Source organism: Salvelinus namaycush, chromosome 14 (assembly GCF_016432855.1).
Source record: "Salvelinus namaycush isolate Seneca chromosome 14, SaNama_1.0, whole genome shotgun sequence".
Classification (NCBI taxonomy): domain Eukaryota; kingdom Metazoa; phylum Chordata; class Actinopteri; order Salmoniformes; family Salmonidae; genus Salvelinus; species Salvelinus namaycush.
In genome coordinates, this window is record NC_052320.1 from 23051658 (window position 1) to 23190669 (window position 139012).

At 42.8% G+C, this 139012-nt stretch overlaps 4 protein-coding genes and 1 pseudogene across 5 annotated transcripts; 2 read left to right on the forward strand and 3 right to left on the reverse strand.

Annotated features, from left to right (window-relative positions):
• The first annotated feature begins 367 nt into the window (after positions 1 to 367).
• Positions 368 to 24699, forward strand: LOC120058663 (protein polyglycylase TTLL10-like). The gene is given in 9 exon segments (XM_039007414.1): positions 368 to 499; positions 16489 to 16738; positions 17616 to 17708; positions 18103 to 18223; positions 19034 to 19119; positions 23333 to 23465; positions 24212 to 24322; positions 24324 to 24378; positions 24631 to 24699. Coding segments are annotated over 9 exon segments (1050 nt in total).
• An 8962-nt stretch (positions 24700 to 33661) lies between these two features.
• On the reverse strand, positions 33662 to 74144 carry LOC120058664 (rho guanine nucleotide exchange factor 19-like). The gene is made up of 16 exons (XM_039007415.1): positions 73683 to 74144; positions 44031 to 44733; positions 43389 to 43820; positions 41259 to 41400; positions 41022 to 41107; positions 40419 to 40675; positions 39871 to 40031; positions 39445 to 39597; positions 38945 to 39074; positions 38686 to 38760; positions 37923 to 38012; positions 37482 to 37645; positions 35463 to 35621; positions 35282 to 35361; positions 35011 to 35115; positions 33662 to 34780 (listed from the first exon to the last, which is right to left on the reverse strand). The coding sequence occupies exons 2-16, from the start codon at positions 44710 to 44712 to the stop codon at positions 34623 to 34625; spliced, it is 2874 nt and encodes a 957-aa protein (XP_038863343.1). The 5' UTR covers positions 44713 to 44733; positions 73683 to 74144; the 3' UTR covers positions 33662 to 34622.
• An 8067-nt stretch (positions 74145 to 82211) lies between these two features.
• Positions 82212 to 119478, reverse strand: LOC120058665 (anoctamin-7-like). Its single transcript, XM_039007416.1, has 20 exons — positions 119326 to 119478; positions 117852 to 117959; positions 117602 to 117738; positions 117385 to 117442; positions 117102 to 117212; positions 114546 to 114711; positions 114158 to 114248; positions 104902 to 104998; positions 104573 to 104716; positions 102731 to 102868; positions 102296 to 102394; positions 101877 to 101979; positions 101410 to 101521; positions 101276 to 101330; positions 100910 to 101007; positions 94592 to 94728; positions 93981 to 94186; positions 93627 to 93763; positions 82884 to 82974; positions 82212 to 82379 (listed from the first exon to the last, which is right to left on the reverse strand). Exons 1-20 carry the CDS (start codon positions 119476 to 119478, stop codon positions 82212 to 82214), a joined length of 2409 nt encoding a protein of 802 aa, XP_038863344.1.
• Positions 119479 to 121611: 2133 nt separating this feature from the next.
• Positions 121612 to 123869, reverse strand: LOC120058667 (annotated as a pseudogene).
• Positions 123870 to 126395: 2526 nt separating this feature from the next.
• Positions 126396 to 127969, forward strand: LOC120059282 (putative nuclease HARBI1). 2 transcript variants are annotated; one of them, XM_039008215.1, is made up of 4 exons: positions 126396 to 126828; positions 126898 to 127013; positions 127110 to 127221; positions 127316 to 127969. In XM_039008215.1, exons 1-4 carry the CDS (start codon positions 126396 to 126398, stop codon positions 127684 to 127686), a joined length of 1032 nt encoding a protein of 343 aa, XP_038864143.1. In that variant the 3' UTR covers positions 127687 to 127969. The 2 variants fall into 2 exon arrangements, 1 of the variants encoding a protein (XP_038864143.1); XR_005478138.1 differs by lacking the exon at positions 126898 to 127013 and having other exon boundaries at positions 126711 to 126828; positions 127110 to 127344.
• The last annotated feature ends 11043 nt before the right edge of the window (positions 127970 to 139012 follow it).

Consider the following 139012-nt stretch of genomic DNA (forward strand, 5'->3'; position numbering starts at 1 on the left):
TTAGTCTCAGACCTGATTGGCCCACTGCAACGCAGGGGACACACCTGTGAGCGCCAAAGGCTTAGGGGATTGGCTGAAACCTGAAAATTACACCTGTGTGGGGGGTGGGGGGGGGGCTACATGTAAACCTAGCCCCTTTACAAATTCAGTCTACTCATCTTAAGGAGCTTAACCAGGTAGCGGCGCCGCAAGCTCCCTTGAAACTTGAACCGAGTCAAACCTGTTGATTAGGTTTTTGGTGTTAGTTCTTTACCTCCTCGTTGGGTGTCTAGTCAAGCCGAGCTAATTCTCTTGCCTGAGATTGACGACTTTTTCAAAGCGATCGTCGTCGTCTCTCTGTGAGAGGAGGGAAGAGGAAGACAAGCATATGAAGCCAGCAGCCAGCAGCACCAGCAGCCCCAGCAGCCAGCAGCCAGCAGCCAGCAGCCAGCAGCCAGCGCACAATGATGGCTCTTGTCATGGGTTTCTGGCTCGCTTGACCACACCTGGGAAGGACAGGGTAACTCACCAACATGATATCTCTTTATTTGTTTTCACTTTGATCAGTGTACGATTTCCTCTGACATTATTTGTGATATATTTGCTTTATCATCGCCCTTGTTCAGCACCGGCTTACAGGTACACTGAAGCCCAGTTGTGTGTATACTCGTGTAATGGCCAGTAAGTGGATGGCAAGCAAACAAGGTTGTTGGTATTTATGTGCTGTTACAGGAAAATGCGTGCTTCGATGGCAAGCATATCATAAACTGTATCAGATTCCAGTCCATTTAAACAGAAAGAAAAAGAGGGAACAATAGAGCCAAACGTTCATTACTAAACTGGAAAGACCAGTTGGTGCAGGTAGAGGCAAACAGCCAGACTTGTCAAAGGATATAAAGACCGCGGCTTTTTCCCTCCAATGCACATTTGAAGGAACATTTGAGCAGTTATGGTAACATTATGCTAGTTTTACATCTAGAAAAGCTGATGATAATCAATTGACGAAAAAATCATGTTGAATGTTTTGAGTATTTCACAAAAGAAACATTGTTATTAGGTATTTAAAATAATGTATCTATTTCTGATAAACAATTATAATGAAGGCATGGGAGCATTTCTTGTTGATTTAAAATGGCTTTTGAGAACTTATCTCTGATACCTGTTGAATAAGAGTCTCATCGCAGCCTTTTGTTAGGATGTTGCATGTCTTGAAAAGGAGACTAAAATACCAAGGCTAGGCCTGTTCTTACTTGTTTCCTTTGGCATGTATAGATAGAGATTTGAAATATAAATCTCTGTTTTTCTTAACATTTGATGTGAGAAATAAGAGGCTTCATGTAGTGGATGTATGTTGAATGTAAAATGTCTGCTCATCCATTTTACTCTCCTGTGTGGTTTCAATTGCAAGTCAATAAGGACTGTTATATATTGTTAGACTTCTGGGATTATAAAATCGCCATGATGATGGTTATGTTTTTGGAATGTTTTATGTTGGCAAGAAGATTAAACTAATCTTTTGCATATTTCATGGAGTTATAAAGGGGTTGTTTATAAATGGAGGGAAAATGTGAGGAGTGAGGTGGAAGATTTTGTTTGGTGGCGAGAGAGAGAGAGAGAGAGAGAGAGAGAGAGACATTTGCGCAATTATTACACATACATGAATGAGTCATTTGTAATTGTTTATAGCTTTTTAAAGATTATGGCTATGGTTTGGTCATTACAGATATCACCACTGGTCTGTAGAGAATTTCCATAGAATGTGACTTGCTGTATTGGCAGGCCATACAAAATGGTGGTTGAATTTTTTATATCATTTATTTTATAGTTTTTTTACAACTTGTAAAAAGACATGTGAAACTAAGAACAAATTTACAAGTGTGTTTCCTCTCGGTGAGAGAAAACTGTAGTGCCAATCACGGAGTCAGGTGAGAGGTCAGGAAAAAAAACATTACGTTTGTGAACTGAAGAACAGGCAATTTAAATAGGTACAGTCATATGACTGACTATGCAGCTTGTGCAATAACCGGTTTAAACCATTAACGTTATAGTCGATCTTGATGGAATGCTGTTGCTTTGTGCCTCGATAAATCAATGGCAATAGGTGCTATAAAAATATGTGAAACTTTGGCAGGATTTTAGGGGGATTTTTTCCCTTATTTTTTAAGGATATATATTTTTTTATTTAACCTTTATTTAACTATACGTTAAACGTAATCTATTTAACGATATGTTAAGGCAAGAAAATATAATCAGACAAATCATGGAAATAAATTACTCTTGTCTATTCCTAGCTTTAATATCAATGTGAGGAAAATTGGAAATGCTAATCTATATTTGTGAGACTTATACCAACCCAAACTGAAATATAGATTACTGAATTAAGGCACCATGCATGAGAGAGTCTACAAACCTTTTTTTGCTTAACAAATGTCTTGCAAATTTCACTCACTCATAAGAAATATTTTAAACTGAAAGGGAAAGGAAACAGTGATAGTTCTAAACTGAAATATTTAACTCTGATAAAATAGTAGAACAGTGAATAGAATTTCAGATAACTTAATTCAGTGATTTAGCAGAGGGAATTGAACAAGCGACAAAAGCGACCAATCGAGCCATAAAGCTTTTCTCTCCAGTAGTCTGGAGGGTTAATTAGTGGTGTTGAGATAAGGTTTAGCCTTAAATAAGGTTTTGGATTTCCCTGCCAATGTTCTCCACAAAAATGTCAACTATTGATTAAGGGCCAGGCTGGTTTACCTATCAGGTTGTTCATTTCACAGTGGAGTCACATTCCAGCGGAGAGGGCAGAGTTACCTGATCACGCCTCACAACTCAGTAAGTCTACAGCATGGGCAGCCATAAGCGCCATGCCAAATGAACAACAGCTCCAACAACGGAATAACTTCAGCCAAAACAGGGATGAGTTCCAGGGAGAAAGGGAGAAAACTTAAGCGAAGCTAAAAGAAGGAAAGATAACAGAAGAAATGCATAGCAAGTACTTGTTGGTGGTAGGATGCCAAGTACTCCGGTAATACTTGAAACTATAGGCTCTACTTGACTTTAACTTTTATTTCCATTGTCTTCTTCTTCATTCTAAAAGCTTTAATACTCATTCTTTCTCACAAATGTTTCTCCCTCTCTCTCTCTCTCTTTCTCTCTCTCTCTTCCTCAGGCCTGCAGCCCTGGTTTATAATGCTGATGATTAACTAAATAGAGGCTGCTGCAGAGAGCAGGTCTGCTTGGCTTTCTCATTTCATGGGGCCTGACTGACTGACCGGGAAGAAGCTGAAGTGTTTACAGGCTCTGGTTGCTGGAAATTCAAGATATTTTCTCCCCCCTCCCCCCACCTTTAATCACTTTGTTTTGTTACATTCTTTCCTTTTGGGTTCCTTTTCACAACGGTAAGGTTACAGGTGCATTCTCCATTTTCATTCTCCACCTCCCTTTGCTGCCTGTGCTTTTCCCTCCCTTATGCTCTGTCTTTCTCTCTCCTCTCTCCTGCTCTCTCACCCTCTCTCATTCACTAAAGCTCTTCCATTTAACTCACTGGCAGGATGACTGGAAGTCTATTCTTTATTCTTTTCCTCTGGACACAAGATTGTCTTGATTCTATTTTTGTTTCAGGTTTACAGAAAATGATTCCTGTTTAAAATATATTAAAATTGTTAATTGGTATAAGTATTGCTGACTTACAGTACCAAGTCTCAATAATATTCTAACAGTTAATAGCATTTTTTTTACAAAGCACGATGCAAATAGTTTGTAGGCACTTTTCATTGTCGACTAAATGTATACATATTTTAATTTTAATTCAGACTTGTGTCACTATTATTTTAAGTGGCAATGTAAATAGAATGACTAATTAAGGAATACTGTAACATACTATATTTGAGTCTTTATTTTACATAAATAGAAATAATGAGCATGCAGCATTACGTCATATGGGATTCTAATGAGTGTGATATTTTCACACTGTGTACAGTACCTGTGAATCGCCCATGTTATTCAGTAAACGAAGGCTGTCTCAATGACCTTCTGCACACACTGCATAGGAACAGTTCAGGTCAGTCCAGCATTCCTCCAGGCTTTCATCACATTACAAACACAAATAAATGAGGAACAGGAAAAAGCAAGACATTCATTTCCCCCTTTGTTTTCAACATTTCATCAAATTACTGTTGAAATTAAAGTGAGCAGAGTTTGGTGCCAAAACAGCATGTTGCAACAACGTGCTAACTGTGCTAACATCTTCAGTGACATGCGATGTGAATACGGAACAACTCCCCCCAAAGCCTTGTTACTTCAGTTTTGATTATGAAAAATGCAGTGGGGTTAGTCTAGAATGGATGTTCGGAATGAGGGAAAAGTTGGATATATTTTAAGAAAAGCAGCCCTCCCAGCCTTGCTGTGCCATAGAACCAGACCAGTCAGAACAGGTTTGGGCAATCATTAACAGCCACTGTGGCCCACTCTCCTGTAACAGCCAGCCTAAGCTATAGCCCCTACTAGAACAAAGACCCTGTCTGCCGTACAACAAGCTGTATTTTTAGTTTCGAGGCGAGTTTCAAATAAGTGGTTTCCCCGACTTCATCTCTTGTTCAGGTCCTGAGGGTTAGTTGATATATCGAAACTTATCACTGCTAGTTTGAGTTTGAGGTAGTGAAGTCCACCCAAAGCCAAAATTTGTTGAGTTAACTGAAGTAGGGTTGTAATGGATATTGATGACGAGTTGTATGTGTGCCTGGGTAGGGGGGTATACTTGATTTTGTATAAGTTTCTCCTTCTTTCTGTTAAATATAAATGTAGTTTCAGAGATGTGATAGACTGGCCTTCTAAGGATCATTTGCGTCCACAGTCAGGGTTGTCAACAGTTTAGAACACCCCTCTCTTTTCAGAGTGGAATGTCCCTGAACCCTCCATTATGCCCATAGGCGGGGCTTATCCACACACAAACCTACCAAAGCATGGTTAGCCTTTATCAAGTTTTTTTGTCAGTCAAAATCAGGAGATATCACAACACTAAAATATATATAAGAGAAACATGTATTGGAAAATGCTCAAGAGGAAAATATTATTAATGCGATCTGTAAAATAATCACTTTTATGACCCATTGTTTGTCTCCTATTCATGTTTGGATGGTCATCCCCATCTTACGAGGCAGCATTGGATATAATCACTCTCTCTAATACTGCCTGGTAATGATGATGATAGCCATCTGCTAACTACAGTGAGACACCACACAACTTATGACATTAGCTAGCTACATTAACACATTTTACCTCAACTTGGCGGCCGTTTTGTTTCAAATTAAATGGCCTGGTTCCCACTGAAATGGCTTTCAGGATCCATCTTACCTGACAGTGCTGGATTGTACAACTGTGTTCTAACACTGTCTGGTAACGATGTTTCCTGGGTGACTCACATACCTCCAGAGATACTCCTCAGCTATGGACAGACTTAGAGGGTCAGGTGTGACCCCTTGATGAAAACATACCATAGGCAATACCTGATCAGATGATCTGTGGTAACTGTATTGTGGTAATGGTAGCACTTGACTCCAGTTTGAATTCTATCTTTCTTAAAGGATTTGATGTCTGATAACTTCACTGATAAGAAGACTTGGTTGAGCGTCGCATCTGTAATTTTGGCTAGAATCTTGCTAGCATGCAGAGGTGGGCTGGCTATACCAGAAAACTGGGAAGAGAATGATATTGTGTTTCCCCTTTTTTGAGTTGACTTGATTCTACATGGGCGATTGTCCATGGAGATTGTCCTAAATCTTCAGTTTGGCACATCTTTATTACACTAGCTAAAACTACACATCTGAAAAATGATCAGTTTTACGTCATCATTTATTTGTCAAAAAGATAGGCATATGAAGTGCTTATTTTGTGAATCATATTGGAAAAATGTATGGCAGATATGATTGGGGTGCTTTGTCAATCAAAGTAGTTGAAATATCTTAGTGTTACTCAGTTAGGAATCAATTTAAGCAAGTGGAGTAGGTTAGTGGCATGAACGGATTGCGAGAACCGAGAAGACAAGTAGAGGAGACAGTTAGGGGCCCTAGCTCACCCAGTCGTTGTATTATCCACTTCCCTGTCCTGTTTTATAGCGGCCCCACCCAGCCTGAGTTAAAGAATACCAGTCGGTTGATGGTTCCACCGGTCGTACTACTCATTTCCGTGTCCCCTCCCCCCTGCAGCGTATGGCTTTGTGTTGTGTCACTGTGATTGGTTCAGCTCGCCTTACCTGCGTGGCACATCCTGAAACTGACACGAGCTCACCTGAGCACTTACGAAAGAAAGAAACTCAACAACATCCTCCTTGACTTCCCCCGAGCCTCCCCTCTCTCTCTCTTCCTTCATATGAATGATTGCTCTTTTTTTATCACTGCTAAGTATATCCCATAGCTCTATCTGTAGTGCCTTTTGTCGTTTTACTAGGCTTTTTTGGAGAACAAAAGTGTTTTACCTCGCATCTTTTTTGTTACAATTAGAATGTTTTTATTGTGCTTCCTTTTTGTCATAAGCAACTGATAAACAGCCATAGACTTGAATGAATTGATCCCTTAAGGAAAACTTCCATCTCGTTCCATGTCTCCCATTTTTCATGGTCTTCCATGAAGAAAAATAAATCCCAATTGAGTAGGTAAAGCTCTCAAACAGGCAGCACAGACATAGGAAAATAATAAACAAGGAGCCGGCACAGTCTGAATGTTTGTTTAAGGAGGGAGAATTACCCCACAAATATTGAACCACACCTTTATTGGCTCGCCTCATGTCGTTTGCCTTTATCTATGACATAGACACATGGAATGGTTCAATGTTTGTCATATTTTTTCTTTCCCTTTTGACCCCCTCTCCTTTTCACACGGTTAAAAAGACCATTTCGATGTTGCACTGAACCTTAAAGTGGCATAAGGATTTCATTTGTGGTGAAAAGGCACCACATTTTCCCACTTAAGCTGTTTTTCTATATCTTTGACGTGACCAGTCAATCATCAATATGTCTTTTGTCTTCATTGTAAATTAACTCCATATAACATAGTCTTTGAGAATACGAAAAAGACAAACTAGTATCCATGTCTTTGTGTGAGACAGACAGACGGACAGACAGACTGACATACTGTATCTTTTTCAGCCTGTCTCTTCTTGCATCTCATCCTGCCTTTTTTCAGCTGGCTCCCTCTGCGTACAGGGGACGGTTGGTTCAGAGCGTCCTTCAGTCCTAGCTCCATGGCCTGTTGATTGGCGTCTTACCAGACATGGTTAGATCTATTTATCCCTGTCTAATACTGTCTGGTAATGCCGTCCATTGAATGGCATTACCTTCTCTTTTTCCTCTCTCCTTCTTGCACAGAAGTTTGAGCTCTTAGGTCTACACTATGTTAATGTGTGTATACGCTATGTTTGTGTGTGTATATGACCAGAACATGGACACAATGGTTGAAATGACAGATGGGTTGAGATACGGTGTTTATGGTGATAAAGACAATAACTATAAAGGAACTTTGCACTGGAAGATTGATTAAGTTGCCAGTGATTTTCCATGTGCCAAGCTTGCGTCAGAGTTTCTCCCTTGAGCAGCGGCCCAGGATGTCTAAAAGAAAGCTATACAGCATTTTGGGATATTTGTGATGCCAGAAGTCATTTAAATGCTTTAAGGTGCATTCAAATCTCCTTTCTCTCTCTCTCTCTCTCTCTCTCTATAAATGTGTCAATTATTTTATATCTATATGGATGTAATATTATGTTCATGTAAATAAAGGATTTAGAAGAACATTTAATTTGGTATTATCTTAAATATAAAATAAAGGTTTGCGTATTCGCTCAGTGTTCCTCACGGTTCTCATGGTTACTAAATTCTACATGGGAAACTTGCCCAGAGTTTGGCATTTCTCCAGGTACAGTAAAACTTGTAACAACCAAGCTGTAGATAACCATATATGTTTGCAATAAAAATATGACATGAAAATATCAAATAAACCTGAAAGAAAAATAATATTTGACTTTGCGCCTTTCTTTTTGACTGTGATCATAAAGTGTTGTCTGAATGCATTGAATTATGTTTTCTAGTCACATAGTTTTGTCTGAAGGGAAATTAATGTGATGATATGTAGGCCTGTCCTTACTGTTTGCTCTGATCATTGTGTTCAGGGGACTCTTTACCAGGCAGAGCGCAATGCCTGGCCCCAGTCAGGTGGAGATCAGGTTACATCTGAACAGAGCTCCTTTTTAAATGTCTCAATTTACCTATGAGGTCCCCCTATCAGCCAAGCCAAGCCCTCATTGTGTTCCAACTCCTGCTCGAAAGCACCTCCTAACAGGCTGCCCAGTGTGTCTCGTTGTTAGACTGAGATCCATAGGGCCACTTTTCACAGATTTTAGGGCCAGAAATTCACTCTTAAAGCTGGAATCCACATTAAGTGAAACAGCGCCACTGGACTCCCGAGGCGCATTTGTTATTGTTTTTGTTTTGTTTATGACAGGAGGAAAGGAGCATCCAGCATCTTGATAAAATTGTTTAGCACATACTCTGCTGCTCTATGTGCAATGATGTGCAGCGATGTCCGAGGGAAAAAACGGTGTTTGAAGGGACTTCTTTGTTGTTGTAATGTCGCAGACGGACGTTGCAGTTTCACCGCTACGGATTGTAGCTTTAACATGCACACATGCACGCTCGCACACACACAGACACACACAAACACACAAATAGCAAAACCCCATTGGTGTTTAATTAGAGGTTGCCTGAGGTGTACACTATAAAGGAGGATCGAGGAGTTGTCCTAACTTGCCAAAATATTCTAAAATAAGTTAAACATTTTTGGAACGATAAGCTTGAATTGGGAATGGTCTAATTGACTCAACAACCAAAAAACACATACAGTATATATGTTTAGCTTTCTTAATGAATCAGAAAATCAACAGTTATTTCTGGTTGTTTATCAAAGTTAGCTGGCTAACTCATTGATCCTCTTTGTAGTATACCCCTATGAGGGGTTGGTTTCCTTGGAACTCTGATTCTTTCAGGAGGAACACAAACACAGAGTCCATTCGACCATTTACTAAACCAGGCCCGGGACCCCACTGATCTCCGATGCAGAACAAGAGCTGAGCAAGTTAAAAGGTTCAGAGGAAATAGTCTTCATCCCTCACTACTATGAAATGGTTTTCCAATGCTAATGAATAGGTGTTTGGTTAACAATCAGCCAACAAATATGTAACTGACTAATACTATGCAATGAATTGCGTCAGTTTTATTTCCTTTGATGCTTTGACTGAACATGGTCACATGCTTTGACTGAGTTCATGGTCACAAAATTATATATTCATGCCAAATCAAGGAAGGGGTACACATATCTATATATTTTTTAAACTATTTAAATAAATTACATAAAACATGTAAAAACTTCAGGGGTAGTCAACTATTTTAACATGTTGGCTTTGTGTGACATCACAGACTGCCCGTAGCTGGGAGAGGGAGGATTCCAGTGCTGGTCTGTGCATGCGCCAGTGCCGTCCGACCAGATTCCTGCGATTCACCACGGAGGGTGAGGTTCACCTAGGTTTACCAGTGAGGTGAAACGGCCCCATAATAGAGGGGCCGCGTTTAAGGCCGGGCACCACAGGCTGAATTTACATTTTTGCATCTACCTGTCAATTTTCAGATTTGTTGGTATTTTGGTCTATTAATATTAGAATTTCCATAAAGTATACATAAAAATGTAAAAAACTTAATGAAAAGTACATTTTTTTAGTTTATCATACTATTGTCATCAAAATGTTAATGAATTTTAACCACTTTAAAATGGACACGCATCAATCATTTCTAATTACACATCATTTTAAAGCCCATTTCAAAAAGAATGTTACAAACTGGACTATATTTAGTAACTTTGAAGAGTTGGTAATTGGATCTCAATAGACGTTTGGCGTTTTGTAGAATAAATTGCATGTATTTGTCTTTAACTGACATTTCCCTAAAATCAGACTCATGCCAAGAAATGTTTCTCAGCTTCAGAAGCATTCACCAAATATTGTGTGGTTATCCTTAGATATATTCTCCAGACTTGCCCAGAGGGAATTGTTGATTTGTTGTACATTTTTTATTCTAGAAAAATTCATCAGAAATGCATTTCACATACATGTTTTTAGTATTTTACAGATAGAAAGAGGAAAAATGTATTTATCAACAATCTGCTCTGGACAAGTCCGGTCCTGGAGTGTCTTAACAAAATTAACCCAAAATATTTAGAGAGAGAGAGACACACACACACACACACACACACACACACACACACACACACACACACACACACACACACACACACACACACACACACACACACACACACACACACACACACACACACACACACACACACACACGGGGAGGGATCTCCGGTAGAGTGAGTCAGAGAGATTGAACACGTAGTAGGATTTAGAAGGCTAAATAAATTAAATAAATGTGTAAAAATAAATGGTGGTGGCAGCATCATGCTGTGGGGATGTTTTTCATAGGCAGGGACTGGGAGACTAGTCAGGATCGAGGGAAAGATGAACAGACCAAAGTACATTGATGAAAACCAGCTCCAGAGTGCTCAAGACCTCAGACTGGGGTGAAGGTTCACCTTCCAACAGGACAACGACCCTAAGTACACAGCCAAGACAACACAGCATTGGCTTCAGGACAAGTCTCGGAATGTCCTTGAGTGGCCCAGCCAGAGCCCGGAATTAAATGGGAACCCGATCTAACATCTCTGGAGAGACCTGAAAATAGCTGTGCAGCAACGCTCCCCATCCAACCTGACAGAGCTTGAGAGGATCTGCAGAAAATAATGGGAGAAACTCCCCAAATACAGGTGTGCCAAGCTTGTAGCGTTGTACCCAAGAAGACACGAGACTGTAATCGCTGCCAAAGGTGTTTCAACAAAGTACTGAGTAAAGGGTCTGAATACTTTCCAAATGCACTCTATATTTGGATGTACTGTATTTGGAAACCCAAAATGCAATCTGACACTTACAGACAATGAAAGCAATTCATAGCTATTTCATTGAGTGTCATTAGCTCCTCTAACAGCCATCTTCACTGAGAGAAGTCAAACACACGTACAGGTATGTCAATTGAATTACAAGAAGGGGTTCATTTGGATGGGAGCGTATGTCTCGATTCGGGACATGACAGTTATAGTTTAGTATAAAGATTTATGATGATGAATGATCCTCAATGAGCCAACATCTATTGGAGGTAGTTCTACCACCCTAAAAAAAAACATGTTCATATTGTGTAATAGCCACACTTACAAAAGCAAAACTCAAGACAAGGAGCTTTTCTATCCTAGAATAGTGCATTATTCTCATACAATATATTCACAACATTTTGCTATTTACTGCTCTTGCTATTTCCCCTCAAAAGGGATGAGGTTTCACTGAAAAACATGATAGACACTTCTTGCCTGGTTCTCACAGTTGGTGGAGGCTGGCAAATCCTGTTTTACGCAACAGGATGTATATCTCCTTCTCAGTGGAATGGATCTGACCCTAAGCATGGGAAACACTTACCCCTAAAGCCCCCATTGCCACTGTAATTCTGTAAGGATATCATGAATGGTGTGAGAGAGCCATTGAAAACAGTCTTTCTTTACACCAAACTCCTTCACTTCCACTATAACACCTTGACAAGGAGAATCCCTCTGTATAATGGATTGTGCAGAGACACCATGACTGGAGGGTGCACTACAATTGCTTGTTACCTGGTGCATGAGGCAGTTGGGATGGCATGGGAATAGGCAAATCTCCACATACACACATCTTCCCCTGTCTCCCCCAATGGCAAACACATACACACGCGCACGCACGCACGCACGCACGCACGCACGCACGCACGCACGCACGCACGCACGCACGCACGCACGCACGCACACACACACACACACACACACACACACACACACACACACACACACACACACACACACACACACACACTCTCTATCTTGGCTGATGGTGAGCCAAGGTGTAAAATATTGACCTTGTAGCAGTCGTGAGGACAAAGATTCAGCAGTAGGCAGGCAGGTAGAGGTGTAAATGGTGGTTGAATTTATTTACACAGTGCTGGTGATGATGGTGATACATTTACAATTCAATTCTAGACTCCAAACGGATTATTCTAAATAAAAAGCTTATTATATGCCAAAATCTGTACTAACCATTCAAGTCACAGGTGGGGTCTACCTTGCCAGAAAATTCCGACCCTACCATTACGCTTGTTTACTCTGAACTGCACTGGAGTTGGAACTCAATTACATTTTAGTCATTTAGCAGAGTCTCTTATCCAGAGCGACTTTCATACTTTCAATCATGGTTACACTGTGGAGCCGGTGCGAGATCGGATCGGAAAACGTACCTCAATGCAGGTATTCTAAATTTGACCTTCATCCACACTGCACCATTGAGAAGATTGAAATACTGCTAGTTTTCTTGGAAAACTGCCCTTTCCGTCCTCCTGCTAGCTAGCATTAGCCACAGCAGCCATTCTGGAATGGCACGTTCACACACCCTTGGACAAGGTGGAAAAACCAGACATGTGCTCCAAGCGAAAGACAATGAAACAATTGACATAAAACTGGTAAATATAGTTAAATAAGCCAAAGCTTCTTTATAACAAGTGTTGCGCATTTTCTGAGCTCTTCAAACAACTTCTAGAATGAGAAATGGAGGCTATGCATGTAAAAATATATTTAGGTAATGACTGAACATAAATTAGGCTACAATAACCAAACATTATCGACTGCTGGGGAAATGCGGGGATTAGCGATAACTTCAATACTGAGTATATATTTAACAAGGGAATTGATAGTCGTTGACAAACAAAGTGCACACAATTGACACAATGAATCAATGAATGTGCACAAATAGGCGGGAGTCAGTGGAGACTCCCACCAACCCCGACAGTCAGGGTTGTAAAATAAACCTGTTTTCTTTGTCTACCTACGCAGCACTTTGCACAGTGTCTATCAGATGGCGGTTCTTTATCAAGGTGTGACTAACATTGGCTGAACACTAACGAAACACAAAGCACTTTAACACAAGAATATGGGAGGGTTCCATGTAAAAGTTAGGGGTGCTTAGTGTCTTCAATGTCCTACCAAGCAACAACTGAACTTAAATGTAATATTTGCATTTATCTGGAAAATTGACTGGTGTATTGTTGGCCATTACTTTCTTTGGCCATTATTTACCAACATTTATATTCATAAAGAAATACAAAATCCATTCATAAGTAAAATACAATAAAATCTAAATCCTTATGCTACCCAATCAGACAATAGGATATTGTAGAGTTGCATGACTGTTTGATGCAATGTAACCTAACATAGCAGACGTAGAAGAAACGCCTGATCAAAGTTCTCACATACGGTTTTCATCGGCAAAGGAAGCTAGTTTGAAGATAGGTATGTCCCTGAAAACTGGAAGTTGTTGGCAACTCCGCTAAAGGTAGATGTAATGACACCACTACCAGTAAATTATCAGGGTGTTGGGAGGTAGGGATAGGATTAGTGGTAATTGCCAACTGTGACGGGGTGGGGTCCTCCGTAAGCAAATTATTGAGATGGGGAGTGATTACTGAATTTACCAAAAGGGAAACAAAAATTATCTGGGAGAGAAAAAAGGAAAATGGTTCCTTAGCTACTAGTATTTGCCAGTTGATCCATATTTCAGAAAAATTATACACAAAAATAAACAAAAAGTGTACCAAATTAAACCTAGAAAGCATATCAAATTTGACAATGTTTAGGAAAACAATTCAATCAAAATTGAATAAATGGAATAAATAAGGTGTGGAGTACCTGTAGCTTGAAAGAAATGCCCCCTGGGTAGATTTTTCATTTTCATTATAATACCAGTATGTAAAAGCATGTGTGCATCCACTATCAAATATTATTTTGCACTTTTGTTAGATATAATGCCTTGGAAAACTGGTAAATCCATTTGATTGACACTCTGTTCTCATATTTATCACTTTATCCATACTTTATCATATTCGTCACTTCATTCCTACCTATATGTGCAGTACCAGTCAAAAGTTTGGACACACCTACTCATTCAAGGGTTTTTCTTTATTTTGACTATTTTCTACATTGTAGAATAATAGTGAAGACATCCACACTATGAAATAACACATATGGAATCATGTAGTAACCAAAAAAGTGTTAAACAAATCCAAATATAATTTATATTTGAGGTTCTTCAAAGTAGCCACAGTTTGCCTTGATGACAGCTTTGCACACTCTTGGCATTCTCTCAACCAGCTTCATGAGGTAGTCACCTGGAATGCATTTCAATTAACAGGTGTGCCTTGTTAATAGTTAATTTGTAATTTCTTTCCTTCTTAATGCATTTGAGCCAGTCAGTTGTGTTGTGACAAGGTAGGGGTGGTATACAGAAGATAGCCCTATTTGGTAAAAGACCAAGTCCATATTATGGCAAGAACAGCTCAAATAAGCAAAGAGAAACAACAGTCCATCATTACTTTAAGACATGAAAGTCAGTCAATCAGGAAAATGTCAAGAACTTTGAAAGTTTCTTCAAGTGCAGTTGCAAAAACCTTCAAGCGCTATGATGAAACTTGCTCTCATGAGACCCGCCACAGGAAAAGAAGAACCAGAGTTACCTCTGCTGCAGAGGACAAGTTCATTAGAGTTACCAGCCTCAGAAATTGCAGCCCAAATAAATGCTTCACAGAGTTCAAGTAACAGATACATCTCAGCATCAACAGTTTAGAGGAGACTGCGTGAATCAGGCATTCATGGTCGAATTGCTGCAAAGAAACCACTACTAAAGGACACTAATAATAATAAGAGACTTGCTTGGGCCAAGAAACAAGAGCAATGGACATTAGACCGGTGAAAATCTGTCCTTAGGTCTGATGAGTGTGTGGTGTTTGGTTCCAATTGTGAAGCATGAGGTGTGATGGTGTGAGGGTGCTTTGCTGGTGACACTGTCAGTGATTTATTTAGAATTCAAGGCACACTTAACCAGCATGGCTACCACTGCACTCTGCAGCGATACGCCATCCCATCTGGTTTGCGCTTAGTGGGACTATCATTTGTTTTTCAACAAGACAATGAACCAAAACACACCTCCAGGCTGTGTAAGGGCTATTTGACAAAGAAGGAGAGTGATGGAGTGCTGCATCAGATGTCCTGGCCTCCACAATCACCTGACCTCAACCGAATTGAGATGAATTGGGATGAGTTGGACTGCAGAGTAAAGGAAAAGCAGCCAACAACTCCTTCAAGACTGTTGGAAAAGCATTCCAGGTGAAGCTGGTTGAGAGAATGCCAAGAGTATGCAAAGCTTTCATCAAGGCAAAGGGTGGCTACTTTGAAGGATCTCAAATATATATTATGTTTTGATTTGTTTATCACTTTTTTGGTTACTACATGTATCCATGTGATGTTATTTCATTGTTTTGATGTCTTCACTATTATTCTACAATGTAGAAAATAGTCAAAATAAAGAAAAACCCTTGAATGAGTAGGTGTGTCCAAACTTTTGACTGGTACTGTACATACATACCTCAATTACCTTGTACCCCTGCACATTGACTCGGTACTGGTACCCCTGTATATATCCAAATGATTGTTTTTCATTGTGTATTTATTCTATTATTTCTCTTTTTTTCTCTCTGCATTGTTGGGAAGGGCTTTAATATTGAATGACGCCAAACTTGGAGGTGGCGTGCAAGTGGTATTCATATCCTTGAGTAGTATATTTTGTGGTGGTATTGTTGCAAGATTCAATCTAACTGTTGCCAAAGCACCAATCTCCCATGCAACCAGTGGTTGTTTACACACTTTATTACTCAGTTGGCATGGTACAGACCAAGACCTACATCGACTAACACTGAATTGCAACATATTGGCTTACACTATTTCATTTGTGCATGGGCAATTTTTTTCTCCTTTTCTTGGCCTCATGTGGACAACTGGTTGAAATGCATACATAAAAGGCTTGTGTTTAGGACCTAGCCATATGCATCTCAAGTTTTCCCTCCAGTTCTACAGGCATCAGTGTGCAACAGGACCAGCTCTAGATAAGGTCAGAGGTCATCACGTACTGCCTACCTACTTCTGCTTAACACCCGATTCTGCATATTGCAAAACAGGCCTACATTTCATGCATTTGGTGACATATTAATTACTTTAAATAAACATTTTTATTTTCATTCTTAATTATCTATAAAGCATAAAAGAATGATACAATTTGACAAAATGTTCTAGGCTATAAATGAAAAAAACTATTTGTACCACTTTGACGATGAATGGAAAAACTCCTCCTGCTCCAGTACTCCCACTATCTGGGTCAGCGGTCAGTGATGTCATCGGAGAACTGGGTTGCATAACAAAAATATCAGTATCAAAACCATTGTCATAATGTGTTGTACATCAGTTGTCAAACCTGAGTGTATATTGGGCTCCATGTCTTATAAGAGTTGAATATTAGAGGGCTGCTGGACACCCAGCTGGTCTGTGGAGACAACAACGCCCAAGGAGAGCCAGAGCCAGGGGTTCAACACAGCAGGAGGAGGTGGGAGACAGCAAGTCCCTGGCCTACAACAACCAGATACAGGAAGTGACATCAGAACCCAGTATAGGGGAAGGCCAACCGCAAAATACAAGGAGGCGGGCCTCCGAGGTAACCAGGAGACGTCTGCAGCACGGAGGAGGGGGGCCGACAGAGAATGGAGGGCCAGGTGTGTGTGGGGAATGGTAGGATGTCATTTTGGATTTTGTTCAATTCTATTATTTCTGTTCAAGTTTTTTGATAATAAGTAACAGGAGAGGCATAAACTGCCAGTTACTCATACAGTGCAAAACAGTTCCTATGTGCTTCCGTGAACAAAGAAAAGTAAAGACGGTGTCCAACCAAAGTTATTTCTTATAGTTTAGGAAAAAAGACTTTCTCTGGAGTTCCCACCTTTGTAGTTATAGTATCTATTGACACTTGCTGAATAGAATTTGGCGCTCTGAGTCAGTTGAGCGATACAGTATACCACTAAAGCATGATGAGTAAAATGAGATGCATATCTTATCCAACAATGCATGGTCTTGGCTTCCTGAAGGGTTAAATAGATAGAAGGTTTGGGTGACCCTATGTTATTACTGTAGCAGCCTGAGCCTTAGTGAATAGCAGAGTTGAAGGCTCACACATGAATAGGGCACGGAAGCTCCATTGTACTACACTAAACATACCTAAATTCAAGTGTGTGTATGCATGTATGTACTTTACGAGTGTATGCATGTGTGTGTGTGTGTTTAGGTGTGTGTGCGTGCGTGTGTGTGTGCGAGTGTATACATGCTTGTGTGTGTGTATTTTAATCCATATTTCTGGGTGTGGAAGGTGTGTGTTTGGAGGAGCGGTGCCTCAGTGGGAGCAGGAGGTCATCCCCCAGGGTGGTGTTGTTACCTCCGTACCCAGAGAGGGAGAGGGACAGAGGAGCCCAGGGGCCCGGGGCCCTTCTTTTTCTTTGAAGGAGTCACTCCCCTATACCAATGATGTGACATTTTAAGACAATTCAACATAGGTCTTGATTAAATATTTAGAGTATTAACCTCCTATTGTGAGAGTAGAGGATGGCAACGGATCTACGACAAGACTGGGGGACTTTAAACTCAAGTGGTCCGAGACCAAATCTCCTGTCTCCTACTACAATTTCAAAGAAGGTAGCTGTACTATACAAGCTCATGTGGTTCACCCCTCAGAGGTATCAATACAGTGACAGTAACATTACATTTTAATTCAGTCTTGATTATTTCTAAATAAGCACCAAATATAGATCTGGGTTCAGTGTTTGAAATGTTGTGTCTTTTGTGGAGGACAACAATAGGAAGGAGAACGGTTTTGAATATGTCATCATGTTGTAGGTCAGCGTTTCCCAAGCTCAGTCCTTGAGACCTGGGGGTGCACATTTTGGTTTTTGCTCTAACACTACACAGCTGATTCAAATGATCAAAGCTTGATGATTAGTTGATTAAATCAGCTGTTCAGTACTAGGTAAAAACCAAAACGTGTACCCCTTGGGGTCCTGAGGACCGAGTTTGGGAAACCCTGTTGTAGGTAAACAGCTTCTGTACCAGATCCCCAACAACAAGGTGCTGACCACTAACATCGTCCTCCTTAGCAACCTAAGGGAGTATGATTGCATCAGCAGCAAGGTCAACCACAGTCCAGGACTGAGGTGAGGCATCTGAGACAAAGAGGGTGCATCGGCCTCTCACAGTACAGTCGAAGATATAGATAGGTTTAATTTTCACAAATACATGTGCCACAATGGTGCACTTTGGCAGTTTACATGAAAGAAAACTGAATTTCAGTGCAGCTTACATAAAATAAAGACCATTAACATGATTAAAAGAGTCGCCCATTAATAAAAACATTTCAATTTGAACACTTACCCCATCTAGTGTTCATTTAAAAACATAACTATTGATGCTATTGGCCTTTTTGTAATGTTTTTCTCTTTTTTTTGCAAAATATGGTTTAATAAGATGCCTAGAAACTGTCTCTCCAAAATAAATCTCAGATCACGCTTGTAGGCGATGTCATGGACAGATAGTTAAGCTCGTGCAGAAACACGTCTTTGGGTCTAACAGTTGTGTCTCGCCAAAATCTGTATGTGCAGGCCATGAAATCAAGGCACTCCTTCGATATAAAGTATTTTTTTTACAAAAATGAAAACGTGTCAGTTTGTCAATAATGGGTTGTGCCTTGAGAAATTGAGAAAATGAACAACTAAGGACACATTTTTCACTTCTCTCATTGACACCCCAAACCCGGGTCTGTCAAGTCTGCTTCGTGAGGCAGCGTTCCCAGAAGTATTAGCCTGTGGTCACTGTTCTATATTAACTTATAAGTAAAAATATATATATTTACTTCCCTATGGTGTCGTCTTTCCTAGAACCGTTTTTACATTTGAAAAAGTAGACTATCCCTTTAAATAAGACAGTTTAACTTCCTTTCATCTAACAGCTGCTTCTGTGCCTTGTAGGAGGTTGAAAATTGAGGAGTTTTCCCCCGCTACCTTCCACATGGAAGTGAGGGATGAGAGAGAGGTTTTCTTTGCCCAGAGGGAAGGTAGAAATGGGCCCGGGTCAAATATAACGCCTCCAGTTACACGATGACGCGCCAATAACAGCACACTACAATACAGAACTAGATTCTGTAGGGGGCTAGAGTTGAAAAAGGAACTTGTGCTTCATGGAAGAGACAATGAAAGCAAATTATGAAAACAAATCATTCGTAATTGACAGGTTTGAGTGACACAATAGTTGTCCTTGTGATTTTAATGTATTATTATTATTGATTTTATGTTGGAAAGTTACGGTACATACTGTAGAGTACAGAAAATCAGTTCCCAGCAGGCTAGTGTGATAAAATCACAAGAGAAACCTGCTCTGTTGCCATAGAGACATGTCGGCAGAGGGCAGGTCTGAGACACAGAGAGAGCTACACAGGGAGAAGCCATGACACCCACAGTCCTTTGAAAAGTCCCTACCGCCTCGCCTCAGAAGGATTTCCACCATTATGTCTCTCCAAATTTCAAACCTGTTTATTTTTTTATTTATTTAACCTTAAATTTAACTAGGCAAGTCGTTAAGAACAAATTCTTATTTACAAGACGGCCTACCAAAAGGCAAAAGACCTCCCGCGGGGACGGGGGCTGGGATAAAAAACAAAACAATTATAATTTAAAAAAAACATATAAATATAGGGCAAAACACGCATCACGACAAGAGAGACAACACAACACTACATAAAGACAGACCTAAGACAACAACATAGCAAGGCAGCAACACATGACAACACAGCATGGTAGCAACACAACATGGCACAAACATTATTAGGCACAGACAACAGCACAAAGGGCAAGAAGGTAGAGACAACAATACATCATGCAAAGCAGCCACAACTGTCTGTAAGAGTGTCCATGATTGAGTCTTTGAATGAAGAGATTGAGATAAAACTGTCCAGCTTGAGTGTTTGTTGCAGCTCCTTCCAGTCGCTAGCTGCAGCGAACTGAAAAGACGAGCGACCCAGGGATGTGTGTGCTTTCTTCAGTAAGAAGGTTTGTTAGAGAGACAGGGGTTGAAGAAGAAAGCATGACACAGTCAGTTCTCCCACTTAACACCAAAGCACAAATAGACTTATGACTCAGCTGCCGTAGAAGAAGGAAGCAGTATAATTTGCAATGTTCATCATGTTTCTTCATAAAAGTAGAAACATACATGCAGTTTATAATAACTTTAATTAAAGTTAAGTTACAAGGATGACAGTGATGCATCTGCATATCGTTATCAACTGAAACAGCATATCTCAAGACTACAGCAAAATGACAACAATCAGGTGAAATATAACACGCAGGTATCACAAAGTAAACAAATCCAAAGATACTGTACCACCATCTGTGTGAGACCCCCATGTGATTGAGTGAGCCAGTGAGATATACTGCCTGGAGAACAACAGAACAGAGCTGCATTTGCCAGTGCTCTTCCTATTGCTTTGTGACATAAATAAGTCATTATTATGACATATAGGTAATGTAGTCAGCACAGGTGCTATTACTAATTCATCAGTATAGGTGACATATACAGTTGAAGTCAGAAGTTTACATACACCTTAAACACATTTAAATATATTTAAACTCAGTTTTTCACAATTCCTGACATTTAATCCGAGTAAAAATTCCCTGTCTTAGGTCAGTTAGGATCAGCACTTTATTTTAAGAATGTGAAATGTCAGAATAATAGTAGAGAGAATTATTCATTTCAGCTTTTATTTCTTTCATCACATTCCCAGTGGATCAGATGTCACGGCCGTCAAATGAAGAGGACCAAAGCGCAGCGTGGTGAGCGTACATATTCCTTTTATTTAGGATGACGCCGACAAAAACAATAAACAATACAAAAACAACCGTGAAGCTTAAGGCTATAGTGCCACAAACAAAGACAACTTCCCACACTGAAAGGAGGGAAAAGGGATACCTAAGTATGGTTCCCAATCAGAGACAACGATAGACAGCTGTCCCTGATTGAGAACCATACCCGGCCAAAACATAGAAATACAAAATCATAGAAACATAGAATGCCCATCCAAATCACACCCGGACCAAACCAAAATAGAGACATAAAAAGTCTCTCTAATGTCACGGTCGTCGTAAGGAGGAGACCAAGGCGCAGCGTGATAAGAGTACATAACTCTTTTAATGAACGAAGAATACTTAACAAACTAACAAAACAACAAAATGAACCGTGAAGCAATATGTCTAGTGCAAAACAGGCAACTAAACATAGAATAACAACCCACAAAACCAAAATGGAAAATGGCAACCTAAATAGGATCCCCAAACAGAGACAACGATAAACAGCTGCCTCTGATTGGGAACCAATTCAGGCCACCATAAACCTACATATACCTAGACATACAAAACCCCCATAGATATACAAAAACCCTAGATAGGACAAAAACACCTAGACAATACAAAACCTAAACCAACCACCCTTGTCACACCCTGACCGAACCAAAATAATAAAGAAAACAAAGATAACTAAGGTCAGGGCGTGACATCTAAGGTCAGGGCGTGACATCAGATGTTTACATACACTCAATTAGTATTTGGTAGCATTGCCTTTAAATTGTTTAATGTGGGTCAAACGTTTTGTGTAGCCTTCCCCAAGCTTCCCACAATAAGTTGGGTGAATTTTGGCCCATTCCTCCTGACAGAGCTGGTGTAACTGAGCCAGGTTTGTAGGCCTCCTTGCTCGCACACGCTTTTTCAGTTCTGCCCACAAATTTTCTATAGGATTGAGGTCAGGTCTTTGTGATGGCCACTCCAATACCTTGACTTTGTTGTCCTTAAGCCATTTTGCCACAACTTTGGAAGTATGCTTGGGGTCATTGTCCATTTGGAAGACCGATTTGCGACCAAGCTTTAACTTCCTGATTGATGTCTTGAGATATTGCTTCAATATATCCACATAATGTTCCTCCCTCATGATGCCATCTATTTTGTGAAGTGCACCAGTCCCTCCTGCAGCTAAGCACCCCCACAACATGATGCTGCCACCCCCATGCTTCACGGTTGGGATGGTGTTCTTCGGCTTGCAAGCATCCCCCTTTTTCATCCAAACATAACGATGGTCATTAAGGACAAACAGTTCTATTTTTGTTCCATCAGACATTTCTCCAAAAAGTACGATCTTTGTCCCCATGTGCAGTTGCAAACCGTAGTCTGGCTTTTTTTATGGCAGTTTTGGAGCAGTGTCTTCTTCCTTGCTGAGCGGCCTTTCAAGTTATGTGTATATTGGACTCGTTTTACTGTGGATATAGATACTTTTGTACCTGTTTCCTCCTGCATCTTCACAAGGTCCTTTGCTGTTGTTCTGGGATTGATTTGCACTTTTCGCACCAAAGTACGTACATCTCTAAGAGACAGGTGTCTCCTTTCTGAGTGGTATGACGGCTCCGTGGTCCCATGGTGTTTATACTTGCGTACTATTGTTTGTACAGATGAACATGGTACCTTCAGGCGTTTGGAAATTGCTCCCAAGGATGAACCAGACTTGTGGAGGTCTACAATTCTTTTTCTGAGGTCTTGGCTGATTTCTTTTGATTTTCCCATGATGGCAAGCAAAGAGGCACTGAGTTGGAAGGTAGGCCTTGAAATAAATCCACAGGTACACCTCCAATTGACTCAAATGATGTCAATTAGCCTCTCAGATGCTTCTAAAGCCATGACATAATTTTCTGGAATTTTCCAAGTTAACATACACTAAGTTGACTGTGCCTTTAAACATAAAGGCACAGTCAACTTAGTGTATGTTAACTTCTGACCCACTGGAATTGTGATACAGTGAATTATAAGTGAAATAATCTCTCTGTAAACAGTTGTGGAAAAATTACTTGTGTCATGCACAAAGTAGATGTCCTAACCGACTTGCCAAAACTATAGTTTGTTAACAAGAAATTTGTGGAGTGGTTGAAAAACGAGTTTTAATGACTCCAACCTAACTGTATGTAAACTTCCGACTTCAACTGTAACTACAATGGTTACTATTGAGATATTCTTATAAGATATTCAAAAACGCACTCACACATCTGACTTATCTTGTTGCAGGCACGTGGGAATAATGCGATAACGTCAAAGAAAAAAGAAACCCACACACTGCTCTTGCTCATCATTTTTTAAATCCAAGATTACATGAGATATTCTAAAAAGACCATTGCGTTGCTACTAGGTATGTGTGATGAGGAGATGAGCGTGTTGATCTGTAAACCCATGGGCCTTCAGCAGGGGCGGGCATCTTCCTCCTGAAGAACCAGGTTGATATCTCAGCCTTTAGACTCAAGCTGCAGAACATCGCAGAGAGTCAATGCAACAGGAAGCTGCGTTTTCGCCTGCCCCAGGCATGCATCGTGCAGCGGTGGGTGAACACTAGGGCTGTGAACACTACTCTATTAGGACATTCAGTACTCTGTCTGCCATAAGGAATTGCAGATGATATGATCATATCATAGAGATAGATAGAAGACATCTTTGTAGCTGAGCCATTATAGCGTCTGTGAAAGCATGGGCAGCGCCATTGAGGCAATCTCCAATTTGAAGTAGTCAATTTTCTTCTTCACGATTGGCTGATCCCTCCTGATGACTCGGTTGGACATGACTCCAACAAGGTCACCAGGAGGGATCAGCCAATGAAGTTGGAAGTCCCACTCAGTTGACTACATTGAAGTGGTGGATGTCCTTATTGGCGATGTCCTCAATGGCCACTAGAGGTCTCTATCATTTTCTATGGATCATATCCATTCGAGAATTCGTGTTTAATTCAATGTGGTTATACTGTAGTACTCCGCGGCAGCCACGCAGCTTGTATAAACCAAATTTAAGAAAAGTGTTTGAAAATTCTCCATGAATTGCAAAGTTGCCAGTGTCAACCAGAATCGGATATGTTATTCCATTTCTTACCAACAGAGGGAATACAAGATCTGTTTTTAAAAGAAATGTACTGTAGATGCAATGCTTTGGGCCTGTATTCAGAAAGATTCAGAGTATGTGTGCTGGTCTAGGATCAGTTTAGCTTATAGATCAACATGAATAAGATTATATGGACTGGCTTGATCCTAGATCAGCCAAGTGGATTATAATGTATAATAACTCATGTTTCCTCAGGTATGTCCAGAACACTCTGCTCCTGAAGGCGAGAAAGTTTGACGTGTGCTTTTATTTCCTCATTGCCTGCGCCACACTCACACACCTGTTCTTTCACCATGGTTACCTGCACTTCCTGTGACCTTTATGACCCCAACTCCCACAACAGCTCTTCCCATTTGACCAATAAGATGAGTAGAAAAAAGACGCTTCTCTTGCTCAGCTTGCAAAATTATTTTGCATCCCTTGACCTGCAAGTTTAGTAATATAATCTGAGATTCACTATTTCAGAATCAGGTTGTCAACAGATGCATCGCCATAGGATACTGCATGAAAATAGACCAGAAACCAGGTCATAAAATAATGGTACCAGTCCACTTTCAACAACTCTCTCTCTCTGGCCCATTCATGTGTATCTTGATCCCCCTGCTGTTTCCCCACAGTACAAGCAGAAGAAAAACCCTCTGTACAGTGTGCTGAAGGAGGAGACCGTCTGGTTCATGGACTGATTTAACACCTACATCAATGACAAGCTCAGGGTTGACAAGGGTCTGCCTAGGGACTGGGTGCTGGGTACTTTGACCTGATTGGCTGACTTCATGATTGACGAGAACTTTAAGGCTAATTGGTTTTTAATATACAGTGTGTGTGTGGGTTTCAATGTATTAGTGAGCGATTGGTGAAATTAACAGCTGAAGTACTTGCTGTGTCTTGGTCTGTCCTAATCTAGGTTTGGCTGTTGAAGATGAACTGTAACCCAGCCCACCACACCAACTGCAAGGTCCTGAAGGAAGTGATTCCCAGTACTGTTGAGGAGACTTCGGGTGAGCACACACTACCTTAACAGTTCTGTTGGATTATATGACCTAAATAATTTCTCCTCAAATGCAGCTGATCTCAGAAATAAACTAATTTAATTTCGTAATTCATGATAGCGAGATGATTTGTTGATGTGTCCCCAGTTCCCCTTTCATTTGTTAGTTTGCCCGTGTGGCTGCTCTCTGTTTTTCTGTTGGAGTGTTGAAAATAGCCTAATGTGTAATACTGTAGCTACCACCCAGCTGTTGGTTATTCAGGGCTTACTGCCTTATGCCTTATCTCCTGCATGTCTGACTCTGGAGATCTTCAGCAAGTGTCACTGTTGGCTGAAGCTGCTGCCACTGGCCAGTAAAAGGAACTTTGTGCTACTGTATAATGAGGAGACTGCCCCTGTCCCTGCTCTCAGCCGCAGGAGCAAAACAGCAGTACACTTCCAAGCCCAGCGTTCAAATAGTGCCTCCACCCAAACGCTCTCCACCACCAGCAGGACTCAGAAGGCCGAGTCTGTAGCATCAGTGTCTGGGGAGGTCATTGTAGAAACATAGTTTCTCCTACAGTCATGATGGCTGTCTCTGAATCCCTCACTGGCACTGATACCACTCAACCCCCGCCGCCGACCCTCCTGTCCCTGTCACTACACTTAATGATCCATCCCTGCAGGCTGCTCCCAACCAACCCACAGGCCCAGCAGGCACCCCCAGAGCCCATCCCACCCCAAAACCCAGTACTCGGCCCCCCAAGCGAGACCGCACTCAGCTGGAGCTCCGGCTCAGCAATTTCTGGCAGTGGCTCCCGGGGGAACACGCAACACTGCAAGCCCCTAGACCTCTTGCAGGTGAAGAGCACCTTCATGACCCTTTCCATCCCGGCTCTGAGCGAAGGCTTTCACCTCTCTGTGCGACGCCTGCCAGTCACCAAAGCCTGCCCCCCCCCCACCCCACCCCGACCAGGCCCAACCCTTCTGCTACTCCCTAAGGCCCATCCAGTTCCACCTGGCCCAGCCCGGCACCAGCTGCCCCGTGTGGACAGACAAACAGGAGAAGGAAGGGGGGCAGGGAGGAGAGGGGGGCCAGGAGCCAGGTGAAGACACACAGAGCTCAGCCAAGGAAGAGAAAGATGAGAAAGAGCACACGGAGCTGTGATATATTCACACTGAGACACTCATTTTGGTTAGTTGGCAGCAATATGGAACCTCGCCATGAAAGGAATCCCGCTTAGCTTTTCATTACAGAAAATCCCTAGATCATGTATGAAAATAATAAAGTATGTTTATCCTCTGACCAAAACAGATGATTCTGTCTTTGACGCTTTGCATTTTGAGGTGGCTTCAACAATACAATTGCACTATCAGTATGACAACTGGTCCTAGCACACCTATTCAACACTGTTCTAATCTGTAACAACAACAACAACAACTGCAGCACAATACACACACAACCGTGTTGAAGCTGTGGCTTGTTTTTATGACTACTTTGTCTCTCATGTAAACAGGAGGATTCTTTCAACAACAGTCAACAGTGTCTCTTGTTTCCCAATTGCTTAATCTGCATAATTCTCAAAGGGAGGCTGACAGGCTTCAGAAGAAGTTAAGTTTGTGACACCGTCAAAGTGAAAAGACCACTGACGAAGTTGCGTGGCTCTCTGCGTGGTCTGAGTGCAAACTGACAGGAAGGAAGAAAGAGTGCACTATGACGCTGCTCACAGTTTTTCGCTTCTTGACTAAACTCATCTCAGGGACTTTGGCACCTTTTTCTTGGTATTTCAGGGATAGTGATATTGTGTTTTAGAAAAAGGGGGAACTAAGAAGTTAAGCGACAGGCGTGTCCTCTTTTCCTCTCTATCCCCCCTCCCTCTCTCTACATATCCCCCCTGTCTGGTCTTAGTGCGGTGCAGAAGTTGTGGGGATGGGTGCAGATGGAGGCAAATGGTACAGTATAGTTAGTGTGAGGACTAGGGACTGAGGGTGAAGGAAAGAGTTCTCTGTCTGTCTGGACTGGACTAGGCTGCAAGAGGAGAGGAGAGAGCTACCTGGTCATGGGATGCTGTAGTGTGACTCAGAGAGGAGCGCATTCTGGGATTGACGAGGTGGGCCCTGATGAGATCGAGCTTCTGGAGATTGACAACTCAGGGTGAGTCTTCGTTTGTTGATAGTTTGATGTATAACAGAAGACCATGAACTATATCAATCCCTCACGAGAGCAGTCTGTTTAAGTTCGATAGCCATTCGGCTTTTCACAACCTCACAATCCCATTTTAATTTAATTCGGAAACATGACTGTGGAGATGTTTTATATATATTTATGACACATGACAGCATCTAAGACTAACAAGAAAATTATCTTATATCTCTGTTGAAAATACTTAGCCTCTTGGCTTTGGAGGAAAGTTTGAATGAATACTATTAAACAGTACCTATTGTTGGGTTTTGGCTGATTAAAGGTCAATAGACGAGGCATTGAGAGGAAGTGGTGAACCTTTGGGTGATGGGTGAAAGAAATAGTGCTTCAACCACTGTGGCTTCCACTATCCTTTTCAAACAAACAAGTTTCAAATTATGTTGGCAACTACAAAAACTCTGCAGAAACACAGACGAAGAGACTTAAATATAAACCCGGACAGTTTACCACAGTGATCTGTCTTCCATAATTTGAAACTTGTTTGTTTGAAAAGGATAGTGGAAGCCACAGTGGTTGAAGCACCAGTCAATCAGAATAACTATATAGCCTAAGGCTAATACCACAATCTTATATTGCTTTAGTTTTTACAGCGAAGCGATGCTGATCATGGTTTTACTAGGAAATGGACAATGAAATTGGAAGGCCTCTTTCTCTGAGCACTTCAGTTCCATGAGTAAGAAACAATAACATTTGAGGGCATATATTATGGAACAATGAATATATCTGTGTCGTTTTCATTCACACAAAAGCACACACACAGAGGCAGAACGTTAGTTTGGACTCTGTTTAGACATGAACATATTGATGCGACACTGATATGATTAGGACATGAACGGCCGGTGAAATCATTCAAATGTATCAAAATGTATTTTCAGAAGTTGTCACAAAGTGCTATACAGATACCCAGCCTAAAACCCCAAAGAGCAAACAATTCAGATGCAGAAGCACAGGAGGGAGGGATATTGTCTCGCTAATTAGCAGACAATACTACCGCTCATCTCTCTTTTGTCCAGCCTGGTCTAACACTGACCAGGCCTCTAAATCCCCTCATTAAAGGAATGGGGGATTAAAACAAGGAGCTAATCATAATAGCAGCTCACAGACAGCATGTGTCCTAACTGAGAGAAGACGAGGGATCAGCCAACAGCAACATATACTATGCACCCACGCAAGGATGCTTGTTCGTACACACACAGAGACAGACACACAAGCACAAACACAGATGTAACAGAACTGTTACCACACCTAGGGAATGGTTTAGGGGTGTGTGACTACTTTATCACTACCAGATAAATGGTCCAAGGAGGGCAGGTCTTTGTGTGAGGTGATCAGATGGTGGGTGTCTGCTCCTTGCGTGCACCCCACTTTAATCTGCTTATGAATGGACACTGGTCGGGTGGAGAGGGCTCAGGCTGTAAGTGGGGTGGGCAAATTGGTCTACAGTAAAAAAAAAAAAAAATCCCTCTTCTACATTTGCTGTTACTACACTCAGTTCAGGGGAATTGCAAATGTGTTTGTAGACTAGTTAGATTTGTGAGATGCTACAGTAGAGTGTGGGGTAAATGTAACATGGTTAAATGGGATATGGTAAAATGAGATTTGGGGTTGACTGCTGATACAGTATATATTATTGTTTCAGGATATGGACTCTAGGAGAGAGCAGGCTTCAGCTCTCTGTGAGGAATGGAAAAGACGGTCCAACCTCTCGCTACCCTTCAGTGAGACACCTCGATCAGGAGGTCAGTGGAGAAGGAGAGGGTGTGTGTGAGTGAGAGAGAGAGACAAACAGAGAAAGAGAGTGTCTGTATGAAAATGACACTAAGATATAAAGTGGAAAAAGTTCTGCCATGCACTTATCACACAGTAAAACCCCCAGTGGACCGGATAATTTGAGTGCAAGCGAGTGTAAATGCATGGTGCCAATGGTGCCAAACGTCAACATACCATTTTATGTCAAAGTTGTTATATCACATTAATGATACAGTAATACTGATGTATACTAATGTAAACTCCTCCACTACATCTTATTTTTTCATGAGACATCTAAAGTCTTCTATTCTATTCCCGTAGATTGTGCTATGGGGCAGGAGCAGAGAGGAGCTATACCACAGCATATACAACCAGCCCATCCGTGATTGGGAGGGCCAGCCTGCACACATGTATGGAGAGATAGTGCACTCCTCCCGTGTGTCTCTCCACAACAGCTACACACAGGTAACATCTCTCTACACCATGCTCATATATACTGTAGATGTCAATCATCACTCACTGTCCAGCACCCACTTTCCCAACTCTAGGACTTCTGTACTGATGTTCTGTCACATGTTTTCTTTGTTTATGTTCCTATAGGAGACAAGTGAACACTATCTGGTGCTGTTCTCCTTCCACTTATTGATCCTATCTCTGGATCCCTCTCATCAAGAATTTATCTATGAGGTTGGTTGCTTTACAAATGAGGAAATACTGTAACGACACAGACGCATGTTGAATATTTAACTTAAATGTACATTGCATTCCCCTAAGGCTAGTCAGTGTGTTGCTTCTTCTTTCTCAGGGCATCCTGCCTCTCTCTGGACTGTCTTTCCAAGCCACCTCACTGGACTCCAACAAGCAACACATATTCCAGATCAGTGGTGAGTCCTATTATCATAATGGATCAAAAAGCTTCACAGTTCAATAAAGCAATTAATAAACAAGGCTGTTTGATTTTGTGGTTTGTCACGGCTGTGCTATGATCATAGGTGTGAAGCAAGCCATCAGAAAAGGGTTTAATTATTGTATTGAACATGGCAAGCATCTCCCTCCCACTATTAGGTCCAATGGTGGACTCCAAAGTCTTCACCTGTGCCAGTGCAGCCGAGCTGAACAAATGGATACACCACATGGAGGAGAGGAGATACAAATCCATTAGCCAACCGCTAAACCCCTCCAGCTGTGCACTGTCTTACCTGGTAAGGTATTCAATTAGAACACCCCCTAGAAGAACCACCCCCTTTTGCAGTAAATTATAGATCTTAAACAGATGTGTCATTGTTAAATCTAAAACTATCTTAACAATTGTGAGGTTTACTTTGGTTGATCACAAATTGAACAACTAATGAGCTAAATACATCATCATGAAAGGACATTTGTAAAAAAGAATTATCATTGGCGAAACTCTCCAAATATGAAGCTACATTTCTGTTGTAATTTACTGTAGGTACCCTGCGATGAGAGCTGGAAGAAAGAGGAACTGAAAAAGTATTTACTGCAAACCCCAATAAGGCACTGGGAAGGGGCCCCCATCCAGCACATGGGCCAGCCAGGATACATATCCATGGTCCACATCATCAATACACAGAGACAGGTAGCTAACACAACCCACGCTGTAACTTCTGTACTCACCACTACTCTGAAGTCCATTTCAAGGGGTCTTGATAACTTAATAGTTGTCATGCTAGCCAGCATTTTAGAAATGCTAAATGATTGAAATATGTCACAATAAGGCATGTTGTCCAGGAATGAAAAAGTCAAACATATGTGGAATATTGTAATTTAGCAGACACTCTTATCCAGAGCTACTGACAGTAGTGAGTGCATACATTTTTCATACTTTTTTCTGTACTGGTCCCCCGTGGGAATCAAACCCACAACCCTGGCATTGCAAGTGCCATGCTTAACCAACTGAGCAACACGGGACCAAATGGTGGCAGAAATGGTGGCACAATGACCATAAAACTGCAGAAATCCATTACATCTCCAGCACTAAGCCCCAAAAGCTCAACAGCTGCTCAAGAGCTCAACAGTATTTTATGCAAGTGGTAAGCTGGGTAGGTGAAGCTAGCTAACCAAAATGTACTGAGATGAAAACTCACCAAAAGACACAAATCCACCAAAAATGGCACCACTGCTGCCACCATTGTAACTTTAGGGGCTGTATACAGCTGGATGGATGACTTCCTGTAAGCAGCAAGGACTGGATGATGGAGGATGATGGAGACAGATAACTATTTAGGCAGACCCCATTGCATAGGCTGTGGTAACTAGTGACAACCCATTGAATACCATTAGCCACAACGCAAGAACTGTCTGTCACTTCCTGTTTCAATAAAGATATTAAAACACAATTAATGCATTGGTAAATCAGATAACAGATCATTAGTTCCCATGCAAAGATTTTCTATTATATTGACAAGATAGTCGAATGACCGCTCTAACAATGTAAATACATGTCCTCAAAGATGGAAGGCAGTCAGGAGGAGGCGAGATCAGATGGGACAATTCTAGCCAATGAGAGGGCAGATACCCATGTAAACAACAGGCACAACTCCGATATAAAGTTGTTTTTCTCAAATCTGTCGAAATGCCACGTGCATACACTTACATCAGTGCATTCGTAACAACCTAACCATTTCGAAACTTCTATTCGAGCAAATGAGCCTAGTAATAATGTTTTTGTTGACCAAATTTGACACTCTCTTATTGACCTCCATACAAGAATTCCTCACTTCATGGTCTTATTTTCATGGACAGATTCTTGGCGAAGTAAACCCTCTCACTTCGCCTCTTCTTCTCTTTTCACAGGTTAATAATCAATGACATATTTCCAGAATTAGGCAAACACAGTTATCTTCTAAAACACAGATTCACCACATATTAGAAATGTGTATAAATGCCATACAAATTAAACAATTACTTAGAAAATAATCCTACACTAGTCCAGTACTCTGTCAGAACTATCTGCTACATAAAAAAAGCATATATAAATAATGCTAATATTAATACATATACTAATAGTACCGGTAATAATGATCATAGGGCTAATAATAGTACTTGATTATGCTAATAGTCATATTGCTAATGATAACAGTAACTATAATGATAATAGTGGACTTGAGATAAAATAAACACAGTGACAACGTTGATACATTCTTGCAGGGACTTCATGAGCGGCTACTCGTACTCTTCCCTCAAGATGTCCTCCTGCTCTCTGTGGATAACGAGCGCCTCAGTGTCAAATATGAGGTACAGTCAAATTATGTTCTCAAGGATACAATGTCACAGTAAAGATTGTGAACCTGGTGACCTTACCTAGTTTGCCAATTTCTGCTATACAGTAGATGTTGGTGTGACATTCTAAAATGTACAGTTCAGAAGATGTTGTAATTTATAGAGCTGATCCAATACATGACACTTCAACCTGTTTGTCATAACACTTTAGGGTAGATTGTCTCGGAAAAGCATCACAGCCGTGGAGAGGTCTGCATTACCTGGGAGGCTGGAATTTGAGTTAACAGGTAAAATACAAAACAGACATAATGTACGTCATACTGCTCTAACATTTTTGCATAATGAGGCAAAAGGACCCTAAATTAACCATTGAAACTGTGACTAGATCTGCAGCAAGTCAACTGTATCAAGTGTTGCTGTAGACAGTGGTGAAGAGCATTGTACTTCTATTGTATGTTGTGTGGTGCAGGTGAACTGATGGAGCCGCTGCAGGTATCCTGCACCTGTCCTGAAGTCTATCAGAACTGGATCTTCCAGCTACAACAGGTACAGTACCATTACAGTCCCTTTAAAAAGGGAAATGAGGGAACAAAGATGAAACTGATTGGAAAAACTGTGTGGCTAGCCTTCTCTGCCTATATATATTGATTCCAATTGAGCCATACATGTTTATCCATTTTGTGAAGATGCAGGATGCTAAAAATGAGTTAGCTTAGCCTTGAACTGTTGTGATAGCAGATTAATTTACAGAAGAAATCAAGTTAGTGACAGTAAGTCCCCAAAAGTAGTCCCAAAATGTAATAACATAAAAATGTATTTATTTTCTCACATAGCTGGAAAAAAACCTCCAAGCTACCTCAAATCACACGGCTCCACCCCTCATGCCGAAAAAACTGCGGAGCAGGAAGGAGTCCCAGGAACCAATGACAGTAGCACAAGACTGAGACTCAATGGCCAATGGCCTCACTCAATAGAAGACTCATGCCTCTTTTCATCAATAGACACTGAAATTGTGGATAGCATGTACTGTATACAGTGTATATGCATACATTATTCAGTCTAGTACAATGAAATTAAGAGATTCTGGTGACATTTCTTATGCTGTAGGTTACTGTCTGTAGAACTCTGCTTCACTAGTGACAGTAATAGCAATGGATAGGCTAAATTGGGAGAATATTTTTAGTGCACTGATCTTACAATATTTTTCGTCAAATCGCTGTTTAAACCAAAATAGAAAATGTAGTGCTGTTCATGACCTTTTCTATTATGTTGTTGTTGATAATGTATGTACAAACTCAATAAAAACGTTTTTTTCATCACTACTTTTCCCAAATTGCGTAGGCCTACTTATTTTGTACAAGTAACTCAAACTTTATGTCATGTCCACAAACATTCAGGCTTCACCTACATACTGTATTATTGAAAAAAACATTTTCAGTAGTCATTTAAATCACTGAAAAATGTAATTAGGTGCATTTATTTCAGGGGTAAAGCATTTACAGTATTGTGCACACAACCAGAAATCTCAAGTAGCTCAAATGTGTTATTAGTCTTTTGTAATCTATATTTCTCAATTCTAATATTTGTTTTAATGGTATGGCATGTTTTTGGCAGATCCTGGCCCTTATAAATTACAGTCATAATAGTAAATTAGACATATATTCATTTAAACATGTAAGTACATCTACAGAATGTAAATTTACATCATTTTCTCCATAGAGAATAACCAGCTAGGAGCATAAACAAATAAACATGCTGCAACAGCAATCATTTAAATTAGTACTAACAACTCAGAAATCCAACAAAGGTATATTTAAAAATAATAATAATGTGCCAATGGAATGGTGTACTTCTACATGTAGATGGTTGTAGTGGTTGGTCAATAATATTATGTGCTTCCATCTTAATTTTTGTCTACGCGTAAACAGCTCTCACTGCCAAATCACAGGGAAGATGTACAAACTCTGTAATCCTCAATGTTTTGTTGAAATTGACTTTTTCCATTAGTAAATTAGTAGGCTAGTCATGATTTGTAATGTACAGTATGTCTGAAATTGTGTTTATTTCTGATGCTGAGAGGACTCTTTAAGATGACAATTAAAGTGCTTGGGGTAAAGAAAAACACTTGATTTCTGATGTCCCAGTAGTTGTGTTACAGTAGTTGAATATGCAGTCATAGCAAGCATGAGTGAAAGGAAATTACTGCTATGCAGCTGGAAAACCATATTACTTAGCTATATTGCTTATGGTCAAGATACACCAAATCTTATGAGCACCTGCAGACTAAATAAAGCTCCCACATCCAGATCACCTAAAACTGCTCAGCTATTATATAACTGGTGTTGCGTAAAAGCTGGGACTTATAGATATTTGGGGTTGAGAGTTACTACACCATTACGATTGGACATTCCAAGTGTAAGTTAAAAGCTGCAGGGTGGAGAGGACACTTAAAAGGGCTCCTCCTCCAGTTTCTGTGTGACACACTTGATGCGGATGTTTTCTCTGAGGTTGCGGAGACGCGCACTGCGATTTGTGATCTCCTCTACATTGGTTTTGGGGAACCAGCCCCGCTCCCCATCTGACAGCCGAATGCCCTCCACCCAGCCTGTGGATATAGAATACACGACAACCTCAGCAAACGAAAACACACCCAGTGACATTATCACTTGTGGTGGTCTACATGTTTTACACTGAAACTTTGGGTTTGACATATGATAGAAAAGTCCTATGAACTACTTTAAGGGTAAAATGTTTTTATCTTATTGAAGTTGCCCTTTAAAGTTTATACTTATTATGATAGTGTTTAATGTGAGGTTGCCAAATGGAGTGTCTCACCGTCACTTGTAATGGTCTTGGCTTGAAGAATATCAGCCTTCTCCAATGTTAGCTCGTCATGCTCTTGGGCCTGGTAGCTCTTGATGCACTGAACTTGAGAAAGATCTGAGAGGAGAAACAACCAAATGTATCGAAATTAATGAAAAAGGTTTAGTGCTGTTAAAATCTATTTTTAAAACTTTTTAAAACATGAAGCAATATTTTACAATGTTACAGTAAATTAAACAATAGAAACTCAGTGACACTGCAACATGTGACTGCTTATACTCACCATCATTCTCACTGGCTTGCTCAATGTCTTCCAATGAATCAGAGGGGAACATGGCTGTGATCCATCTCTGTTTCCCACTCCTGGGAAGAAACAAAACCCATGTAGAGGCTGTCAGTTCTTACATTATCACTACCATTACAAATTATGATCGTGATTGATAGTGGTATGTGCACTAGCTCACTCAGTGTGGGCCTTGAGCAGGATCTGGTGTTTGAGCTGCTGGCCCTCACACAGTTGGAGGTGGAAGATGAAGCCTGAGATGCCCTGGAGCTTCTGACTGAGGTCCTTCACCTTCAGCTGCCCAATCTTAGCGTGAACAAACACCATGAACTTCCACGTGCTGCAGACAGATCAAGGACAGGAATTTGTCAATGTATGCCATGCATCACTCAATCAACCAGCATTTAGGACATAAGGCTATGAGCCAAACATACCGTTGTATAGTGTAGCATAGCACAGGTTAGTATACTGTAGTATAGCATAGCATATTCTAGCATATCTTAGCATAGCATAACTCCATAAATATAAAAAACATACAGTTGAAGTCGGAAGTTTACATACACTTAGGTTGGAGTCATTAAAACTCGTTTTTCAACCACGCCACAAATTTCTTGTTAACAAACTATAGTTTTGGCAAGTCGGTTAGAACATCTACTTTGTGCATGACACAAGTCATTTTTCCAACAATTGTTTACAGACAGATTATTTCACTTATAATTCACTGTATCACAATTCCAGTGGGTCAGAAGTTAACATACACTAAGTTGACTGTGCCTTTAAACAGCTTGGAAAATTCCAGAAAATGATGTCATGGCTTCAGAAGCTTCTGAGAGGCTAACTGACATCATTTGAGTCAATTGGAGGTGTACCTGTGGATGTATTTCAAGGTCTACATTCAAACTCAGTGCCTCTTTGCTTGACATCATGGGAAAATCAAAAGAAATCAGCCAAGACCTCAGAAAAAAAATTGTAGACCTCCACAAGTCTGGTTCATCCTTGGGAGCAATTTCCAAATGCCTGAAGGTACCACGTTCATCTGTACAAACAATAGTACGCAAGTATAAACACAATGGGACCACGCAGCCGTCATACTACTCAGGAAGAAGACACCTTCTGTCTCTTAGAGATGTACGTACTTTGGTGCGAAAAGTGCAAATCAATCCCAGAACAACAGCAAAGGACCTTGTGAAGATGCTGGAGGAAACAGGTACAAAAGTATCTATATCCACAGTAAAATGAGTCCTATATCGACATAACTTGAAAGACCGCTCAGCAAGGAAGAAGCCACTGCTCCAAAACCGTCATAAAAAAGCCAGACTACGGTTTGCAACTGCACATGGGGACAAAGATTGTACTTTTTGGAGAAATGTCCTCTGGTCTGATGAAACAAAAATAGAACTGTTTGGCCATAATAACCATCGTTATGTTTGGAGGAAAAAGGGGGACGCTTGCAAGCCGAAGAACACCATCCCAACAGTGAAGCATGGGGGTGGCAGCATAATGTTGTGGGGGTGCTTTGCTGCAGGAGGGACTGGTGCACTTCACAAAACAGATGGCATCATGAGGAAGGAACATTATGTGGATATATTGAAGCAACATCTCAAGACATCAGTCAGGAAGTTAAAGCTTGGTCGTGAATGGGTCTTCCAAATGGACAATGACCCCAAGCATACTTACAAAGCAAAATGGCTTAAGGACAACAAAGTCAAGGTATTGGAGTAGCCATCACAAAGCCCTGACCTCAATCCTATAGAACATTTGTGGGGAGAACTGAAAAAGCGTGTGCGAGCAAGGAAGCCTACAAACCTGACTCAGTTACACCAGCTCTGTCAGGAGGAATGGGCCAAAATTCACCCAATTTATTGTGGGAAGCTTGTGGAAGGCTACACAAAACGTTTGACCCAAGTTAAACAATTTAAAGGCAATGCTACCAGATACTAATTGAGTGTATGTAAACTTCTGACCCACTGGGAATGTGATGAAAGAAATAAAAGCTGAAATGAATCATTCTCTCTACTTTTATTGTGACATTTTATCCTATCTGACCTAAGACACAGAATTTTTACTTGGATTAAATGTCAGGAATTGAGAAGAACTGAGTTTAAATGTATTTGGCTAAGGTGTACAGTATGTAAACTTCCGACTTCAACTGTAGGTTTTTTTCTATTCTCCCTCTACATTTTACATATTTAGTACTCACTCTTTCCTCCTGGACAGCAGAAGACAGTCATTGAACAGATGCAGATACACAGGCCTTGTGGGCAACTTGAACTTTGACCCAGAAATACTCATGGTCTGTGTGTCCACCTCCAGCAGTTCCCCGTGTTTGACCAACCAGCGAGACTGGGAGATCAGAGGGAATATCTAAAACGGGGAGATGTATGTTATTAATTAGCATGAATGAACAGTTAATGAATTATTACTGGGTTTAGAGGCATAGTAGTTTCTTTACTTGGGATATACAATGGGCAAACATGATAGGGTTAACCCATACTATGGCAATAAGAAATAGGATTCTTTGTTGTCCAAAACCAATCCCGCAATGGATAGAAGAAAGGGGAACATACTGTACATGAACATACAATAGGTGTACTGAGAATGAATGTTCTCCGTGTTCCTAATGAGTGATGTCTTCATCTACCTTGCCCTCAAAGTGGATCTTCTTATTGAGGTGAATGAGCTCTTCCATCCTCTTCATTGATTGCACACTGGAGTTACACTCCTTTATAAGCTGTTTTGGGCACAATAGTCTATTAGAAAAAAGTTGAATTGTTTCTTCAAAATGCAATGTCTTTGTCTATGCAAAGTCTACTGTTAATGACCAGAAATTGGCCTCACCCCAGCTTCATAACCCTCTTGCCGATAACTAACGATCTGAAGCTTCTGTGCATATGCAGGATTCTCTACTTTACGCACAGTCTCTGCTCTGCTTGTTCGGCTGCTCAGAGAACAGGCTACTCTGGCGAATTTCAGTGATGAATGGGGAATGGTGCTCGTGCAAGATGACAGTACTCGACACAACACAACCGAATATAATAGTATATTATAAGGTTACTGTAAGACAAAAAACACCACCTCATTTTTTTTTTTTTTTACTCATGCGGAAAAATATGTGCTTTGATTGAAACAAAACACAGGTAGGCCTATGCTACAGTTTGTTAACACCATCTACTCAAAAATGTGCTCACTGTTCATAATTTCAAAACAACACTGCACATAACTCAAGAAGACCCAAATGCATATTCCCATAAAACTGATTGAGATCAAATGGTTGGCATGCAGATGCTACATGGACGTTTTACTGGTAAAACTTGAAGAATTAGCATTCACGATTGACAGTGAGAAATGTGAAGGTACGGTGACCACAAAAATGTGCGGAATGTATTTTGTATATTTTCTGTTACCTTTTTCAGTTCATTGAAGGCCTTGGTGGCTGTGTCCTCACCCCTAGAGCCTGGTGTTGTCCTCTTCAGGATATTCTATAAGATAGAAGGAAGATAGAACATTTTGGATCTTTCACCTCAGTGCACTGCAAAAACTTAGTACTGTGTACTGGCCTATTCGCTGGTCAGTAACCTGATATAAGGTAGAGTAATGTTCTGTGCCTACAGCCAGTCATGAATAGTTGAATTTTATGGTGAACAGGGGCGCTCTATATCGTACTTCCACCAGCATCTTAAGCCGTGTGATCCTCTGGAAGGGGAGGATGAGGAAGGAGGCAAGGGGAAGACGCTGGCAGATGGGGTCTTCCTCCAAACGAGCCAGGATACCTGGGAAGCGAGCATTCTCCTGTCTACAGAGAAAATACAAAACACTAAAATCAAGCAACATAGTCGGAAAACCTTTACTGGTATGGATTGGATATGTAGTGTATATCCATGGTCACGAACCCTGGAGAGCTACGGGGTTTAATTCCAACCCAGCACTAACGCACTTGGTCTTGATGATTAGTTGATTAATTGAACCAGGTGTGTTAGTGCTGCGCTGGAACAGAAACCTGCACACCCTCTATGGGTTAACCACCCAATCCATATGTATAAAGCAACTATTTAAGTGTGTGTACTAGGCACTGAGTGACATACGGCCATTTCCAAGCATCATACTTACAGACTCGAATGTGCAACAAAGACCAATAGAAATACACACAAAGTAAGATGGCTCACAACAGGCGCTGGTAGGTCTGTTCCTGGTAGGCCTGGTTGGTCACGTAGGGGAGGTAGACCCTTCGCAGGGCGGGACAGTGGGCCAGGACGATGTCGCATACATCAAAACGCAAGATGTCCTCCTCCAACCTGTGCTCCAGGTCCTGCAGGAACCTAGACCGAGAGGAAGAGAGAGCGAGAGGAAGAGAGGGAGAAGCAAAGAAAGTGAAGAATTCAGAGCAAAAAGAGTGAGTGATCAAGATAGAGAGATGCTGAAAGCCAGAGAAACAGAACCCCCAAATACTGAGCGAAAAAACAAGACAGAAAAAAACAGAAATAATCTCATGATATACATTCAAGAAATGTACTCTCCCATCAGTGTCATGTTACTATAGTATAGTAACATGACACTGATGGGAGAGTACATTTCTAGTAACTATACTATACCGCTCACTGACGTCCTTGACCTCGGGGAGCTTGGAGAAGAGCCACTGTCTGTCCTGGGTCCCCAGACACTCCCCCAGCTCCTGGGACAGCATAAAGTGGTCCACCGCGATGGCCAGGCTCCGGATGTACGACGCCTCAGACGTCACTAGCTCAAACTTGGCCTGTGATGAGGAGACATTATGGGCCTTTAGGAAGCAATAGGCGCACCTCTCACTCACAATTAAAATCATGGTGCTTTATTTATATAAAAAATATAAAATATTATCATGAGACATTATGGGGAACCACATAGTTAAAATAAAATCATGAATATAATGTTATGACCACAAATGTTATGTCAAAATATGTTAACCCATAAAAAATGTAATCCATCACATAGATGAAACAAATCAACTTAGCTGGCTAATTGGACATGCTAAAAGCCTGTAGGGTTGCCATAGAGATGTATAGAGGGTGCACTTTCCACAAAAGTCATGCACAACTTCTATGCATCTCTTTGAGTGTTGCCTAAATCCCAATGTGGCTTGATGTCATCCTCATGCTCTCACCTCCTGTAGTTTGCGCTCCTCGTTGCTGAAGTTGTCCAGCTGATCGCTGGTCTGGACATCAGGGATGTCCTGCCACAGGGAGAAGGCGGAGCCTCGTGACGAGCAAAAGGAGCTAGACGGAGACAGATTGGACGGAGATGGGGCCTCCCCAGCCCCTTCCACCCCTAGCCTCTCCTCCTCAGCACCTGGCTCCTCCCCCTGCTGCCTCTGGATTTCTCGGTTGATTGCAACATCACTGTACTCCTGGTACAGAATTGCTGAGGAGAGTGAGAGAGAGCAAGAGCAAGAGCAAGAGCAAGAGCAAGAGCAAGAGCAAGAGCAAGAGCAAGAGCAAGAGCAAGAGCAAGAGCGAGAGAGAAAGAGAAAGAGAGAACGCAAGAGAGAGAGAAGTAAGAAGAGTATACAGGGTTGATTGAGAATTAAAATCGTTATTGAAGAAAATAAAAACAATTACTTTCAGATGTTATGTTGTTATGTAGCATGTGGTTGAACGAGCGTGAACACAATTGCTATGCCATATAAATACCACTGACACTGGAGGTGGAGAACGGAGGTGGAATTAACCAAATTATTGACACAGGATAAGAGGAAAGTAAGACTCACAGCTGGGGAGAAACCGTGACAGACGATTGGAGCTGCTGACTGTGGGAGGAGTGCACCAATCCTCCTCGATGGATTTCTTCCTCATACTGTGGGAAGGGTTGTAGTCATAATCATTATAGCAGTGTTATTTACAGCAGACATCTTTACGACCCACTTCCAGCAAAGACGTATAGTTGAAATGTGACTTTGTGAGTTTAATCTTGATAATATATACCCATTTTAGCTGTTAAAACACACTTTTTGATTGTGAATCCGGTGCTCCGTTGATGTTGTTGCGTGTTATTGTCAGCAGTGGGTAGTGGCGGTACAGGTCCTACAGGACTGTGGGGGGCGCTGTGACTGGAACCACCTGCGCCACGGTGCCTGGAAGTGGACTTATCTGGAGAAGAAGAAGGTAGATGAGGTAGAGGTCTTCATAAGTCCAACAGACCCAAAATTCTGAGATCCAACCCAGGACAGGAGCAGGCCCGGGTCTTAAATTCTGACTTTTGTCTTGGATCTGGGTGGGTCGGATATAATTGCCATGGGTCTCGGGCATGTGCAATTAAAATTGATTTACTGACTGGACCCATTTGGACCTGTCCTCTGTTAATTTACTGTTTGTGTGATGAGAACTGCGCAAGCTTGTTATCCGTGTCAGCCAATTGCAACTCAATAAAACGTATAGCTTATGTCCAGCTGAAACTGGTTCCAGCTGCTCACCTCACGTGCGACCTGCTGCTTAGGGGAGAGAAAGAGAGAGACAAAGACACAGAGACACACAGAGAGTGAGAGAGAGAGAGAGAGAGAGAGAGAGAGAGAGAGAGAGAGAGAGAGAGAGAGAGATAGTAAACAAAGCCTTGGCCGAGGCTACTGTTGATTGCAAAGATGGATTCTCTTTCATTGAAGTAAAACGAAAGTTAGAGGACAAAGAGTATAGTGAAGAGAAGCCGATAAGGGGAATGTCCTCGGGGACAAGTTTAAATATTGTAGTGGACAAAGATGAGAAGAACGTTTGCGAGACCAAATGGACTGTCTGCAACTTGCTCTTTAGGTTTGATGCAATTTTCTACATTTTATTTATTTATTTAGTATTTATTATCAATTGTTTAGTCATTATTATTATTATAGGCCTGTTGTAAAATAAATAGCATTAGCCTATTACTGTCATTTGTTGGGTAAGCCTAAGGTAGGCAATCACCTTTGTTGGTAATAGCTGCAATATAAGCCTGTTCAAAACTTTTTAAAAGATTTAATTCTGTTTTGCCATTTTTGTTGGCCAAATTAAGTTCCATTTGTAACGTGTTTGTTGCAATATAATATAATTACCTGTAGGCCCACTATGCTACTCGCACTCAAACCATGAAAAGGAAAAACCATAGAAGGCAAGACGTAAACAATGACTTGACTTACTTTTAATCTTACCCTAATAAAGTTAAGCAATTTATGTGAAAGTTGGGTGTGGTATGGCTATTATTAGGTTTAGAATAGGTTTAGCTACTGCAGGCCTGTGAAGGCAGTGCGCGTCGGCACTACAACTGACTCCGACAGTGGGAATAATGTTTTAGGCCTACCAGAGTTACTCCTTTAATCTAAAAATATAATGCTTATCTTTATAAAAAATATTCTGCTAGAAAATGTACGAATTAGCCTCCTTCTGTACACCTATATCTGTAAAGCAGTAGTAGCTTATCTGACAAGTATAAAGAAATGCATGTCGATGTCGGGAACATGATGCCGGCATATCTTTGTCTTGGTCTCTCTAGGGCTAGGCCTAAGCTTGTCTCCCTTAATGTTTTTTTATATGAATATCATACAGTGGACGCCCAGACCTATGCCTATATGCAAGCAATGCCCTGATGCATTTAGTGCTCAAATCTCTGACAGCTAAACCATGTGGTACACAATTCTTGTTTTAGGAAATAAAAAACCATTAAAACAATAGACTATATGTTTTGAATATACACATTGAAAAACAACAATAGTTTTTTTGTAATTTGTTATTGGCAGTTTTTAAGTACACTTGGCCATCATTTGATCATTTGGCCATTATAGCTTGTTTATTGATGGCACTGGCAGCGCCCAGTTGGAGATTTCTTTCTCTCTCTCCCTCTACTCTCGGATCTAAACGGGTCTCTCGGATCTGAACCAGCATGGGTCTGTTTGGGTCTGTTTTCCAAGGTCCTTTTTGGGTCTGACTGTCCAAGGGTCCATTTGGAACGGTCTTGTTTTATTTCTTCAAATTCATTTATGCATATCGGGTCAGGTGGACCCATGAAGACCTCTAGATGGAGGTGGAGGAAACTAGCAGACACACAACCACCACAGAATGTTGCCTCAAATTGCTAAATTATTTATTAGCATTTTTGGCTAATGCGGGACACTTACAGTCAGAGCTGGGGCTGAGGTTGCTGGAGTTCTGCCTGTCACGGGAAGCCACGCGAGCCGACAGCGACTTGCCTAGCTTTAGCGTGAACGAGTTCTTCCTCTGGGACAGCTGCAGCCGTGAGATCAGCTCAGAGGCAGAGAAGCGCCGCCGCTCATGTTCCGCCATACGAGAGCAGGCTAAAGCGCTCCCCCCGGTGGCTGAGGAATTCTCTACAGCCCCAGAGTTCAAGACAGAGGGGTCCTCTGACGACCGATGTGGCTCTGCGGACAGAGGTGGAATCTTTGGGGGGTCGGGGGTTTGGGGGTCTCCCCTGAGGTCCTCTTCCAGAAAGAAGTCAAAGGGTCCTGGGAAAAGGTAGTCGCCGTCCAGAATGGGGCTGGCCAGAGACTCGTCACTCAGGCTGTCTGGTGAGTACACCCGCACCTTACGCCCTAGGACACAACACAAACAAGACTCAGGTGAAAATGCCCCCACCCGAATTACAGTCCAGTCACATTGGATATGGCCTTGTGCAAAATATTTCTGAAGTAAGTGTGATTTTGAAGTCCTACAGATAAAAATAGGTGAAGGGGGATAAAACATTCTCATGATGAGGACTAACAGAGAGTTGAAGATGTGAAATGGATAGATACTGTACATACGGATGGACTTTTCCCTGAGGGAGCTCTGTGATGACCTCCTCTGGGGTCGACAGGTATCTGGGCTCTGCAGCCACGGAAGCTCAGGAGAGGATGGAGAGCCAGGTGGCTGAGAGTCCCAGGAGTCTGTGTCTCTGTACAGGGAGGACAGAGGGAGGGACAGGGGCAGGCTGAGGGCTGCGTGGAGGGGAAGAAACACAGATGACACCGTCATGGGTCTCTCATACTGCTCCTGCACTGGAGGGTTAGTCCTGATATCTTCCTGGATAACCAGCTCAACCTCGCCCCCTAGCGTCTGAGAGTCTAAACTCAGGTCCGTATCAGTATCAGTGTAATAATCAGGTTTACTTCTCCCACTGCCAATTTGTGCTTCACTCGTGTGTTTACGATGATTGAGAGACAACGGGCTGAAGCGTTGAGTGTCTGCACTTGGGGAGCCCCAGCCTTTGACACTGGGTGTCACAGGCGGCTGCAGCTCGATGAAGGTCAGAGTCTCCTGCTGACACACAGCGATGTGTTTGTGGTGGCACTGCCGGAGGAGAGGCATGTTGTCCGGGGCCTCGCTCAAAGCCTGGGACTCGCCTGAGACCGGGATCCACATGCTGGGGCTCTTTCCTCGGAAACGGAAGGCGTGTAGATGAGGCTGGAAGTCAGGGAGAGGGAAGAATCCATACCCAGGAAGCATGACTGAGAGAACACATGGGAGCTGCAGAAGAAAGGAGAAAAAGTTTTTGCCATAACCTTCAATTGCCAACATAATATCCTCTTGCCATATCTGGTAAAACAGCACCAACTGTAGGCTATATTGTATTAACTTATCTCTATTAAACACTTCATAATTTGGTCTCGTTCCTGCTTCCCTCTATAGAAGGCATGAAATGCAGTTGAGCAGTTCGAGAACTTCAAGTTCCTCAGTGTACAAATCATTAAGGACTTAAAATGGTCCACTCACACGGGCACAGTCCTGAAGAAGGCGCAACAGCGGCTCTTCCCCCTCAGGAAGTTGAAAAGGTTTGGCATGGGCCCTCAAATCCTCGAAAAACTCTACAGCTGCACCATTTAGAGCATCTTAACTGTCTGCATCACTGCTTGGTATGGAAACAGCACCCCCCTCGATTGCATGGCGCTACAGAGGGAGGAGCGGACAGCCCAGTACATCACTGAGGCCAAGCTCCCTGCCATCCAGGATCTCTACATCAGGCAGTGTCTAAAGGTAGGCCCAGAAAATTGTTACAGACTCCAGCCACCCAAGCAATAGACTGTTCTCTCTGTTTCCGCACGGCAAGCGGTACCGTTGCATCAAGTCTGACACCAACAGGCTCCTGAACAGCTTCTATCCACAAGCCAACAGCTTCTATCCACAAGCCAACAGCTTCTATCCACACACACACACACACACACACACACACACACACACACACACACACACACACACACACACACACACACACACACACACACACACACACACACACACACACACACACACACACACACACCATATTCTAAAATTGATTAAATAAATGTTTTTCCTCATGAATCTACACACAATACCCCATAATGACAAAGCAAAAACAGTTTTTTAGAAATTTTGGCACATTTATAAAAAATTAAAAACTGAAATATAACATTTACATTAGTATTCAGACCCTTTACTCAGTGCTTTGTTGAAGCACCTTTGGCAGCGATTACAGCCTCAATTCTTCTTGGGTATGATGCTACAAGCTTGGCACTCCTGTATTTGGGGAGTTTCTCCCATTCTTCTCTGCAGATCCTCTCAAGCTCTGTCAGGTTGGATGGGAAGTGTCACTGCACAGCTATTTTTAGGTCTCTCCAGAGATGTTAGATCGGCTTCAAGTCCGGGCTCTGGCTGGGCCATTCAAGGACATTCAGAGACTTGTCCCGAAGCCATTGCTTACAGTTTGTGTATGCCAAAACAGGTCCTCTCCACTCATAATTGTCCAGGTTTGTAATGTATACTGTTAACATTTTGTGATATTTTCAGTTTGTTCTATCTCTCACTCACTATGTAACAATCTCTTGTGGGCAGTGTGGAAGATATACTCGTTAAGGAAGAAGTCTGTTCATTGAAGCACAATGGAGGTTGAACTTGGATACATGTATAGGAGTGTGCCTTCCACCTGCCCCCCCCAGGTCTGGCTCTGTGCGGCTGCTGAGCCATGTCTTCCTGCTTTAATTAAAGACTGCTCCACATACAGCTCTCAGCCCCCTGTATTTATTCTCCACACACACACACCTCCTTCATCTACAGATGGCATGGCCAGAGCCACAACAGACACATTCAGAACCCTTCACCAGACGGCCAAACCAAGTGAGACAGTATCCTCAGCCCCTGTGACCTTTCACTCTTTCACTTGAGAATATAGACCCATCTTCCTCTCACGGAGTTTAACCTTTAACCTGGATGTTATGACATGATCAGTGGTCAAGAGATTCAGAGAGAGAGAGAGAGAGGAGGGAGAAAGAGAGTCACAGTCTGGGCCGTTGGCCCACAAATGATTCACCCACTGACCCATGAATAAGAGTACTGAACTTTACACTAGTGTTACTAACTATAAGGAAATTATGAACAGTGAGGGATGTTCTTGGAGTGTATACGAGTTTTCAAACCCAGACATCCAGTGAGTGAGTATGATTACCATTTATACTAGTGTCTTGGGGTAGTGGAGTATTGAATTGAATCAATTTGAAACTACTTCCAGACCTTCATAATGCTTGGAAGTTTCTCACAACAGACCTTCATAATGCTTGGAAGTTTCTCACAACAGACCTTCATAATGCTGTGATAGTTTCTCACAACAGACCTTCATAATGCTGTGATAGTTTCTCACAACAGACCTTCATAATGCTGTGATAGTTTCTCACAACAGACCTTCATAATGCTGTGATAGTTTCTCACAACATACCTTCATAATGCTGTGATAGTTTCTCACAACAGACCTTCATAATGCTGTGATAGTTTCTCACCACATACTTGATTGATATACTCAGATAGAGGGCTGCCTCTTTTGTCTTTGTCTAAATAAAAGAACATCCTCCTAGCCATCGGTCTCTTCCTACTGCACCCCTCCTCACAGCACAGGTAACTCTCTCTAACACCACTCAGGTAACAGGCACAGGCTCCCAGTTAAAGAGAGACACACACGGACCCGCACACGGACGCACACCTGCTGCACAAACAGCTCCTTCTCCTTTCACATAACCACACCCACTCGTGAGTGCACAGATAGGCAAGTTGCGGCCCTCTCTGCCTCATACGCACGCACACACAAACGCACACACGAATGCAGACACAATCGGTTGCCTGTTCCCTGCTTTAGACAAAGGCTTTCTTTATCCTTATGGCTCGGGGTAGGTTGCCTGGTACACAGGATATCTAAGAGGGTGTGGGAACTGTTTGTGATCCTTCCACACTAGAGAAGAGTCAATTACTCTCACAGTAAATGAATGCATCTTGAATATATACAGTGCCCTCCATAATTATTGGGACAGTGAAGCATTTTTTCTTCTTTTGGCTCTATACTTTAAATGTTGGACGAGGTTAAAGTCCCAACTGTCAGTTTTAATCTGAGGGTTATTTCATCCATATCGGGTGAACAGTTTAGAAATTACAGCACTTTTTGTATATAGTCCCCTCATTTTAGGGGACCAAAAGTATTGGGACAAATTCACCCTGTATATGCACAGTGCATTGAGAAAGTATTCAGACCCCTTGACTTTTTCCACATTATGTTACGTTACAGCCTCATTCTAAAATGGATGAAATCATTTCCCCCCTCATCAATCTACACACAATACACCATAATGACAAAGCAAAAAACAGGTTATTAGACATTTTTGCTGAAATATCACATTTACATTAGTTTTCAGACCCTTCACTCAGTACTTTGTTGAAACACCTTTGGCAGAGATTACGCTACAAGCTTGGCACACCTGTATTTGGGGAGTTTCTCCCAATCTTCTCTGCAGATCCTCTCAAGCTCTGTCAGGTTAGATGGGGAGCGTCACTCCACATCTATTTTCAGGTCCCTCCAGAGATGTTCGATCGGGTTCAAGTCCGGGCTCTGGCTGGTCCACTCAAGGACATTCAGAGACTTGTCCCGAAGCCACTCCTGCGTTGTCTTGCCTGAGTGCTTAGGGTCGTTGTCGTATTGGAAGGTGAACCTTCGCCCCAGTCTGAGGTCCTGAGTGCTCTGGAGCAGGTGTTCATCAAGGATCTTTCTGTACTTTGCTCCGTTCATCTTTCCCTCGATCCTGACTAATCTCCCAGTCCGTGCTGCTGAAGAACATTCCCACAGCATGATGATGCCACCACCATGCCTTACCGTAGGGATGGTGCCAGGTTTCCTCCAGACATGATGCTTGATATTCAGGCCAAATAGTTCAATCTTGGTTTCATCAGACCAGAGAATCTTGTTTCTCATGGTCTGAGAGTCCTTTAGGTGCCTTTTGGCAAACTCCAAGGCTGTCACGTGCATGTTACTGAGGATTGTCTTCCGTCTGGCCACTCTACCATAAAGGCCTGATTGGTGGAGTTCTGCAGAGATGGTTGTCCTTCTTGAAGGTTCTCCCATCTCCACAGAGGAACTCTGGAGCTCTGTCAGAGTGACCATTGGTTTCTTGGTCACCTCCCCTGACCAAGGCCCTTCTCCCCCGATTGCTTAGTTTGGCCGGGTGGCCAGCTATAAGAGTCTGGGTGGTTCCAAACTTCTTCCATTTAAGAATGATGGAGGCCACTGTGTTCTTGGGAACCTTCAATGCTGCAGACATTTTTTTGTACCCTTCCCCAGATCTGTGTCTCGACACAATCCTGTCTCGAACCTCTAGGGACAATTCCTTCGACCTCATGGCTTGGTTTTTGCTCTGACATGCACTTTCAACTGTGGGACCTTATATAGATAGGTGTGTGCCTTTCCAAATCATGTCCAATCAACTGGGGGTGGACTCCAGTTAAATTATAGAAACATCTCAAGGATGATCAATGGAAACAGATGCACCTGAGCTCAATTTCGAGTCTCATAACAAATACTTAGGTAAATAAGGTATTTCTGTTAATGTTTAATACCTTTGCAAACATTTCTAAAAACCTGTTTTCGCTTTGTCATTATGGGGTATTGTGTGTAGATTGATGAGAACAAATCATAATTTAATATATTTTAGAATAAGGCCGTAACTAACAAAGTATGGAAAAAGTCAAGGGGTCTGAAAACTTTCTGAATACACTGTATTTTAAAGTAGTAAAAAGTATTAAGTATTTGGTCCCATAACACACAATGACTACATCAAGCATGTGTCTCTACAAATTTGTTGGATTAATTTGCTGTTTGTTTTGGTTGTGTTTCAGATTATTTTGTGCCCAATTGAAATGAACGGTAAATAATGTATTGTGTCATTCTGGAGTCACTTTTATTGTAAAAAAATAACAGAATATGTTTCTAAACAATTCTACATATAAGTGGATATTACCATGATTACGGATAATCCTGAATGAATCGTGAATAATGATGAGTGATAAAATTACAGACACACAAATATCATCCATCCCCAAAAATGCTAACCTCCCCTTTTTTGCAAGGGTGAGATGTTAGCATGTCTTAGGGTGTATGATATTTGTGTGTATAATTTTCTCACTAATTTGTAGTGTCACAAGCTTGATGTAGTCATTGTGTGCTATGAATATGGGACCAAATACTTAACCTTTAATAAGTGAATTTGTCCTAATACTTTTGGTTCTCTAAAATGGGGGGGACTACGTCAAATTTCTAAACGGTTCACCCAATGTGGATGTGTAACGATGTGCGCTGAGAGTCAGGAAGCAAGTTCAGGGAGTGTTTTTAATAAATACATGCGACATAAAGCAAAACAAGAACAACGCATACACTGGAACAGAAACAGGAACAATAACGCCTGGGGAAGGAACAAAAGGGAGTGACATATATAGGGAAGGTAATCAGGGAGGTGATGGAGTCCAGGTGAGAATGATGACGCGCAGATGCACATAACGATGGTGACAGATGTGCGCCATAATGAGCAGCCTGATGACCTAGAGGCCGGAGAGGGAGCACACATGACAGGATGAAAATACCCTCAAATTAAGCTGACAGTCTGCCCTTTAACCTCATAGTCATTATTTGATATCAAATCGAACTTTTGGAGTATAGAGCCAAAAGAAGAAAAAATGCTCACTGTGCCAATAATTAGGGCACTGTACATGTCAGGTGGGGAAAATGTTATTACCAAAGCAGTGTGGGATAGTATAAGAGACACATGTTGGCTGACACACACTCAGTTAGTTAGTATGGTCATACACACATGTACAATAAGATAGTATCCAGTCTACCACTGTGTTGAGCCCCAAAGCCTTAGGGTGTCGCTACTATCATACAGCAAAACATGTAACATGTAACACCCTGCAAACCTGCAATGTCTGCCCATTCCATCTAGGCACCGCATCTACTGATAACTGCCAACAAGGTCATCTCCATAAATACATCCGAGTAAGTTATGTATTTCATGCACTCATTACATTTCTAATGAAGTTACATTTTCAATCATTCAATTCAAAAGCTTATAATTTGCTTTTGGTTATAAGGTGTTATTTGGGAGTGTTATGGACTTTGGTATAGGTGTTTCTGTGTCATTTTAGTCAGCCGTTGTAAGACAGAATGTCTACATCGTTAATTAGTAGTACACTAGCATGTCTTTTGATTATGATTAAGAACAATGTATTTTGTGGCATAATCCTGTATCAGACTCATATATCATGGATATGACCATAAATTCAGGAAACAGCAGAGGGAGCATCCCCCAACCACATCGACGGGACAGTAGTGGAGAAGGTGGAAAGTTTTAAGTTCCTCAGCATACACATCACTGACAAACTGAAATGGTCCACCCACACAGACTGTGTGGTGAAGAAGTCGTAAGAGTGCCTCTTCAATTTCAGAAGGCTGAAGAAATTTGGCTTGTCACCTAAAACCCTCACAAACTTTTACAGATGCACAATTGAGAGCATCCTGTCTGGCTGTATCACCGCCTGGTACGGCAACTGCACCGCTCACAACCGCAGGGATCTCCAGAGGGTAATGCGGTTTGCACAACGCATCACCGGGGGCAAACTACCTGCCCTCCAGGAGACCTACAGCACCCGATGTCACAGGAAGGCCAAAAAGATCATCAAGGACAACAACCACCGAGCCACTGCCTGTTCACCCCGCTATCACCCAGAAGGCGAGGTCAGTACAGGTGCATCAAAGCTGGGACTGAGAGACTGAAAAACATCTATCTCAAGGCCATCAGACTGTTAAATAGCCATCACTAACACAGAGAGGCTGCTGCCTATATACATAGACTTGAAATCATTGGCCACTTTAATAAATGGAACACTAGTCACTTTAATAATGGCACTCTAATAATGTTAGAGTTACATATCTTGCATTACTCATCTCATATGTATAAACTGTATAATAGTCTATACTATTCTACTGTATCTTAGTTTATACCGCTCTGACATTGCTCATCTATATGTTTATATATTCTTAATTCCATTCCTTTATGTGTATTGGGTATATGTTGTGAAATTGTTAGATATTACTTGTTAAATATTGCTGCACTGTCGGAACTAGAAGCACAAGCATTTCACTACACCCGCAATAACATCTGCTAACACGTGTATGTGACCAATAGAATTTGATTTAAAATTAAATTCTGATTCAAGTCTCCATGCCTGTATCATCAGACACTTTAAGTTAGCATGTTTTCTGTTTGGCAGGACAAACCATAAAGATAGAACATAGTGTGATCTCTATGGGATAGACATGGTAATAATGTCATCATGGTATTCACGGCAGTTAAACAAGCACATTGTGACTGTGGTAATATGGTATGATGACTGGTGTCACTGTTGGGATTGATTAACAGCCTTACGACAGTCAACACTTTTTCAAGAGTCAGTCCTCCTCAATCTCAATCAACTTGCATAAATCTTTCTGTATCTCTTCCCAGTTTCAAAGGGAAAGTCAGGGGACAGACAGAGACCTGTCCTGAAGATGGAGTCGTGCGTCTCCTCCTCCATGTCCCTTGTCCAGAGTTATGTGGTCTGTTATGGGATGAGTGTGTTTGAGCAGGCGGAGCAGAGTGGCCTGGCGGTGTGGTGTGACCCCGTCCTGTGTGTGTGTGAGGAGGCAGTGAAGCCCTGTCACATTGTGACATTAATTGCCCTGCAGTATATTGGGGGACTCTGCCACTATGTCATAGACATCCAATATACCCTATGTGACATCATTGGACTCTGCACTATCGGCTATGCTGGTGAGGCAGCGCCATATCATTGAAATGGCCAGACTGGGCTTTCCCATTCAAGTTAAGTTCTAGTAATTATATTTCTATGGGCAAAGTGGTATCGGACTATGAAGGAGATTATCAAACCTTTCCTCCACTAGAACTGAGAATAATGTGAGGAGATTCATTCAGGATTGGATACTGAGAGGAAAATGACATCAAATGTATTTATAATGAAACCCCACCTGAAAAGCAATTGTAACACTCTGAACCACTTACTGCGACCATTCCCTCAAAATCAAAAGACTAAAGTGTCTAGTCGTTGATGTGAATTGCTGGGTAGATGTTTTTAAAAAGGGGTATTCTGATTTTTCCTTGTCTGCTGTGTGCACCCATAGGTGAGGTTCTCTGAGGCCATGGATGGGAAAGAAAGACCCCTTAATGTTGACACTTGGTGTGGGTCCTAAGCCTGTTCAGATCCTAGGGAAGCTACCCCTGCCCTTTTAAGACATACTGACAACCTGGCTTACCATGGCACAAAGAACTGACATACAGGGAGAACTTTGGTGGACGGACACACACCTGAGCATAGCGAGAGAGGGATTTTAGCTGTCTTTGATTAGAGGGACACAACATTAGAAAGATTTCTTGTTGAGTATATGACCTCCGACAAACTCGGCAAAGTGTCGGGATCCTAGCTAACAGACAGCACAAATAACAATTTATTATTTAAAAGCTCACAAAAATGTGGAGCATCTCGCATGTAAACAATAAGACATCTGCAGCTTTGCCTTCCCCCTCTCGGTGCACCAGCACATCCTGTCCCCTCGACAATAATATCCCCCCTGTCAAAGAGACAGATTGTGTGAGGGAGACGAGCAGCAGACACAGATTCGGCTTAGTCAGGAGGGTAGGTTTCAAACCTGGGGTTCAAATACTATTTGAAATCATTTCAAATACTTTAGCTGCGCTTGATTGAGCTTCTGTGTCACAATGAACCAATAAAAAAGTCCCAAAAGTGCAATCCCCGCCCATCTGGCACTCTAGGCAGGGTAAAGCCAAAAGTCAAAATATTTGAACGATTTAAAAAAGTATTTGAATCCAAGTCTGACGAGTTTATGATGGAAGTACTCTAATTAAAGGCTGATTTCTTGTCTCAATTCAGATATCAAAATATTAGCAAATGTGCTCTATTATTGCTTTGTATTGATCTGTTCATTTATCCAGGTAAGTCTCATTTAGATTAAATCTCTTTTGCAAGATGCTGCCTAATAGATGGGGATAAATGACTAATTACATTACATCTTCTTCTAGGAATAGCATTGAATTCAGGTGAATGCCATAATATTGAATTGTAAAAAGTTGGCTAAGGATGAACTGAAGACCTCTCATCACGAAGCAAACTGAAGCCCTGAGATGTTTGTACTTTTCAACAATCCTGCGTGAGAATCCACATCATCGTAACAATGGACAGCAGTGTTTCATTGACTATGGTAGATCCATAACATTGGATGCATTGTGAAGGCCTTAAATAACTTATGACTTTGAAAAGTAAGGCAAAGGAATCTTGCCCAAGTTCTGTTATTGATGTGTTATTTACATTTAGTTCAGATCCACTCAAACAGCTTTCAATCAAAGATTGCTTAATTCAGATCTGATCATGTGTCAGAACTTGTACATGTACTTTGAACATTCTGTTGATGCATCTGTGGTATTCATCCACTTCTCCCTCTTTCTCTGCTCCAGTTTCGATCCAAGACAGCATTTTTTTGTCTTTCTCGCTTCTTTATTATCTGGACAGGTATGGACAAGTCAACTGAGGGCTGCTTGTTTTGAAACATGATTGGGGTTGGTAGAGAACCCACCTCAAAGTTGAATAGGCTGGCAGGTAGCCTAGCAGTTAAGAGTGTTGAGCCAGTAACTGGAAGTTTGCTGGTTCTAATCCCCAACCTGACTTGGTGAAAAATATGTCTATGTGCCCTTGAGCAAGGCACTTAACCCTAATTCCTCTGGATAAGAGCATCTGCTAAATGACTAAAATATATGCAGGAATTTTTGTTTTGCATGTAGGGGGAAGATATAAACTATTAAAAAACAAAGGATGAAAGAGCACAGCCTCAGGAGGTGAAATGGAGTCAGGCTAAATGCTAACATTTGAATATTTCAAAGGACAAACTCCATAGTTCTCTTTCAAGTTGGCAAGTAAATGACAGACACTGTACCTTGCAGCCATATCTGGGGTTCATTTTTGAACAGAATACTAACATGTACAACTGAAGGGATTAACTCATGAAGAACACTGCACAACTGTCTTTGATTGAAGAACTGTTTAACTTTATTGTAGGACAGAAATTGATTATTGTGCATGAGTGCATATGTGCATGTGTGAAACCCTCCTTATATCAATGTAGATTATGTGAGGCCACAGCCAACTCAGTGGTTGGAACAGCCTGCAGGCTTCAGCTCTAGATGGGTGTGCAAGCAACATTGTCAGGAAGGGCCTTTCACACAGCCCGTGAGCCAAGCTTCCTCTCAGCTCTGGTTTATAATTCACATAGAGGACCAGGGCCAAAACTTCCCCTCAGTTCTGTTTTATAATTCAAATACAGGATTACCACTCACACTCTTAAGCAAAAGGAGAAAAATACATTTTTGTGAATCTAATCAGTATTTTAAAATATATGTTTTCTGAATACACTCAAAATATTTGATATCATCAAGGGGAAAAACTGGTTGGTTGTTTTATGTTATGTACATTTTTAGATTTATCATTCCATCCTTTCCATGTTTGATCAATGTACTGTACGTATCAACATGATGTCACTTCAGAAAATGTGTCAAAAATTAATAATAAAAAGTCACACTTGCTTACAATTGAAATGATATGTACATCATCGGGGGCACACTGTACCCTCCAGGACATCTACAGCGTACGGTGCCACAGGAAGGCTAAGATGATCATCAAGAACCTCAACCACCCGAGTCACAGCCTGTTCACCCAACTAACATCTAGAACACGGAGACAGTACAGGTGCAGCAAAGCTGGGACCGAGAGACTGATAAACAGCTTCTATATCCAGGCCATCAAACAGTCATCACTAGCCTTCCTCTGCCCAGTACCCTGCCCTGAACCTTAGCCAGCAGCATACCACCCTGCATCTCACTGCTGGCTTGCCTCAAACTAAGCAGGGTTGGTCCCTGGATGGGAAACCAGATGCTGCTGGAAGTTGTGTTGGAGGGCCAGTAGGAGGCACTTTTTCCTCTTGTCCCCCCCAAAATATCCCAATGCCCAATGTGTAGGGTGCTGTCTTTCAGATGGTATGCACGGACCCCCCATCCCGGATCCAGGATCATCCTCATCAAAAAAGCTGACTAGCAATGCCTAGCCTAGCGCCACAGGGATATCATATAATTTCATGAAATCACAAGTCCAATACAGCAAATGAAAGATAAACATCTTGTGAATCCAGCCAACATTTCCGATTTTTTAAATGTTTTACAGCGAAAACACAATATATATTTATGTTAGCTCACCACAATAGCCAAACACACAACGCCATGTTTCCACCGCAAAGGTAGCTTTCACAAAACCCACAAATAGAGATAAAATGAATCACTAACCTTTGAACAACTTCATCAGATGACAGTCTTATAACATCATGTTATACAATACATTAATGTTTTGTTCGAAAATGTGCATATTTATAGGTATAAATCGTAGTTTTACATTGCAGCCACCGTCACAAATAGCACCAAAACAGCCAGAATAATTACAGAGAGCAACGTGAAATACATAAATACTCATCATAAAACATTTATGAAAAATACATGTTGTACAGCAAATGAAAGATAAACATCTTGTGAATCCAGCCAATATTTCCGATTTTTAAAATGTTTTACAGCGAAAACACAACATATATTTATGTTAGCTCACCACAATATCCAAAAACACAACGCCATTTTTCCACCACAAAGGTAGCTTTCACAAAACCCACAAATAGAGATAAAATGAATCACTAACCTTTGAACAACTTCATCAGATGACAGTCTTATAACATCATGTTATACCATACATTAATGTTTTGTTCGAAAATGTGCATATTTATAGCTACAAATCCTGGTTTTACATTGTGAATACGGCGCCATAATGCACCAAATTGTCCGGAGAAATTTTGGACAGTCACGTAATCTAACCAAAAAACTCATCATAAACTTTACTAAAAAATACATGTTGTACAGCAAATGAAAGATACACTGGTTCTTAATGCAACCGCTGTGTTAGATTTAAAAAAATTACTTTAGTACAAAGTACAGCATGCAATATTCTGAGACAGCGCCCAGCAATTCTCCGCCATGTTGAAGCCAACATATACCACAAAAATACGAAATAACATCATAAATATTCTCTTACCTTTGATGATCTTCCATCAGAATGTAGTGCAAGGAGTCCTATTTCCACAATAAATCGTTGTTTTGTTTTAGAATGTCCATTTCTTCTGTCGAATTAGCAACTTTGGCTAGCATTGTGGCGCACACGTGTCCATCAACTCTTGGCGCATGGAACGAAAAATTCCAAAAGTCACAATAAACGTCGAATAAACTGGTCAAACTCGGTTGAAAATCCATCTTTATGATGTTTTCTCATATGTATCCAATAAAGTCCGAGACGGAGCATTTCGTTGTGTATACCTAACGCATTTCAGAAGACAATGTCGTGTTCCCTGGTGCGCAGCTGAATACTGCCAATAGGGCGGACCTGTCACTCCAAAAGCTCTCATTCGGTCTCACATCAAGCTAGACACCCCATTCAACATTCTACTGCCTGTTGACATCTAGTGGAAGACGTATGAAGTGCATACAGATCCATAAATATAAGGCAATTGAATAGGCAAGCCCTGACACAGAGCCCCATTTTCAGAATTTTCACTTCCTGTTTGGAAGTTTGCTGCCAAATGAGTTCTGTTTTACTCACAGATATAATTCAAACAGTTTGAGAAACTTCAGAGTATTTTCTATCCAATAGTAATAATAATATGCATATTGTATGATCTAGAACAGAGTACGAGGCCGTTTAATTTGGGCACGATTTTTCCCAAAGTGAAAACAGCGCCCCCTATTTCCAAGAGGTTAATTGGATGTCCTGACTCTGTGGTCAATAAAGATCCCATGGCACTTATCGTAAGACTAGGGGTGCTAACCCCGGTTTCCTGGCTAAATTCCCAATCTGGCCCTCATACCATCATGGCCACCTAATCATCCCCAGCTTCCAATTGGCTCATTCATCTTCCCCTGTAGCTATTCCTCAGGTTGTTGCTGTAAATTAGAATTTGTTCTCAGTCAACTTACCTGGTAAAATAAGGGTTAAATGAAAGACACAGTCAATACCCGGCTACCACCCGGTACTCTACCCTGCACCTTAGAGACTGCTGCCCTATGTACATTCACACCCCTTGACTTTTCCACATCTTGTTACGTTACAGCCTTATTCTAAAATGGATTGAATTGTTATTATAATGACAAAGCAAAAACTGGTTTTTAGACATTTTTGGTAACTTATAAAAATAAAAAAAATGAAATATTACATTTATGCAGCGACGCTCCTCATCCAACCTGACAGAGCTTGAGGGGATGTGCAGAGAAGAATGGGAGAAATTCCCCAAATACAGGTGTGCCAAGCTTGTAGTGGCATACCCAAGAAGACTCAGTGCTGTAATCGCTGCCAAATGTGCTTCAACAAAGTACTGGATAAAGGGTCTGAATACTTATGTAAATGTGATATTTTTTATAAATTAGCAAAAATGTCTATAAACCTGTTTATAGTCTGAATACTTTCAGTCTGAATAGGGTCTGAATACTTTCCGAAGCCACTGTACACCTCTAGCCACTCTCACCCATGCATACGTGTACACACTCAAACACAGGCACAAGTGCACATTAAATACACAGCACACACATGCATACACACAAACACACACACACACATGTGCATACATGTATACACACACAGACTGTCTGAGTGACAAGTGATGGGGCAGGTGCTCCAGAGAGAGGGAGGGGAGGGGCGTAGGGAAGGAATATGAAGGAAAGAGAAGGGGAGGGAGAAAAGGGTACACTGCAGTAAATTAAGTTGTAAACCTCAGTGAGGTCTAAGTGAAGGCACATCACTCTTGACCTCAAATAAAAATCCATCACTCAAAGAGGACCATCACTCAACTGTTGACTCACAGCAAGAAAACCTTAGATCAACATAGTCATAACATGATAACTAATAATAACCTTTATGGATATTCTAAGTTTATAGTAATATACAGGCCATTTCCCTGGAATGATTTACCACTGACTCAATGATCTGTGATGATAAGGAACCCACCAGGCATAGTTGAACCAACCTTCTGTCAATGTTTCCACCACAGCTGTGTTTTTGTCTGTGGGGTCTGAGTCAGTCAAGTTATGGCTGTCTCCTTCACCTCCCCCAGACAACAAACATTACTATATGGCTGTGACATCACAGACTGTGGGAAGCCCCCACAGCCACACAATAATTATGGTCTGATCCAAAGAGTGCTTTAGTCACTCTCAACGTTACCCAGTATTTGTTATGGTATATTCTATCATATTTGCCTATATGATAAAATTATTCTATCAATACTTTCCTTCCCACAGCAATACATTCTGGTGTTAAAATTGCATGCTTAGGAGCAAAACAGTCAGTGATCAAGGGATATGTTTAATTTCCTAACGAAAGATACATTCAACTTGGACGATTCTGCAATCTATATTGAATCTGTTTATGTAAAGTGAAACATTGGCTCTTAATTATTTTTTATGTACAGATCCTCGTATAAGCCTGGAGTGCAGCAGCTGTTGTATGTCTATCCGTTTCTGCAAGTAGACATATGCTATAGGCCAGTAGGCAAATCAGTAGCACAGACTCACACACAGAGATATACCCTCACACACATTCATTCAACCAGCACAAACACTGACACAGACAGAGACACGCACAGGCTCGGACGCAGGCACACAGTCTTTTCCCAATGACAGCGCACTTAGTCACACGCAAGACAGACTAAATTACTTGTGGGTATTCTCTAAGCATCACCTTGGCACTCTCTCTCACTACAGCCATTAGTGTTACATCAACTATCTATATCTAAACAAGAAGTCGTCTTTGGGGACATGGCCTCAATCAAACTTAGTTTTAAAAAAACAAAGCCGATTAGAGCATGCCTGCATCCCAAATGAAACTCTATTCCCTAGTATTTATTTGTTGAACCTTTATTTAACTGGGCAAGTCAGTTAACAACAATTTTTTATTTACAATGATGGCCTATGAAGAGTCGGTTAACTGCCTCGTTCAGGGGCAGAACAACAGATTTTTACCTTGTCAGCTCGGGGATTCGATCTAGCAACCTTTCGGTTACTGGCCCAACGCTCTAACCACTAGGCTACCTGCCGCCCCACTTTTGACCGACATAGGGAATAGGGTGCTATTTGGGACAAACTCCATGTAATAACCTCACGGGCACTAAACAGTTATATTGCTAAGCTGTTGAATGTCATCATTGCATCAGTTGTTTGTTCCTCAAAAAGGTCTGTAAACAGCTTAGCCAGATTGCAGTTCCTATGAGACACAGAGTTAAATGGGCAAACAAACATGCTAGGAGGCAGAGTGAGGGAGAGAAAAACACGCTCCCTGCACAAACACTGCTGTGAAAAACACAAACGCATGCAAACACACACACACAGACATCCACACATGGCTGCTCCTCAGTTTACAGTGTAGTCACTAGAGGGCCTGCAGCTGAACTGAACTGTCTCCTGGTGTAGACTAAGATGTGGAAAGAGTGTGTGAACACTACAGCACCAACTTTCAGCAATGTACAGTTCATTAATACCCCCCCCCCCCCAACATATTCCAGACGTGCACTTACCTGCCCTGCTCTGCAACTACTCACAGCTCCTGCCTCCTACTGTAACCACTACACCTCAGCCTCAAAGCCTCACAAAACCTAATGTCCTATGCTGTACCCAAGAAGAGGGAAATATAATCAACGCAAACAATAATGCTTCCAGTGGTGGAAAAGCACCCAAGAGATACCTTAACTGAAAATGACCCAAGTAAAACTGAAAGTACTGAAATAAAAATAAAATACTACTTGAGTAAAAGTCTAAGTATTTGGTTTTAAATATACTTAAGTATCAAAAGTAAAAGTAAAAGTAAAAAATAAATAATTTCAAATTCCTTATATTAAGCAAACCAGACAGCACAATGTTCTTGTTTTTTAAATTACGGATAGCCAGGGGCACACTCCAACACTCAGACATACAGTATATAATTTACAAACGAAGCATTTGTGTTTAATGAGTTCGCCAGACCAGAGAAAGTAGGGTTGTTTTCTTGATAAGTGCGTGAATTGGACCATTTCCCTGTCCTGCTAAGCATTCAAAAATGTAACAAGTATTTTAGGGTGTCTGAAAAAATGTATGGAGTAAAAAGTACATTATTTTCTTTAGGAATGTAGTGAATTAAAAGTAAAAGTCATAAAAGTAATAAATACTATATATATATATATACTGTATGTATATATATATATATATATATATATATATATATATATATATATACACTGCTCAAAAAAATAAAGGGAACACTTAAACAACACAATGTAACTCCAAGTCAATCACACTTCTGTGAAATCAAACTGTCCACTTAGGAAGCAACACTGATTGACAATACATTTCACATGCTGTTGTGCAAATGGAATAGACAAAAGGTGGAAATTATAGGCAATTAGCAAGACACCCCCAATAAAGGAGTGATTCTGCAGGTGGTGACCACAGACCACTTCTCAGTTCCTATGCTTCCTGGCTGATGTTTTGGTCACTTTTGAATGCTGGCGGTGCTTTCACTCTAGTGGTAGCATGAGACGGAGTCTACAACCCACACAAGTGGCTCAGGTAGTGCAGCTCATCCAGGATGGCACATCAATGCGAGCTGTGGCAAGAAGGTTTGCTGTGTCTGTCAGCGTAGTGTCCAGAGCATGGAGGCGCTACCAGGAGACAGGCCAGTACATCAGGAGATGTAGAGGAGGCCGTAGGAGGGCAACAACCCAGCAGCAGGACCGCTACCTCCGCCTTTGTGCAAGGAGGAGCACTGCCAGAGCCCTGCAAATGACCTCCAGCAGGCCACAAATGGGCATGTGTCTGCTCAAACGGTCAGAAACAGACTCCATGAGGGTGGTATGAGGGCCTGACGTCCACAGGTGGGGGTTGTGCTTACAGCCCAACACCGTGCAGGACGTTTGGCATTTGCCAGAGAACACCAAGATTGGCAAATTCGCCACTGGCGCCCTGTGCTCTTCACAGATGAAAGCAGGTTCACACTGAGCACATGAGCACATGTGACAGACGTGACAGAGTCTGGAGACGCCGTGGAGAACGTTCTGCTGCCTGCAACATCCTCCAGCATGACCGGTTTGGCGGTGGGTCAGTCATGGTGTGGGGTGGCATTTCTTTGTGGGGCCGCACAGCCCTCCATGTGCTCGCCAGAGGTAGCCTGACTGCCATTAGGTACCGAGATGAGATCCTCAGAGCCCTTGTGAGACCATATGCTGACACATGCACATTTGTGGCCTGCTGGAGGTCATTTTGCAGGGCTCTGGCAGTGCTCCTCCTTGCACAAAGGCGGAGGTAGCGGTCCTGCTGCTGGGTTGTTGCCCTCCTACGGCCTCCTCCACATCTCCTGATGTACTGGCCTGTCTCCTGGTAGCGCCTCCATGCTCTGGACACTACGCTGACAGACACAGCAAACCTTCTTGCCACAGCTCGCATTGATGTGCCATCCTGGATGAGCTGCACTACCTGAGCCACTTGTGTGGGTTGTAGACTCCGTCTCATGCTACCACTAGAGTGAAAGCACCGCCAGCATTCAAAAGTGACCAAAACATCAGCCAGGAAGCATAGGAACTGAGAAGTGGTCTGTGGTCACCACCTGCAGAATCACTCCTTTATTGGGGGTGTCTTGCTAATTGCCTATAATTTCCACCTTTTGTCTATTCCATTTGCACAACAGCATGTGAAATGTATTGTCAATCAGTGTTGCTTCCTAAGTGGACAGTTTGATTTCACAGAAGTGTGATTGACTTGGAGTTACATTGTGTTGTTTAAGTGTTCCCTTTATTTTTTTGAGCAGTGTATATATATATATATATATATATATATATATATATAGTGGGGAGAACAAGTATTTGATACACTGCCGATTTTGCAGGTTTTCCTACGTACAAAGCATGTAGAGGTCTGTAATTTTTTTATCATAGGTACACTTCAACTGTGAGAGACGGAATCTAAAACAAAAATCCAGAAAATCACATTGTATGATTTTTAAGTCATTCATTTGCATTTTATTGCATGACATAAGTATTTGATCACCTACCAACCAGTAAGAATTCCGGCTCTCACAGACCTGTTAGTTTTTCTTTAAGAAGCCCTCCTGTTCTCCACTCATTACCTGTATTAACTGCACCTGTTTGAACTCGTTACCTGTATAAAAGACACCTGTCCACACACTCAATCAAACAGACTCCAACCTCTCCACAATGGCCAAGACCAGAGAGCTGTGTAAGGACATCAGGGATAAAATTGTAGACCTGCACAAGGCTGGATTGGGCTACAGGACAATAGGCAAGCAGCTTGGTGAGAAGGCAACAACTGTTGGCGCAATTATTAGAAAATGGAAGAAGTTGAAGATGACGGTCAATCACCCTCGGTCTGGGGCTCCATGCAAGATCTCACCTCGTGGGGCATCAATGATCATGAGGAAGGTGAGGGATCAGCCCAGAACTACACGGCAGGACCTGGTTAATGACCTGAAGAGAGCTGTGACCACAGTCTCAAAGAAAACCATGAGTAACACACTACGCCGTCATGGATTAAAATCCTGCAGTGCACGCAAGGTCCCCCTGCTCAAGCCAGCGCAAGTCCAGGCCCATCTGAAGTTTGCCAATGACCATCTGGATGATCCAGAGGAGGAATGGGAGAAGGTCATGTGGTCTGATGAGACAAAAATAGAGCTTTTTGGTCTAAACTCCACTCGCCGTGTTTAGAGGAAGAAGAAGGATGAGTACAACCCCAAGAACACCATCCCAACCGTGAAGCATGGAGGTGGAAACATCATTCTTTGGGGATGCTTTTCTGCAAAGGGGACAGGATGACTGCACTGTATTGAGGGGAGGATGGATGGGGCCATGTATCGCGAGATCTTGGCCAACAACCTCCTTCCCTCAGTAAAACATTGAAGATGGGTCGTGGCTGGGTCTTCCAGCATGACAACGACCCGAAACACACAGCCAGGGCAACTAAGGAATGGCTCCGTAAGAATCATCTCAAGGTCCTGGAGTGGCCTAGCCAGTCTCCAGACCTGAACCCAATAGAAAATCTTTGGAGGGAGCTGAAAGTCCGTATTGCCCAGCAACAGCCCCAAAACCTGAAGGATCTGGAGAAGGTCTGTATGGAGGAGTGGGCCAAAATCCCTGCTGCAGTGTGTGCAAACCTGGTCAAGAACTACAGGAAACGTATGATCTCTGTATTTGCAAACAAAGGTTTCTGTACCAAATATTAAGTTCTGCTTTTCTGATGTATCAAATACTTATGTCATGCAATAAAATGCAAATGAATTACTTAAAAATCATACAATGTGATTTTCTGGATTTTTGTTTTAGATTCCGTCCCTCACAGTTGAAGTGTACCTATGATAAAAAATTGCAGACATCTACATGCTTTGTAAGTAGGAAAACCTGCAAAATCAGCAGTGTATCAAATACTTGTTCTCCCCACTGTATATATATATATATCCAGCACCAGTCAAAAGTTTGGACACACCTATTCATTCTAGGGTTTTTCTTTATTTTTACTATTTTCTACATTGTAGGATAATAGTGAATACATTGAAACTATGAAATAACACATATGTAATTATGTAGTAACCAAAAAAGTATATTTAATATTTGAGATTCTTCAAAGTAGCCACCCTTTGCCTTGATGACAGCTTTGCACACTCTTGGAATTCTCTCAAACAGCTTCATGAGGAAGGCTTTTCCTACAGTCTTGAAGGAGTTCCCACATATGTTGAGCACTTGTTGGCTGCTTTTCTTTCACTCTGCGGTCCAACTCATCCCAAACCATTTCAATTGGGTTGAGGTCGGGTGATTGTGGAGGCCAGGTCATCTGATGCATCACTCTCCTTGGTCAAATAGCACTTACACAGCCTGGAAGTGTGTTTTGGGTCATTGTCCTGGTGAAAAACAAATGATAGTCCCACTAAGCGCAAACCAGATGCGATGGAGAATCGCTGCAGAATACTGTGGTAGCCATGCTGGTTAAGTGTGCATTGAATTCTAAATAAATCACCGACAGCGTCACCAGCAACGCACCCCCACACCTCCTCCTCCTACATGCTTCACGTGGGAACCACACGTGGAGATCTTCCGTTCACCTACTCTGCGTCTCACAAGGACACATCAGTTGGAACCAAAAATCTCAAATTTGGACTCATCAGACCAAAGGACAGATTTCCACCGGTCTAATGTCCATTACTCATGTTTCTTGGCCCAAGCAAGTGTCTTCTTCTTATTGGTGTCCTTTAGTAGTGGTTTCTTTGCAGCAATTCAACCATGAAGGCCTGATTCATGCAGTCTCCTCTGAACTGTTGATGTTGAGATGTGTCTGTTATTTTAACTCTGTGATGCATTTATTTGGGCTGCAATTTCTGAGGCTGGTAACTCTAACTTATACTCTGCCGAAGCGGTAACTCTGGGTCTTCCTTTCCTGTGGCGGGTCCTCGTGAGAGCCAGTTTCATCATAGCGCTTGATGGTTTTTGCAACTGCACTTGAAGAAACGTTCAAAGTTCTTGACATTTTCCTGATTGAATGACCTTCATGTCTTAAAGTAATGATGGACTGTCATTTCTCTTTGCTTATTTAAGCTGTTCTTGCCATAATATGGACTTGGTCTTTTACCCCTACCTTGTCACTGTCACGAATCCCGTTTCCTGAGTCGGTTTTTTGCCTGTGTTCTGTCCTGGAGTGTTTTTTCCGGCGTCCTGGAACGCACCCTGTCTGGTTGCCGGGCAATGTAGCCAGTTGGGAGTTCTGATTACCCGCACCTGTATCCCATCAGCTATCTGCACACCTGGTCCTGATCATCATCTCTCCTCTTCATAAGCCCGGACCTGACATCCATTCCCTGCCGGATCGTTAGCCATGAACATTACTCACCCGGATCATTTACCCCATTCCCGCCTGGTCGTCGGAGGATTCTGTTACCCCATTGGATCCACCTATTTACTCCCATCAACTCACCACCGCTGCCCGCTACGCCACCTGGATATATCTACCCATTCACATTCACTTGTAAATAAATACTCACCTTCTTCCTACTCTCCTTGTCCTGGTCTGCTTCTGGGTTCGATTTTGAAAGATCGTGACAGTCACAACACACCTGATTGGCTCAAACGCATTAAGAAGGAAAGAATTTCTGCAAATTATCTTTTAACAAGGCACACCTGTTAAATAAAATGCCTTCCAGGTGACTACCTCATGAAGCTGGTTGAGAGAATGCCAAGAGTATGCAAAGCTGTCATCAAGGCAAAGGGTGCCTACTTTAACACTTTTTTGGTTACTACATGATTCCATTTCATAGTTCCGATGTCTTCACTATTATTCTACAATGTAGAAAAAAATTAAGAAAAACCCTTGAATGTGTAGAGTAGGTGTGTCCAAACTTTTGACTGGTACTTTATATAACTAGTGAAGTACAGATACCCCAAAAACGACTTAAATAGTACTTTTAGGTACAGTCCCTTCAGAAAATATTCATACTCCTTGACTTATTCAACATTTTGTTGTGTTACAGCTTGAATGCAAAATTGATTAAAACAAAATTATTCAACCATTCTACACACAATATCCCATAATGACAAAGTTAAAAAAAGTTTTAAAAAATGTTTGAGAATGTATTGAGAATTAAATACAGAAATATCTCATTTGCATAAATACCCCTGAGTCAGTACATGTTAGAATCACCTTTGGCAGCAATTACAGCTTTGAGTCGTTCTGGGTAAGCCTCTAAGAGCTTTGCACACCTGGACTGTACAATATTTGCATATTATTATTTTTAAAATTCTTCAAGCTCTGTCAAGTTGGTTGTGGATCATTGCTAGACAGCCATTTTCAAGTCTTGCTATAGATTTTCAAGCCGATTTAGGTCAAAACTGTAACTCGGCCACTCAGGAACCCTCAACGTCGTATTGGTAAGCAACTCCACTGTATATTTGACTGTGTGTTTTGGTTATTGTCCTGCTGAAAGGTGCATTTATCTCCCAGTGTCTGTTGGAAAGCAGACTGAACCAGGTTTTCCTTTAGGATTTTGCCTGTGCTGAACTCTTTTCCATTTCCTTTTATCCTAGAAAACTCCCTAGTTCTTGCCGATGACAAGCATACCCATAACATGATACAGCCACCACCATGCTTTAACATATGAAGAGTGATACTCAGTGATGTGTTGTGTTTGTCCCAAATATACCACTTTGTATTCAGAACAAAAACAGGATGCATGTTTTGGAATATTTGTAGTCTGTACAGGCATACTTCCTTTCCCGCTGTCATTTAGGTTAGTATTGTGGAGTAACTACAATGTTGTTGATCCATCCTCAGGTTTCTCCTATCACAGGTATTAAACCATATAACTATTTTAAAGTCACCATTGGCCTCATGGTGAAATCCCTGAGCGGTTTGCTTCCTCTCCAGCAACGGAGTTAGGAAGGACGTCTGTATCTTTGTAGTGACTGGGTGTATTGATACGTCATTCAAAGTGTAATTAATAACTTCACCATGCTCAAAGGCATATTCAATGTCTGCTTTATATTTATTTTTACCCATCTACCAATAGGTGCCCTTCTATGCAAGGCTTTGGAAAACCTCCCTGATCTTTGTGGTTGAATCTGTTTGAAATTCACTGCTCAACTGAGTGACCTCACAGATAATTGTATGTGTGGGTACAGAGATGAGGTAGTCATTCAAAAATCATGTTAAACACTATTATTGCACACAGAGTGAGTCCATGCAACTTATTATGTGACTGGTCAAGCACATTTTTACTCCTGAACTTATTTAGGCTTGCCATAAAAAAATGGGTTAAATACTTATTTTTACATTTTTATTTTATTTCACCTTTATTTAACCAGGTAGGCCAGTTGAGAACAAGTTCTTATTTACAACTGCGACCTGGCCAAGATAAAGCAAAGCAATGCGACAAAAACAACAACACAGAGTTACACATAAACAAACGTAGTCAATAACACAATAGAAAAATCTATGTACAGTTGTAAGCACTGTGATAGACTACATCCAGTTTGCTGAGTAGAGTGTTGGGGGGTATTTTGTAAATGACATCGCTGAAGTCAAAGATCGGTAGGATTGTCAGTTTTAAGTGGGTATGTTTGGCAGCATGATTGAAGGAGGCTTTGTTGCAAAATAGGAAGCCAATTCTAGATTTAATTTTGGATTGGAGATGCTTAATGTGAGTCTGGAAGGAAAGTTTACAGTCTAACCAGACACCTAGGTATTTGTAGTTGTCCACATATTCTAAGTCAGAACCGTCCAGAGTAGTGATGCTAGGCGGGCGGTTGCGGGCAGCAATCGGTTGAAGAGCATGCATTTAGTTTGACTAGCATTTAAAAGCATTTTGTTATTTGTTAATGTTCACCGTTTATCGTCTTATTAAACATGTTGAACAATAACTGCGCTGCATTTTGGTCCTCTCCTTCATCCCAGGAAGAAAGGCGTTACAGAACCACCCACCAACAAAGGATCAAGCAGCGGCAGCAGCAGCAGCAGCAGCGGGACCAGGAGAAATGGACATGGGAGGACGAGCTGGACGGAAAAGGACCCTGGGCAGAGCCAGAGGAGTATCGCCGCCCCAAAGCAGAGCTGGAGGCAGCAAAAGCAGAGAGGCGGCGTTTCGAGGAGCTAGCTCGGCAGCAGGAGCCGGATCTGGGTTACACCACTTGGGAGGAAATAGACAGGTGGTCGGTTGACCCAGGGAGAGTGCCGGAGCCCGCCTGGGATTCGATGGAGCAATGTGCAGAGGGATACCGGCGAATGAGGTTAGCACGACGACGCGGTAAGAAGCCCGTGAAGAAACCCAAAAAATTTCTTGGGGGGGGGCACACGGGGAGTGTGGCAGAGTCAGGAGTCAGACCTGAGCCAACTCCCCCTGCTTACCGTAAGGAGCCGGTCAGGGCGGAATTGGAGGTGAGCGAGGCAGAGACAGTGAAGGAGTTAATGGGGAAATTGGAGGAGAGAGTTATGAGGGAGGTGCTGGTTTGGTGCATGAGGCACGACATCCGCCCGACTGAACGTGTCGGGGAATTGATGTCACCGGGAACAGCTCTCCATACTCGTCCTGAGGTGCGTGCTAGCCATCTGGTTAAGACTGTGCCAGCCTCACGCACCAGGCCTCCTGTGCGCCTTCCTAGCCCTGCACGTCCTCTGCCAGCTCGCCGCTACAGCTCTCCCAGCCGTGCTTCCAGTGGAGAGAGAGGGCGTCGTCCCGGGCAGGCACCGTGTTATGCGGTGGAGCGCACGGTGTCCCCGGTGCGTGTGCTTAGCCCGGTGCGCAACATCTCAGCTCCCCACATCTGCCGGGCTAGGGTGAAGATCCAGCCAGGGCGGATGGTGCCAGCCCTGCTCTCAAGACCTCCAGTGCGTCTTCACGGTCCGGTCTGTCCAGTAACACCAGTGCCGACACCACGCACTAGGCTTCCAGTACGTCTCCAGAGCCCTGTTCCTCCTCCACACACTCTCCCTATGGTGTGTGTCTCCAGCCCAGTACCACCAGTTCCAGCACCACGCACCAGGCCTACTGTGCGCCTCAGCAGGTCAGAGTCGGCCGTCTGCCCAACGCCGCCTGCACTGCTCGTCTGCCCAGCACCGTCTGTACTGCCTGCCTGCCCAACGCCGCCTGCACTGCTCGTCTGCCCAGCACCGTCTGTACTGCCTGCCTGCCCAACGCCGCCTGCACTGCTCGTCTGCCCAGCGCCGTCTGAGCTGCCTGCACTGCTCGTCTGCCCAGCACCGTCGGAGCTGCCAGAGCCGCCAGACAGTCAGGAGCTGCCAGAGCCGCCAGCCAGTCAGGAGCTGCCAGAGCCGCCAGCCAGTCAGGAGCTGCCAGAGCCGCCAGCCAGTCAGGAGCTGCCAGAGCCGCCAGCCAGTCAGGAGCTGCCAGAGCCGCCAGCCAGTCAGGAGCTGCCAGAGCCGCCAGCCAGTCAGGAGCTGCCCTACAGTCGTGAGCTGCCCTACAGTCGTGAGCTGCCCTACAGTCGTGAGCTGCCCTACAGTCGTGAGCTGCCCTACAGTCGTGAGCTGCCCTACAGTCGTGAGCTGCCACTCAGTCATGAGCTGCCACTCAGTCATGAGCTGCCCTACAGTCATGAGCTGCCACTCAGTCATGAGCTGCCACTCAGTCATGAGCTGCCACTCAGTCCGGAGCTGCCACTCAGTCCGGAGCTGCCATTCAGTCCGGAGCTGCCATTCAGTCCGGAGCTGCCATTCAGTCCGGAGCTGCCATTCAGTCCGGAGCTACCTCTCTGTCCTGAGCTACCTCTCTGTCCTGAGCTACCTCTCTGTCCTGAGCTACCTCTCTGTCCTGAGCTACCTCTCTGTCCTGAGCTACCTCCTAAATCATGTGGGGGCCTTGGGGAGGATTCTTAGGCCAAGGTCGTGGGCGAGGGTCGCCACTCAAAGGACGCTAAGGAGGGGGACAAAGACAGTGGTGGAGTGGTGTCCTCGTCCTGCGCCGGAGCCGCCACCGCGGACAGATGCCCACCCAGACCCTCCTCTTGAGTTTTAGGGGTGCGTTCGGAGTCCGCACCTCAGGAGGGGGGTACTGTAACGTCCTGACAGAGTTCTTATGTGTTTTGCTTGTTTAGTGTTGGTCAGGACGTGAGCTGGGTGGGAATTCTATGTTGTGTGTCTAGTTAGTCTGTTTCTGTGTCCAGCCTAATATGGTTCTCAATCAGAGACAGCTGTCAATCGTTGTCCCTGATTGAGAATCATATATAGGTGGCTTGTTTTGTGTTGGGGATTGTGGGTGGTTGTTTCCTGTCTCTGTGTTTGTGTTCTGCACCAGATAGGACTGTCTCGGCTTTCACGTTTGTTATTTTGTTATTTGTTAATGTTCACCGTTTATCGTCTTATTAAACATGTTGAACAATAACCGCGCTGCATTTTGGTCCTCTCCTTCATCCCAGGAAGAAAGGCGTTACAACAGTGTGTGCAAATGTAGAAGAGTAGGAAGGTAAGGCAAAAAATCAGCCAGCAAAATAATTACAATTTGGAATTAACACTGGAGTGATAGATGTGCAGATGATGATGTGCAAGTAGAGATACTGGGGTGCAAAAGAGTAAGAGGATAAAAAACAATATGGGGATGAGGTAGTTGGGTGTGCTATTTACAGATTGGCTGTGTACAGGTACAGTGATCGGTAAGCTGCTCAGACAGCTGATGCTTAAAGTTAGAGAGGGAGATATAGGACTCCAGCTTCAGTGATTTTTGCAATTCGTTCACAGCAGAGAATTGGAAGGAAAGGTGGCCAAAGGAAGTGTTGGCTTTGGGGATGACCTGCTGGAGCGCGTGATACGGGCGGGTGTTACTATGGTGACCAGTGAGCTGAGATAAACAAAGACCTAGCTTTACCTAGCAAAGACTTACAGATGACCTGGAGCCAGTGGGTTTGGCGACGATTATGTTGTGAGGGCCAGCCAACAACAGCATACAGGTTGCAGTGGTGGGTAGTATATGGGGCTTTGGTGGCAAAACGGATGGCACTGTGATAGACTACATCCCGTTTGCTGAGTAGAGTGTTGGGGGGTATTTTGTAAATGACATCGCTGAAGTCAAAGATCGGTAGGATTGTCCGTTTTAAGTGGGTATGTTTGGCAGCATGATTGAAGGAGGCTTTGTTGCAAAATAGGAAGCCAATTCTAGATTTAATTTTGGATTGGAGATGCTTAATGTGAGTCTGGAAGGAAAGTTTACAGTCTAACCAGACACCTAGGTATTTGTAGTTGTCCACATATTCTAAGTCAGAACCGTCCAGAGTAGTGATGCTAGGCGGGCGGTTGCGGGCAGCAATCGGTTGAAGAGCATGCATTTAGTTTGACTAGCATTTAAAAGCAGTTGGAGGCCACGGAAGGAGAGTTGAATGGCATTGAAGCTCGTCTGGAGGTTAGTTAACACAGTGTCCAAAGAAGGGCCAGAAGTATACAGAATGGTGTCGTCTGCGTAGAGGTGGATCAGAGAATCACCAGCAGCAAGAGCAACATCATTGATATATACAGAGAAAAGAGTCGGCCCGAGAATTGAACCATGTGGCACCCCCATAGAGACTGCTAGATGTCCGGACAACATGCCCTCCGATTTGACACACTGAACTCTGTCTGAGTAGTTGGTGAACCAGGCAAGGAAGTCATTTGAAAAGCCAAGGCTATTGAGTCTGCTGATAAGAATGCGGTGATTGACAGAGTCAAAAGCCTTGGCCAGGTCGATGAAGACAGCTGCACAGTACTATCTTTTATCGATGTTGGTTATGATATCGTTTAGGACCTTGAGCGTGGCTGAGGTGCACCCACAACCAGCTCGGAAACCAGATTGCATAGTGGAGAAGGTACGGTGGGATTCTAAAAATGGTCGGTGATCTGTTTGTTAACTTGCCTTCTGAAGATTTTAGAAAGGAAGGGCAGGATGGATATAGGTCTATAACAGTTTGGGTCTAGAGTGTCTCCCCCTTTGAAGAGGGTGATGACCGCTGCAGCTTTCCAATCTTTGGGGATCTCAGACGATAAGAAAGAGAGGTTGAACAGGCTAGTAATAGGGGTTGCAACAATTTCAGCTGATCATTTTAGAAAGAGAGGGTCCATATTGTCTAGCCCAGCTGATTTGTAGGGATTCAGATTTTCCAGCTCTTTCAGAACATCAGCTGTCTGAACTGGGCGAAGGAGAAGCGGGGGGGGGGGGGGGGGGGGGGCTTGGGCAAGTTGCTGCAGGGGGTGCTGAGCTGTTTGCCTGGGTAGGGGTAACCAGGTGGAAAGCATGGCCAGCCGTAGAAAAATGCTTATTGAAATGATCGATTATCGTAGATCTATCGGTGGTGACAGTGTTTCCTAGCGCCAGTGCAGTTGGCAGCTGGGAGGAGGTGCTCTTATTCTCAATGGACTTTACAGTGTCCCAAAACTTTTTGGAATTAGTGCTACAGGATGCAAATTTCTGTTTGAAAAAGCTAGTCTTAGCTTTCATAACTGACTCAAGACATTTCAGCTTTTCACTTTTAATTCATTTCAAAACATTCCTAAAAACATAATTCCCCTTTGACATTAGGGGGTATTGTTTGTAGGCCACTGACACAAAATCTTAATGTAATCAATTTTAAATTCAGGCTGAAACACAACAAAATGTGTAAAAAGTCAAGGTGTGTGAATACTTTATTTACAGTTAATACTGTATTTTTACTTAAGTAGTTTACACCACTGAACGCTTCCAATATAATATTTTACAATTTTAATTAATAATTGATGTGAAAGATTGAGTCTGTACTTTAGGTGGTGTTCCTAAAGTATCTATATGTAGTGACAGATGCCTGTGTGCATTATATGGATACATAATCCTTATACAGTACACAATACTGTCTCAGACTGTAAAGTCAGTCTCTGGATTAGAGCAAATGTCAGGGATTGTTATTGTTGTTGTGCATATTTTACTCTATTACGTTTATTGAGTTGTTAAATGCACTTTAAAATAAAGTTTAATTCCATAACAGTGAAATATTATGGAGTACACCCCTATGATATGATAATGAAAATTGACCCTTGAACTATCACAAACTGTCTTACTCTAAAAGCACATTATGTCGACTGCACATTGGAGGAACACACACTCTCAGTTCAAATGCCATGAAAATAACATAATATGACCTGGTGCTTTTTTCAATGTAATGTAAAATTGAGGGTGTTTTTGATTATCTATTTTTCCGTCTACCTCTAAATGTGTGCATCTGACCTGCAGCAAAGCAATAGTCTGAAAGCAGCACCATGGCACTGTTTGACCCCCCCCCCCCAAAAAAAACACAGCCAGGCTTAACTTTCATATTCAACATCATAATCCGCCCCCCACCAGACCACACCCTTATCCGAAGGTCACAACAGCTAACAATGGTACACACTGAGTCTACATTGCACATTACAATGCACAGAGAGAGAGAGAGATAGGAATCCATATGGATAGATAGGCTATACTACCTCATGGGTATCAGTAGCTTCTGGGCTGGACGGTTGCCAGCGACAGTGTGAGAATCCAGGCCATCCTAGCGTCTGGCTGAGCCTCTATGTGCTATCCATGACTGCCTTGTGTTCCTCCCGGCTTCTTTCCCTTCAGTCGTTTTCCTTCACTTTTTACTCCACTCGTCTGAAGACCAGTGTGCCCAGGCAGGGGAACTGGTCGACAGGGTCCAGACTCCTCCGTTGTATCCCTCTTCTCCCTCTCCACCAAAAAGCAGTTTTAAAATTTTTTTTTAAGTGTTCGCTCTTCTGGCTACTTACCATGCAGATCCCTCTTTAAGCTTTTGCTCTACCGCTCCTTGCTCACAATCGTTCTCGCTCTCTTTCTCTCCCTCTGCTACTGTTGGGGAAGTGCACTCTCTCCTATTCTCTCTATCCTCCCTCTCCTCTCTCTTTGTCGGTCTCTAATAGTTTAGTGCTGCATATTAACACCTGCTTATAGAAAGAGAAGGAGAGAGGAGTGAGCTAGTAGCCATCTGCGTGAGTGAAAAATATTTCCTCTCTGTGAGTGTGTGTGAGAGTGTGTCTGTCTGTGTGTGTGTGTGCATGCATGGGTCGGATTCTCGTGTGTCAACAAAAATGTACTGCAAGTGGATAGCAGGCAGGTAGGAGGGGAAAAGGGGTGGGAAGTAGACAGTGTGTGTGCTCAGGCATGTGTCTGTGTGTGTGTGTGTGTGTGTGTGTGTGTGTGTGTGTGTGTGTGTGTGTGTGTGTGTGTGTGTGTGTGTGTGTGTGTGTGTGTGTGTGTGTGTGTGTGTGTGTGTGTGTGTGTGTGTGTGTGTGTGTGTGTGTGTGTGTGTGCGCAATTAAGTAGGCAGAAAAATATCAATTTGCAGAAAGAAAGTATCTGCAAGACATGCTTTAACTCCTTGGCTTCTGCCTCTCTAGCACTGTAACTCCCTAATTAAACATTTAAAAAAACAACAGTTAACGCTGACATGTTTTGAGGTTGACTTTCTGAGTTTTATTTTCATGATGTCTAACAATTAACATTATATGAATGTACACAATCATATAAATTGTGTTTATAGTTGATGTGCTTTCATAACTACTCTACACAATAGTGTACATTCAATCTTACAATGGCAACTTGTTTGTGGATAAATGACAAGTTGACACTTTTCAATCAACACATCAACTGAATACCATTGGGTGGTGTTATGGGTTCTCACTCCCTGCCTTTGAGTGCTTCACTGCTCTGTTAAGTGTGGTGTTGAGGTATATTGGGAGAACTATTAGTACAGTGTCTCTGTCCTAAATAGCATCTTATTGCCTACATCGTGCATGACTTTTGACAAGAGCCCTATGGGCCCTGGTCAAAAGTAGTGCACTACAGTATATAGAATATGGTGCCATTTGGGACGCACACAGTGTCTGTTGGAGGCTGTGTCCACGTTGCATACCTGTCTCCACTAGTTGACATGTACTAGCGCACACTTCCTGTAGGCTGAATGGCAAAGCAACACACTCACAGCAATCATAACAATCAAAACATGAACGCTACAGCAGTAGAGAGGACGAGAGAGAGAGAGTTGCCCAAGGCAATAGGAATATTTTGGAAGGGTGTGTAGGAGAAGAGGGAAAGGAGGGAGAGAAATCATTAACAGAACACCTGTCTCTCTCTGACTCCTAATAAATCAGAGGGGTTTCATCTGTCTGGATTTCTCATTTTCTGAGGGGGTCATGTTTCCGAGCAAGTGGGGAGGAAGGGAGGAGGGGATTTTTTGGTAAGATAAGTTCTCCGGCATATTTGAGATTTTATTTGACAACGGCAGTATCTAGCACTTTGAAAATGTATTTGGAGGATCAAAAATGTCAAATTCATCCAACCAAATCAAAGTTTATTGGTCGCATACAAAGTTTAGCAGATGTTGTAGCGGGTGCAGTGAAATGCTTATGTTAGTAGCACCTAACAATGCAGTGAAATATCAAACAGGTACACAAATAATTAATTTCAAAAAACAAAAAGACGGAAAGAACAACAAGAAATCAAGAATTGTTGGAACGAATCCAATTAACAACGAAAATAGCACTGTAACAGTAATCCAAATGCAATCTCTACATACAGTATATACATTGGATGAATTTACACAAGATATACTAGAAATGATATATACAGCAGTAGAAATATTAGAGTGACCTATGTGACCTAAGAATCCAACATATAAATAAATATGCGTTGTGTATAAACAGTGTAACTAAAATTCAATGTACAATAGTATAAATACTACAATGAGCTATGTCAAGAATACAATATATACTGTAAGTACACAGTACAAAACCACATAGGAAAATGGATAGAATTGCAGGAAATTAGCTTCCAGAAATGAGTCCGGAATATAAATAATACTGTATATGTGTCTGTGAATGATGTGTATAGACAGGATGGACAGTATGTGAATATAAATGTGTGTATAGCAGTAGTTATATAGGATGAGCATTACTAAAATACAGTAGATATATAAAGTAATTAAAACAGTATGTAAACATTATTACATTTGAAATGCAAAACAGCTGGCACAAAACGGGTAACACATGCAGAAGGACTTTAACTCTATGGTAGTACAGCAGTAACTCTTATACCAACAAGATAAACAACAAGATATGTTTCGGGTTTTATCTCCATACAAATATAGTGTAGTGATAGTATAGAAAAGCAGAACCAGTTTCACATATATAAATATTTATGTATACCTACACACAACAGAGCAGGCTGTCTGAAGAAAAGTGTCGACAACATTACTGTTTGAGTAAATCAAGCTTGTCCATTCAACACAGTGAGAGCATTACAAATCATCAGAGTTGAAGGACGTCAAGTCATCTGCTAATAGTCAAGCAAAAAAATTGGAACAATACAAACCCACTCTCACATACTGAAAACCAGGTGGTGGCCATTCTGGCCAATATTACCAGCAAAAAGCCAGTGTAGGTGCCAGTTTTTGTCCCAGCCCAGCAGTAACAAATGTTATTCAACTAATCAAAGTTTTAATGAAAGACTATAAGTTGGTCATTGAATCAGATGTGTTACAGCTTGGCTGGAACAAATACCTGCAACCACACCGGCCCTTTGCGGATAAGTCATCCCTTCCGTAAACAAACCTAGAGACTGACCATAGACAACAGACGGAGAGCAACAGGGAAACAAATCCATTGATGGGACCCGAAATGCAAAGGAATCTCTTTTATCTCCCTCTACCCCTCCTCTCCTCTCCATCTGTTACGCTTCTCTTGGTGCAGAAGTTCCGGACTACCGTTCTAACTCATGTTGCCAAAGGACGCGTTGCTTGCTTCGAGGCATACAGTACAGTTGAGTTTGTTCAGGGAGAAAATGAGGAAGGAGAGACAACATGAGTACAGCTTTGGTTAGAACAATCGTAGAGAACATTGAAGCACACAAGAGCAAACATACAGACAGTAGACACAAAGGTGCTACATCATATTATGTTACTGAGTTATAGCATAAAACTCATTTTACAAGACATCATCTTTTATGGATTGATAAGAATGGCCTTTCTTTTTGTCCCCCTTAAACTTTATATCAGAATATTACATACACTGAGTGTACAAAACATTAAGAACACCTTCCTAATATTGAGTTGCACAGCCCCCTTTTGCCCTCAGAACAGCCTCAATTCGTCGGGGCATGGCCTCTACAAGGTGATGAAAGCTTTCCACAGGGATGCTGGTCCATGTTGACTCCAATACTTCCCACAATTGTGTCAAGTTTACTGGATGTCCTTTGGGTGGTGGAACATTCTTGACAAGCATGGCAAACTGTTGAGTGTGAAAAACCCAGCAGCGTTGCAGTTCTTGACACAAACCAGTGCACCTAGCACCTACTACCATACCCCGTTCAAAGGCACTTAAATATTTTGTCTTGCCCATTCACCCTCTGGATGACACACATACACAATCCATGTCTCAATTGTCTCAAGGCTTAAAAATCCTTCTTCAACCTTCTCCCATTAACCTACACTGATTGAAGTGGATTTAACATGTGACATCAATAAGTGGATTTAACATGTGGATCATAGCTTTCACCTGTATTCACCTGGTCAGTCTATGTCATGGAAAAAGCAGGTGTTCATAATGTTTCGTACACTCAGTATATATACTTAATAGAAACACAACAGACTGCAGGAGTGAGATTGTCTACTCACCCCGTCCAAGACCTTCACGACAAGAAACACAACGACCAAAACGGCATGGTCAGAACACAGGGAAGCACACACACCACCACACAACTGACACGACCACAAAGAGAAACAATGGGTGAGAAAGCACCAGTCTCGTGCTGATGGGATGCGGCGAGAGAGAGAGACTACACATTCCAGGGGAAGAGCGTTATGGATGCATTAACTTAGGTTAATGTTTTATGGGTTAGGCTTTGAGCACTTCTGGGGCTATATTATGGCCATTGTAGTCCAGTCTTTAAACATTGTGTGTGGTTAGCCATTGCTTATGTATGTATGTATGTATGTATGTATGTATGTATGTATGTATGTATGTATGTATGTATGTATGTATGTATGTATGTATGTATGTATGTGTGTGTGTGTGTGTGTGTGTGTGTGTGTGTGTGTGTGTGTGTGTGTGTGTGTGTGTGTGTGTGTGTGTGTGTGTGTGTGTGTGTGTGTGTGTGTGTGTGTGTGTACGCACGTGTTCGTGCACAACTAGGTTGTCAACTCGGCAGACAACAGAATCATATTTTATTTTATTTTATTGAGTATGAATGACAGAGCAACCAGGCTAGCTGCTAACTTGAGCAGTGTAATGTTATTGAGTCAAGCCTTTGGTGGGGGGGCATTTAAAAGGCTATAAAGTCTGCAATTAGTTTATTAAGACCAAATTGGTTTCAGTGATAGTGTAATATGTAACTTAATAACAACACAGCTTGCTCTACTTATACAGCAGCTTTAGATAATTTCAGTCAAGCAGTTACTTCAACATGTCTCCTGTTTTACCGCCCATAATACTCCAGGAAATTTACAGTGGATTCAATGAGCGTGTCTGAGTCCCAAATGGCACCTTATTCCCAATATAGTGCACTACTTTTGACCAGAGCCCTATGGATGCCCTGGTCAAAAGTAGTGCACTACGTAGGGAATAGGCAGCCATTTGGGACTCACACGAGTGATCAATTCGTATCCTTAATGACTTACTGTACGTCTGTATAATTTCATATGAACAGGAGCCCTAGCTAATGAGTAGCCACCGGTATAATATTTAACATGGATAACACACTCCCTAATGAGGTAATGGGTGTTTTACTATTGGCACTGTATCAAACAATGGAGTGAGGTGAGTGAACACATAAGAGCCTGTGTCACCCAATAGTTTTAATATGCTTTCTCTACTTGTCTCCTTCCCCTCAAGAGGCTTTCTCTCAAATCAAACTTTATTTGTCACATGCCCCGAATACAACATGTGTAGATCTTACCGTGAAATGCTTACTTACAAGCCCTTAACCAACAGTGCAGTTCAAAAAAAGAGTTAAGAAAATATTTACAAAATAAACTGAAGTAAACAACAATAAAAAGTAACACAATAAAAAAAAACATAACGAGGCTATATACAGGGGGTACCGAGTCAATGTGAGGGGGTACAGGTTAGTCGAGGTCATTTGTACATGTAGGTGTAGGGGTGAAATGACTCTGCATAGATAATAAACAGTGTGTGTGGTGGGTGGGGGGGGGGGGGTCCGGTGGCCATTTGATTAGCTGTTCAGCAGTCTTATGGCTTGGAGGCAGAAGCTTTTAAAGAGCCTTTTGGTCCTAGACTTGGCGCTCCGGTACTGCTTGACTGGGGTCTTTGACAATTTTTGGGGCCTTTCCTCTGACAGTATATAGGTCCTGGATGGCAGGAAGCTTGGCCCCAGTGATGTACTGGGCCATACACATTACCCTCTGTAGCGCCTTACGGTCAGATGCCGAGCAGTTGCCATACCAGGCGGTGATGCAACCGGTCAGGATGCTCTCGATGGTGCAGCTGTAGAGCTTTTTGAGAATCTTGGGACCCATGCCAAATCTCTTCAAGTCTCCTGAGGGGGAATAGGTGTTGTCGTACCCTCTTCACGACTGACTTGGTGTGTTTGGACCATGATAGTTCGTTGATGAGTGATGTGGACACCAAGGAACTTGAAACTCTCGACCCGCTCCACTACAACCCCGTCGATGTTAATGGGGGCCTGTTTGGCCCGCCTTTTCCTGTAGTCCACGATCAGCTCTCCTGATGACCATTGATTTGAAAGGCCTTGGACAGTTTAAAATGGCAAGGTGGTGGAAACCCATTAACTTTTTATGGCTGCAGGGGCAGTATTGAGTAGCCAGATAATAGGTGCCCATTTCAAACGGCCTCGTACTCAATTCTTGCTCGTACAATATGCATATTATTGTTATTATTGGATAGAAAACACTCTCTAGTTTCTATAGCCGTTGAAATTTTGTCTCTGAGTGGAACAGAACTCATTCTACAGCACTTTCCCTGACATGGAGTCAGATTTCAGACATCTTGGCCCCTGATCTGGAGTCAGTTTAAAGGTCCCTGTGAATGCTATGAGGATACAAACACTGCTTACGTCTTCCCCTGGATGTCATTACGTGGTGACGCTTTGAATGGAGTCGATTGCGCAATCAGAGCCTCTATAAAACAGCACAACGTGTAGGTAGTGTCCCTTTTCCAGCTGCGCCTGATGCAAGGTGGACACGGACCTGCTCTTTTTCCAAGCTTTAGTTTAGCCAGTAATATTTCTCCGGTCATGTTTTTGCTCGTTATAGGTGTTAAAAACATCATAAGGTAGTTAATTTAAACCGTTTTATAGCAATTTATATCCGTTTAGTGCGATTTTGAGGCATTGCTTTCTGAGACACTTTGAACCTCTGGGCACGTTTCCAGTTCATGCCGAACGCAGTGGGCATTTCCACATGGCAAGAGGACAGCTTTCGACCAAAAGACGATTAGACCCAAGAAAGGATTCATTGCCCAAGATTCTGATGGAAGAACAGCTCAAAGTAAGAACAATTTATTATGATAAATCGTGTTTCTGTCGAAAAATGTTAATCGCTTATGCCGCCATTTTGTTAGATGTAGCTTCGCTTGGCGCAACCTGTATTGAAAAGTAAGGATAATTTAAAAAATGTAATTCAGCGATTGTATTAAGAATTAAATTGTCTATCAATCGCTGTCCACCCTATATTTTTTAGTCACGTTTATGAGTATTTATGTATAAGACTAGATCACTGTCTAATATGGCGCACGACATTTTCTGACCAGCTGGGCTACTTTTGTCATTGTCTAACCATGATTTTGGTGGCTAAATATGCACATTTTCGAACAAACTCTATATGTATGTTGTAATATGATGTTACAGGAGTGTCATCGGAAGAATTCTGAGAAGGTTAGTGAAAAAATTAATATATTTTGGCGATGATAACGATATCGCTCTCTTTGGCTTGAATCAATGGTCGGGTAACGTTTGCATATGTGGTATGCTAATATAACGATTTATTGTGTTTTCGCTGTAAAACACTTAGAACATCTGAAATATTGTCTGAATTCACAAGATCTGTGTCTTTCCATTGCTATGTGCTGTGTATTTTTAAGAAATGTTTTATGATGAGTAAATTGGTAATACACGTTGCTCTGTGTATTTATTCTAGTCGATTTGTGATGGTGGGTGCAATTGTAAACTATGATTTATACCTGAAATATGCACATTTTTCTAACAAAACCTATCCTATACAATAAATATGTTATCAGACTGTCATCTGATGAGGTTTTTTCTTGGTTAGTGGCTATCAATATCTTAGTTTAGCCGAATTGGTGATAGCTACTGGTGTTGAGAAAAAATGGTGGACAAAGAAAAATGGTGTCTTTTGCTAACATGGTTAGCTAATAGATTTACATATTTTGTCTTCCCTGTAAAACATTTTAAAAATCTGAAATGGTGGCTTTATTCACAAGATCTGTATCTTTCATTTGGTGTCTTGGACTTGTGATTTAATGATATTTAGATGCTACTATTTAATTGTGACGCTATGCTAGCGATGCTAATCAGTGTGGGGGGGGTGGGGGATGTTGTCATAGGTGTACCGACCTCGGGCTTGCAGCCATAAGAGGTTTTAAGTGTACATTTATCATCGGTCATGATGGAAAGGAGACAAGCCAAGGAAGCCTTTTAAGAGATCCAGGACATATCAAAGAGTCATCACAAGCAGATGACTTTGCATTGCTTCTTTGGTAGGTCGATGATACAGCATGAAAGTGGAGGAGGTGGGGCCGATGGTCGCTTGCAGTGGGTGTGTGTGAGTGTGCCTGTCTGTGTGATTGTGCCTGTCTGTGTTTTGTGCATATATTTACCCAGGTAAGTCATGACAAATTACAACACATTCTCTTTTGCAATAACGACCTGACCGACCTGACCAGCACAATGATTCAGTGCAGCAAAGCAGTGTGTGTGTGGTGAGGGTGTGTGAGCATCGCTGTGTTCCACTAACCTTGGCTGGAGGCCGAACCTCGATGACTCACCAACAGGGCCTCCTGGTTGTCTGCCAGGGCCTGCTTGGCCAGGTAGCGCTCCCTCTTCACCTTCAGCCCCAGAGACTCAGGGACGTCCGGCACCATCCAGTCTATCGCTCGCAGGACAAAGAACACCACATGCTGAAGAGAGGGAGGGAGGGAGGGATGGAGGGAGGGAAAAATAGCACACATTAGGGGTGACAGGAAGGTAGAGAATAGAGAGAGAGAGACAGAGATGGAAAAGAGAATCGAGGGTGAAATTACAGAGAAACGTCAGTGGAAGTAGAGGGATTCTGAGAAGAGCAGTATCAACAGAGTTAAGGTGATAAAATATTAAAGAGTAAAATACCATGTGAGGATTGAGAGGCAAAGATTAGTAGGGAGCAAGCAAGCTTCAAATAATCAAAGGTACACAATAACATACACAGGTAGGAGATAAGGGGGTAAGAACAGGACAAGACAAGTAATGAATAGGACAGACAGACAGACAGACAGACAGACAGACAGACAGACAGACAGACAGACAGACAGACAGACAGACAGACAGACAGACAGACAGACAGACAGACAGACAGACAGACAGACAGACAGACCAGACCAGACCAGACCAGACCAGACCAGACAGACAGACAGATCCTTGCGTACCTCAAAAGCGATGATGAAGCCTAACCTCACAGCCAGGAGTTCCCAGTAAATCAGAGTGTAATTTCCATTGTTGTCCCTAAAGGCTTTATATCTACAGACAACAGAGAACACAGTCAGGGTAAGAACAACAGATCAGGGTTGTCAACATCAATTGTGCCCTCTACTGGACAAACTTGGGCATGACATTTAAAACATGCTAAAACAGGAGAGTTCGACTTTCATGGAGTTTTGGTATAAAAATTCTAATAGCATTTGTTGGCAGTTGGCTAGTTTAAAGGTGTCATGACGTTGGCCTGTTGGGGGAGGTTAATGACCCCCATAAATACCTTTCCCCTTTTCTCTCTCTCTACTTTATAGAGTTGACTCTTGGAAAGCCTTTGTTAACATCCAGAGTCTGGTAACATCAAAAGGTGGGAAACAGAACCATATTTCGGTAATCCAACCAGTTGAAAATATGTGTTGGTACTTAATGAATATGATGTCAGATCAGTTGTTGTCTGAGACATTACTACTAATGACAGTTTGACATAAACTGTATCTTGGAAAGTCTACACATTCTAGTTATCAGATTCACATGGAATTGTTGTGCAATTTAAATGTTTAAATATGAAACTATTTGTGAATAGATGAAATGTAATTTTAGCTTCTTAATGAGAGAACGGTTTGTCATAGAGTAAACTCTGCTCACTCAGAGGCCCCGCCCAAGTGAACAGACATTGGTTGTAAACTATGAAACACGCCCTTCTCTTCACCACGATAAAAGCCCGTTGACGAAAATCCAACTTTCTGTTCCAAGGACGTGAGGACTTGCGGTCCCTGCGTTAAAAGGACAAGATCACCTACAGAACTAAGCTAACCTCAGCGTGAGCTCTGGTTGAACGACAAGAACCTAACGAAATTAGCATCGAATCTCAACGTGAAGGTGACGATCTACACGCCGAAAGGATGAATTTCGACTATACCAACCAGAATATAGCATGAGCATATAGCATGGCAACTTGGTATGAACTTTGAACTTTTATTCACTAAAGAAGTGATATCTCCTAGCCATTGCGTTAGCAACAGCGGCTGTAAACGTGGACTAGGAAAGGACGGAAAAGTAGCCATTTTACCACACAACGACGGTACTACCACGTATTCGTTCTACCACCAGACATTATTCAAAGGACAACCCGGCCTTCCATCTACGACCAACCGATCGAATCGCAGCTCAGAGTAAATATTTATTGCATTTTTCTTTTCCAAATGGGCGGTTATTTAGAATGCATAAGAATCTATATTTATGATAGCATAGCATCCTAAGGTCCGATAGAGACACAGAACCTTTTGTTCCTCAGTCTCCCCGCACTTTCATTCAAACCCAACCCCCTTTCCTTTGTGTAACCAGCCGTCATGTTGGCTCCGTCCACCAGCGACGTTTTTCATGTATGACATGGACAACTGGAGGCCCCGAGGGACGCCATTGTTGTAGGCCTGCAGATAAATTTTACAAATAAAGTAATATATTTTATATACAAAACACGAAGAACACCTGACACAGACTGACCAGGTGAATCCAGGTGAAAGCTTATTGATGTCACTTGTTAAATCTACTTCAATCAGTGTAGATGAAGAGGAGAAGACTGCATGCTCAGGTTCAAGATTGCTTTGATCACGTGGACTGGGATATGTTCCGGATAGCGTCGAACAACAACATTGATGTATACGCTGATTCGGTGAGCGAGTTTATTAGCAAGTGCATCGGTGATGTTGTACCAACAGCGACTATTAAAACAATCCCCTAACAGAAACCGTGGATTGATGGCAGCATTCGCGCAAAACTGAAAGCACGAAACACTGCTTTTAATCAGGGCAAGGCGACCGGAAACATGACCGAATACAAACAGTGTGGCTATTCCCTCCGCAAGGCAATCAAACAAGCTAAGCGTCAGTATAAAGACAAAGTAGAGTCGCAATTCAACGGCTCAGACACGAGAGGAATGTGGCAGGATCTACAGTCAATCACGGACTACAAAAAGAAAACCAGCCCCTTCACGGACCCCGATGTCTTGCTCTCAGACAAACTAAACAACTTCTTCACTCGCTTTGAGGACAATACAGTGCCACCAACACGGCCCGCTACCAAAACCTGCGAACTCTCCTTCACCGCAGCCAACATGAGTAAAACGTTTAAACGTGTTCACCCTCACAAGGCTGCCGGCCCAGACGGAATCCCTAGCTGTGTCCTCAGAGCATGCGCAGACCAGCTGGCTGGTGTGTTTACGGACATATTCAATCAATCCCTATCACAATCTGCTGTTCCCACATGCTTCAAGAGGGCCACCATTGTTCCTGTTCCCAAGAAAGCTAAGGTAGCTGAGCTAAACGACTATCGCCCCGTAGCACTCACTTCCGTCATCATAAGTGCTTTGAGAGACTAGTCAAGGATCATATCACCTCCACTCTACCTGACACCCTAGACCTACTCCAATTTCCTTGCCGCCCCAATAGGTCCACAGACGACGCAATCGCAATCACACTGCTCTAACCCATCTGGACAAGAGGGAAACCTATGTAAGAATGCTGTTCATCGACTACAGCTCAGTATTTAACACCATAGTACCCTCCAAACTCGTCATTAAGCTCGAGACCCTGGGTTTCGACCCCGCCCTGTGCAACTGGGTCCTGGAATTTCTGATGGGCCACCCCCAGGTGGTGAGGGTAGGAAACAACATCTCCACCCCGCTGATCCTCAACAAGGGTGCGTTCTCAGCCCTCTCCTGTACTCCCTGTTCACCCATGACTGCGTGGCCATGCACGCCTCCAACTCAATCATCAAGTTTGCAGACGACACTACAGTGGTAGGCTTGATTACCAACAACGACGAGACGGCCTACAGGGAGGAGATGAGGGCCCTCGGATTGTGGTGTCAGGAAAACAACCTCACACTCAACGTCAACAAAACAAAGGAGATGATCGTGGACTTCAGGAAACAGCAGAGGGAGCACCCCCCTATCCATATCGACGGGACAGTAGTGGAGAAGGTGGAAAGTTTTAAGTTCCTCGGCGTACACATCACGGACAAACTGAAATGGTCCACCCACACAGACAGCGTGGTGAAGAAGGCGCAACAGCGCCTCTTCAACCTCAGGAGGCTGAAGAAATTTGGCTTGTCACCTAAAACACACAACATTTTACAGATGCAGAATCGAGAGCATCCTGTCGGGCTGTATCACCGCCTGGTACGCCAACTGCTCCGCCCACAACCGCAGCGCTCTCCAGAGGGTAGTGAGGTCTGCACAACGCATCACCGGTGGCAAACTACCTGCACTCCAAGACACCTACACCACCCGATGTCACAGGAAGGCCAAAAAGATCATCAAGGACAACCACCCGAGCCACTGCCTGTTCACCCCGCTATCATCCAGAAGGCGAGGTCAGTACAGGTGCATCAAAGCTGAGACCGAGAGACTTAAAAACAGCTTCTATCTCAAGGCCATCAGACTGTTAAGCAGCCATCACGAACATTGAGTAGCTGCTGCCAACATACTGACTCAAATCTCTAGCCACTTTAAAACCTGTTATGGACAGGGGGCAGTGTTTCCACTTTGAACGAATTGCGTACCCAAACGGAATTTCCTCCTACTCTGCCCCAAAAGGTAATACATGCATATTATTATTACTATTGTATAGACAACACTCTGAAGTTTCTAAAACGGTTTGAATTATGTCTGTAAGTAGAACAGAACTCATTTGGCAGACAAAAACCTGAGAAGACTTCCACACAGGAAGTGAGAACTCGATTTTCAAAACAGTGCCAAATGATACCCCTTCTAGTTATTGATAAGCAAACACTTCCTAGGGCTTCCACTAGATGTCACCGTCTTTAGATTTTAGTTATATGATTCTACTATAAAGGAGGGGCTCTAAGGAGCTATTTTAGTGAGTGGTGGTCAGAAATCTCAGTCTCGTTTTGCGCGCGAGCGAGAGAGAGTGCTCTCGTTCCAATGCTCTTTCTTCAGACAATGAAATTCTCCGGTTGGATCCTTATTGATGATTCATGTTAAACACATCCTAAATATGGATTGCATACGTCATTTGACTTGTTTTTACGACCTGTAACGGAACTTTTTGAGTTTTTGTCTGGAGGGATTGCTCGTGCGTCATGAAAATGGATTCGTGGGCTGAACATGCTAACAACAAGTGGCTAAATGATGGGCTTTATGGAACTTTTCAGTCATTTCTGTCGAACTGGGAATCCTGGGAGTGCCTTCTGATGAAGTTATTCGAAGGTAAGTGCATATTTATAGTGTTTTTGTAGCTTCTGTTGACGCCAAAATGGCGACTATTTCTTTGGCTGGATTGTGCTCTGAGCGCCGTTCTCAGATAATTATTTTTCCGTAAAGTTCATTTTGAAATCTGACACAGCGGTTGCATAGAGGATAAGTTTATCTTTAATTTTGTGAATAACACTTGCATCTTTTATCAATGTTTATTATGAGTATTTCTGCAAAATCACTGGATGTTTTGGAATCAAAACATTACTGCACGTAACGCGCCAATGTAAACTGAGATTGAGAAAACTGAGATTGAAACTGAGATATATATATGCACATTATCGAACAAAACACACAATACATGTATAACATGATGTCCTATGACGGTCATCTGATGAAGATAATCGAAGGTTAGTGATTCATTTTAACTATATTTCTGCTTTTTCTAACTCCTATTGTTGGCTGAAAAAATGGCTGTGTGTGTTTTTGACTTGGCTCTGACCTAACATAATCATATGTTGTGCTTTCACTGTAAAGAATTTCTGAAATCGGACACCATGGGTAGATTAACAAGATGTTTATCTTTCATTTGCTGTATTGGACTTGTTAATGTGTGAAAGTTCAATATTTCAAAAAATATATTTTTGAATTTCGCGCGCTGCCTTTTCAGTGGAATGTTGTGGGTGTTCCGCTAGCGGAACCCCGGGGCTAGAAAGGTTAATAATTAAAAATTGGATGTAATAAATGTATCACTAGTCACTTTAACCTCTCTTGGATATGTGGGACGGTAGCATCCCACCTGGCCAACATCCAGTGAAAATGCAGAGCGCCAAATTCAAATTACTATAAAAAATAAACTTTCATGAAATCACACATTCAATATACCAAATTAAAGCTACACTTGTTGTGAATCCAGCCAACGTGTCAGATTCAAAAATTCTTTACGGTGAAAGCAAACAATGCTATTATCTGAGGATAGCACCCCAGCAAACAATCACAGACCATCATATTTCAACCCTCCCGGCGCGACACAAAGCGCAGAAATAAAGATATAATTCATGCCTTACCTTTGACGAGCTTCTTCTGTTGGCACTCCAATATGTCCCATAAACATCACAAATGGTCCTTTTGTTTGATTAATTCCGTCGATATATATCCAAAATGTAAATTTATTTGGCGCGTTTGATCCAGAAAAACGCCGGTTCCAACTCTCTCAACATGACTACAAAAGTTACCTGTAAGCTTTGTTCAAACATTTCAAACTACTTTTGCAATACAACTTTAGGTATTTTTTTACGTAAATAATCGATAAAATTGAAGACGGGATTATCTGTGTTCAATACCGGAGGAAAACAATGTGTAGCATGCTTTCTGGTCACGTACTTCTAACAAACAGTACACTTCACTCGAGCCTCATTCTGAACATGGCTACTTTTCATTTCTCAAAGGAAAAACCTCAACCAATTTCTAAAGACTGTTGACATCCAGTGGAAGCGATAGGAACTGCAGGAAGGTCCCTTAGAAATCTGGATTCCCAATGAAACCCAATTGAAATGAGAGTGACCTCAAAAAAAAAAAATCTGAATGGTTTGTCCTCGGGGTTTTGCCAGCCAAATAAATTCTGTTATAGTCACAGACATGATTCAAACAGTTTTAGAAACTTCAGAGTGTTTTCTATCCAATACTAATAATAATATGCATATATTAGCATCTGGGACTGAGTAGGAGGCAGTTTACTCTGGGCAAGCTTTTCATCCAAACGTGAAAATGCTGCCCCCTATCCACAAGTTAAACAATGCCACTTTATTAAATGTTTACATACCCTACATTACTCATCTCATATGTATATACTGTACTCTATACTATCTACTGCATTTTGCCCATGCCGTTTGGCCATCGCTCATCCATATATTTATATGTACATATTCTTATTCATTCCTTTACACTTGTGTGTATAAGGTAGAGGTTGTGAAATTGTTAGATTACTGGTTAGATATTACTGCATGGTCGGAAGTACAAGCACAAGCATTTCACTACACTCGCATTAATATCTGCTAACCATGTGTATGTGACCGATAAAATTTGATTTGACATATATATACACACACATACATATATATATATATATATATATATATATATATATATATATATATATATAGCCAACATACTGCACACTGCCCTATTGGATCGGTATACATACATATATATATATATATATATATATATATATATATATATATATATATATATATATATATACACACACACACACACACACACACACACACACACACACACACACACACACACACACACACACACACACACACACATATATATATATATTAATACATATACATATATATATATACACACATATATATACACACACACACACACACACACACATATATATATATGTATACATATACATATATATATATATACACACATATATATACACATACACACACACACACACACATATATACAGTGCTCAAAAAAATAAAGGGAACACTTAAACAACACAATGTAACTCCAAGTCAATCACACTTCTGTGAAATCAAACTGTCCACTTAGGAAGCAACACTGATTGACAATAAATTTCACATGCTGTTGTGCAAATGGAATAGACAAAAGGTGGAAATTATAGGCAATTAGCAAGACACCCCCAATAAAGGAGTGGTTCTGCAGGTGGTGACCACAGACCACTTCTCAGTTCCTATGCTTCGTGGCTGATGTTTTGGTCACTTTTGAATGTTGGCGGTGCTTTCACTCTAGTGGTAGCATGAGACGGAGTCTACAACCCACACAAGTGGCTCAGGTAGTGCAGCTCATCCAGGATGGCACATCAATGGGAGCTGTGGCCAGAAGGTTTTCTGTGTCTGTCAGCGTAGTGTCCAGAGCATGGAGGCGCTACCAGGAGACCGGCCAGTACATCGGGAGACGTGGAGGAGGCCGTAGGAGGGCAACAACCCAGCAGCAGGACCGCTACCTCCGCATTTGTGCAAGGAGGAGCAGGAGGAGCACTGCCAGAGCCCTGCAAAATGACCTCCAGCAGGCCACAAATGTGCATGTGTCTGCTCAAACGGTCAGAAACAGACTCCATGAGGGTGGTATGAGGGCCCGATGTCCACAGGTGGGGGTTGTGCTTACAGCCCAACACCGTGCAGGACGTTTGGCATTTGCCAGAGAACACCAAGATTGGCAAATTCGCCACTGGCGCCCTGTGCTCTTCACAGATGAAAGCAGGTTCACACTGAGCACATGTGACAGACGTGACAGAGTCTGGAGACGCCGTGGAGAACGTTCTGCTGCCTGCAACATCCTCCAGCATGACCGGTTTGGCGGTGGGTCAGTCATGGTGTGGGGTGGCATTTCTTTGGGGGGCCGCACAGCTCTCCATGTGCTCGCCAGAGGTAGCCTGACTGCCATTAGGTACCGAGATGAGATCCTCAGACCCCTTGTGAGACCATATGCTGGTGCGGTTGGCCCTGGGTTCCTCCTAATGCAAGACAATGCTAGACCTCATGTGGCTGGAGTGTGTCAGCAGTTCCTGCAAGAGGAAGGCATTGATGCTATGGACTGGCCCGCCCGTTCCCCAGACCTGAATCCAATTGAGCACATCTGGGACATCATGTCTCGCTCCATCCACCAACACCACGTTGCACCACAGACTGTCCAGGAGTTGGCGGATGCTTTAGTCCAGGTCTGGGAGGAGATCCCTCAAGAGACCATCCGCCACCTCATCAGGAGCATGCCCAGGCGTTGTAGGGAGGTCATACAGGCACGTGGAGGCCACACACACTACTGAGCCTCATTTTGACTTGTTTTAAGGACATTACATCAAAGTTGGATCAGCCTGTAGTGTGACTCCAAATCCAGACCTCCATGGGTTGATAAATTTGATTTCCATTGATCATTTGTGTGTGATTTTGTTGTCAGCACATTCAACTATGTAAAGAAAAAAGTATTTAATAAGAATAGTTCATTCATTCAGATCTAGGATGTGTTATTTTAGTGTTCCCTTTATTTTTTTGAGCAGTGTATATATATGCACATATACATATATATACACATATATATACACACATATATATACACATACACACACACATATATATACATACATATATACACATATATATACATATATACATACATATATATGCACATATACATATATATATATATATGTACATATACACATACACATATATATATACACATATACACACACACACACACACACACACACACACACACACACACACACACACAAACACATACATACATGCATACATGCATACATGCATACATGCATACATGCATACATGCATACATACATACATACATACATACATACATACATACATACATACATACATACATACATACATACATACATACATACATACATACATACATACATACATATATATGTTCAAAAGTTTGGGGTCACTTAGAAATGTCCTTGTTTTTGAAAGAAAAGCAAATGTTTTGTCCATTAAAATAACATCAAATTGATCATAAATACTGTGTAGACATTGTTAATGATGTAAATGACTATTGTAGCTGGAAACTGATGATTTTTTATGTAGATAGAGGCCCATTTTCAGCAACCATCACTCCTTTGTTCCAATGGCACGCTGTGTTAGCTAATCCAAGCGTATAATTTTAAAAGACTAATTGATCATTAGAAACCCCTTTTGCAATTATGTTAGCACAGCTGAAAACTGTGGTTCTGATTAAAGAAGCAATAATACTGGCCTTCTTTAGACTAGTTGAGTATCTGGAGCATCAGCATTGTGGGTTCGATTACAGGCTCAAAATGGCTAGAAACAAATAACTTTCTTCTGAAACTTGTCAGTCTATTCTTGTTCTGAGAAATGAAGGCTATTCCATGCAAGAAATTGCCAAGAACCTGAAGACCTTGTACAACGCTGTGTACTACTCCCTTCACAGAACAGCGCAAACTGGCTCTAACCAGAATAGAAAGAGGAGTGGGAGGCCCCGGTGCACAACTGAGCAAGAGGACAAGTACATTAGAGTGTCTAGTTTGAGAAACAGACGCCTCACAAGTCCTCAACTGGCAGCTTCATTAAATGGTACCCGCAAAACACCAGTCTCAACGTCAATAGTGAAGAGGCAACTCTGGGATGCTGGCCTTCTAGGTAGTTACCTGGAATGCATTTAAATTAACAGGTGTGCCTTGTTAAAAGTTCATTTGTGGAATTTCTTTCCTTCTTAATGCGTTTGAGCCAATCAGTTGTGTTGTGACAAGGTAGGGTTGGTATACAGAAGATAGCCCTATTTGGTAAAATAGCAAGTCAATATTACGGCAAGAACAGCTCAAATAAGCAATGTGAAACGACAGTCAATCATTACTTTAAGACATGAAGGTCAGTCAATGCAGAACATTTCAAGAACTTTGAAAGTTTCTTCAAGTGCAGTCGCAAATACAATCATGTGCTATGATGAAACAAGCTCTCATGAGGCCCGCCACAGGATAGGAAGACCCAGAGTTACCTCTGCTGCAGAGGACGTTCATTAGAGTTACCAGCCTCAGAAATCGGCAATTAACTGCCCCTCAGATTGCAGCCCAAATAAATGCTTCACAGAGTTCAAGTAACAGACATATCTCAACATCAACTGTTCAGAGGAGACTGAATCAGACCTTCATGGTCAAATTGCTGCAAAGAAACCTCTACTAAAGGACACCAATAATAATAAGAAACTTGCTTGGGCCAAGAAACATGAGCAATGTACTTTAGACCGGTGGAAATATGTCCTTTGGTCTGATGAGTCAAAATGGGAGATTTTTGGTTCCATCTGCCGTGCCTTTGTGAGACGCAGAGTAGTTGAACGGATGATCTCCGCATGTGTGGTTCCCACCTTGAAGCATGGAGGAGGTGGTGTGATGATGTAGAGGTGCTTTGCCGTTGACACTCTCTTGTGATTTATTTAGATATCAAGGCACACTTAACCAGAATGGCTACCACAGCCTTCTGCAGCGATACACCATCTCATCTGGTTTGCACTTAGTGGGACTATAATTTGTTTTTCAACAGGACAATGACCCAAAACACACCTGCAGGCTGTTTAAGGGATATTTGACCAAGAAGGAGAGTGCTGCAACAGATGACCTGGCCTCCACAATCACACTCGCAAGGTGGGGATGTATTTGGGTACGCAGACCCGCGAGCCACTGTGGCCCCTCAAGATGAGTTCAGATTTTTTTGTGGCCCCCACCCCATCAAAATTGCCCATCCCTGATGTAGATAAAGGGCTTAATTGCAAAAATCGCACACTATCCCTTTAACAACACCAAAATGTGGATTGCAGTCACTCCTTTTCCATAGACTGCTGCCAAGCTATGGGCTCACATATCTAAACATGTCATTTCACTGAACTATGCCTTTAAGTATGTACAACAGTTAAACTATATCTACTATATCCAGTGTGTATTTATGATCACAATTACCTGCACATGGGATGGCTGGTGTAGCTGGGAGGAGCATAGGCCAGAGTGAAATTAACATATCCGTTCAGATCGTTGTCAAACTTGTACTGGTAGAGCAGTCGTGGTAAGAAATCCGACGTGAAGGCGATCAAGAAAGCCTGAAAGGGGTAGATTGACATAAAATAATTGTGTATGGTACAGTAAATTAAAATGAACACAAATTATAAAAACTTGACATAATAATATTAGAATCCTTTTAATATACTGCTTAAAGTGACATTACAAAATCAAAGTTTATCAGATGTTTTCAGACCAGGTGTTTAAAAAAAAAAAACAGCACACGGGTAATGATGAGGGCATCATTGTGCGACTCACGTTGACGATGACGGACAGGTGCGACAGGGCCTCCAGGATGTTAAACCACACGCCGATGTTCTGAGCGCGCTCGGCCACAGGCCGCCGGTACTCACACACAAACTTGTGGGCATCCAGGCGCACCTCGGCCCAGTTGTTGAGTAGGGCGAAGAGCGGTGCCAGGGGGAACGCAGCCACAAAGATTGTGATGAAGCCAAACTGGAGCACTGTGGACAGATGGAGAAGGTCATAAGTTAGCAACTCTACTGAGGAAGTCGAGGGATAAGGGTGGGGTAATATAAGAAAGTAATGCATTGACAATACACCAACAATATCCACTTGAAAGAACAAAAAAGTAATGCACTATTGATACAGCAAGATTCACAAATTTTTATGAATGAAAACCGATTTGTGTTTGTTCTTTGTTTGTTTGTGTCCCTGAACGGTGAAATCCCTGAGTTTTGAGTTCTACTAACTTGATGGATTTACACTTTATGTAATTCATTTCACTTTTAGCCTTCAAATATTGTATTTGCTTGTATGCAATAAAAATCCACTGAATCCATAAGGAATATATTCTGGTCAGAAAATGACTCCCACTGCTAAATCTCAGAGTGTGGTTGTTGTCTTACCGATCTCGAGGTACTCCTCAAACAAGCCCTCGCACTCCACCAGCTGATAGTCCTCCTCCCACCGCCGAGGCTCCTGGGATTTCTGCGTTCCCCGCACCTTATTCAGCGCCCTCTTCTGTTGCCATGCCTTCACCTTACTAAGGAGAGGAGGAAAGGAGGAGAAGAGAGGAGAGAATGAGCAAGGAGGAGTGTAAAAACAATTCAAATAGAGAGAGCATTTCTCAGCACCACCACCATGGCTCCTTTGCTGGCTGGGCCAATACTGCAGTACAGTATACTAAAGCCACACTGTACCACCCACACAGAGTTCATATCATTATACAGAAACAATGCAAATTCAATTTTAAAATATCAAATCAAATTTTTATTTGTCACATGCTCCGATTATGCGGCGAATGTAACATTTCACCTTACAGTGAAATGCTTACCTACAAGCCCTTAACCAACAATGCCATTTTAAGAAAAATACAACAAAAAAAAGAAATAAAAGTAACAAATAATTAAAGAGCAGCAGTAAAATAACAATAGCGAGGCTAAGTACAGGGGGTACCGGTACAGAGTCAATGTGCGGGGGCACCGGTTAGTCGAGGTAATTGAGGTAATATGTACATGTAGGTAGAGGTATTAAAGTGTAGATAGTAGATAATAACAGAGAGTAGCAGCAGCGTAAAAGTGGGGGGGGGCAATGCAAATAGTCTAGGTAGCCATTTGATTAGATGTTCAAGAGTCTTATGGCTTGAGGGTAGAAGCTGTTTAGAAGCCTAGACTTGGTGCTCCGGTACCGCTTGCCGTGCGGTAGCAGAGAGAACAGTCTATGACTAGGGTGGCTGGAGTCTTTGACAATTTTTAGGACCTTCCTCTGACACCGCCTGGTATAGAGGTCCTGGATGGCAAGAAGCTTGGCCGCAGTGATGTACTGGGCTGCACGCACTACCCTCTGCCTTGCGGTCGGAGGCTTAGCAGTTGCCATACCAGGCAGTGATGCAACCCGTCAGGATGCTATCGATGGGACAGCTGTAGAACCTTTTGAGGATCTGAGGACCCATGCCAAATCTTTTCAGTCTCCTGAGGGGGAATAGGTTTTGTCGTGCCCTCTTCATGACTGTCTTGGTGTGCTTGGACCATGTTAGATTGTTGGTGATGTTGAACTTGAAGCTCTCAGCCTGCTTCACTACAGCCCCATTGATGAGAATGGGGGCATGCTCGGTCCTCCTTTTCCTGTAGTCCACAATCATCTCCTTGGTCTTGATCATGTTGAGGGAGAGGTTGTTGTCCTTTCACCCCATGGTCAGGTCTCTGACCTCCTCTCTATAGGCTGTCTCGTTGTTGTCGGTGATCAGGCCTACCACTTCTGTCATCGGCAAACTTAATGATGGTGTTGGAGTCGTGCCTGGCCATGCAGTCATGAGTGAACAGGGATTACAGGAGTGGACTGAGCACGCACCCCTGAGGGGCCCCCGTGTTGAGGATCAGCATGGCGGATGTGTTGTTGCCTACCCTTACCACCTTTCGGCGGCCCGTCAGGAATTCCAGGATCCAGTTGCAGAGGGAGGTGTTTAGTCCCAGGGTCCTTAGCTTAGTGATGAGCTTTGAGGGCATTATGGTGTTGAACGCTGAGCTGTAGTCAATGAATAGCATTCTCACATAAGTGTTCCTTTTGTCCAGGTGTGAAAGGACAGTGTGGAGTGCAATAGAGATTGCATCATCTGTGGATCTGTTGGGGCGGTATGCAGATTGGAGTGGGTCTAGGGTTTCTGGGATAATGGTGTTGATGTGAGCCATTACCAGCCTTTCAAAGCACTTCATGGCTACAGACGTGAGTGCTACAGATCGGGAGTCATTTAGGCAGGTTACCTTAGTGTTCTTGGGCACAGGGACTATGGTAGTCTGCGTGAAACATGTTGGTATTACATGCTCAGCCAGGGAGAGGTTGAAAATGTCAGTGAAGACACACAAGGCGGAGGTAGCGGTCCTGCTGCTGGGTTGTTGCCCTCCTACGGCCTCCTCCACGTCTCCTGATGTACTGGCCTGTCTCCTGGTAGCGCCTCCATGCTCTGGACACTACGCTGACAGACACAGCAAACCTTCTTGCCACAGCTCGCATTGATGTGCCATCCTGGATGAGCTGCACTACCTGAGCCACTTGTGTGGGTTGTAGACTCCGTCTCATGCTACCACTAGAGTGAAAGCACCGCCAGCATTCAAAAGTGACCAAAACATCAGCCAGGAAGCATAGGAACTGAGAAGTGGTCTGTGGTCACCACCTGCAGAACCACTCCTTTATTGGGGGTGTCTTGCTAATTGCCTATAATTTCCACCTTTTGTCTATTCCATTTGCACAACAGCATGTGAAATTTATTGTCAATCAGTGTTGCTTCCTAAGTGGACAGTTTGATTTCACAGAAGTGTGATTGACTTGGAGTTACATTGTGTTGTTTAAGTGTTCCCTTTATTTTTTTGAGCAGTGTATATTCTTTTATCATTGGCACACAACCATTTTCAGATCTTGTTATAGATTTTCAAGCCGATTTAGGTCAAAACTGTACCTCGGCCACTCAGGAACGTTTACTGTCTTCTTGGTAAGCAACACCAGCGTAGATTTGGCCTTGTGTTTTAGAATACTGTCTTGCTAAATGGTGAATTCATCTCCCAGTGTCTGGTGGAAAGCAAACTGAACCAGGTTTTCCTCTAGGATTTTCCCTGTGCTTAGCTTCATTCCGTTTCCTTTTCATCCTGAAAAACTCCCCAGTCCTTAATGATTACAAGCATACCTATAACATGATGCAGCCAATATTATGCTTAAAAATATGGAGAGTGGTACTCAGTAATGTCTTGTATTGAGTTTGCCCCAAATATAACACCTTGTATACAGGACAAAAAGTTAAATGTCTTTGCCACATTTTTTGCAGAACTTACTTTAGTGCCTTGTTGCAAACAGGATGCATGTTTTGCAATGTTGTTGATCCATCCTCAGTTTTATCCTATCACAGCCATTAAACTCTGTAATTGTTTTAAAGTCAACATTGGCCTCATGGTGAAATCCCTGAGCAGTTTGCTTCCTCTCTGGCAACGGAGTTAGGAAGGACGTCTGTATCTTTGTAGTGACTGGGTGTATTGATACGTCATTCAAAGTGTAATTAATAACTTCACCATGCTCAAAGGGATATTAATTGTCTGCTTTAATTTTTTAAAACCTATCTACCAATAGGTGCCCTTCTTTGCGAGGCATTGAAAAACCTCCCTGGTCTTGTGGCTGAATCTGTGCTTGAAAATCCCTGCTCAACTGATGGACCTTACAGATAATTGTATGTCTGGGGTACAGAGATTATGTAGTGTTGAATTCTAACTTGGAATATACTTATTCCTGTCACCATATTATAACTTATTGATTACGTTACAAGGGTGAATAGGAACTTTGTGTATGGAAAGTTACTGGGTGAGACAAGAGGCAATATTCCAAAACATCTTAATGTTGAATATTACATTCCTAAGGAAGGAGGTAAAGAGCAACAATCTAGTCAGTTCCTGATAAGGCAGGCCAGTTTCGGGGAAATTAGTACCAGGAGGGATGTGGAACTCAACTCGAGATAAGGTCAACAGTTGAAGAGAGAAGAAACCTCTGGGAGGGGGGCCAGAGAGGCCCGCTATAACAACCCTTTATCTACAGTCCACACACACACACTTACACGCCCATGACAATACCAATGAGAGGAACAGACTGAGTGTTCTTGCCTAGCAACATAAACAGATTTTTATTCTAGTCATATAAGGTGACTCTGCCTAGTCAGAAAGTATAAATATACAGTATGCTTGTGTGACTTGTATGTGTGTCTGCAACTAAAGCACCTAGTGGGTTGAATAAACTTGGTTTGAGCTTTTTCTTGTCAGCCGTTTGAGTTTTTACTCTATTTGTTCAGAACTTAACAGAAGGAATTCAAAAATCATGTTAAACACTATTATTGTACACAGAGTGAGTCCATGCAACTTATTATGTGACTTGTTAAGCAAATATTTACTCCTGAACTTATTTAGGCTTGCCATAACAAAGGCGTTGAATACTTATTGATTCAAGACAGTTCAGCTTTCCATTTTGAATTAATTTGTAAAAATGTCTAACAACATAATTCCATTTTGACATTATAGGATATTGTGCTTAGGTCAGTGACAAAACAATCTAAATGTAATCCATTTTAAATTCAGGCTGTAACACAACCTAATATGGAAAAAGTAAAGGTGTGTGAATGGACAACAGGAGGGTTGGCTAAAGCAAAGCAGATCGTGCTACCAAATAAATAGTACTTTCATGGCCAAAAAGTGATACAAAGGATGACAAAATCATAACTTCCAAATGTTCACTGAGTCATGGATTGATGTCAATAGTAGACTAATGGAAAATTTGACATAAAGCTGCAGTATGTAACTTTTTGGGCGGATTGATCAAATTAACATAGAAATGTGTGTTATAGATCTGTCATTCGCATTGAACACAAGTCTAAGAATCTCTTGATCTGTTCTATGTATAGATCAATGATGAAACTCTGAGCGAAGCCCTATCCAGAAATCTGGCAGTGGCTTCTGATTAAATTCAATTTTCACAGAACCGCTTGTTGCAATTTTGATAAGACTCTCTTATTCAGATAAAAGGGATAACGAATCCAGTTGTTTGTGTCGTCCGTTTCGGGAAAGTACCTGCGTAATTGTGCACCCAGCTCACTCAGGTGCTTCGCTATATCACATTTGACATTGTTCGTGAGCTTGAGTTCATTTGCACACAAAAAATCATACAATGATGGAAAGACCTGTGTGTTGTCCTTGTTAATGCAGACAGAAAATAGCTCCAACTTCCTAATCATAGCCTCAATTTTGTCCCGCACATTGAATATAGTTGCGGAGAGTCCCTGTAATCCTAGATTCAGATCATTCAGGTGAGAAAAAACATCACCCATATAGGCATCACTCGTCATCGTGCAAGCGATCAAACAAGTGAAAATTATGGTCAGTAAAGAAAACTTTAAGCTTGTCTCTCAATTTAAAAAAACGTTGCCCCTTGATAACCAGCGCACTTCTGTATGTTGTAAAAGCGTTATATGGTCACTGCCCATATCATTGTATAACGCAGAAAATACACGAGAGTTCAGGAGCCTTGCTTTAACAAAGTTAACCATTTTCACTGTAGTGTCCAAAACATCTTTCAAGCTGTCAGGCATTCCCTTGGCAGCAAGATCCTCTTGTGGCGTCGGGAGCAACTGCTGGCACGCGCGTTACCACTCCACTATGTCTCCCAGTCATGGCTTTTGCGCCATTAGTACAGATACCAACACATCTTGACCACCAAAGTCCATTTGATGTCACAAAGCTGTCCAGTACTTTAAAAATATCCTCTCATGTTGTCCTGGTTTCCAGTGGTTTGCAGAAGAGGATGTCTTCCTTAATTGACCCTCCATAAACATAACGGACATATACCAGGAGCTGTGCCAGGCCTGCCACATCTGTTGACTCATCCAGCTGTAACACATATAATTCACTGGCTTGTATGCAAAGCAGTAATTGTTTCTAAACATCTCCTGCCATGTCACTGATGCATCATGAAACAGTGTTGTTTGATGAAGGCATTGTCTGTATAGTTCTTTTAGCCTTTTCCCCCAGCATTGTCCCAGCCATATCTGCGAGGAAGAAAGAATTAAGCAGGAAGAATTAAGTCCTCCACAAGAGTATGGGGCTTGCCTGTCCTGGCCACTCGGTAGCTCACCATATAAGACGCTTCTAGACCCTTCTTATTAATGGTATCTGTTGCTTTTATAAATGTCTTACTACTCGAGAGTCGTCTTTATTCTTGCTCAAAACACTGCCGTGGCTTATATTTCAAAATGTCATGTTTCGTTTCCTGCGAGAGAGTAACAGTTAATGTGATTGAATGTTAATTATTTGACTAGGCTACCTGTATTTGACATTGTGTTGTTATTTCGTGAACACTAGATGGTTTCATTTTATTTTTGGCAGTGAAACAAGGCTACTCAGACGAGAGAAAAAAACTCACCCAAATGTATGGGAAATACAAATGTTGGAAAATATGAATGTACTGTTTGAAAATGTGAAGAAAATATATATTTTTTAAATATTATTATTATTTTAATGTGAATCACATTTTTATTTGGCGTACCTTTGACAGCCTTACACTGCTCTACACTATACTTGCTTGTTTTGTCACATAAACTGAAATTAATAGAATTATTAAGTGATTTCTGCATAGTTCATCTTTAAGTAGAAGTTAGGATTCGCCCCAGAGTTAGAAGTAGGATAGTCAGGAAGGAAACATACGGGATGACAAACTCCTGAACATTGCTGATGAGCTGTTTCCCCACCATGATGATGAAGAGCTGCTCAGCCAGTTCAATGAGACAACCCCCTGGACCACACTGAAACACACACACACACACACACACACACACACACACACACACACACACACACACACACACACACACACACACACACACACACACACACACACACACACACACACACACACACACACACACACACACACACACACAAAGTAGAGACACACACAGAAATGCATAACATCAATATACTGGTACACACTTACATCAGGTAACATGAAAATGTCTGTATGAGAACATGGCTCTTTGTATGCAAAATGGGTTGTAATTTCTGAAAACTTACATCTTCATTTCTCATGCCAAGCAAGGTACCATAGCGTCCAGGATAACCCACAAACCTGCCAATAGAATAGGGTTTTCAAACCAGCCAGATACCTGTTGCATCATCTAACAATAAACACTACCTTCCATTCTCACCTTCCCTTGAAGAATGCCACATAGAAGGGAGAGGAGTAGAAGTTGACAAACTGGAATACAAACACCTTGAAGGTAAATGCATCTTCGTACTGGGTCTGTGTTCTGTGCATCTCTGTCCAAACATCCCAAAACAAACAAATCAAACAATAAAAAAATCTTTAAACAAATATGAATCCATGAAAGTAAGAGAAAAATCTTTGAGGGTAATATTATGCATTAAATATACTTTACAGGTATCCAAATGCATATGCTGTACTGTAATGACACCACCACTTTCAATATACTACTTGGTGCTTAAATGGTCTTCACACTTATCTGATAGACAATGTTTTTTATTTTAGGCCACTGTGATTGATGTAGACGCTTAATCTAAGGCCAAGGAAGTGGATTTCCCTGTGGGTAGATGCATTAGGTGGAAGTGTATTGGCTGAAGCAGAGGGAGAGGTGTCTGAGGGTCATGTTCTTACCCCATTTAGTGAGCTGCAGTGCCAACACAGTATAGACCTGCCCCATCAGCAGAATCAGGGCCAGATTCACCATACTGCTGGAGATATTAGCAATGTTCCCTGCCTGAGGGAGAAAAACACACACACACACACACACACACACACACACACACACACACACACACACACACACACACACACACACACACACACACACACACACACACACACACACACACACACACACACACACACACACACACAGAGAGAGAGAAAACCTGAGCTAATGTATCCAAGATAATGTATCAATCCAAGCTAATGTACAGCATCTGCTAGCATTAGCTAAATGCAGGATGTCAGCCATTGTCAGGTGTTTTGAAGGGTATTCTGATCCAGTGTCAGCAGCTTTATTTATCAGAGCAGAGAGTATTGTACTGTACCTGAGTGCGCAGCACAAAACTGCCTGTGCGGTACATCATCACACTCACTATCCCACGGTACATAATCACTGACACCAGGAAAATCATAACCACACACAGCTGGGGACAGGGGTAGAAAAAAAAAGAGGAGTGAGGAGAATACAACAATTATTAGTCCCACTACACCTTATTTACACACTTGTGTCTCAAATGCAGTACACTAAAATGGCATCCTTTCCTGGCCTTTTCCTCATCAGTAGGGTATGACGTTTTGCCAACTCGTTTAGTCATTGAAGCGCTTTGAGATTCTTTGAAAAGCTCTATATCAGTTGAAATTATTATTATTATTATTGTCATGTCAGTGACAGATCTGGGACCTGGCTACCCCTGACGTACTCCGCCACGTAAAAAACCATAGAACAAAGGACACGAAGAGAGTAAAACTCAGTTTCTTACCATGATGATGATGACCATAGAGCCAGTGAGCGTGCGGGACAGCCGGGCCTTCTCTGGGAAGTAGGGCTCTTTCACTCCCGTCACTGGGTTGTACTCTATAGAAGGAGCCATGGCCGCAAACTCAGGCCGCGGACGCTCCTAGATACACGCACCAATAGGGGACATATGTTCAGTGGTGTAAAGTGCTTAAGTAAAAATACTTTAATGTACTACTTAAGTCGTTTTTGGGGGTATCTGTACTTTACTATTTATATTTTTGCCAACTTTGACTTTTACTCCACTACATTCCCAAAGAAAATAATGTACTTTTTACTCCATACATTTTCCCTGACACACAAAAGTACTCGTTACATTTAGAATGCTTAGCAGGACAGGGAAATGGTCCAATTCACGCACTTGTCAAGAGAACATCCCTGGTCATCCCTACTATCTCTGATCTGGCGGACTTACTAAACTCAAATGTTTCATTTGAAAATCATGTCGGAGTGTGCCCCTGGCTATCCGTAAATTTAAAAAAAACAAGAAAATCATGCTGCGAATGTGAAATGATTTATACTTTTGGTTCCTAAGTATATTTTAGCAATTACATTTACTTTTGATACATAAGTATATTTAAAAACAAATACTTTTAGACTTTGACTGAAGTACATACAGTACACTGAACAAAAATATAAACACAACACGCAACAATTTCAAAGATTTAACTGAGTTGCAGTTCATATAAGGAAATCCGTCAAATGAAATAAATTAATTAGGCCATAATCTATGGATTTCACATAACTGTGAATACAGATATGCATCTGCTCGTCACAGATACCTTTAAAAAAAAAAAAGTAGAGGCGTGGATCAGAAAACCAGTCAGTATCTGGCGTGACCACCATTTCTCTCATGCAGCGCGACATCTCCTTTGCATACAGTTGATCAGGCTGTTGATTGTGGCCTGTGGAATGTTGTCCCACTCCTCTTCAATGGCTGTGTGAAGTTTCTGGATATTGGTGGGAACTAGAACACGCTGTCGTACTTTGTCGATCCAAGGTATCCCAAACATGCTCAATGGGTGACATGTCTGGTGAGTATGTAGGCCACGGAAGAACTGGCACATTTTCAGCTTTCAGGAATTGTGTACAGATCCTTGTGACATGGCGTCGTGCATTATCTTGCTGAAACATGAGGAGACGGCGGCAGATGAATGGCACAACAATGGGCTTCAGGATCTCGTCACGGTATCTATGTGCTTTCAAATTGCCATTGACAAAATGCAATTGTGTCTGTTGTCCGTAGCTTATTCCTGCCCATACCATAACCCACCACCACCATGGGGCACTCTGTCCAAAACATCGACATCAGCAAATCGGTTACGAAGTCGGCTACAATGCTGAACTGCAGTCAGGTCAAGACCCTGGTAAGGATGACGAGGACGCATGTGAAATAAGAAATAAGCTTTTTGAGTGTATGGAACATTTCTGGGATCTTTTAATTCAGCTCATGAAACATGGGACCAACCCTTTACATGTTGAGTTTATATATTTGATCAGCATAGTATTTTACTGGGCGACTTTCACTTTTACTTGAGTCATTTTCTATGACAATTGGATACTTTTCCCACCACTGCATATGTTAACAAAGCAGTCTCCATATCTGTGAACTATACTACAGTAAAACTGGATAAAGATGTGCCCTTGCTCAAGAACTGGGTTATTTTACAAATATGTGACAAATCATGTGAAATGAGGCTCAACTTAGTTTTGTTGCTTCTCTGTTTTTATAGTATGTATGGTAACACATATCACAGAATTATGAAAGAATAGAAATTTAAATGAATGAATTGGCTATTATCCAGACCTCTTCCTCCTGGAAGTCCATGCAGTCCCAGTGGTGAGCCAGGGTGGCCATCTTGCGTTTCCAGTACTCCAGGAAGGTGACAGCCCAAAAGGACATGAACACACTGAAGAAGACTGTCCCGGGGTGGTCAAACAGGTAGCCCACCTGCCAACACATACACACAACATGGGCCTGTCATCTATGGATTCATTATAGTGGGACGGCTAAGCTATCCATAACGATCGTTCATTATTGTGATAAAAGCAACACATTAGGCATAGAGGTTTCAATAGGCACATCAAACAGTCACTCACACCCCCTTGTTACTGTAAATGTCCAGCATACAATACCTTAGCCATGGGGCAGATATCAGACATGTTCCAGGGCTTGCAGGTCTTACAGAGAGGACACATCAGGTAGCTGCCCCCACTATTACAGATCTCCTTGCTGTGGACAGTCAGACACACAATCACAGACAGACTTCACTACTTTTAGTCCAGGCTGTGTCTGAAATGGCACCCTATTTCCTATATACAGATGTTGTATCTTAATTTGACCCCTTTCGTTGCAGGAGGAAAATAATCCTGAAGCAGGAGGATTTTAATACCTGAAAAAATATTTACGATCGATGCCAGGGGGCAGCTGGAAGCCGTGTTTGTATCCAATGCAGTACCGTACCTCCATTGAACCTTTTGTAAGGTAGTTGCGTCTCTTGTGAATTCTTATGTGGATTATAATAAATTGACATATTTGGAGGGGGTACATGTCGTTTCCGTTACGGAAAATCAGTTTTTTTTTTTAAATCAATCGTTTTATTATATGTTCAAGGCAAGCAATTGTGCCTGTGTGGTCTAGCAGTTTAGCCGACACACATATGCAAGAGTTGGCATGGGTTCGAATCCGGCCCACTGCCCTTTGACTCATGGATGAATGTCTATTTTTGACACATTAATTCTGCGTGGTTACAGGGTTAATTCCGCATGGTTAAAAAAGGGTTAAAAAAGAAACAACACAAAAGGTTAACAGCTTAGGCATTCATTCCTAGCGGTTAAGGTTAGGGGCGGGCTATGGTTTGGGGAAGGCTTAAAACAGTGCATTCAGAAAGTATTCACACCCCTTCCCTTTTTCCACATTTTGTTACGTTATAGCCTTATTCTAAAATGGATTAAAAAAAACATATCCTCAGTCATCTACACACAATAACCCATAATGACAAAGCAAAAACAGGTTTTTATAAATGTTTGCACATTTTAAAAAATATATATAAGTTTTATTTATCCTTTATTTAACTAGGCAAGTCAGTTAAGAACAAATTATTATTTACAATGACGGCCTACTGGGGAACAGTGGGTTAACTGCCTTGTTCAGGAGCAGAACGACAGATTTTTACCTTGTCAGCTCGGCGATTCTATCCAGCAACCTTTCGGTTACTGGCCCAATGCTCTAACCACTAGGCTACCTACCGCCCCAATAAATACTTATTTACATAAGTATTCAGACACTTTGCTATGAGACTCAAAATTGAGCTCAAGTGCATCCTGTTTCCATTGATCATCCTTGAGATGTTTCTACAACTTGATTGGAGTTTACCTATGGTAAATTCAATCAATCAAATGTATTTATAAAGCCCTTTTTACATCAGCCGATGTCACAAAGTGCTATACAGAAACCTAGCCTAAAACCCCAAACAGCAAGCAATGCAGATGTAGAAGCACCTCATCTCAACATCCTTGAGATGTTTCTACAACTTCATTGGGATCCACTTTTGGTAAATTCAATTGATTGGACATGATTTAGAAAGGCACACACCTGCTCTGACAGTGCATGTCAGAGCAAAAACCAAGTCATGAGGTCAAATGAATTGTCCGTAGAGCTCCTAGATTGTGTGGAGGCACAGATCTGGGGAAAGGTACCAAAAACTGTCTACAGCATTGAAGGTCCCCAAGAACACAGTGGCCTCCATCATTCTAGTCAGGATCGAGGGAAAGGGGGGCCTCCCGAGTGGCGCAGCGGTCTAAGGCACTGCAGTGCATAGGCATCACTACAGATCTGGGTTCGATCCCAGGCTGTGTCGCAGCCGGCCGCGACCGGGAGACCCATAATGCGATGTACAATTGGCCCAGCGTCGCCCAGGTTAGGGGAGGGTTTGGCCGGCCGGGATGTCCTTGTCCCATCTCGCTCTAGCGACTCCTGTGGTGGGCCGGGCGCATGCACGCTGACACGGTCGCCAGTTGTACGGTGTTTCCTCCGACACATTGGTGCGGCTGGCATTCCAGGTAAAGCAGGCAGTGTTTCAAGAAGCAGTGCGGCTTGGCAGGGTCGTGTTTCGGAGGACGCATGGCTCTTGACCGTCGCCTCTCCTGAGCCCTTACACTCACTTACTTCACAACTTCCTTCACTTGATTTGGTCCACCGCAAGCCTCCGGACCCTCTGCAATAGCGTGACACCCTCTGTACGGAGCCTCCTGACCACATTTCCGGATCAAGCTTGCATTGTGACCTGCCTTAGTACAGTGGTCTAAGCAGCGCCAAGTATTATGGATACACTGACAAGATACATGTCTCTCCGCCCTAACAATAGTAGTCGCTGTCCACAAAGCGGCACGGCGGGCTGTCTAGCTCCCGCCTGTCCTTTGTTTGGATTGATGGATATATGTCCTTATTTTAATACTTTTGGGAATTTTCGACGAGGGTTGTTGATATCAACCGCCTGTATTCAACAGAGAGAGATGCTACTAGCCACATTTCATGAATATGCATAGGCATCTCAAGACAACTCCAATATAAAGGGTTTTTTCTAAAAGTTGCTGGGATGTCACATGTACTACTTATATCAGTACACTCGTAACAACCTAAGCATTACAAAACTTCTATTAGATCAAATAAACCTTACATAGCAAGCAAGTACGTCATTACATGTTTTGTTGACCAAATTTGACACCTCTCATTGACCTCCATACAAAAACTCCTCTCTTGTTGAGCGAAAGAAACAAAACAACGTCACCTACTGGAGAACACAGATTTTGCGCCGAGATGGGTCTCTCGCTTCGCCTCTTCCTCTCTGGCAGTGCTCTCTGGCTCCGAGCTTCGTGAGTTCGTGTCCAGTGCTGGGCAATCTAGTGACAAACCTGAGCCTGCATTAGGCCCACACGTTAATTGCATTTATTTAAATGTTTTCAAGAAGTAAATCGAATAGTCTGACAATTTACACATCAGAGAAGAGTGTCTCAGCTCAACAAAATCGTCTTTGAATGAGCTCAAATAGGCTCAAAGGTTCCAGATGACTGTGTGATCACGCTCTCCGTAGCCGATGTGAGCAAGACCTTTAAACAGGTCAACAATCACAAGGCCGTGGGGCCAGACGGATTACCAGGACGTGTACTCAGAGCATGCGCAAACCAACTGGCAAGTGTCTTCACTGACATTTTCAACCTCTCCCTGGCTGAGTCTGTAATACCTACATGTTTCAAGCAGACCACCATAGTCCCTGTGCCCAATAAAGTGAAGGTATCCTGCCTAAATGACTACCGCCCCGCAGCACTCACGTCGGTAGCCATGAAGTGCTTTGAAAGGCTGGTCATGGCTCACATCAACACCATCATCCCAAAAACACTAGATCCACTCCAATTCGCATACCTCCCCAACAGATCCACAGATGACAGAATCTCAATCACACTCCACACTGCCCTTTCACACCTGGACAAAAGGAACACCTATGTGAGAATGCTGTTCATTGTCTACAGCTCAGCATTCAACAACATAGTGCCCCTAAAGCTCATCACTGCACCAAAGACCCTGGGACTAAACACCTTCCTATGCAACTGGATCCTGGACTTACCAGCAGGTAACAACACATCTGCCATGCTGATCCTCAACACCGGGGCTCCTCAGGGGTGCGTGCATAGTATCCTCCTGTACTCCCTGTTCACCCATGACTTCGTGGCCTAGCACGACTCCAACACCATCATTAAGTTTGCTGACGACACAATAACAACAATGAGACAGCCTATAGGGAGGAGGTCAGAAACCTGGCAGTGTGGTACCAGGACAACAACCTCTCCCTCAATGTGAGCATGACAAAGGAGATGATCGTGGACTACAGGAAAAGGATGGACGGGGCTGTAGTGGAGCGGGTTGATATATCTCAGTTTCAAGGTCTCAGCTTAGAGAGAAGAAGCCTTGTGAGGTATTGATCTGTCACATGTTATGAACCAGTATTGGTCGGTCACATGAATGAAACAAAATGGTAATGATTAATTAGTTATGCTAAATCATGCAAATATAACTTGTCTGCGTATAGCCGTATAGAAGACAACTGCTGGGACTGCCCAGGGGGAGCTCCTGATTGACATGTACTATAGTGCATTGAGTCGGTTGGAACCTCTCCAGCGCACTGACAAATGAAGGATTGTTCATTTAAGATTGACTTCGAGTGTCCCTGTGTAAGAATTTCCATGACAGTATCATGGTCCAAACACACCTAGAAACTCGTGAAGAGGGCACAACAACGCCTTTTCCCCCTCAGGAGACTGAAAAGATTTGGCTTGGGTCCCCAGATCCTCAAAACTTTCTACAGCTGCACCATCGAGAGAATCCTGACCGGTTGCATCACCGCCTGGTACGGCAACTGCTCGACATCCGACCGTAAGGCGCTACAGAGGGTAGTGCGTACAGCTCAGTACATCACTGGGGCCAAGCGTCCTGTCATCCAGGACCTATATACTAGGCGGTGTCAGAGAAAGGCCCAAAAATTGTCAAAGACTCCAGTAACCCAAGTCATAGAATGTTCTCTCTGCTACCACACGGCAAGCGGTACCGGAGCGCCAAATCTAGGTCAAAAAGACTCCTTAACATTTTCTACCCCCAAGCCATAAGACTGCTGAACAACTAATCCTTATGGGCACCTAGACTATTTGCATTGACCCCCTTCCCCCCACTCGGTACCGGTACCCCATGTATATAGCCTCATTATTGTTATTTTATTGTGTTACTTATTTTATTTTTTACTTTAGTTTATTTAGTAAATATTTTCATTGTTGGTTAATGTGAAATGCTTACTTACAAGCCCTTAAGGTCTACACCTGCTGTATTCGGCGCATGTGACAAATAAAGTGTAACGGCTGTCGTCGGTGGAAGAAGGTGAGGACCAAGGTGCAGCGTGGTAAGTGTTCATGATGTTTAATAATCATCAAAACAGAACACTGAATAACAAATTAACAAAGAAACAACCGAAAACAGTTCTGTCTGGTGCAGACACACAAAAACTGAAAATAACCACCCACAAAACCCAACAGAAAACAGGCAACCTAAATATGGTTCCCAATCAGAGACAATGACTAACACCTGCCTCTGATTGAGAACCATATCAGGCCAAACGAGAAAACCAACACAGAAACACAAAAAATAGATAACCCACCCCAACTCACGTCCTGACCACACTAAAACAAAGAAAATACAAAAGAACTATGGTCAGAACGTGACAGTACCCCCCCCCCCCCCAAGGTGCGGACTCCGGCCGCAAAACCTGAACCTATAAGGGAGGGTCTGGGTGGGCATCTGTCCGCGGTGGCGGCTCTGGCGCTGGACGTGGACCCTACTCCACCATAGTCTTAGTCCGCTTCCGTGGCCTCCTAGGAACGGCGACCCTCGCCGCCGACCTTGGCCCTGGGAACCCTAATAAATGGCCCCACGGGACTGAGGGACGCCTCTGAACTGAGGGGCAGCTCCGGACTGAGGGGCAGCTCAGGACTGAAAGGTAGCTCAGGACTGAGAGGCAGCTCCGGACTGAGGGGCAGCTCCGGACTGAAGAGCAGCTCCAGACTGGCGGGCGGCTCTGGCGGCTCCTGACTGGCGGGCGGCTCTGGCGGCTCCTGACTGGCGGGCGGCTCTGGCGGCTCCTGACTGGCGGGCGGCTCTGGCGGCTCCTGACTGGCGGGCGGCTTTGGCGGCTCCTGACTGGCGGGCGGCTCTGGCGGCTCCTGACTGGCAGGCGGCTCTGGCGGCTCCTGCTCCCCGCACTCGCCCAGTGGTGCGCGTCCCCAGCCCGGTACCACCAGTTCCGGCACCACGCACCAGGCCTACTATGCGCCTCCAGGGTCCAGTATGCCCTGTTCCTGCTCCTCGCAATCGCCCAGTGGTGCGTGTCCCCAGCCCGGTACCACCAGTTCCGGCACCACGCACCAGGCCTACTGTGGCTGCCTCTCTGGCTTCCAGCCGCGTTTTCGTGCAGCCTCCTCATACCGCCGCCTCGCCGCTTTCGCTGCCTCCAGCTCAGCCTTTGGGCGGCGATATTCACCAGCCTGTACCCAGGGTCCCTTTCCGTTCAGAATTTCCTCCCAGGTCCAGGAATCCTGCGATCGCTGCTGCTGCTGCTGCTGCCCGTTACCACGCTGCTTGGTCCTTAGGGGGTGGGTGGTTCTGTAACGGCTGTCGTCGGTGGAAGAAGGTGAGGACCAAGGTGCAGCGTGGTAAGTGTTCATGATGTTTAATAATCATCAAAACAAAACACTGAATAACAAAGAAACAACCGAAAACAGTTCTGTCTGGTGCAGACACACAAAGACTGAAAATAACCACCCACAAAACCCAACAGAAAACAGGCTACCTAAATATGGTTCCCAATCAGAGACAATGACTAACACCTGCCTCTGATTGAGAACCATATCAGGCCAAACGAGAAAACCAACACAGAAACACAAAACATAGATTACCCACCCAACTCACTCCCTGACCACACTAAAACAAAGAAAATACAAAAGAACTATGGTCAGAACGTGACATAAAGTTTGATTTGATTAACATCACAACTTTATGAAATAAAATATTAAAGCCAATACAGGCTTTTAATCCACACCAAAGACCATAACTAAATGAACAAATGATACATAGCCTAATTATAAAACGTGGGCGAGCATCCACACCGGAGGAAATTTTATCGTTCTATATCTGTCAATCAACTGATGTCCAAAATCAGCTCATCAACTCAGCCAGGGAAACACAAACAGTAGCCTATTATTGGTTTTCCCATCTTTTAGTATGTGACAATGATAGGCTAACGGGTAGCCTACAGAATGTAGCCTATTGGAATATAATCAAATAACAAGGTGGCACCAGCTGATGTCTCATTAAGCCATCAATAAGCGCGAAATTCACCAGCACAGTTGACCTCAATTGCAACCATTATTGGCCATCTCATTACCGCTCCCTAAAAGATGATGTCGGTGTTACCTAGTCCTGCTTGTGTAGCGGACATGAGTCGGTCATGGTCATGTGATGAGGTAGCCCCGCCTGCAAACTTCAAAACCAGTGCCTACAGTCCAAACACTTAAAAGACACACCCTTGTCCAATTATGCCTTTGGGGGAATCCCCGTCGCCATCTTGAAGGGTAATCCAAATGAATAGCCAAGCAAGGGAAGTTTGCAACGTAAGCCCCTCAACCCTCGTTTTTAGTCGGCTTTGCGAGTGTACAATTATGTTCACTCCGGGGCCTGAAACTCCCCATAATTCAATTCGCGATGACTGTACGTCCGCAAACAAAAGTCAGCGAAAACTTAAAAACAACATCAATTAGAAATTTTGCTACTACGTAAAAAGTAAATATGTTTTTGTCTTTTGGAAATTGTAGAAATAAACCATTTTTCTTCTTCAGAAGTTCTATGCTAGCTATCATACAGTAGGCTTATATTGATAATTAAATATTTAATATAAGTAGACATGCAATCATAATTGACTGTAGCGCATATAAAGCACCCACAAGTTACCGGTGGCTGAAAAAACAATCCTTGCGGGATGAACGAGTGACGACGAATTTCTGTCCAAGGGTGGTCCATTTAAAAATCATTCCTGCCTCCCTCGTCATGATACGTCATCCGAAGTGTCCCCTTAATTTGAGGGCTGTGGGGATAGGGTGTGTCTTTTAAGTTTTTGGACATCAGCCCCAGTTTGCTTTTGGCTGAAGAGTCTAAAATCATCTAGGATGTTGATTGCTCCCGTGGGAAACGCGGGTTCATATGCCGCCGCGTGTTACACTTGCAATAAAAGTCTTTCAAGATATGTTTTCCCTCTGGTTGGTGTTGTTATCTGAACAACTTAGCCCCTTTTGAACAGACTAAAGGCGATTGACATTCATTCCGTACAATAGAAAAAATTGCCCGACACTTTGTATGAATGGAAACTAATGTTGATGTAGTCTACTGTTATTATTTTATTTGTATTTATGTATTTATTTATGTTATTCAAAGGTTTCTGGTATGGTCATTTCTTATCAAGATCGGGTGTAAAATATCCCTGGACTGTCCATATTTGAAATGTGTAACTTAATCAAGTCAATGGGAGGAACTGAGTTAGTTGTGCCAGAAGGGCATTGGCCGGAATTGAACCCAAGCTGACATGGTAGGCCTATGTGTACGCACTGAAGACAGCAACCCTAACCACTAGACCCCAGGCCACAACTGAACTCAATTTTGAAAGTTAATTCATGACGTTAGGATACACTTGACACTTCTATGTTGTAGCCTAGTGGAGATCAATATCAATCTTGTGTTATTAAGCTATATTAAACAACGGTTGTTGATGTGTATGGCTGCATTTCAGATAAAAAATAATAGGACCTAAGCATATTTGAGCGAGAGAGAATACTATTTTGATAGCAAGCCCTGATCCCAATGACTCGACCTCCCCCGCATTGAGATAAAGAGAAATGCAAATGTTCATAAAAACAAGGCTCATTTGAATTTTCTGATGCAGCAGGAAAATTCTCTGCATCAAAATAGTGATCAAGTTAAGATCCGACATCTGTAGTGCACTACTTTATTATTAAGTAGTGCACTATAGTGGATAGAGTGCAATTTCAGACACACCCCAGTCTGCATTTGCATGTAATGCAAAGATTATTATCCCTTGATTTCCTGCTACACAGTACATTACCCGAGACTAAAGCTCTCTGGCTTTTATACAGTAAAGTGATTGATAGCACTAATCCACAATGAACAGGAGGATTTACACTAATGCCCTTGGGCCTGTAAGAGGCTCAATGCTATTCTTCCTTCTCTCTATTATTGCATCTTTAGTCTCACTTTCTCCATGTTCACTCTTTATGTAAGTCTTCTGTGATTCACCACCAAGCCATCAAACACTGATACCCGAGGAAGAAATTATCAGCATCTTGCCATGGAAACAGATTTGAGACAGAAAACACTGACCATAATTGTTTTCTCCCCCTAACACACACATAGAAACGAACACGGACACACATGCGAGTGTACGCAAGCACACACACGTCTTACTATACTTGTGAGGACTTTTTGGGGACCAACAATTGATTCCCATTCCAAATTCTATTTTCCTTAACCCAGAATTTAACCCTAACCTTAACCCCTAATCCTAACCTTAACAGCTAAGCCTAAAATAGCATTTTTATTTTGAATTGAGGACAGGCAAAATGTCCTCACTTCTCTGAATTTTAGTTGGTTTGCTATTCTTGTGAGGACTTCTGGTACTCACAAGTATAGTAAAATGTACACACACACACACACACACACACACACACACACACAGGAATGAATCTGTTAGAAAAGCATTGTAAGTGAAGGAGTTTCAGGACTCACGCAGGAGTGTTGGTCCCCATGGACATGACTCCTGACACAAAGACAAAGGCCCCCACCACCGCCGCTGGGAGCAGCCAGGCTGTGTAGAACCCTACAGAGGAGGACCAGAGAGACAAAAACCTCAACAACTCTCTATGTCAAACAATACAATGGGGGTAACTCACAAAACTGTACTGTTGTGGTAAATTGACCACATATCATAAGTGAAAAGATATTGATATCTCTTTCATCTAAGTCTTCTTAAGTATGATGCTTGCCACTAAATCTCTGATTTTTCTGATGTGTGTTCAGTTTCATAACCCCCCCACCCCAAAGTATAACCATAAAAGCAGTACAGAACAAAATATTGGTACTGTATCAGATTTACTATATGAGGATCCCTGCTTACCCAGCCAGGCAAAGTAAAGGGCTATTTTCTCTCCAAAGTATTCTCTGATGTGGTCAAGTGGCTGGTACTTGTACCACTTAGACCAGCGGGCCCAATACTGGAACAAGACCTGCCTCTGGTTCAGCTCATCTGGACGCACCTCATACTCTGGCAGCTCAAAGGGGCCCTAACAAACATACACGTACATACACACATTTAACAAAGACTGGTGTACTAGGCAGATGTCTTTGTGTGTGGTGGTTAGGGCTGTCCCCGACTAAAAAAATAGTGGTCGACTGAGAAGCGTCCTGATCTGTTTAAATGTATTTTTCCATATATACAGTGCATTCGGAAAGTATTCAGACCCCTTGACTTTTTCCACATTTTGTTACGTTACAGCCTTATTCTAAAATGGATTAAACACATACATCGACACACAATAACATAATAACAAAGCAAAAACAGTTTTAATTTTTATTTTTGGAAATGTATTTAAAATAAAAACAGAAATACCTTATTTACATAAGTATTCAGACCCTTTGCTATGAGACTCGCAATTGAGCTCAGGTGCATCCTGTTTTCATTGATCATCATTGAGATGTTTCTACAACTTGATTAGAGTTCACCTGTGGTAAATTCAATTGATTGGACATGATTTGGAAAGGCGCACACCTGTCTATATAAGGTCCCACAGTTGACAATGCATGTCAGAGCAAAAACCAAGCCATGAGGTCAAAGGAATTGTCAGTAGCTCTCTGAGACAGGATTGTGTTCTCTGGTTTGATGAAACCAAGATGTAACTTTTTTTTATTGTAAAAATGTTTGGGGCCTGAACAAGGGTCACATCTGGAGGAGACCTGGCACCATCCCTACTGTGAAGCATGGTGGTGGAAGCATCATTCTGTGGGGAAGTTTTTCAGCGGCAGGGACTGGGAGACTAGTCATGATCGAGGGAAAGATGAACGGAGCAAAGTGCAGAGAGATCCTTGATGAAATCCTGCTCCAGAGTACTCAGGCCCAGGCTGGGGCGAAGGTTCACCTTCCAACAGGACAACGTTCCTAAGCACACAGCTAAGACTATGCAGGAGTGGCTTTGGGACTTGAAGGCCAGACTTGAATCTGATCAAACATCTCTGGAGAGACCTGAAAATAGCTGTGCAGAGAGCTCCTCATCCAACCTGACAGAGCTTGAGAGGATCTGCAGAGAAGAATGGGAGAAACTCTCCAAATACAGGTGTGCCAAGCTTATAGCGTTATACCCAAAAAGACTCAAGGCTGTAATCGCTGCCAAAGGTGCTTCAACAAAGTACTGTGTAAAGGGTCTGAATACTTATGTAAATGAAATATTTCAGTTCTTTATTTTTAATACATTTGCAAAAATGTCTAAACTTCTTTTTGCTTTGTCATTATGGGGTATTGTGTGTAGATTGATGGGGGGGAAACAATTTAATCAATTTTAGAATAAGGCTAACGTAACAACGTGTGGAAAAAGTCAAGGGGTCTGACTACTTTCCGAATGCACTGTATACAGACACACCCTATGTGTTAATATAAAATCAACTATATATGCACCGAACTTGTCTGATGCTTTAAGCACACTGTTTCATTAAATAATTAAGACACACAAATGACTCAAGAAAGAGCCCGATGGTCACACTGTGTTAAAAAAGAAAAAATCCAGCAAGTGCCTGTGTGACTGGCCCACGTTGTCTTGATCTCCTCCCTACTGCAGCGAAAAGGCACCACAGCACAGCAAGTGGTTATTGCGCTGTCCGTGCTGGAGCTGCAACATCATTTCAGCCCTTTAGTTACTAACTTGTTTCTGACTGAAAAGTTCTGTTACCGAAATCCCTAATTTATTTAGGAAAAACATTCCCTATTCCCTCAACCCTTGCCCTCTGAGTGAATTTGCTTGATCCAACATTTTGCCTTTGCATGAGGCTTGGTGCTCACAGAATCAGTAGGCTATTTAACAAACACAGAAGGCAACAGAAGCAAGATCTGCCTTATCTCTGTAGACATATATGGATAATTTATAAAGCCAGACACATTTAACAGTTAGGCTATTGATTATAGACCTACTTAAGTTGGAGATTCCTCTTGCCTCAATTTTCTAAGACAATTAGGCTAAGGTTGTTTCCTCATCTCTGCTGCTGCTCACCTCCACCACATTGTTCTCAATCCTAATATGCTGGTTAATTTTGCTATTATGCACATAGCAACATAGGGAAAGGCACCAAATCTACAGTGCACTGAAGATTGTTTCAGAACCGCGGACAGCGACCGTACCCAAACGGGAGAAAGCGCATTAAAATAATATTAGATTTATTAGTGTTGTACCACTATTTGTACATAATATAACCATATACAATTTTATTATCACATGTCTTAGAGTGATGGATTGTGCCATCCCTGTGGCCTCCGCAATGGATTAGTCCACTGAGACAGGCGCGAATCAGACAGGTGTCTTGTGCACCATGCAAAAAAAAAAAAAATAATCTCGGTCGACCAACAGCCTATCGACCAGTCAACTAATGGTGTCAGGCCTAGCGGCGGTACATTAAGAATGTCTCTGACCTCATGCAAGGGAAACGCTGCAGTGTATGCCCTCTCGTTGAGCAGTCGAGCCACGCCCACCTCCGCTCTCTTCCTCTTGCCGTACACCGTTCTCGCCAGAAGCTCATACACCTGCCATGGACAGCCAATTGACCATATGAGAATGACATAGTCTGAAGTAAAGCATTTTTGACCACATATAGGTAGGCCTACATACAGTACAGTATGTCCATCTATTCCTGGTGGTCATCCATCGTTATCCAACAAATGGGGAAAGACGCAGAAAGTCAATGGATGCACTCACTATACGGTGTCTCTGTGTGTTAGTAAAATAGGTGTCATGGTTCTCACAGCCGAGGAACCTGAGAAGTGACAAACAGAGCGAGGTTAAACCTGTAGTCATTTATAACTTACAGTAACAGGGTATTTTATAAAGGTCAGCACGCAATGTGGCTCAACTAAATGTTGAGGATTCGCAATCAAAACCGATATCAGGAAGTTTCCGGGATGTAGGGACTCACTTCTCCATCTTTGACTTGCGAAAGGCACAAGTGTAGTAGTCCAGTGGCCTGTTTGGCAAGGACTCCGCCATGACGTTGGGAATGTATAGTTTCCGAAGGATCCGGTCAGAAGTGTTGAAGTTTGGGTTTGGTTGGGCCTGCAACACAAAAACAACATTCTCCGTAACACTCCACACACCATAGTATCGGGTTTACCGTATTTTGCACTACTGTATTTTGCACTGTCATAAAGTGTAGTGTTAGCACTGACCTGTAGGGGTGCTCTCAGAATGAGCTCCTCTGCGTAATACACCAACACATCCCAAGGGGCGCTCAGTTTCAGATAATGGATGGTTTTCTTCTCGCTCGCCGTCTCCTCCTAGTGCCAAACATCAATCATTACAGAACATTCACAAAATTATGAATTATATGGTACAGTGTGCTGCCGTATATAAGCATTATTAGATTGACCAGTAAAACTGTCAACAGAGCATTAGCATTAAGAAGGAACGATTGTTATTGGGAAAGTAGAAACACTAGATCTAACCACTAAGTCTTGTGGAGCTAGGTGAGTTAATAGTGTATATTATATTACCTTTTCCAGCAGTATGCCGGCATTCTGCAGGTTTTGGGTGAATTTGTCCCTCCATCGAGCCAGCTGAGCCTTTCGCCGCTCAGACCTGCTGCTCCCCTCCTCTGCCCTGGCTCCGACCTCCTCCGGACCGCTGGTCTCAGATTGGCCCCTCCATCTGGAGCGAAGCTTTCTCGGTTTCACCTCCCATACTAGAACAAAGTCTGATACAGGATCAGTCAGACAAAGCCACAGGTTAGAGTTTGATTGGTGGCTTGTTCTTTATACTGTCTGTTACCAGGGATCTGCCACTCTGTTCCTGGAAAGCTACTGGGCGTGCAGGCTTTTATTCCAGACCTGCACTAACACACCTGATTCAAATGATTAAGGCCCAAAGTGAAGACCATAATTATTTCATTATTTGAAAATAGGTGATTTTAGTGCTGTTGTGGAAACATTCAAGACAAGCAACTTAAAGTAAAATGTAATACTGTATAGATATACAGAAAGCCTAAAAGCACCTATTTTGGTTCGTCCATCTCTAAAGTAGTTCCCCCCTAGTGGTTGTTCCGGTCGGCTACTCGTTTTATCACAGTGTATATAGATGGGGTCATCATCGTCATTATCGTCAGAAGAAGCCGCTGCAGCTGAAAGCTGAAAATATTTCCGTTATATAATGTATATCAATATAACGTCCATTCACATAGCAGATAAATAAATAGGACAGAAAAATGGCTGTAATGACATAGTGAAATCTAATTATTGTGTCCTCGTGTTACTATTGTATTTGTATTCTTATTTTTAAACTCTGCATTGGTGGGAAGGGCTCTTAAGCAAGCATTTCACGGTAAAGTCTACACCAGTTGTATTCGACAAATAAAATGTGACTTTGAATTGGAACGAGCTGTAGCTATTGCGATAGGCAACAACACAAAAGCTTTATTCGCAATATTGATTTTAGATTCAATCACCATAAAATAACATTCTAGTCAAAATGAAAACACTGCTTTTAGGGATCATATTGACATCAATACAACTATGAGGAGAAAGCTTGAAGTCAAATCAGCACTAACCCCCATTCAAGATGCACTGCAACATTCAACATTCTAGGTAAGTCATCATCAGAGCAGCAATAGGATGAGACCAAATCAGGGAGGGAGTGGGGGACACTTACATATCTTGGTGGGATGAAACCCCCGTTCTGCAGACTCCCATAGCTGTCTGTGTTTTGGGGTTCGCCCCGATTGCCCGTCACGTAATCCAGATCGAGCAGCACCTCCCTGTCACCTCCTGTGGCCAGGAGCAACTCCGAACCCTTCCTCAGCATGTTGAAGAAGACGAGGAGGGTCTGCGAGTGTCAGTCTCTAGTCAGTCAGTCTGCTTAGAGAACTACGGAACACAACATACATGCATAAACATACAAACTGTATGTCACATGTACCGTATATATACACTCAAACTCTGATGGAGGTATTCATGCAGTGTTGTCATGCAGGTTCATTAATTAATTGCTATCATTCAAATGAATCAAATCGGATCAAAATGAAAAGGAAGAATGGATACATTATTCCAGCAAGAGATGGAGGAGTGGAGGGGCGAAATGACAGGATACTTCTACCTCAGTGGAGAGGGGGCTGGGAATAGGAGAGAATAACGGGTGGATCTGCAGTAATCTCTGCCTCTCTCCCTCGCTCTATCTCCTCCTCTCCACAGGGAGAGAGCCGAACAGAGTAGGATACCGTAATCTTCCCAGAAAAGAGGCAGCTGAGTTTTGCTCCATCACTCTCAGCAGAGGAAACATGTACATGGCCCCATGCCAATAACTAATCTAACACCCACTAAGGGAGAGGACCAGCATTATTTTAGGGGTGGTGATGGATGTAGGGCATATGAGAGGGGAAGGGACTTATCCGATCTTCCTGTCGGAGTGTACTGCCCCAATCTTAATTAATACACACATTGTGTGTGTTGGTTCTCGCACTGGTACACACTCATGAATAATAGGGGAGGATGGTGGGATACATTTAGAATTGTATTACGTTCCCAGACCATAACGTCAACTAATCTACATGGGCTTCAACACAGAAGGGGAGAAGCGGTTGAGGGGGAGACAATGTCAGTGTATGTTCCACTCAAACCGTGACTCCTGCTTTTACTACAGATGAGGAAAGACAGATCCTTTGTGCTCATTAAAAAACAATGAGTAAGTAGTTACCATGACACCAACCACCAGCCAAGATTGAGGAAACTAGCCAAAGCTTACACAGGGCAACTGCATTCTCATGCATTCTTCTGCATTCTCATGTGTCAGAAGGAGCTCCTTGTTTCCAGTAAGTCACAAACTGGTTCATGATTCCTGATTGTTACAAGTTTCTGCATTTCCTGAAAGGTAACATTACAGTTGCTAAACTTCTTGCAGAACTGTTGTTATAAACCACAGTATTTTTTATTTATTCACTCTGACAAAATTGCCTCTAAGCCATGGAAAAGGGAACAGATCAGCTGTCCAGTCTGTTTGAACACCCTGACAGACCTTACAACTCTTTGAAGTGGGCACAACTTCTGCATCAGCAAATGCTGGGATGAGAGTGGAAGCAGCAGCACTGATGTTTCCTGGTGCCGGGAGACGTTCAGCAGGCGCCCCACACTGACCAAGAACTCAATGCTGGAAAAGATGGTGGAGAAGCTGAGGAAGATGACTCTACTCGAGAGCCCTCTTGGTTATCTGTATGCCAGTCCTGACATGTTTACTCTTGTAGGGTCCAGGAGGAAGGCAAAGGCTGTCAGGAGTGTAAGTGGTCCTACTGCCAGTCTCAATTTAGAACTCATCTGAATGTCCCTCTGTTACAGAAGCACACTGGTGGGTGTAGTGGTCAAGGAGCTGCAGCTGGAGAAGCTGTATCCCCAGCATGACAAACTGCTGGCCATGTACTGCAGACTTGAAAGGTGTATCTGTTCTCTGTGTGCAGCCGAGGAACACAAATGTCACCAAACTGCTGAGATGAAACAGGTGGGTTTCCATAACCAAAGGACATTTGTATGTGGAATGTCAGAAAATTATTGTCAGCGAATATCTCCATGAACAAGCCCTCTAAATGCACAACTGGAAAAGTGAAAGTAAATTATAGGTGGTTGGAACGAGAGTGGTAGGTACAACAGTTCTGTCTAATACACCCAACATGAGACTCAAAATGTGGGTCAGTATGGTCATGTAACATATAACATGTAACATATTGGGGTGTTAATTGGGGTGTTAATCCTTACAAACTGAAATGTATGGATTTGGTTGTGGTTTGTTCCCAAAGGATCTCCTGGCAGTGGAACAGAGAGTTAAAAAGTAGACGACATTACTGAGCCACCATTCAGTTTGCCAGTGGAGGCTGATCCAGGGACGTGGATGGTGCTCCTCATTAACCCTCCCGTTGTCCTCATATTGTGTCTAGACCCCCAGTCCTCCGGGTCACCCTGTCCCGTGTTGGCTAAAGGCCCAATGGGCGCAAGTGTGACAGTATGCGTGTGAACAGCCTTTGCAGATGTATTTCTTACACCTGCAGCACACAGTGTGTGTCTTGGAGTCCTTCTTGGGTGGGCAGAGCTGACACCTCTTCCTCTTACTTGCCCCGGTGACCGGGGCAGCGCGCGGGGCAGCGGCGGGCTCCTCACGCTGTTGATCACGAGCCGCGGTAGCAGTCTGTAGGACTTTGACAAGTGCTGACGCCGCTTCGGTGCGGGGGAGATGCTGCCTTCTTTGGATCAGCGGCTTCACAAGTGCCTTTCCCAGCTGGTCCAGGAACACCCTCCTCTTGTTCCGCTTGCGAGGCATCCAGTCAGGCTTGATCTCTCGCCATATGACAAAGGCGTTGTAGGAGGACACGTCGAGGATGTTGTGGAAGACGACCAGGGGCCAGCGGGCATTCATCCGTCTGCAGCTGTAGGTTCCTACCACCTTGTCTAGGTTGTCCAATCCGCCCTTGTTGCAGTTGTAGTCTAGGATGACGACCGGCTTCCTGTCGCGGCGATCGCTGACTTGGGCCTGCGTGTGCAGGATGCTCAGAAGTAGCACGTTCTTATTTTTCTTTGCCAGGTAGGACACGAGAGTGGTGGTGGGCGTGAAGGCAAATTTGGAGGACAGGACCTGTCTGCCCTTGGACTCGAGCAGCGCGGGCGGGAGCTCGGCCTTGTTCTTTCTCACCGTGCCCACCATGGTGAGGTTCCTCTCGAGGAGCCGCTGTCCCAGTTCGTAGGATGTGAAGAAATTGTCACACGTGACATTGCGACCGCTCAGTCCCGTTGTCAGATCGAGGACGACGTGCATCCCCTGGGTCTTCTCGGGGCCTCCGCTGGCCGCCTTACCGGTGTACACTTGTATCTTCCAAGCGTAGCTGGACTTGGCGTCGCAGGCCACCAACGACTTGATGCCGTATTTCGCCGGCTTGCTGGGAATGTACTGACGGAAAGGACAGCAGCCTTTGGCGAGGGGAGAAGAGATTGGCATCATTACCGGCTCATGGGGGCCAATGAGTGCTACGTTATACATATACTAGCTCTCTCTACGCACACACACACACGCACACACGCACACACGCGCAGTACCTCTGAACGGACCAGTTGCTCGTCCACCATTACGTCAGGCCCCGGGTTGTAGAGGGCAGGCTGTCCGTGGCGAGCCTCGCGGTTCTCGACTGGCGATCGTCGAATTGCAGCAGCCTCGAGTACCTGTGAAAGACATTGAGCGGCATGGTGGCTCGGAACACGGTCCTGTCGCTCTCGGTGTCCCACAGACTGGCCGCGGCCTCGCCTCGGGACCTGTAGACGCCCACTAGGATGATCAGCCCTACGTAGGCGCGCAGGTCGGTGGCGTCCATGGCTCGCCAGCCGTCGCCGTATTTTCTGGCCCCGTGCAGATTCGTCATGTCCAGAATTATCCTTTCTATCGCCGATGTGACGAACAGGCGGAAGGCGGATGCGATGTCGCGGGCGTGACTCACGTCATAGGCCGTGGGGCCCGGAGTCTCGTCCGGCCCTGCGTGGCAGAGCGCACGGGCCCTGCGGCAGCGGCCGTAGGGCACGGGGGACCATTCGATTTTTCCGTTTTTCGACAGCAACGGCGTCTCCCTTTGGCCTACGGCCGAGGCGATCTCTTCCTCGCCTTCGTCCTCGCGTTCGGCCTTGCGTTCATCCTCGCCTTCGGCCTCGGGGTCTTCCTCCGAAGAGCGCGAAGACGCCTGGTCGGGCCTCATTCCACATTCCTCCCCGTCTTCGTCTTCCGAAACCTCTTCCTCCTCCTCCTCCTCGGAATCGGAATAGTCTTCTTGGTCGACGCCGGAGAAGATCTGTTCTAGGACCTGCGCTGCGGTGAAACGCACGGTCATGGCTGCTCGGGTCCACTGATCGGGTCCACTGATCGGGTCCACTGATTGGGTCCACTGATCAGGTCCACTGAGCAGCAGAGGCGGGGGAGAGCACGCGGCACGGGGGTAACGATGACTTTGTGTGCCGCTGACAATATTAGTATCCTCTCTACGGCCAACTTACGCCCCCGTTGCGCCCCTGGGCGTGTGTAGCCGTGTGTGCAGTTCACCTGTGCACCACTGGGCTGTCCTCTTGCACACACAGCGGGGCATGTCTGGACGTGTGTAGCCCTGGCTGGGTCACTCTGACCCCCAGCGCAGAGCGCAGAGGGGGAGCCCCCAACTCACACAGTACACACAATAGCATGCGCCGCTCCCTGGTGGCTGCCTGCTGGCTGGCTGGCTGCCTGGGTCACTCTGACCCCCAGCGCAGAGCGCAGAGGGGGAGCCCTCAACTCACACAGTACACACAATAGTATGCGCCGCTCCCTGCTGGCTCCCGGCTGGCTGGCTGGCTGCCTGGGTCACTCTGACCCCTAGCGCAGAGCGCAGAGGGGGAGCCCCCAACTCACACAGTACACACAATAACATACACCTCGCTAGTGGCTGCCTGGGTCACTCTGACCCCCAGCGCAGAGCGCAGAGGGGGAGCCCCCAACTCACACAGTACACACAATACCATACACCTCGCTAGTGGCTGCCTGGGTCACTCTGACCCCCAGCGAAGAGCGCAGAGGGGGAACCCTCTAAACACAGGGCCTGGGTCACTCTGATCGCGAGGACCACAGGAGGGTTAACGTACTATATGTTACACAATAGACACCTGGGGCCTGTTGCACAAAAGTAGAATTAAGACATCCGGGATAAATGACTCAGCTGAGCTCAATGAAGCCAAAACATGTGCGTCCAGGCTTAATTGGTTGCACAAAGACCAAGCCAGGATGAGCAGACACGGATTCATTAAGCCAGGTGAAACCAATCCTGGATAGGTGCGCGCTCACGGCTCACTCAAATAGACCCCGCCACAGATCACAGATTAACTGATTTACCATGGCAACTAGAGCCGCGTACTTTTCCCCGTCGGAAGCACAAATCCTCATGGAGGCATACGAGGAGGTAAAAGATATAATTAAGAAGAAAGGCAACACCGCCACAGTGATAAAGCAAAGAGAAAAAGCGTGGCAAAGTATTGCAGACCGCCTGAATGCGTAAGTAGTGCACAATTACACACTCACCGCTCCGCTGAAACATCACAATTACAATTCAAATATTTAATTCACATCTCCAAAAATGCAGTTGTACTGTAATTATGAAACGGTTAAATTTTTAATTGAAATGCACTGCAGATATGAGTGAAATTGTGTAAAGTAACTCCATCACACTGTATAAAGCTATGATAAATTTTTTGATATTTTTACTGAAAACAAGACAAAAATACCAAGTAATTTTTTGCAGTGTGACTCCATTAAATGTGTGTGTGTGTGTGTGTGTGTGTGTGTGTGTGTGTGTGTGTGTGTGTGTGTGTGTGTAGATTAAACATGAACGGGCCAAAACGGACATGGCAGCAGGTCAAAATCAAATACAAGAACATTCTGCAGAATGGTATGGTCCCTGACTAATATTTAACAAAGCACAAGCATATATTGTACCCAGAAGGTGCCTGCTCACACATTGTCTGTACTGTTTTAGCAGTGAAAAAGAATACCCACAGACAAGGCACGGGTGGTGGGTCACCAAAGGCTGACCTTACCCCAGCAGAGGACATGGCCTTGGAGCTAAATAAAGGCAGGCCCGTCTTAGAGGGGATCCCTGGGGGGAAAGAGACGAGCATAGGTTCCTCCCAAGATGCCACCCGCTTCATTCAAGGTATGTCCTTCCATCTCTACATGGGATACAACCACATTCATATTGAATCAATTTGGACTGTCTGACTTTGGTTTACCTATTGCCTTGCAGTGTCTGGCAGCACTGTGTTCCTGTTAGAGCCACCAGCACAAGCACCAGACGATGCTGATCCAGTGAGTACTCCATCAAAGGCATACTGTAGGCCTGGCATGTCTTGTCTACTAGCTTCAATATGAATCCGATTAAATGTGATAGGGTGAAGGCCCCAGTGCAGCAGCAACAGCACATGATGGAGACGATGATGAGGAGGAGACCATCTCTCTGGATTCCAGAAGGCATGAGGTATCATGTTAAGACTGTGAAAGTACTATTTACTCTACAATGGTGAGGAGTCCTCATCAAAATCAAAAAATCTAATTTCTTTTACAGGACCCAGATGCTATACAGTGGGAAAACCAGCCTGGCAACATAGTGCGTATTAATAAAAGGACACCACATCCTGCCAAATTCCAGCTGCGCTAATTGTATTGTGTTCACAGAGCTCACAAGCTATCAGAAAGTTGTATGGCAACCACCTCCGGCGCCAAATAGAACTGGCAGACATAGACATTCAGTACAAGAAGAAAAAGATGGAAAATCTTGCACTGGAGTCCGAAATAAAAAAGAGGACAATTAGGAAACTGGACCTTGAAATAAAAAAACTTGAGAGGGAGGTGAGATATGCCTTCAATGTACACTGTATGCTAACTGTAACACAAATGTATTAATCATTATTTTTCTTTCCTCCCCCAGCTCCAAGAAGATGACACAGCTCAAAATAAAAATTAGGTATATTCTCGTAAAGTCAAGTGAGCCATGACATATGAGCTCTTATTGTGAGCACACAGGACGGTGGCATCTTTCTAAGGTTTTTTTTATTTTCCCAGCAATCAGTACAACCAAGTCATCGTTATAAGGCATCGCCCTCTTTTGCCCACCCCCCCAGCACCAGGTGTGGCCACTAGCCTATATGAAGGCCCAAAATTGTGTGTTCCTTTCTGCTCTGACAATGGCATGCCCATTCGTGCGAGATGTGGTGGATGAAGAAGCACTTGTGCTGAGGAGAGCCTTCAGGCGAGAAAGGGTCTTCAGGGACCGGTTGGACCCACTGGCCTTCCCTGATGACCATCTATATGAAAGATACAGGTTTTCTGCAGATGGCATCAGGTATCTATGCAGACTACTGGGTCCCAGGATTAAGCACCGCACTGCACGGAGCCATGCACTGAGTGTGGAGCAAATGGTTTGTGTGGCCTTGCGCTTTTTTGCTAGTGGAGCCTTCCTGTACTCAGTGGGGGATGCAGAACAGCTGAACAAGGCCACAATTTGCCGCACAATAAGGAGTGTGTGTCTGGCTATCAAAGCATTAGCAGATGTCTTCATCTCCTTCCCTGGCCACAGAAGACTCTGTGACATCAAAGAGGAGTTCTATAGGATTGCAGGTAAGAGGATCTACAAATTACAGGACAACTGTTAACACATAGTAGGATACTCATTACTTTGTGTGACAGGTTTCCCCAATGTCATTGGTGCATTGGACTGCACACACATAAGGATAAAAGCCCCCTCAGGTGCCCATGAGGCCGATTTTGTGAATAGGAAATCCTTTCACAGCATTAATGTTCAGGTGAACATAACTTTTTGATATTGTCCATTGACGAACACTCTGCATTGCCAGTGATGTGCATTGATTGGTGTAATATTCCTCATCTTATGATTTCAGATGGTCTGCAATGCTGACTGTGTGATCAGCAATGTTGTGGCAAAATGGCCTGGCTCAGTCCATGAATCCAGAATCTTTCGGGCCTCTGAAATCTATCAGTGCCTATCACAAGGTAAGCCACACAACCCCTATTTATAACCATCATGGCTGTGTCAAGAATATCACTGTGTTTATGAGGTAGTAATGATGAGATTTTGTGTTGACAGGTGAATTCTCTGGTGTGTTGCTGGGAGACAGGGGGTATGGCTGCCAGCCTTTTCTCCTGACACCTTTCACAGACCCCCAGGAAGCACAGCAGGCCTACAACCATGCCCATGCCAGGACCAGGGCCAGAGTTGAAATGACCTTTGGCCTCCTGAAGGCACGCTTTCACTGCCTTCACAAATTAAGGGTCAGCCCTGTTAGGGCATGTGATATTACTGTGGCTTGTGCTGTCCTCCACAATGTGGCCTGCCTGAGGAAGGAGAGGGCCCCCAGAGTGCCACCAGCCATGGACTGGGACAATCCGGCAATCTTCCCTGATGACGACAGTGGTCGGCTGCTGAGGGACCAATATGTGTTGAATTATTTTAGTTAGTATGTGTGCTTTCAATTTTGGTTAAATATGTCCTGCGGTGGCAGAGGAATTTGGTTTTTTTTGGGTTCGTTTTTTTACGAATTTGGCCTCTTATGATGTTTGTGCGGTATACTGTGTGTAATACAAGGCTGCAGGGAGGCTACTGCATCCATTCATTTGTCTGTTCAGTTGATGTGTATGGATTTGTCCTGCATTTATTTTAGTGTGCAGACATGCAGGGTGTGTTATATACAGACCTTTGAATGTGTATGTATCATTTTGTATAATATGCTTGGATTCTGTGCTTTCCATCTTGTAGAGTCACTGTGACTTCAGTTTCGAAAGGAGCTGATGGTTTACCTGCTTTGTTTTGTCCTTATTCAATAAAGGAACATAATGTTACACATTGTGTTTTTATATTCATATGGAATGTGTATTTGTTTATATGACAGAGTACTAGGGCCACACTGAAGAAAAAGGATAAAGTCATAAATTTATGAGGCTGGTTCTTTCTGCAGAAAAGCTACATATTGTTTTTACAGTTTTGATACTTATGACAATGTGATACTTAATATTCTGGCACATCAGCATGTCTTTGTTTATGAAACCATACTGAAGTACAATTTCACGAAATGCCCCACATCTGTCATTTTAACAACTGTCCTCCTTTAAAACAACTGGTTACAATATTATGACTTGTGTTTTTTTCCCCTCTGTGGCCCTAATATTCTATCATTTTATATATAGCCTTATAGTCTATGGGAAACTGTAAATTATCTAATGATAGCAACATCATCTAAAAATCATTTTTTATCCAAAATCATTGAAATTAATGATCACAAACGTTTAAATAATGACAGTGGGTCTAGTTATATGTGATAACAATGTATAGTGAGCAGTGAAATAACTATTGGTTTCCATTTGTGGTGACTGCTGACTGACATTAGGGATGAGATTAAATAGATCCTGGAATTTAGCCTGGTCTGGAGCAGGCTAGCTCCACAGAATAAATCTCCATGGTAATTTATACCATAACATATCCTCCTGCCCCCTATCCATCTTTAGTGCAACCGGATTACGGATCAATTGAGCCAGGATCACCAAGATATCCTGGCTTAATCCCTTATCCTAGTTTTGTGCAACAGGCCCCTGGTGATGACAAAATAATAGACTGAAAATAAGGATAGTACATGCTATATAGTATAATCTAAAAGAGAAACTCTAGTTAACCGACCACAATCAACTACACATTTTTAAGACATCATTGAGGATAATTGGCAGAATCTACCGCACACCCAAAACCGATTAATGAAGGTGCTGGAGGCTAAATGCAAAACTGGAGAAAATGGGAAAAGTCTCCATATTGTTGTTTTAAAGAATTTGTCAGTACGTCCTATCGGCTTCACAACCGCAGACTGTGTGTAACCACGCCAGCCCAGAACCTCCACATCCGGCTTCTTCACCTCCGGGATCATCTGAGACCCACTACCCGGACAGCTGATGAAACTGAGTTGTATTTCTGTCTGTAATAAAGCCTTTTTGTGGGGAAAAACTAATTCCCAGGTGGGTGGGCCTATGCCCTCCCAGGCCCACACATGACTCCTGCATGCTTTGTTGACTATGAACTTTCTTGTTTACCCAACCGTGGGACAGACTATGTTTGTTCCCACACTCGGGACTCTGACTCTCTATTGGTTACATGGACTCATGGCCTCACATCCTATTCTAACCACCTCTCGCCGGCTTTGTATTCATGTTACCTGATGAAATAGATGTATAATATGATCTTGTTGCCATCTAATGCACATTCAAATGTCATAAATCAACATTGCAGAGCTCTCCCTGTCCTCTGCCGTGCCTTGATTCTACTGTTGCTATCCCCAATTCTGACATGTGCTCTGATATCGGTTTCACTGATTTCTGTTCTCGTAAAAGCCTGGGTTTTCCTCACTTTAACACCAGAAGCTTATTACCTAAAATGGATCAATTGAAAGTGTGGGTTCACAGCTCCAATCCAGATGTGTTGGTCATTACTGCGACGTGGTTAAGAAAGAGTGTTTTGAATACTGATGTTAACCTTTCTGGTTATGACCTTTTTCGGCAAGACAGATCTTCCAAAGGTGGGAGAGTGGCAATCGTTACTAAGGATCACCTTCAGTGCTCAGTTGTCTCCACCAAGTCTGTCCCCTAACAATTTGATTTGCTGGTTTTAAGCATTCAACTTCCAAATAGCTTTTTGTTGACTGTTGCTGGGTGTTATCGTCCTCCATCAGCATCGGCCTGTACCCTACCTGCCCTAAGCTCTCTCCTGGCACCTTACACTAAGTCTGAATTTGTCCTGCTGGGTGACCTAAACTGGGATATGCTTAAACCACTTGACCAAGTCCTAAAACAATGGGACTCCCTAAATCTTTCTCAGATTATTAATACTAATCCCACTAGGTATGACTCCAAACACCTAGTAAAGGCTACTCTCCTCGACGTTATCCTTACAAATAATCCTGATAGCTGTCAGTCTGGTGTTTTCTGTAATGACCTTAGTGATCACTGTTTTACAGCCTATGTTCGTAATGGCTGCTGAGTGAAACGACCTGTTCTGATTTGTCATAGACACCTGCTAAAAAACTTTAATGAGCAAGCCTTCCTTCATGACCTGGCCTCTGTAAATTGGTACAGAATCAGCTCGAAAACACGTGGACCTTCTTTTTTTATATTTTCAGTGATATTGTTAACAAACACACCCCCATAAAGAAAATGTGAATTAAAAACAGGTTCAGCCCCTGGTTTGACAGTGATCTTGCAGAGTTACGCCACCTCAAGAATTCCATTTGGCGAAAGGCACACACATACTCAGGCTGACTGGCTCTCGTTCAGGCAAATGAGAAATAAGTGCACTCAGGCTATCCGGAAGGTCAAAGTTAGTTACTTTGAGGAGCAGTTCCCTCTCTGTGGGTCTAACCCCAAGAAGTTCTAGAAAACGGTTAAAGACCTGGAGAATAAACCCTCCTCCTCACAGCTGCCCATGTCCTTTAAAGTTGATGATGTGGTTGTTACTGACAAGAAGCACATGGCTGAGCTTTTTAATCACCACTTCATTAAGTCAGGATTCCCATTTGACTCAGCCATATCTCCCATCCCTTCTAATGCAACTAGCCTCGATGCTCCTCCCTCTTTTCCCCCTGCCCCGTTACAAAGTTTCTCCCTGCAGCCGGTCACTGAGTCCGAGGTGCTAAAGGAGCTCCTTAAACTTGACCCCAAAAAAACATCTGGGTCAGATGGTTTAGACGCATTCTTCTTTAAGGTTGCTGCCCCTATCATCTCCAAGCCTCTCTCTAACCTTTTGAACCTGTCTCTCCTCTCTAGGGAGGTTCCCATTGCTTGGAAGGCAGCCACAGTTCATCATTTATTTAAAGGGGGAGATCAAGCTTATCCTCACTGTTATAGGCCTATTTCTATTTTGCCCTGTTGATCAAAAGTGTTGGAAAAACTTGTCAATAATCAACTGACTGGGTTTCTTGATGTCCATAGTATTCTCTCTGGAATGCAATCTGGTTTCCGCTCACGTTATGGATGTGTCACTGCAACCTTTAAGGTCTTCAATGATGTCACCATTTCCCTTGATTCTAAGCAATGTTGTGTTGCTATTTTTATTGACTTGGCCAAAGCTTTTGATATGGTAGACCATTCCATTCTTGTGTTTGCAGGCTAAGGAGTATTGGTGTCTCTGAGGAGTCTTTGGCCTGGTTTGCTAACTACCTCTCTCAAAGAGTGCACTGTATAAAGTCAGAACATCTGCTGTCTTAGCCACTGCCTGTCACCAAGGGTGTACCCCAAGGCTCGATGCCAGGATCCACGCTCTTCTCAATTTACATCAACAACATAGCTCAGGCAGTAGGAAGCTCTCTCATCCATTTATATGCAGATGATACAGTCTTATACTCCCCTGGCCCCTCTCTGGATTTTGTGTGGAACGCTCTACAACAAAGCTTTCTTAGTGTCCGACAAGCTTTCTCTGCCCTTAACCTTGTTCTGAACACCTCCAAAACAAAGGTCATGTGGTTTGGTAAGAAGAATGCCCCTCTCCCCATGGGTGTGATTGCTACCTCTGAGGGTTTAGACCTTGAGGTAGTCACCTCATACAAGTACTTGGGACGGTACACTGTCCTTCTCTCAGCACATATCAAAGCTGCAGGTTAAAATTACATCTAGACTTGATTTCCTCTATCGTAATCGCTCCTCTTTAGCGAACAAACTAACCCTGATTCAGATGACCATCCTACCCATGCTAGATTACGGAGACGTAATTTATAGATTGGCAGGTAAGGGTGCTCTCTAGCGGCTAGATGTTCTTTACTATTCGGCCATCAGATTTGCCACCAATGCTCCTTATGGGACACATCACTTCACTCTATACTCCTCTGTAAACTGGTCATCTCTGTATACCCGTCGCAAGACCCACTGGTTGATGCTTATTTATAAAACCCTCTAAGGCCTCACTCCCCCCTACCTGAGATATCTACTGCATCCCTCATCCTCCACATAAAACACCTCTTCTGCCAGTCACATTCTGTTAAAGGTCCCCAAAGCACACACATCCCTGGGTCGCTCGTCTTCTCAGTTCGCTGCTGCTAGTGACTGGAACGAGCTGCAACAAACACTCAAACTAGACAGTTTTATCTCATTCTCTTCATTCAAAGACTCAATCATGGACACTCTTACAGACAGTTGTGGCTGCTTTGCGTGATGTATTGTTGTCTCTACCTTCTTGCCCTTTGTGCTGTTGTCTGTGCCCAATAATGTTTGTACCCTGTGCTGCTCCCATGTGGTGTTGCTACCATGTTGTTGTCATGTTGTGTTGATACCATACTGTGTTGTCATGTGTTGCTGCCATGCTATGTTGTCATCTTAGGTCTCTCTTTTTGTTGTCTTGTTGTGATGTGTGTTTTGCCCTATAATTTTATTTAATTATTATTTTTTTTTTAATCCCACCTGTCCCCGCAGGAGGCCTTTTGCCTTTTGGTAGGCTGTCATTGTAAATTAGAATTTGTTCTTAACTGACTTGCCTAGTTAAATAAAGGTTAAATAATATAATAAAGGTTATAATAATAATAATTAAAAAATGGCTGCGCCCCTGCCCAGTCATGTGAAATACATACAGTCTATTTTTGTTTCATCAGACCAGAGGACAATTCTCCAAAAAGTACGATCTTTGTCCCCATGTGCAGTTGCAAAACGTAGTCTGGCTTTTTTATGGCGGTTTTGGAGCAGTGGCTTCTTCCTTGCTGAGCGGCCTTTCAGGTTATGTAGATATAGGACTGTTTTTTCGGTGGATTTACATACTTTTGTACCCGTTTCCTCCAGCATCTTCACAAGGTCCTTTGCTGTTGTTCTGGGATTGATTTGCACTTTTCACACCAAAGTACGTTCATCTCTAGGAGACAGAACGAGTCTCCTTCCTGAGCGGTATGACGGCTGCGTGGTCCAATGGTGTTTATACTTGCATACTATTGTTTGTACAGGGGAACGTGGTACCTTCAGGCGTATGGAAATTGCTCCCAAGGATGAACCAGACTGGTGGAGGTCTACATTTTCTTTCTGAGGTCTTGGCTGATTTCTTTTGATTTTCCCATGATGTCAAGCAAAGAGGCACTAAGTTTGAAGGTAGGCCTTGAAATACATCCAGTTACACCTCCAACTGACTCAAATGATGTCAATTAGCCTATCAGATGCTTCTAAAGCCATGACATAATTTTCTGGAATTTTCCAAGCTGTTTAAAGGCACAGTCAACTTAGTGTATGTAAACTTCTGACCCATTGGAATTGTGATACAGTGAATTATAAGTGAAATAATCGTTCTGTAAACAATTGCTGGAAAAATTACTTGTGTCATGCAAAAAGTAGATGTCCTAACCGACTTGCCAAACATATAGTTAGTTATCAAGAAATGTGTGGTTGAATAACGAGTTTTAATGACTGCAACCTAAGTGTATGTAAACTTCCGACTTCAACTGTAGATTGTGGCCTGCTGGAGGTCATTTTGCAGGGCTCTGGCAGTGCTCCTCCTTGCACAAAGGCGGAGGTAGCGGTCCTGCTGCTGGGTTGTTGCCCTCCTACGGCCTCCTCCACGTCTCCTGATGTACTGGCCTGTCTCCTGGTAGCGCCTCCATGCTCTGGACACTACGCTGACAGACACAGCAAACCTTCTTGCCACAGCTCGCATTGATGTGCCATCCTGGATGAGCTGCACTACCTGAGCCACTTGTGTGGGTTGTAGACTCCGTCTCATGCTACCACTAGAGTGAAAGCACCGCCAGCATTCAAAAGTGACCAAAACATCAGCCAGGAAGCATAGGAACTGAGAAGTGGTCTGTGGTCACCACCTGCAGAACCACTCCTTTATTGGGGGTGTCTTGCTAATTGCCTATAATTTCCACCCTTTTGTCTATTACATTTGCACAACAGCATGTGAAATTTATTGTCAATCAGTGTTGCTTCCTAAGTGGACAGTTTGATTTCACAGAAGTGTGATTGACTTGGAGTTACATTGTGTTGTTTAAGTGTTCCCTTTATTTTTTTGAGCAGTATATATATATATATGCCCATCTCAATGAACTAATCTATTGCGGCGGTCTAGACTAAAAGCCATGATGCTTGATTCGAAAATGTGGTCGGAGCCTCCATATGGAGGGTGTGACGCCATGCAGAGGCTAAATCGAGCTCTGTACCACATCGCCATGTGCCTCCCCATGATTCTTAAATCCTAGAAGTTTAGAACCACCAAAACTCTTCCTAGAGCTGGCCGCCCGGCTAAACTGAGCAATGTGGGAGAAGGGCCTTGGTCAGGGAGGCAGTGGTGTAAAGTAATTTAGTAAAAATACTTGAAAGTAATACTTAAGTAGTGATTTGGGGTATCTGTACTCTATTTATATTTTTGCCAACTTTTACTTTACTACATTCCTGAAGAAAATAATGTGCTTTTTACTCCATATGTTTTCCTAGACACCCAAAAGTACTCATTACATTTTGACAGGAAAATGGTCCAATTCACACTATCAAGACAACATCCAAATCAAATCCCTGGTCATCCCATCTGCCTTTGATCTGGCGGAGTCACTAAACACACATGCTTCATTTGTAAATTATGTCTGAATGTTGGAGTGTGCCCCTGGCTATCCTTTAATTTTTTATTGTGCCATCTGGTTTGCTTAATATAAGGAATTTGAAGTGGTTTATACTTTTACTTTTTATACTTAGGTACATTTTAGCAATTCTGTTTACTTTTGATACTTAAGTATATTTTAAACCAAATAGTTTTATTCAAGTAGTATTTTACTGCTTAATGATGAGTTTGGTGGGTACCATGGTGTTGAATGACCAGCATTCTTACATAGGTATTCCTTTTGTCCAGATGGGATAGGGAAGTAAGATTGCAATTGCATCGTCATCGCACTGCATCGTCTGTGGTCTATCTACTAATTGGGGTCAACCCTAATTGATACCCAAACTGTAATTAATAACTTCACCATGCTCAAATGCATTTTCAATGTCTGCTACCAATAGGTGCCCTTCTTTGCGAGGCATTGGAAAACCTCCCGGGTCTTTGTGGTTGAATCGGTTTGAAATTTACTGCTAAATTGAGGGACATTACAGATAATTGTATGTCTGGGGAACCCACGATGAGGTAGTAATTTAAAAAAAAAAACATGCTAAACATTAGTCCATGCAACTTATGTGACTTGTTAAGCAAATGTTTACTCCTGAATGCATTTAAGCTTGTCATAAAAGTGGTTGAATATTTATTGAATCAAGACATTTCAGCTTTACATTTCTAATTAATTTGTAGATATTAAAAAAACTAAAACATTATTCCACTTTGACATTATGGGGTATTGTGTGTAGGCCAGTGACAAAAAACATTAATTATTAACCCATTTTAAATTCAGGCTGTAGTACAACAAAATGTGGAAAAAGTCAAGGGGTGTGAATAGTTCCTGAACACATGCATACATGCACTACCGTTCAAAAGTTTGGGGTCACTTAGAAATGTCCTTGTTTTTGGCAGCTTCATTAAATAGTACCAGCAAAATACCAGTCTGGCCTTCTAGGCAGAGTTGCAAAGAAAAAGCCATATCTCAGACTGGCCAATAAAAAGAAAAGATTAAGATGGGCAAAAGAGCACAGACACTGGACAGAGGAACGCTGCCTAGAAGGCCAGCATCCCGGAGTCGACTCTTCACTGTTGACGTTGAGACTGGTGTTTTGCGGGTACTATTTAATGAAGCTTCCAGTTAAGGACTTGTGAGGTGTCTGTTTCTCAAACTAGACACTATAATGTACTTGTCCTCCTGCTCAGTTGTGCACTGGGGCCTCCCACTTTTTCTATTTTGGTTAGAGCCAGTTTGCGCTGTTCTGTGAAGAGAGTAGTACACAGCGTTGTACGAGAGGTTCAGTTTCTTGGCAATTTCTCGCATGGAATAGCCTTCTTTCCTCAGAACAAGAATAGACTGACGAGTTTCACAAGAAATATCTTTGTATCTGGCCATTTTGAGCCTGTAATCGAACCCACAAATGCTGATGCTTCAGATACTCAACTAGTCTAAAGAAGGGCAGTTTTATTGCTTCTTTAATAAGAACAGTTTCCAGCTGTGCTAACATAATTGCAAAAGGGTTTCTAATGATCAATTAGCCTTTTAAAATGATAAACTTGGATTAGCTAACACGACATGCCATTGGAACACAGGAGTGATGGTTGCTGATAAATGGGCCTCTGCACGCCCATCTAGATATTCCATTTAAAAAAATCTGCCTTTTACAGCTACAATACTCATTTACAACATGTAAACATACAACAATGTTTACACTGTACAGTCATGGCCAAAAGTTGAGAATGACACAAATACTAATTTTCACAAAGTCTGCTGCCTCAGTGTCTTTAGATATTTTTGTCAGATGTTACTATGGAATACTGAAGTATAATTACAAGCATTTCATAAGAGTCAAAGGCTTTTATTGACGATTACATGAAGTTGATGCAAAGAGTCAATATTTGCAGTGTTGACTCTTCTTTTTCTGCAATCCGCCCTGGCATGCTGTCAATTAACTTCTGGGCCACATCCTGACTGATGGCAGCCAATTCCTGCATAATCAATGCTTGGCGTTTGTCAGAATGTGGGTTTTTGTTTCTCCCACCCGCCTTGAGGATTGACCACAAGTTCTCAATGGGATTAAGGTCTGGAGTTTCCTGGACATGGACCCAAAATATCTATGTTTTGTTCCCCGAGCCACTTTTGCCTTATGGCAAAGTGCTCCATCATGCTGGAAAAGGCATTATTCGTCATCAAACTGTTCCTGGATGGTTGGGAGAAGTTGCTCTCGGAGGATGTGCTGGTACCATTCTTTATTCATGGCTGTGTTCTTAGGCAAAATTGTGAGTGAGCCCACTCCCTTGGCTGAGAAGCAACCCCACACATGAATGGTCTCAGGATGCTTTACTGTTGGCATGACACAGGACTGATGGTAGCGTTCACCTTGTCTTCTCCGGACAAGCTTTTTCCGGATGCCCCAAACAATCGGAAAGGGGATTCAGAGAAAATTACTTTACCGCAGTCCAATCCCTGTACCTTTTACAGAATATCAGTCTGTCCCTGATGTTGTTCCTGGAGAGAAGTGGCTTCTTTGCTGCCCTTCTTGACACCAGGCCATCCTCCAAAAGTCTTCGCCTCACTGTGCGTGCAGATGCACTCACACCTGCCTGCTGCCATTCCTAAGCAAGCTCTGTACTGGTGGTGCCCCGATCCCGCAGCTGAATCAACTTTAGGAGACGGTCCTGGAGCTTGCTGGACTTTCTTGGGCGCCCTGAAGCCTTCTTCAAAACAATTGAACCGCTCTCCTTGAAGTTCTTGATGATCTGATAAATGGTTGATTTAGGTGCAATCTTACTGGCAGCAATATCCTTGCCTGTGAAGCCCTTTTGTGCAAAGCAATGATGATGGCACGTGTTTACTTGCAGGTAACCATGGTTGACAGAGGAAGGTCTGTTATTCGAACTCAATCAGCATGACAGAGTGATCTCCAGCCTTGTCCTCGTCAACATTCACACCTGTGTTAACGAGAGAATCACTGACATGTCAGCTGGTCCTTTTGTGGCAGGGCTGAAATGCAGTGGAAATGTTTTTTGGGGATTGCAATTCATCTGATCACTCTTCATAACATTCTGGAGTATATGCAAATTGCCATCATACAAACTGAGGCAGCAGATTTTGTAAAAATTTATATTTGTGTCACTCAACTTTTGGCCACGACTATTTCAGATCAATTTGATGATGTTTTTATGACACATTGTTTTTGCTTTTCTTTCATTAACAAGGACATTTCTAAGTGAGCCCAAACTTTTGAATGGTGGTGTAATTACATACATGCATACAGCTTTTCAAACACCCAAAGACACCTCTTAGATTAATTTTAAAGAAACAAACAAAACAGAAGCAAAACAGGAAATAAAATAAAAGCCTGTTGAGGGAATAGCCTAGTCCTTACTCTCCATAGTCTGTTGCAATAAGCCATCCATCAACGTTGTTCAATAACTTTGCTTAGAACACCTGTAATCAGGTCATTAAAACAAAGTAACTAAGACCTGCTGTTGTAAGGTTATGGTTTGAATTATTTTATTAATGTAGTCTTATTCACAAGCCTTTTTCGTACATTCATTATCATATGTACAATATAAAAACATTCAATACATGCAGGATTTAGTGTGATCACGGGTTAGCATACAATAGATTCATCCCATTATCGTTTATATAAATCAAATAAATAAATAAAAACTGCTAAAACAATATACATACAGTACCAGTCAAAAGTTGACACCTACTCATTCCAGGGTTTTTCTTTATTTTGTTACTATTTTCTACATTGTAGAATAATAGTGAAGACATCAAAACTATGAAACATTCAGAATCATGTAGTAACCAAAAAAAGTGGTAAATCAAAATATATTTTATATTCTAGATTATTCAAAGTAGCCACCCTTTGCCTTGACAGCTTTGCACACTTCTTGGCATTCTCTCAACCAGCTTCATGAGGCAGTCACCTGGAATGCATTTCAATTAACAGGTGTGCCTTGTTAAAAAGTTAATTTGTGGAAGTCTTTCCTTCTTAATGCATTTGAGCCAATCAGTTGTGTTGTGACAGGGTATGGTGGTATACAGAAGATAGCCCTATTTGGTAAAAGACGAAGTCCATATTATGTCAAGAACAGCTCAAATAAGCAAAGAGAAACGACAGTCCATCATTACTTTAAGACATGAAGGTCAGTCAATGCAGAATATTTCAATAACTTTGAAAGTTT

What these genes read in the sequence shown, in the direction of transcription:
- LOC120058665 (XM_039007416.1), bottom strand. Translation starts at nt 119,478, where the DNA reads ATGCTGAGGAAGGGTTCGGAGTTGCTCCTGGCCACAGGAGGTGACAGG. An exon ending in GTTTTGTGCTGCGCACTCAG is followed by an intron (nt 101,980 to 102,295) that starts GTACAGTACAAT and finishes TTTCTCCCTCAG; the next exon opens with GCAGGGAACATTGCTAATAT. An exon ending in ACCAGCCATCCCATGTGCAG is followed by an intron (nt 82,975 to 93,626) that starts GTAATTGTGATC and finishes TGTTGTCTGTAG; the next exon opens with ATATAAAGCCTTTAGGGACA.
- LOC120058664 (XM_039007415.1), bottom strand. Translation starts at nt 44,712, where the DNA reads ATGCTTCCTGGGTATGGATTCTTCCCTCTCCCTGACTTCCAGCCTCAT. An exon ending in ACCGGATTCACAATCAAAAA is followed by an intron (nt 41,108 to 41,258) that starts GTGTGTTTTAAC and finishes CCCTTCCCACAG; the next exon opens with TATGAGGAAGAAATCCATCG. An exon ending in CCTTCAATGAACTGAAAAAG is followed by an intron (nt 38,013 to 38,685) that starts GTAACAGAAAAT and finishes TGCCCAAAACAG; the next exon opens with CTTATAAAGGAGTGTAACTC.
- LOC120059282 (XM_039008215.1), top strand. Translation starts at nt 126,396, where the DNA reads ATGGCATGCCCATTCGTGCGAGATGTGGTGGATGAAGAAGCACTTGTG. An exon ending in GGAGTTCTATAGGATTGCAG is followed by an intron (nt 126,829 to 126,897) that starts GTAAGAGGATCT and finishes TTTGTGTGACAG; the next exon opens with GTTTCCCCAATGTCATTGGT. An exon ending in CTATCAGTGCCTATCACAAG is followed by an intron (nt 127,222 to 127,315) that starts GTAAGCCACACA and finishes TTGTGTTGACAG; the next exon opens with GTGAATTCTCTGGTGTGTTG.